Source organism: Rhyacophila brunnea, unplaced genomic scaffold (genome assembly GCF_057557595.1).
Source record: "Rhyacophila brunnea isolate RB1 unplaced genomic scaffold, BYU_Rbru_1.0 scaffold_8, whole genome shotgun sequence".
NCBI lineage: Eukaryota > Metazoa > Arthropoda > Insecta > Trichoptera > Rhyacophilidae > Rhyacophila > Rhyacophila brunnea.
Window position 1 is genome coordinate 24,247,249 of NW_028233350.1, and position 144,179 is coordinate 24,391,427.

General features: G+C 33.2%; 6 protein-coding genes across 8 annotated transcripts; 2 read left to right on the top strand and 4 right to left on the bottom strand.

Annotated features, from left to right (window-relative positions):
• Positions 1-15,292: 15,292 nt before the first annotated feature.
• HisRS (histidine--tRNA ligase) lies at positions 15,293-26,668 on the bottom strand. Of its 3 annotated transcripts, none has more exons than XM_085958539.1 (9): positions 26,444-26,668; positions 25,552-25,732; positions 24,124-24,336; positions 23,402-23,623; positions 22,848-23,054; positions 21,683-21,977; positions 20,577-20,677; positions 18,565-18,747; positions 15,293-17,114 (listed from the first exon to the last, which is right to left on the bottom strand). In XM_085958539.1, exons 2-9 carry the CDS (start codon positions 25,663-25,665, stop codon positions 16,872-16,874), a joined length of 1,578 nt encoding a protein of 525 aa, XP_085814665.1. In that variant the 5' UTR covers positions 25,666-25,732; positions 26,444-26,668; the 3' UTR covers positions 15,293-16,871. The 3 variants fall into 3 exon arrangements, with proteins under 3 accessions (XP_085814665.1, XP_085814664.1, XP_085814666.1); XM_085958538.1 differs by lacking the exon at positions 25,552-25,732 and adding an exon at positions 25,836-26,111; XM_085958540.1 differs by lacking the exon at positions 25,552-25,732.
• A 5,478-nt stretch (positions 26,669-32,146) lies between these two features.
• Positions 32,147-60,045, bottom strand: LOC147064064 (uncharacterized). The gene is made up of 8 exons (XM_085958929.1): positions 59,603-60,045; positions 59,290-59,322; positions 59,140-59,205; positions 45,565-45,989; positions 44,098-44,398; positions 42,859-43,111; positions 41,130-41,372; positions 32,147-32,568 (listed from the first exon to the last, which is right to left on the bottom strand). The coding sequence occupies exons 1-8, from the start codon at positions 59,681-59,683 to the stop codon at positions 32,291-32,293; spliced, it is 1,680 nt and encodes a 559-aa protein (XP_085815055.1). The 5' UTR covers positions 59,684-60,045; the 3' UTR covers positions 32,147-32,290.
• A 7,164-nt stretch (positions 60,046-67,209) lies between these two features.
• Positions 67,210-72,283, top strand: Nup50 (nuclear pore complex protein Nup50). Its single transcript, XM_085958537.1, has 2 exons — positions 67,210-67,608; positions 68,206-72,283. Exons 1-2 carry the CDS (start codon positions 67,444-67,446, stop codon positions 69,397-69,399), a joined length of 1,359 nt encoding a protein of 452 aa, XP_085814663.1. The 5' UTR covers positions 67,210-67,443; the 3' UTR covers positions 69,400-72,283.
• A 4,905-nt stretch (positions 72,284-77,188) lies between these two features.
• Positions 77,189-79,601, bottom strand: mip130 (Myb-interacting protein 130). Its single transcript, XM_085958732.1, has 2 exons — positions 79,455-79,601; positions 77,189-79,095 (listed from the first exon to the last, which is right to left on the bottom strand). The coding sequence occupies exons 1-2, from the start codon at positions 79,471-79,473 to the stop codon at positions 77,345-77,347; spliced, it is 1,770 nt and encodes a 589-aa protein (XP_085814858.1). The 5' UTR covers positions 79,474-79,601; the 3' UTR covers positions 77,189-77,344.
• A 13,706-nt stretch (positions 79,602-93,307) lies between these two features.
• Positions 93,308-101,829, top strand: rtv (QVR superfamily protein rtv). The gene is made up of 3 exons (XM_085958885.1): positions 93,308-93,451; positions 95,169-95,342; positions 100,140-101,829. The coding sequence occupies exons 1-3, from the start codon at positions 93,391-93,393 to the stop codon at positions 100,352-100,354; spliced, it is 450 nt and encodes a 149-aa protein (XP_085815011.1). The 5' UTR covers positions 93,308-93,390; the 3' UTR covers positions 100,355-101,829.
• Positions 101,830-109,296: 7,467 nt separating this feature from the next.
• LOC147064068 (uncharacterized) lies at positions 109,297-120,308 on the bottom strand (the record flags this gene model as incomplete). The annotated part of the gene is made up of 4 exons (XM_085959139.1): positions 109,297-109,513; positions 116,600-116,770; positions 117,395-117,535; positions 120,146-120,308. Coding segments are annotated over 4 exons (681 nt in total), but the record flags the coding sequence as incomplete, so codon positions are not given.
• Positions 120,309-144,179: the final 23,871 nt, after the last annotated feature.

Below are 144,179 nucleotides of genomic sequence, written 5' to 3' on the forward strand. Positions count from 1 at the left end.
AAAACGTGGTAAAAAAATAGGAAAAGCAACTAGGGGTGAAAAAAATGTTTCCAACAGTAAAATGTTATTTCTAGTATATTTGGACACATTATTTTATGAATTTTGTTTGTTACTTCGCCCTTTTTTACCTGCATCAATGTCTTAAGAGTGAGAAAACTCAAAAACTCGACCAGAAACCCAATGTAGTTGTTTATAATGTATCTATGCTTATTGCGTATTGACTGATATTAATCTCTTGATCACCTAACAGTTTAAAGCAAGTATTAAAATTATACCACTACACGTTATGTTATAAAAATCTACGTTAAAGATATCGTCAGTCACGGTACGCCACTGGCAACCTGTACACAAATCAAGAAGGCAGTGACAATTGCGAATAGGATGATTTTATTTGCAAAGTGCTCGAAAACAGACTCGCGAAAACAGGTTACTTGTAAATATTCAAGTAGATTTCTACCAGAATAATCTACCGTGACGTCACTGTTACGACCACCACTGACTCAATTCAGTTAATAGAAGTTTACGAAGTTATACTTCTTTTGGCGCGTTTGGAAAATCAGATCAGAGTGTATTTTTGGCGTGTGACATGTAACACATAATTTATTTTTTCACACGGAAAAAAACGCACTCAATTGGATTCGAAGCACCGATTGTTCGGTTATCAGCCGAACGCACTACCTTTACGCAACAGTATGATACTGCAATCGTGACGATTATACAGTATAATATTATAGTTTAGAATTGTTCCGTTGCCTAGGCAGCGAATTTATTATTGTCGGCCATTTGCAATTCCTTACGTAAACAAACTATTAAACGTCATAGTGGCAGTTGTTACTTTAAAAATAAAAACAACGATAAAAAAATATATAATTTAGCAATATAAGTTAACGTGTATAGAAATAAACCAACGGCGTTCCAATTAGCGGTCCTTTTTCTTGAGTGTGTAATTTAACAAGATAATTAAGAGCTATTCGAAGAATCTAGGTTATCACAAGTTTTGTTTTTGTTTTGTTACGCCAAAGAAGTATAACTTCTAACGCGCGTACATAAGTATACACACCGATTTTTTTTTAATCAAGATTAAAAAAAAGAATTACAAAGCTTTCTCGGTAGAATTCGAGTGTTATGAAAATAAAATGAATACCTTTAAAGGTTTGACATGTTTTAATGAGCATCCACAGTGACATAGTTGGTAACGGGTCACAGATTGCATCCCGTGACTGGAAAAAAATACTTATGTTGTTTTTAATGTTAGTTTGATCCAGAACAATATCAAAATAGATTGGGTGAAAGGCTAATAACAAATCCTTGTAAAATATGTCTATCAATAAAACATCCATCACGTGGAAACATGCGTGTTCAATAGGTCGTATTGCATCTATATTTCCTGCGATTTATCAAATGTGTATTGATTAAGATAGTTATAATAATTAACTAGGTAACAATTATTAGCAGTATTGTAGGTATCCTTTTTACTATAGGTATATAAACCATATCATAATTTTCCATTCCACTTAAGTGAGGTGATTTTCGACGATCATATTTTAAATATAATTAGGTTACCTCATTCGGTGGACTGCTCACTAGAGCAGGGGGGGGCAAACTGCGGCCCGCGGGCCGCATGTGGCCCGCCGGGTATTTTTTGCGGCCCGCCATCATTAATTGTACTTCTGATTACGAATAACTTTTTTATATATATTTTTTTTAAATATTGACAATAGATTAAAATTTGAAGAATTTGTTGTTTCGTAAATGTATTATCTCAGTACGTCTTCTTTGCGTCTCGTCTCACACTATGTAACCACTATTTTCTACGTTGAACATCGATTTCAATAGATATTGATAGTGTGCCGACAGAGCTACAACTTGAGATTATTTATTGATCTGCAGTGTGACACTGATTTAAGAGAATTGCATCGTCGTGAAGAAATCTCCGAATTTTACAATGCCCTTAATTCAGACAAATTCCACCAACTTAAAGATTATGCAAGAAAAATGTTCGTTATTTTTGGATCAACCTATATATGTGAACAAACATTTTCGATCATGAACCTCAATAAAAATTCTTTACGATCAAATATCTTCGATGCCCATTTACAAGCAGTTTTGAGAATATCAACTACAACATTAACACCTGAATTCAAAAAAAAAATGTTCAAAAATGTACAACAGTTTCATTCTTCTCATTATTTTTTTTGTAATGTTTATTTTTCGTGATAATAAATAGTGTATATCTAAAAATGGTATTTTACTTGCGGCCCGCCGCTCATTTTGAATTCTTGAATTTGGCCCTCCATCCAAAAAGTTTGCCCCCCCCCCCCTGCACTAGAGTGACGTCCCGTGGAGGTAGGCAGATTGAGCGTCGCTTGGGGGCGGCAGTTACTCGAAGGGCGGCAAATCGAGGATAATCATTTGGTATATATAGAAATAGCTACCAACTTAAACTTGGTAATAACGAAAATATCCTTCCATTAAAAATTCAGCTTACTGGTTGGAAACAAAATGTATTAACATAAAAGGTTCAATAAGACTGTATTTTTTTTTGTCGGGTTCGCGATATCTAGTTTACTTCCGTCTCCCTTCGACGTCCTTGGTGACCAGAAACGACACGTTCGCGGATGATGAAAAATACTGCATAAAAATGTGGCGGCATTTTGTCTAGGGATGTCACTGGCTCACTATATTAGTATACTCGAATTCTTTATGTTATTATGTATGCATATTTTTTAAATATTTTCTTAATAATGTCTTTTACGAACTATTATTAAACTAAGTGGAATAAGAACAACATGTTCTGTTTTATTTTAATTAGTTTACATTAACAAAATACACTTACAATAAAAAAAAATATATAATACTCGTTCACGACTACTTGGCATCCGGAACATTCTTCGTCCACAATTCTACCCGACCACAATAAAATACCCCCCCCCCCACTCTTCACACAATTCGTCCCCTCAAAAATTCTTCGCCGCATATTATGTTTAAAAAATATTTTTGATAAATGTGACATCATTTACAATGGCATTCATTATTGCGCATTGTTTAAAAAATTTAATTGTAAAAAAACGTGTATTGTATATGTATAAATAAATATGGTATAAAAGGGTGATTTGAAAGTGACTGTAAGAGTACAGACAGATTTAACCCAATCGTCGGGTAATGGCCTTTTCATTACACAAACTAAGCATTTAAAATATTACTCAATTATGTAATGCATTTGTTTTATATTTGAATATGTAATTCATATCGGTGATATTATGCTGAGAAAGTGACTAACATCCATTTCTCGTAAAAGAAAATTCTGCCCATATGATCGATTTTCTTAAGATCGGACATGGTCAAAAAAATAATTCATATCTTAGTTATGTGAAGGCGATATTCTTAGACCTGTGTTATTTAACGATTTCTTTTTTTATTTTGGGGTTCCAATAAATTTAATAATATAATAAATAAATTAAAAGTATTTAGTAAAGTATAGTTTTTCTGATAATATAATGACTTACGTAATAATAATGTAATCCGGCTTTCAGAAATAAATCGTGTTTCTATGTCAGTAATATTATTTTGTTGAACACCGGAAAAATACTCATGCGCTCAATAAATCCTGTTTTTAATATCGATACCTGATTCTCACAAAAGCCTTTTTCAATATTCCTCAATAAAGTCTGACTGTATGTGAAATGGGTGTATTACGGAGACCTGTTGTCGGAGAGGGATGCAGAAAATAATATCACCCTGGGCTGTAGACAGGAATATAGAAATAAAATTTCATTCTTGTGAAACGGTGTCCGTTTTTCTTGTTTACCGTTTCCTTGCACCGGCTTTTGAGATAGTTTTTTTTTTACTTTTGAAACTAAACAAGTCGCTAGGAGAATTTATAATACACATGAAAATATCGTTTTACCACATCTACAGGTGCGCATAAAAGTGAATTTACGTGACATTTACTACAAGAAATGAAAAATGCAATTTAATCCATTTTACTAACATTTTAAAGTATTTTAATTGGAAATGGGACAACTGGACGCCAGGACAATTGGACGCCGCACTGTTGTAGACACGTAAACAGACCGTAGACGATGAATTATTTTAAACAGTTTCTATCTACTACTTAGTAGTTTTAATTCATTTTACTCTTAATATAATGTTTTTATTGCGGATTGAGAATTACCATGCCTAAGGCTTTATATAAAAATAAAAATAAAACTATTTTTTCGTTGGAACTTAAACATATGCACAATTAAATCATTATTTACGTGTGAATATTTAAATTCTCACCAACTTTAAATCATAATATAATAATTTAAATATAAATAACAATATTAAATATTTTTTTTAAGTACTTATAAGTACCTAACGTCTATTTATTTTCGAATTGCGTGGCGTCCAGTTGTCCCGGCGCCAAATCGTTCTAGACCCATAAGATTATATGTTTTTGGATGATTTTAAATTTTAGTAAAATGTTTGTAAATTCTCAACAAACTAAAATTTAAAAACATTCCTGATTTACCACAGAATACCAACCTTACTGACCTGCCCTGAGAATTGATGTTTTTAGACTTATCAACATATTCACGCCATACACGGAATTAGTCAATACATGTATCATAATATTCAAAAAAGACTTATTATTAATTCAAAATAAATAATAAAATTATTGTTTTTTAAACTTTTTTTATTAAATTTGCGTTCATTTGAAAAATCAGGATTTAGAGAGAGGAAAGATAGGATAGCTGGGATTTAGGATTAGTTTTATCGTTAAAATGTTGATTAATAAGTACTATCGCAATCCCGAAGCAACGTTTTTATTTTTTAGAAAGTCATGTTTAAATTAATTTTAAAAAAAAACAATAAAACTATGAATTAGCTATTTAAAAAATCATGTATCTAGTACATTCGACATAACTTATACAAGTAAGTACATTTTAATTATATAACAGTTGGTTTAATAATTGTAAATCTTTAAACTCAAAAATGCTTTTAATGTTTTAAATACGTATTAATAATTTAAAAAAAAACGCTAAAATTTAAATCATCAGTAAAACATGTATTGTATTGCAACTACCGTATTCTGTCACTAGACAGTATACTACACGCCCCATTAAATAACAAAAATATACGAAATATATTCTTAAATCATGATAATAAATAATTGAAATTCTACTGGATCAAAATAATACTATATTATATAAGTAATTGAAATAAAAACAAAATAAAGTGAATTAATTGTGTGAACAAATATAATTAAAAACGATATTATTTATTTATCCTCCCATCCGCTGTATTCAAATTCATCTACAAACTACAACTACCCCTTTTCAATGGAGCAATATTTGACCGGTGGACAAATGAAAAATATGATATTGCATATGACGACGCATGCCGACGCACTCCAGCGTCGCGACGCCATGTGAATAAGACGTCCGGCGTCACGTGACGTCACGAATCGGCGTACTCGATTCACTTTCCGGTCCATTGCATCGGCATTTTCCCACTGACCTGCCAGCTTTTTTTGTTTATGTCGTTTCATTCATTACTGATTGACGCGTTTTTTACTGATAAAGTTATTGCGCATTACCTCGGAACGAATTCGTTCACTTTTTTCTGGGACATTGTACTATGACTAGGTATAATGTATTTAATAAAACCGTACAATCTCCAAAGCTTGTTATATTTTTAAACTATGATTTAATCAACAGAGAATATACAAAATTAGGGATGTAACATTCGCTATTGAAATACATAATTTGGATCACCACAGAAACATATCATTAATTATGTACCTACATAATATATAATATATATTATGATGTAGGTACATAAATATGGGTAGCGGTCGGAATATCGATGTACATCCATCGTATTCCGTCCAATATTTTTTACTGATCAACTAACCTATTTTTTTACATTACAACGTTTTTATTAGCTCGTATTCTTCTTTGTCCGGTGGTTGTTTGTCCAGTACAAATCTTGCAATCAATTTTTAACTAACCTCCCGACTAGCTAGACATTTGAAACTTTTAGAATATAGGTATCAGAACACGATGCCAATGCATTCTTTTAATACTTTTAGCCATCTTTAAGCATAATTGAATTCATTTTCAGTGAATTCTGCTTTGCATGGAAAGTTATTTCAGAAAAATCTGTAAAAAGTAAAAGACTATTATTGGTTGCTAAGGGGGTGGTTCTAGCAACTAAATTATTAATATATACGTGCGTTACTATGGAAATCAAAATGAAATGTCAAAATGACATTTCAGGATTCTATATTTGTTTGTTTTTTATTTACTTCATATCAAGTACAAGTTTGAGCATAATAATTCAACAGAAAATTTAAAAACGTTGTATATAAAAAGTTTTTTTATCTTGAAATTATTCCTAATACGTATGTTTATGGGGTGTTTCAAATTATGTTTGTTCAGTAACGAATACTTCCTACCAGTCTTAAATCTTGTGCATTATCCATTGAATAAAACAATATTGGCTATTAAAATTAAGTTTAAACTAAAAATTCGAAATAACATCATAAATACTTAGAGAATGTGATTGAGAATATTACCTACTCAAAAAATTATCAAAAAACGTGAATCTCGAATTTGGAATATTAGTTTTCCATAATTTCAAGAATTCTCATTTCTTGAGAAATCATCTATGGAATATGTTACCAATCAGACATAATGTGACATTTCTTTGTTTGAAAATACAATATGTAACATGTAGAAGAAAATTGAATGATTTTATTCTATCATTTGAATGATTATGTTGAATCAACTTTGTTAGGCAACTTTTCGATTTTGTTAGACTTGATTCCAAACGGTTTTAGTTTTGTGAATAATTTATTACACGTCCCATTTCTAATTGAATTTAAATAGAGCGGCTAATTTTTTGTATTCGTATATTTATTAGTGTTCTATTATATCCGTGGGATATTTTTCATTGCCTACATAAAATACATCAATATTTTAAATTGTTCTATAAAAAAGTGAATTCAGAAATCAATTAAAATTTGAAAATTGATTTCAGTTTTAGGGTATGTTTTGGTGACTGTACTATTTTTTAATCTATGTGCTTATGACATAATGTCATGAACTGACAAAACTTAGTAAAACTGTAAACCTTTTTCGAAATTGCCAATTTTATTGTACACTTATAATAAATTGGACAAAGTAACACAGAAATACATAAGTATAATGAAAATTTGTGTAAAGACGGTAAATAAAATGCAATGTCAGCGTATAAAAATTTATTTGGTAATATTTAAGTTAACGTTCAGTAATTTCTTATAATAATAAACAGGCACATGCCTAAAATTAAAGTAATTTTAAATAAATTCAGTAGAAAATCTAATAAATAAATAAATAGTTGTAGTAATTGTTTACATCTCGTATAGATTTAAAATCGTAATATTATAATGAAATTATTAATATCGGTTATAATTAAAAACTAAAGGATTGATCTCACTTCTACGATTGACACCCCAGTCGCGTCGAGGCTCATAGTAACTATCAAAACGCTGATACCTTTGACCACCAGGTCTTACATCCAGATGCACATAATCAGAATCTTCCCTCAATGCGCCGTTTCCTCTGAAGGGCTCTTCTATTCTTGGATCTTCATAAATAGTAATTGTCTGATGTCTTTGCTCTGGAACGGGGACGGGGACGTTATCACTGCGCCTAAAATCAGGAGCAGGGTGAGGATGATGCAGCGGCCTAGGCTCATCGTAATAGTCTCCGTGATATCCTAGAACAGGTCTTGGACGGTAAGGACCCGGACGTTCATGCTGTGCCGGTCCGTGATAATGAGGATTCTCTTGAGCGTGCGCAAACTCACGATTTCTTCCATTGAAGTTGTTGGCTTGCTGCTGCTTGGAAATATCTCTGCGGTCATCGTGATAACGACGTCTGTCATAATCTCGATGGTCTATATTTCTATTGTCGGTTCCCCCGCGTCTGTCGAACTCTCCGTTTCTCACATTGTCGTGTATCTGTTGGACTCCGTCTTCTTTCCTGACGTTGTATCGCTTTCCGCCTTCGTTTCCGAATCTGCCACGATTGTTCTGGAAGTTAGTTCGATCTGCCTCATCGGAGAAATCATCAAAGTAACTGCTGTTATTCGAAGACTCATCTTTATGATAAGAATTATGGAATCCAGCATTATGGTGACCTTTTTTATGCCCTTTCTTTAAATTAACTCCGTTTACTTTTTCTCCAGAATCATGATTATAAGCCTGTCCCCCGTACGTCTTGCTGTCATCAAATATTTTTTTATTCAAGTCCTGGTTGGAATATTGACCCCTGTCTTTTGCGCCGACGAATTGATTGCTTTTGTTGTCAGTCAAAGAATTTTGACTCTCTTTAAGTTTATCGCCATGGTGGCTTTCTTCTCCGAAAGACTGCGCATTCACGGCATTAACGACGTCTTTTTGCTCCTGATTCTCCCGCTCGCCTCCGACTATTATTGCTGAAGGAGTGACTCCGTGCCACAACAATGCACACAATAAAAACAAAACGTCTTTCGAGAAACCCTTAACGATTCGCGCCATATTCAATCAAACATAAACTGTCAACTTGGTCCACTTAAATTATTATAAAATATTCACTTCAATTTATTTATGATTTATCACTGTTCGTGTTCATCAATTTCACCGTAGACCCGCCATGGCAACTCGAGAAATAAACGCGTCTGTAAGAATTCTCCTTAATATATAGCACGTCAAACGTCTCGATTAATTTCACACTGTATTACCAACACAATGATGGGATTCACACCACATCTTGGTGAATAATAGACAACGTGATTGCGAAATTTCCAATAATCAAAAGTAGCGTGACCAAATAGTCTTTTGTGGCGGGTGAAGATAATCGAATTCGTACCTCTTGGCGGGGCCCAGAGGTCAGTTTTCGGCAGAGCGCGGGGGAGCCGATATCTTGGACACGAATCCGGTGTTGACTGAGTCAGCAGCGCAGCGTGGACGGGTGACAGGCTAACCTTGGGCGGAGTCCACTGAACCGTGCTCGCCGATGGAAACCTTCACGCCTGAATGGAGCGCTCGGAACACAGGAATTGCACATCCGTTATGCGACCATCTCTTTTCCTACCAGACAACAACTCGTGTCAGTCATTTTTGAAAACAGAAACACGTAACTTATATAATAATATTTTCAGTCGGTTAAGCATATTAGCTCAATTGTTATTTCCGTAATAAAAACACAATGACGATTGCAGCTTTTGCTATTCAATTCAGCCATGTCATAAACATAATAGTATTGAGTATATCGGTACCTAGTTAAAAAATGATTCTCAAAACAGTGGCGTTACTAGGTAGGTCCCTAATATATCTCGTAAAAGGATTCACGCCACTCCAGAATATTGTGGAATACTGGCCACATTATTAATTGAGACAAAAGAGTTTTTTCCAATACATACCTATATTGTTTAATGTAATAACAAAACACATCCACATTTAAAAAATAACAACTTTTGGGGATCCGATAAATTTTGAAAAAGTATTACAAAAAAAACGATAAAGGGATTCAAATAGGCACTAAAATAAATTTACTCAAGTAGGTAAAAAAATGTACAAATGCACAGTTGACAGACCGTACGTGCCGTTGGGATTATTTTGGGTTTTATTAGGTTTTTAAAAATATAATCACCTTTTCCGTAAGTATAAAATATGCTAATATAAACGCGACCTTCTTCATCTCACCGAACGATCAGTCGAAAACTTCTGGTATAAATGAATGTAAAATGGAATATGATTTTTGTAGAATAATAATTGTAGTGGATTTTTGTAGTATTTTTGCGGGGGGGGCGAATTTTAAGTTCCGCCACTGCTGTGGAGACAAGAAACCAAAATTCAGACAAAATCCATTTTGGTATTAGTGAACACTGAATAGTAAATTCATTTTATCGGTAGGTACTTTGTTGGTCAGGGCTGTAGCAAGGTGTTTAAGGGCAAGTGTAAACAAGAGCAGTTATAAAAAATACGGCCCTTACGTAATACAAAACTTATACATATGCACACGTGTAGGTACTACCTTTAAATATTATATTAACCTGTGTTCGGTTAGGTTAGATACTAGCTTATATATCAATTTATGTCTTCCTAAAACTGAAAAAAAAATCAAGGATACCTACGCAATTTTTTATGTGGCACAGGTAATAAACAAAAAGCATATTTTTAGATATTAAAAAACTATGTATAATAATGGGTGGCTATTATTGTCAACATTAGAGGATGCACTAGTTACTAGGGGTAGTCAACCTGGTCCCTACCGCCCACTAGTGGGCGTTCCAGCTTTCATGGTGGCCGGTAGGGGTTTTAAAAACATTTTCATAATGTTTTTATAAAATTTCCCTTGACAATTTAAATTTCAGAAAATATACTTGTATCGCCCTCGCATAAGTTAAGTTCACGTTACGTACGTGAAACAGCACGTGTGTACATCTTCAAATAAAATATAGTGAGCCTGTCTCGAAAAAAGAAATACACTCGTGCACTATTTGCCAAAAAAGCTAAGCTTTGGTAAAAGCTATAATATTGGAGAAACTATAATAATACCCTTTATGAAAGAATTTATCTCAACAGAAATGCATCAGGATATAGATACCTACCTATAATTTTAAAAAGGTTGCCCCTAAGCGATAGCACAGTAAAGCGACTAATTGAAGAAATGGCAGTTAATGTTGAAAAAAACTTAGATAAAGTATTCTTCAAAGATCTTCATTTTTCATGCAATTGGACGAGTCTACCATTGCCAATAATAATGCTTTTAATTTTATAAAGTAAAATTACTTCCCTACTGTATAAATCACCATTACTGTGAAATGGTGGGCGAATAGAAAATTTTTACTACTGACAGATACAAAAGTGGGCAGTAGGTATAAAAAGGTTGACTACCCCTGCACTAGTAGAACACAAAACTTTGTAAGTTTCCGATTCACGTGATGTTTTTATAACAAATGTCTTATGAATATGAAAAGTTTGCATCGAAAAATCTAAGAAATAAAAGTGAAAATCGTCATTTTATACCAACTATATCGCAATAATATAATAAGCTGATAAGAGTCGGAGTGTGAAATGTATGTTCAGTGCGGACCGTATAACCTGGAGAGACTGGTGGTTTTGGGTGGCCTCCAGCGACCAAGTGAAGGAGCTGACTCTATACACTCTACCCTGAGAGAAGCGGTAGATCGAGAGGGATGGAAAGTCTTGGTCGCTCGGAGTTGATCACGACCCTCAGCCATGAGGGTACGACCAAGTAGAAAGGTATAATATATATTAATTAAACGATAAGCTATTTTGATTTTTGATTCACTTACTGCACATACAGGGACGATTTCCGTAACTTATATTTAAAATATTAGTCCTTTGTCAAATTCATCAATTGTGCTATTTATGGCCTGAACAAATTACCATCACATCACGTGCTGTCACGTTTATATCTCTATCGTGACAGCACGTGACATGATGGTAATGTATTCGGACCATTAGCCTTCCTAAGTAATTGAAATAATTCCACAACATACATTTTCACATGCCAGATACGACTCAAGAGTCTATCCTTGTCCTTGAAAAATAAATCATTCTAATGAATTCCGGCATGAAAATAATAATTGAAAACCATGATACAATTCTATAGGCTTTTAGCCAAAAAATGTTTCCGTTCTTCCTAGGCAAGCTTCTTTTTATGCTTTTATTTTGAAGCTTTTACTAGCTTACCTTTCCCATGTTTTACCTTTTTGCTGGATACTATTATATGGTTCTAAGCTGCTGGTTAAGACAAAAAAAAACTTGTCAGTAGGTACCCCTTAAAATTAGTTTGAATTATCCACAGGTTCACCACCGCTGCCATATACTTACACTATTTAAAAATAAACACGGTTTGTAATCAGTAAGTATGACAGGAACTGGTAAAAAGTTAATCTCCATTATTTAATTTTTATTAATAATTTAACAAAAAAAAATGTTGGCACTCTATGGTATACCTACATACCTCCTGCAATCGATCAATGAAACTTTTGTATTTTGTATTTGAATGAACAGTTGTGTACTGAAAAAAATTGTAAATTCTTTTGTGCCTTCAAACTCATTATAAGATTACCGCTACGATTCACTTATAAATCTCAATAGAAAATCAATCACATTTTTTTTGGATAACATAAATAAGTGTATATCATTCAGGACAGCACCCTAAAGTTTTACTATTGTGTGTAAATTCGGTATATTGTTTTGTTTATGTATTATGAAAAATGTATTGAAATGTCCTTTTTACAAACACCTAAAATATAGTGCAAACTGTAAGAATTTAATCAAAGTACCTCCGAGTTGTCACTGCCATAAACGAATACAGTAATGCCCCGAAGTTATGTGACAGGTGGGTACGACGAAAATCGCTTAAGTCGAATTCACGTAAGTCGGGGTACAACTTTGTATATAAATACATATAAATTTTAATTAATTGGGACCAAGGACTAACAAAAACACTAGTTTAGAAGAAAAATATTCAATAGAATTGCAGTACTATGTAAACATGTTCGCGGATATGGCCGAGCGTACAGTGCTGGCCATACAAAAAATGCGAACTTATCGCCTGTCTTTGAAAGCAGAATGCCAGTCTCAGGTGTTTGTTTTGAATAATTTAAAATCCGGAAGAATACTGGTCCAATAATTAGACATTTAGCATATGATTGGTAAGCGTTTATGATAAACTTTCAATATATTTCTAAAAAAAAAAAGAATGTTTATTTTTGCTAAAAAATTCACTGCTTGCCGCCATACAAAACCTCCCGGTACAAAATACAAACAAATAAAAATACAAATACCCGGTACAAAATATTAAAAAAATAATGAGTCACGTAAAAAAGTTATTTTGATGTCAATGGGTTCATAAAATCTAAAAAATTCATTTTGCGACACAATGTCTTCTTTTTTTCACGCAGAATTTCTTCGTAGCAAGCTAATAAATTTTCATTCTGCTATCAAAATCCTTGATAATGTTAAGTTTACATTCTAAAGATATCGTTTTTCATTCTTTGTTAGGTGCAGAGAATCAGATTTACTTTGTTTGGATGACATAGTTTTTTTAAGGGTTTAGAAAACAAAACGCGTCTAACGCATATTACAGCAAGAGAAATAAGAAGATAGCGGGCGGCAGTATTGCCGAATGAAAAAATCAAGAACTGCGTAACCAAGAGTTCGCATATGTCAGGGTATTACTGCATATTATTATTAATTATCTCTATGGTGATATACTATAATATGTGATATATTGGTAAAAAGCAAAGTGGAGTTATAGCATTTAAGATTTTTTTCTCATTGCAAGCTTATTATTTTGCATGCAAATCATATTTTTCATGAGCATGTCGACAAGGCAAGTTCTTAAAATAATGTTTATAGTGCACATCATAATAATGTACTATGATGTACATAATATTAAAATGAAATCGATCGAAGTTTCTTGAAACTCCTAAAACACATTTTAATAATTGAGACTTCCATGTTAATATATAGCATTCTTTTCATTTAAAATTGCAGATAGTTTTCATAATTTCAGTTACTCAATCGATATGACAATATGAGTCACATATTTCTTTGAAAGTAATTATAATATAGGTAAATGGATTGATAAACGCATAAAGTTTGGTAGATGTATGTGGCAACGAACAACCAGGGACTGAGAAGGTTGGAAGAAGGCGGGGAAGGCTTCATGTACCAATTATCGATCGACCCCGGCTGATGATAGAATATGATTTGAAACTCTTCATAATTTGTACATTATTAGGTCTTTATATAATTATAATACATGCCGTCAATCATCTTGTAAACCTTGCAAATCTAAAACATATTTATTTCCATGAGACAAAAACACATTCAATAAGACTCGCACATGTATTTCTAAAGTGTCACAACTCAAAAAGGCCAAAAACTGTTTCTGAGCCATGTAGAAGAATATTTGCAAAATAAATAGTATTTCCAAATGTAATGGACACCAAGAAACATTGATCAAGTCATTTTTGAATATTTCGAGTCATGGGCCTTGAAAATCCCTATTTTTGAGATGTAACGATTTTGATCTTCGGTAAACTCACAAAGAACCGAATTATTTTGAGTTGTGACACCTTTGATTTTTATTTGTATCAGCTAAAATGACAGAATTTGAAATAAAACATTTTTTTTCATACTTCTACCAACAAAAATGTCTAAACTCTAAATGTTGCGTCTAAAAGCTCGACGTTTCACCTATATAAATGGCCAAACTCAAGATAATACAGTTTTAAGCTCCGCACACACATTCACCACGGGTTTGAAACAAGAATGACATATGCGCCATCTGCCCGGCTATTTCTGAAGGTAAATTACTACGCTTTTGTTGAATCATAGAGAAACGTTAACTCGTGCATAGTGATAACTAAAAAACACTGATTTTTGAGTTGTCACTTTTGAAATACATGCGCGAAGTATCCATTTTAAATAGAAACTCAAAATTTTAAATTTAAAAAAAAAATGCAATACAAATTGATGATTTCTCTGTATGAATATTTATAAGGTTTGGTAATATTTTTATAGAGAATGTGTGATATAAAAATATATTTTAGTTTATAATATCTTCATGGTTATCATAAATTCTTTTCTTTCGACCATGTCCGATCCTAATAGGATCATATGGGCCTCCACATAGTAGAGGTTTGTATTAACAGATTTTGTTTTTTACGAGAAATAGATATCAGCCACTTGCTCAACCTATTAGGTCCATACCCTGACACACACAAATTGAAAAACAATATGTGTACTTGCCAGCCCCAGGATTCGAACCTAGGACCCACGGCGTTATAGTCCAACGCTTAAGCCACGCGGCCACTGTGGGTGTGAGTAAGTAATTATAATAAAAAGACACTGTGATGAAAAGAATAATTTATTATCACATGTTACTATAAATTTAGAATAAAGATAACATGGTTTTTTATTCAATTAAAATAATAAGTAATTAAAAGATATAATAAGAATATGCCAAAATGTATATACATTGTACATAATAAGAAGTGAGCACGGCACTCAAAAGAAACCAAACAGTTGGGGCTCTAAAAACCAGTCAGGACAAATTCTTTATCTAAAACGTTCATGTCAATCTATCAGTCAAATGTTTTAAATAAAATTTGCTGATAATATTAAGAGAACATAGATAAAAAGACATTAAAATAAGTAATAAAATTAACATAATAGTGCTAACTTTTAATATTAATCCCAGCCCTTTTTGGTTTTTTTAATACTTATTTTCATGGTTTCTCAGAAGATACATATTTTATTGTTATAAACTCAAAGTGTAGTGTAGGTAGAATCATTTTAATAATCAATAATTAAAATTACCTTTGCTTTGTATGAAAATAACTACATAATTATGTAGGTACTATAGATTAGTTATTTTAAATATCAGTATAAAAAAAATCATAATGTACCAACACAAAATGCAAAAACACAACCAAATATTATCAAGAATATACACACGGCCCTCGACTTTCGAATGTTCTACTTTCGCACAAATCGCTATTCTGTACATTTCTTAAAATTTACATTTTTGTTGATAATGTCAAAACTCTGCACTTCCATGCAGTCGTTCTCTCTCCTCCGCTCCCCATCACCTTCACAAATATGTAAAAAGGTGGTATTTAACTATCTCTCGACAAGTTTATAAAGAAAACACCCGATTGCTAATACGCCTTGTTAACTTTATTATACCCATTGATAAATAAATATTTCCAAGTACACTTTTTGATGGTATTTTTTAGATCCCTCTACTTTCGAACGTTCAACATTCGAACACATTTTCAAGAAACAAATAACATGCTTAAGTCAAGAGCCGCGTGTACAATAAAATCTAAATGCATTTTGGCGGTGGATATTTATTTGAAATATATTTTTCTATAAATAGATAGCTTTAAGCTAATTTATTTGTTTTGCCCAGATGTCGATTACCTTTTTAAGAATTAATTTTATTTACGAAGTAAACAATGCACCTTGAAATGAACAGACTGACAAGAAAATTGACGCATATGTATTTTATTACCAAGTGCATGGTGCAATTTAACAAAAATAACATGATGTGATGTGAATAGTGATATGTAGTATGATGCAAATAAATTAATATAAATTAGATTTGTAAATCTGTGATGGAAATACATAAAAAAAACGTGAAACCAAAATGGATAAACAACTCAATGATTAGATGAGTTTGCAATAAATAGTAAATTAATCGAACCTACTTTAATCAAAGGACCAATCAAAATCCAAATATCTATAAATGTGTCAGAAATCTGTGGAAACTAGAACATTTTTAGGAACTGTTACAATGGAGTTCAACTAAATAAACTTTAGTTAAATTTAATTGTAGTCATTTCTCACCATGAAAAGTTCAGCGTTACATGCATGACTGTTCTTGTGATAGATTGATTGATTACAAAAAGAGCAATGTACTAAAAACTCATACATTGAAAAGTGATAAGGTCATAATATATTTAATAAACAAAAATATTTGTTTTGTATACAAGCATTACATAAAAAAATACTTATGAAGATTAAGTTCTAGATTTGATAACACTGTTAGGTCAAGTTCAAATGCTAACAACAGTATTTTGATAGCAAAAATTCCATAATTAATATCAAAACCTCACGCTCACAAAAATATGTAGGTATCTAATTACATACATATTAAGATGAAAAAGTTAATTATTGTTGAACCTTTTATTGCAAGCAGTATTGTCTTAAATATTTGAAATGTAATTTCAAAATTTTAATTAAACCAAAGATAGATCTCTATGTGGCGGTTATAAGTATGTAAGTTTATCCAAATTGTTACTGTTTAGTCTCATATATCCCCGTTAAACAGTGGTGGTTTCGTTGGAGCCAACGCCTGCAGTTTTGTTTGAATGACTTGAATCATGTCTTCGAGGGTCACTTCCGTCTCTTGCCGTGTGGAAACTTCTCTGATTTTGACGACCCCTCTTTGCATCTCCGACTCGCCCAAAACTATCGCAATAGGAATGCCGTTGTCTTCGCAGTGTTGTAATTGTGTAAGCATTTTCGGATTGTTTTTGTATGACTGTTCCGCCTTAAATAAATGAAAAAAATCAACGTCATGATAACTAGTGTAGGTCCTGGGTTCCCACAAAAAAAAACTTCTCACTTGCGCAAATGGCCGCTTTCCTTATACACTAAGCATAAAACAGTCATCAGTAACTCCAGCCAACAAATGTTTGACCTGCCTCTTATCCTAAATGGTACATACGACTTCACCAGCATACTTTCCCACTCAACATTGGAATAGAAGGAGTAAAAGGCTTTGAAAATTTTGTTATATATTTTTCAATCAACCCTCAAAATGTTCATCATACATCTGACAAAAAACAATATGACTTTATACCAAAAATTTATTATGCTTCATTTGGCATTTTCATCCATGGTAACATTCAAATCCTCTAACCAAAAATTAGCAATGTATCATAAGACAAGAAACTCGAATAGCACGGCAATAATACATATGTGTTGATTGATATCAAACGTCGTAAAGTCCACATATTGAAAAAAATGACTTAATATACGTTTAATAGAGTATGCAAATCTGCACATTATGGTATACTGCAAACCCCCAAAAGTCAACTGTTTACGTATAAAATCACGTTTCGAAAGATCAATATTTTTTCAAACCACATAAAGTCCACAAGCGTATTTTATCTAACCCCATAAAGTCCCTACCGGTCAATCCCTGACAAGCTAGCGCCCTATCATGGCCGCCATTGTTCTACTTTTAAGCTAAAGGTGAACGACAGCACCTATCATTTTCCTTAATTTCTAAACAATTATTACATAAAATGGATGTAGAAATACGTGATTTTTTATTTGTGCCTCAAAAGACTTGACGTTTTTTATTATTATTTTGACCATTAGGAAAATTATGACACATGTTTCAGTGGCCATTGCGACGACAGCATTCGAAAACGTATTTTACTTTAAATTTTCTACCAATTTACTATTTGTGACATAAACCACTTACCTAAGTTCGATAATAAATAAACTTGTTTTGTTTGTAAAATTGTTTTTATTGATAATGCCAATAAACATACTCCTGGATACGTGTCCCTTTGAAAATAATAAAAATGGTCGCCCGGATACATATCAAACTGCATTAAGTCCATGCAAAGTTTTTTCAAACCGCTTTAAGTCCAGCCAAGTATTTGTCAAAACTAATAAAGTCCACCTATATTTTATCAAAACTGCTCAAGTCCAATATAAAAACATTTATTATAAATGTTGCACAGAACAAATATCTTCGGGACTTCTTTGTAGCCATTATGGATGTTAGATTCAATTATCCTACAATATCTCACATGTTACAACCATTTCTCTAACAAGATATGATAAAACTGCATTTATCTCAGTTTGACATTCAGTGGAATTTACGACGTTTGATATGAGTCAACACATATGTAGTAATTAAACCAGACTTTGGAGATTACTTTCATCAAAATTTAGAATAAAAAACCATCGTGAATAATACTTACTTTTATCCCGGCATCCCAAAGCAGTTTACAAATCTTCATTCTGTGTTCCAAAAAGTTCTTTTGAGCGGACGCTACATAAACCTCAACTTCTGTTGTCCGGATAGCCAGTTCTTTATTTGCCAACTTTGCTTCTATTACTGAGAAAATTCTCTCCACTCCGATACTCACACCGACACATGGAACCTAAAATAAGATACATATTTTAATATTGATATTTTGTTCCTCAGCATATAAATTACCTTGTATTTAGTGTTATCATCATATACACATATAATTTATCAATAATGCTATAATATGTAATACATAGATATTCTATTCAATTTGAGTTTAAATTTTAATTCAACATGTGAGAGTTACTTTATCAGATATTGGCATAATAAATCAGTAATGAAAAGATTCATAATGCTATAATGAACAAAAAGTATGTAGAATATTGCAATACATCTAATGATTTCAGCGTATCTATTCTATTCACAAAGCTGCTATCGACGGCTATCAAGGGTAGTTTATCATATTTATGTATATGGTCAGTTAATTGTTACAATAAGTTAACCGTCTAAACCAATGATACTCAACCTTTTTTTTCTTCGGGCCAAATACATATATTTGTAAAGTAACGCGGGCCGCATCACTACTGGTGTGACGAAAAAAATCATGAAAACTCCCCTTTTTTACAAAACATTTTTGAGATTTTAAAAATTATGCGTGTTTTTTAAATTAATCGTCTGCAATAGCAACACTCTTATACCAGATCTGATGTGGACCATAACGACAATCCTCTTCGGGTGTCACTATCTGTGCGTCAAAGTAGAAACGAATCTCAAGATATACGAAATTCCTGATAATAAATGTGTTTCGGGCCGCACATAAAAGCTTAAAGGGCCGCACGCAGCCCGCGGGCCGCAGGTTGAGTATCGCTGGTCTAAACTGTCAAAAAGTGCTATATTTTTACAGAGCCTCTCTTAGCTGTGTTAACTTGTAGAGTGAGAGATAGTTTTGACAGTTTAAACGGCTAAGTTATTATAACAATTATAATACTCAATACAGAAATATGATAAATTACTCTCGATAGCAGCCTTGTGTATAGAATAGATGCGCAGATAGTAAAGTAATGAATCTCATCAAGAATAATATTATTTAATTACGGTAATAAGAATCTGCTAATTATTTTGACACCCACGGTGGTCGCGCGGCTTGAGCTTTGGACTATCACGCCGTGGGTCTCAGGTTCGAATCCTGGGTCTGGCAAGTACACATATTGTTTTTCAATTTGTGTGTGAGTCAGGGTATGGACCTAATAGGTTGAGCAAGTGGCTGACATCCATTTCTCGTAAAAAACAAAATCTGTTAATACAAACCTCCACTCTGTGGAGGCCCATATGATCCTATTAGGATCGGACATGGTCGGAAAATTATTGTGGAGTGAATTTTTTGAGTTGTCAGACCGGGGATTCAAAAAATTCACATGTTGTTTTGCAATTTGTGTTTGGACCCAGAGTATGGACCTACATAATAGGTTTAGTAAGTGGCCAAGATCGATTTCTCATAAACAATAAAAATCTGTTAATACAACCTCCACTCTGTGGACGCCCATAATAATCTTCTTGGGATCAAAGTTATAAAAAAAAAGTAGAGAGGTAAAAATAGTGATGTAATATTAGAGGTTGTTATTAGACACAACATCAGCACAACAAGTGTCAGGGGGGTTTCTCAACAGTTTTTTTTTTGGAGAAGAAATGGTTGTCCATGCTCAGGAACAAAACTGGACATCCACCAGAGGCGTCTAAACATTTATAAAATCAAATTAATTTTGCGAATCGTAAATGAAACATAATATATTTAATATTTTATTTTATTTTAACCTAGATATTTCACTGTTAAGTTAACCGCCTGCCATGGTTGGGCAAATGACTTAGCATTTACCCTAAAAGTGAAGTTTGTTGTATATCCCATATATTGTGGGTGGTGCTTAATGCTCCGGTGTGAGAACGGTGAAGAAACACATTGTATACCTGTTTGTTTTTGGAGTCAAACATTCCAACCAAATTGTCATATCTGCCGCCACCTGCAACTGATCCCACGCTCACTTCTTCGCCTTTAGATTGGGTCTCTCCTGTTGGTACAATAAAAAAATTCAATCAACACATCCAGTGAGTCTCTTGAGGTTTCCCTAACACATATCATTCCTATACACCTACTATCTATTCATACTAAGAAATAATGAAACATTTTTGTCATTATTTTAAATTAAAAAAAGAATCGCAATACTGCCAAGCAAGCCGCATTTAAATACAGGTATTCGGTTAAATGATTTCATAACATAAGCTAACAATATCACAGATAATTAGTTTCATAAATTGATGTTTCAAATGCGCATAGCACTTCTGTCCAATCAACAACTGGCAAATTCACATCAGCCTTACATCAAGAAATCATCAAATATATGGATTTATTATATGAAAATTGGTTGAGTGTAGATTTCGTATTGGTCACCAGCTGACAATTATTGTGTCAGGCATAACCGCTGAGAAGATAAGTAATTTGACTAGGTAGTAGAGAAAATGCTACGTTTCACATAGGTAGCATTCTTCAAAAATATATACATTATTATTATCTTTGGTTTTTGTAACAAAAAAATGCTATGCAATAACAATTACATTCATCGTAAAAAATTGAAACCTGTTCGGTAAATTAAAATTTGTAAAAAAAAGGCAAGCGGATAATGCGAACAGAAAGTTAACCGACAATAATTATATAGAAGTGAATTTTTAAGTGTATTGCAAACATTCAACATTGAGTTTTTCGCAATACATTCAGTTTTACAAAAAAAATATTCATTCTGATATGCATACCTTCATCATCTGTCCAGAGTTAGCAATAAATATAACAATCACATTAGATTTCGCAAACATATTGACACATTACTCATTTAATATCATAAAATAAGATGGAGAATCTCTGGCAAATTGTGTGCTTAAAAGATACAAGATGCCACTGAGAGTTCCGACTGGCAAGACTGGCGGTAGGACAGTAACAGGAAGTTCACTGATGAGGGACCGTGAAAAATGGAGAACATTTCAAATCATAGAGAGAAATCGAAATGTCAGATAAAACCAACCTTTCAAAACTGCTTCATAGATGACTCCAGTGTAATAGTCCAATCCGCGAGCAAGACTGAGGTCAAACAATATTTTATGTGTAAGTCCGAACAGTTCGCAATAGTTCAAAAGTAATCGCAAAGCTTCCAGACCCTCGACAGCCGCCTTGGACTTTGATAGTTTATCATCAGTGAGAAGTTTCTCAACCAGTTCCGATTTCCCATTGAGCCTAACGTATTCGCCGATAGCATCGGTCGCCACAGGCGTCAATCCTTTTTCTTCGATCATCTCTTTGCGGACATCTTCCCAAGGGGACTGAAAAAATATTGGGTAAATAAAACATCTTTAAGCCAGCCTAGTCTAGTTCTCCATCATTAATTAGATTTTTAAAAACTACGTAATTATTATATCTATGAATTCTTATCCGAGACTATTATTAACTTAGTAACTTAAGGAAGTGGTACTTGATTAATTGTATTACTTTTTTTTTAAAGTAGAGATCCGCATAATGACAATGTATGTACATTTATAAAATATAGTTGTATTTACCAAACAGTGTCTGTATAATGGCTATGAGCATGCATACAAGTAATAACAAAAACATTTTATAAAGCCTACTGTTTGATCACAATTTTATTATTACATATTATTATCATTACTTTATGTGACAAAAAAGGCATGCAAAGTAATAACAAACAGGTCAATATTACAATATCGGTACAAGAAGTCATGTGAATAAATACATAATATTATAACAGCTGAAAAAATACAAACATTATTTATTTTGCACTTCCAACACATTTTGTCACACCTCTTTGTTAAAATACAATTGGGAAAAAGTGTTGATGTGTACACTGGATCTAGTTGACATAATAAATTATTATTTGATAGTAGAATTAACTATATTTCTTTTGTACATGTAAGTACTTTAATATTTTTTACTGAATACAGGCTGAAGGTGGTTGACTGCTTCACATTAAAGAGGGCAGAGTATGTAATTTTGTACTTAGCAACCAATACGTCTATATTGTAAATAAAACTACATTCCTGATTAAATATAGTAAAGCCTGATAAATACAACAGAATAGATGATCTTATACATAAATTTATTAATCCAAATCAATTATAACCAAAACTGCATTAGGTAAGTGTATGTCTCCTGAGAGATTCTGTTTATTAACTTACTTTATCCAGTTTATCTATAGATGAACATGCCGTTCTGAAGCTGCCGGCAGAAACGCCGCAAGCTTCGAAAATTCCATCAAGTAACCGTCTGTGATTCAATTTGATAACAAAAGATCCAATATCCAGCGTATCTAAAATTTCAGCAACCACTCGGACGCATTCTGCATCAGGTATCATCGGATCGTATGTACCAGCAATGTCAAAATCCTAAATTATATAAAAATTGAAATCAATGTTTGTTTTATTTTTATAAACCATGAAATTTGCAATAAAAGGGATCAAAACTCGACAATAAATTTTAAACTTGAAAATATCTCACAAAAATTCGAAAAATTAAAAAAAATATAAGTCTCATTTTTTAAATAATTAACTTTCGTACATAATTGGTTCCTTAAAATGTCTAAGAATGTGCCAAAATAGCAATAAGCAATAGAGCGTAAAGACACGGTATAGTACCATAGATGATTTAATCTCCAAGTCATAGAAGCAATGGGTGGCTGAAAAACAACAAACTTTGTTTATGCATTTATAACACGGAACATGAGGACACTCACACATTGATAGAATTCCCGATATCTTCCTTTAGTCATGGCAGGATTGTCTCTTCTATAAACCTTGGCAATGTGGTATCGTTTTATGGAACTGACTTTGTTCATAGCGAGATATCTGGCCAGCGGAACAGTTAAATCGTATCTCAGTGACAAAATTTCTCCTCCTTGGTCCTTCAGATCATAAATCAACTTTGAATCTTCACCGTATTTTCCAGTCAGAACTTCCTATAAAATGAACGTAGCATCATTTTAGTATGCAGTTGAGTTGAGTGAAAGCACTCAGTCACACAAGTCGATGGAGCGTACTATTTTATGCAAGAATAGTTACACCACACAAAAAGTTAACCAACGGTTTGTGCAAAACATCATCAATGCAAAATTCCAAATATAAGACAGTGTATATGTAATACTACAGCAGCCTAATTTATATTGTGGTTCTTTGAACAACACAATAAAAAAGATTGTTTTGATTGGTTATTTTTAATTGTTACAGTTATTACAAGATAAAAAATCGTTATTTTTAAGAAAGGGTAAAATCATGATCGATGACAATTAATTAGACTTCGTTATAAAATTATAGATCAAACAGGATATCCAAAAATATTTGTGAATGAAAACTGCTAGTAAACATTAGAAGGTAAGTATATTCAGATAATATGTTTATATCAAAAGTATTAAACATACTTAATATTTTAAATACTTGGTTTGATTAAAAAAATCTTTACTTTCAATTCAAAAACTGGAGTATCGATGGTCTCCGCTCCGTGCCTTTTGAAAACGGCGATGATTTTGTCTAAAACTCCCATCCTCAGAGCCATCTGCTGGGGAGAATAATCTCTCGTTCCTTTGGGAGTTTTAAGAGTAAACTTTTGACTGGCCGCATCGTCGTTTCCCAGGGAAGACTTCAACTCGAGGAGTTTGGCAACTTCTTCTGCGATCTAATAAACAAAATATTTTAATAAATTGTAGACAAGCTATTGACAAACGACAGATCTAATAATTCAAAAACAAACTACAGTTAATTCAGTAAAACAATATTTACATCAAATTTAATAGAGGCACGTTAATTTTGAAATAATCAAATTCCAATAAAATCATCTGATATAATCATGATTCTTATTTCAACAACACAAGATCTAATTTTATCAGTTTTTACTTAATATATAACTGCTTAAAAAGCTATCATAATTACGTCAAATAAATGCTTTTTTGGCATAACTCAATATAAAATATAACATAAATTTAACTCCGTGTCAGCAGTTTGAGATAAACTATATACTTTGGTTAACACTTTACCTATCGCGGAATTTACACAAAATAGGTATGCCAAATAATACTGACAATGTTTATAATCAGCGAATTTTGATCGCAAAATCAAAAATAATAAACTCTTGAAGCACCCAATGAATTTCAATTAAATTTTAAATGTCTTTTGTTACTAATTTACCAAATGTAGCTCTTACTGTTATACAAATAAAATAAAACTTCAAAGATTACAAAACAAAACATATTATCATGTAAACAATGATAGTTTTACTATGATTTAAAACCCATTTCACTCGCAATCACTTTAGAATGTCATTTACGACGATTGCATTTACATTACGTCATCATCATGTTCGATCCCAAGAAGATCATAAAAGTCCCCAGGGTGAAGGTTGTATTAACATATTTTCGTTTTTACAATAAATGGATGTTAGCCACTTGATCAACTTATTTGGAATCCTATACTCAAGGTCCGAACACATGTTGAAAATATATGAATTTGCCACACCCAGGATTCGAACCCGACATTATAAGCTGACTCATTACCGCTTGGTCATTTATGCCTGCAGGGTTTGATGGATAAAATGTGTAGGTGAATGAACCGCGACAACCAAATAAAATAACTGACATCATTTATGAAAAAAATACCATACGTGTATTTATTTTGTCATAAATTCATATTTTGAGTGCATGAATTTATTTTGCAAGTTTCACATGTCCAACGACACCACATTGGTGTTTGTGTGCGACAGAACGTCACATTGACGGGAGCGGTAGGTAAAGCGTTAATGTGATATCTCATTATGTGAAAATTGTATTGAGGGCCTCACAAAGATTTTGATAATATTATACAGAGTGAAATTAATAATTTAAAAAAAATTTATAACCTGATTATACCCTGATGATGTTGACATTTGACTATTTTTATAAATATTGGTAAATTTTATCATTCGAAGCATTTTTGTGTGCTTTATTAGGCAATGCATCGGCAGATACATCATTTTGTGAGCAAGCGTTTCACATCAAAGTCAATGATTTCAGTAAAAATGTGGAAGTAGCCGCTCAGCACTGCCCGCCCATTCGATATTTGTTCAAACCGAAAAAGACCACAAACAACCCTTAATTAGATTTGTGCAACATAATATTATTATTATGACTATAAGCACCTCACCTTTTCATCAAGAAGACAATACTTTTTGAACAGACATTGAATTGCACCTGGCAATTTACCAGTGACAGGCGGAAAGTTAGATCTTTGTTCTCCAGTAAAACTGTTAATATGATTATACCAACGATTAATGTGAGCACCTTTTCTAGCTCTCATTCCCATCGTACTTAATAATTTACAAGCATCGCAATCAGCTTTAGTAGGAGCATATCCAACAAGATAGCTCTCACGCGAAAGGTATTCATCAAGCTTCGCAACTTGATCAACATTTAACATCACCTACAAATAATTATAGCAATTAGAATGATATAACAGAAAGGCAAGCGCAAAAATGTTGTGAAAGGAAATCGTATTTAACATTGAACGGATACTTTTCATGACGTCGATTCACCTTGAATTTTTTTACTATGCTTTTACCATAACGCTAGATATTTACGGAATGTCGATTGCATATTATTAAATTCATGAATTAAATTCATTCGTGACATACGCACAAAAAAATATAATGTCTATCACACGTCAAAAGAAACACATATTGATACATTATAGAGAGAGGAAATTCCATATTGCATCAGATTAAGAAAAAAAATTATCAAGTTAGTGAACCCTACCTTTTCCTTAGATGCTTTCTCTGATTTCAATTTTCTCACAATTTCTCCTTGCACCTTGATTTGCTCCTGAAGCAACTCTCGGCTGTCAGTCATTCTCGTAGAAAAACGTCTATATAAAAACCAATAATAAACTCAAATATTGTATACCCAACTCACTACGAGAGTACAAGACAAGTCAAAAAACTGACAAAGTGACAAATCCCAAATGAAAGCATGGTAACGAGTGTTGCCACTTTTTCAATTTATATTTTCCTCGAAAACAACTTACTACTAGCCAAAGTTGGGAAAAATATTTTTCCAAAACCTCTCTATCAGCCAAACTACAGCATTATAAAATATCGTTTTGGATATCACTCGTTTTTAAAGAGTTCATTTTATAAACTAATTTTGTGTTTTCTTAATATTAATGAATCATATTTCAATAAAATACGTACTATTTAATCAGTGGCGGGAGTTCTTTTGACTTTCAGGTGCCCCAAGTGGCACGTTAAATTGGCAGCCCCACACCCTCCACAATTAATGAAATTGACAAATAAACTTCACCCAATAGCTGATAATGTTGATATTATTCATAAATTATCTGCCTACACTACCTTATTGCAATGATTACACTTAGAGTAATAAATACCTTAAAATCACATATCACCGTATGCAAAACGTCTTGGTAGGATCCCAAGATTTTATAATTTATTTTTTAATAAATTTTGATGAATATAATCATTCATTCAAGTGGTGAACGTGAATTTCAATAACATGAATCATAACAAGTCTTAGGGTAGAAAAAGGCTGTTATTATATTGTCATGTAAGCAAATCGCACATTACTCGCGTCACAGGCCTTATGCAGTCACTCTACTTGGTATCTAAATGTATCAAAACATACCTACATCACCTCACTCATACCACGTAGCACTACTGTCATCACGCATGATAAAACGTTATTTTATTTTTTACAAATGTACACATTATCAAGCAGTGACGAGGGGTGGAGATAGGCTGTTAAGATGCCAGAGATGCTCCATAAATAGTGCACACTATACTTTGACAGTCATACTTATTTGTTTTCATTGAACTAAGAATACAATTTGCAGATTGTGCTGGTTAGTTTTTAAAATTCAATTAAACTAACCAGACCATAATAATTTTGGTATGCTATGGACGATCCGACAAAAATAGTGCACACTTTTTCATTCATACTTATTGGTTTTCGTTCAATTAAGAATACAGACAGATAATAATAATTATTACAGATGGTTGGTTATTTTTTTTTAAATTCTAAGCCCTCCCTAGCCAAACCATCATCGATAAAAAATATTTTATAGATAAATGAGAATTTTTTGACTATTATCTACTGTGGCTTGGATTAGGCAGGATTTAATTGAATTTTAAAAACTATACACACTGTAGCATAGTTCAATGAAAACAAATAAGTTTGACTGACAGTCTAGTGTGCACTATTTATGTGGGATTTTAACAGCCTACCTACACTGTTCATCACTATTATCGAGTCACATGATTTCACTTAAGCCGCGTTGACACGGTCCAAGTACACTTGGATCGAGTGCCATCCAAGTGCACTCGTATGAGACATCTTCATACTAATTATTCCTATCCAAGCTACTTGGACCGCGTCCTACTCATCCAAGTTAACTTGGATAGGAAAAATTAGTATGAAGCTTTCACTTGGATGGCACTCGATCCAAGTGTACTTGGATCGTACTTGGACCGTGTCAACACAGCTTTATCCATCATTGTTTTTAGTTATTTGGAACGGAACCATAGATAACATGCAGTAATTGACACAATTTTTTTGTAGATTGTCAGTTTATATTAATGATTGCTCTCATGGTCCAAGCATGGGCTCACATGACGTGATCACAATGTGTTTCTGAATCTGAATTCAATGTGATTTTGAAATAACACTCCAATTTGATTGAAACATTGCAGAAAGCCTTCACAATGATTAATGCAAAATATTGTTCTTAGTGTTACTGAATATTTTTGTGTGCAAAGAAAGGGGAGATAATTCTTAAATAATGGCAAATGAACCATAATTCACGTAAATGACAAAAACGAGTCGATTCAACCCTCTGAATTAGTAAATTTTTCAAGTTATCCAAAACTCAATCTCCTTTTGGCTCTCGTGAAAAGTAGTGATTTTAGACACAATATGTCTTTTCCTTTTGCATACGCATTTAAAATGATGGAAAAACGGTATAAACATGGACTACAATACCTATTGTTAAATCGGCAAGCAAAGCAACTAGTATACCTAATGCTACTGCATTCAGAAAATAATGCGAGAAGTGATGGATTTGACAGTTCGCATATTGTAAATAGATACATACGTAAGAATAGCCTAGTATTGGTATATAAAATTACTTATTCAGTAATGAAAATGGTAGGTAATAAAATACGTCATGTAATTATTACAAGTGTAATTTTATTTGAACAACTCGCACAAATTGTACTGTACGACTCTGTTAACATTGTAATTATATTAATTATAAATCTTAACTCGAAACGATTATTTACACTTTACAAAATTATCAGTACATATTTTCCTACAAAGGCCACATTGTGTTTTAATTCCCTAAAGATCTTATTTTATACATAGAATTATGTATGAACATGTAACAAACCAAGGTATAGACATAATTATTATGATTAAGACATACAAAAAAAACAATACAGGAATCTCTTCTTACATAAACAAATCTCAAGAATGAACACAAAATACTTGATATTGAATATCTTATCTACCTTTGTGCAAGATTCTTGTACTAATAACAAGTTTAATAACTTCAAAATCAATCCATAAAAACCTTATAATTTGTATCAACAATGGAAAAAAATTCCAAACCTCATAAATATGTACATACAATGAATCATTGTCATTTTGTGTAATTTGTTATTCTTTCATTTTTTTAATTTCAAAAATTTAATTGTCGTCTCATGATAACAAGTTGTTTTGGATTTACATTTACAAGATAGAAGATATGAGATATAAAAAGTTATAATTTTTACATACAGTAATTAATTGGTAACATACTTACATTACCACGACTTCAAATATTCAAATTTGTGATATTATTGTATTTATGATAAACGCATTTGACATTAACTAGTAGTAAATACTACTGCACAATTATGTTGTATTAATTGTGGTGATCTTGTTCCACAAAATTATTTAAATATAATATTATATAATTTACATCTTCCAAGCATTGACCTCCTCTTCAATAAAAAGTAATGAAAATGTATGCATAATAGAACATTTTACATAACAAAGCAAATCAATAATATGTAGGTAAGTGTTGCAAGGCATTAATTTTTTCACTGCAGGGCCAAAAGCTGACTGCGAGTGGCAGTGTAATGCGAGCACGTCGCACGCGATTTGACCCTTAAAGTGCATGTATTATGTATTCTCATTAAAATGTCTTTTCAAGCTGAGATACAACTTGACTGCAACTTTAATGATAAGATTGCGTGATAAATTGTTTTTTCAGTAGTAGTAGAAAATTGATGTGAATGGTGTTATTGTTATACATAGTAATTTATTATGCATAAAGAAAAATACATCTAGGAAAATTATCGTTTCAGTCAATTCAATTTCCATTTAAAATCTTGTAATCAATCAAGATGAAAATATCATTGTATGCCATTTACAACTTTAAAACTATTGGCAGTGAGAGAAACCACTGATTTGAGAATTTGTTAATTAAAAAATTCTTACTTTAATAATCATTTAAACTTAACTGACAATGAAAAAAGTTAAGATTTCTATGAACCCTTGAGTTTTTAGAAATCAAAAATATACATTAAAGCGTAACAATATTATCATTATTTGGACAATGTCGTGCATCTATAGGTCAAGTGGCAGATTCGCCAAACTGACAAGATTTGCATTTCAAATTTTGTATTTTCTTAAGATATGTACGCAACCTTCGCAAGGTTGCTTATTTAAAAACTCTCTCAAAGTAATACCATATTTTTTTCTGCTTCAATTATTTTAATTTATATCATGTAAGTTGAAAGTTTTGCTCCTATGTAGATTGTCATTCAAACCTAATTTTTGGGGATATGTCACTTACCTGTGATGAAGCATAACGTGGTCAATTTATCCATCATATTATGAATATTTATATGTATAAACATTCGTCTCATCATGATTCGTCTGGGTTTATAATTATATTAAAAATACAACAGAACTGTTAAGGGGAGTCATATTATGCATAACCAATATGCTTACACAAAATAATAATATGCTAATTTTGTACATTGGGTAATTTATTATGATAATTGCATTAGCAGAAGACAAAAAGTAACCAGCCCGTAGGCAAGAAATTACCCTCAAAGTCCATTAGCCCATTAAATCCCGGGAGGTATAAGCATGGCGGTACCCAGTGGCCCGCGAATTTCTATGAAAAAAATATACTTAGTTTTTTCTGGAAATATATTAAAAGTATATTTTACCATGTTTCCAAGAGATTGTAGGGGTGTACAATATATTATGAATTGTGGATCCGATTAAAATAATATATGATTGTCAAAAATGCTCCACACAACATAAAAAATCTTGACTATCATGTTTAAGTTTAGCTGCATGACATAAATTAAAAAATGCATTCAAGATATCAGTCATCACAAAAAGTCTTTCAAAATCATACATAAGATCCTGTATCTCATTAAAGGTTTAATAATTTATATTTATGAGGCATCTAATAACAAAAACTGTCATGATGTCAAAACTCCACAGATGGTCAAAGTCTAACAAAAAAGACATCCATATTTTACGTGCAATTTAAATAATGTATAATGGTCTATGTATTACTTCCAAAATGCTCCAAAATCACACGTAAAATTTTTTTGAAAACCTAATGCGTTTGAAAAATTGATTATTTAAAGTGATATATTAGATGTTGACACGTCACATTTTATTTTCATGGATGTATTGCAAATAGGAGATAATAAGCTAATAGAAAAATTCATATTGTTCTGGTTTGAAAATAAAGTACAGTAGAAAAAAGAAACTAAAGTTAAAACCAAGTAGTCACGCCTGACGCACAAAAATGTAATTTCACATTAATATTGAATTGTGGACATGATAGTTTTTGTTATTAGACACTTCATATAACAAATGAACACCATGGTATGATGTATAAGAACTCCTCTACCACTATTGTCTATGTCAGTCTAGGGCAGTGGTGCACAACCAGCCATGCCATTTATTGTGGCCCACCTATAAAATTAAATTTGCAAAAATTTTCCTAACATAATATTATTATAGATATATTATATCCTAATAATTATTTCAAGTAAGTTTTCATTGAAACATGATAAAATACTTTCATCCATTAATAATATATTTTAAAGTTTATTGTGCTCCGACACATATCATTGATATGCGCTGCAGTGTTCATGTTAATACATATACAGTTCTTCAGGGCTAACCCACATTAAATAAATAATAATTGTTAATAAATGATTTCATCATATTCACCGACCACTTTTTTGTCTTTTGGAGGTTGTAGGTAACCTGTGTGGTCTGCGAGCAATTAGGAAATAGACAAATCGACGCTACTGATAAAAAGGTTGTGCATCACTGGTCTAAGAATTAGAACAAATGTTTTCTATTACTTTAGTTGACTCATTAATACTTAACATTAAAATCATAACCAATAAGAAGACACTGAGAGTGCTAAAAGAAATGTCCTTTCCAACATTAAGGAGAAAAAAAAAGAAAAAGGAGAGCCCTAATGTAGTATTGGCAATAATGAATATGTTAGAACCTAACCTATTTGTAAGTAGAGGAGTTTCTGCATGAACTATACACAAAAATAAGTCTTTAATTAAGATAGTCGTCGTCTTCACTCCTAGAGGAATCTTTGTCAGCGACAGACACAGATCGGACGCTGATGGAAGTCTCTTTGAACTGACCGACAAAGTCTAAAAGTTTCTGCAAGTTCTTCTGCGTCTCGATTTGTTTGGAGAGCAGATGTTTCTTCTCAGCACTGTGTAGGTCCATGTTCTCTTTGAGTGTGTCCGTTCTCGCTTCCAGCTTGCTGAGCTCGCATGTCAGCTGCCTATTGCGCTCCTGAAGAAGTTTTTTCTGCACTAATTTTTCTGCAACAAATAAAAGCAGTTACATCATGAATAAATATTTCTCATTCTTCTGTGCAATTTATGTAAGCACATGTATAAGCATGAACAAACTTCTAGTCACAAATATGAATAATCATTGTATTACGTAACCGATAGACTTTAGGCGATAGGCTATCCACCGAAATAGGTTGTCAAATGCCATTTATTTTATTATCGTGCTACCTTACACCATAACCGTTTATTAACATGTACAAACTAGTCAAGTGTTCACCCAACTGCGTGCGAGTCTGTATACTCAGGTGCCGTCATGTTCAATTATGCTCCATTCAATTAATAGTGTTTCGATATGCTCGTATATTTGAGTCAAGTATTCCTCCTAAAAAAACACAAGTATATTTTTCTCTATGGTCACTTTTTGATAAGTTTGATGTCTATGTGATGCTTAATTTGTCAAACAAAAACGATACACGACATATTTTTTCGTATTTTGCCGCTAGATACTCCTAGTAGTAATATAATGGCAATGAAATATATTAATATCACTATTACATGTAGGTACTTATTATTTCTTATTTTTATTGATTTATATTATGGCCAGATAATCCGAATGCCGAATAAACAGTATTGAATAAATATAATCATTACATTATATTATAGGAAATCTCTTGAGAAGTACATGATTACTATTCTTAACACGCTCGGTACCGCAAACGAGAATCCTCGTTATATAAATAATTACGCTGAGTACCGCGCGCGAGGATCCTCGTTTTGTTGCGCGTTTTTAAATAAATATGTTTACTGTGACATCTATGTATTTTCAACGAAAACATTTGACATATTCTGTTAGATTATAAAATTCAGTACCGACTGGTAAAGATAAAATATCGATATCTGTTTTACCTTCTGTGATATTATTAAATAAAAATCACAATTTTATTATTGTGAGACGCCATTTTTGATCATTCTCTCGTGTGACTTTACCGAATTATGTACTGATTTTTCAGACGAAAATTACAGTAATAAGCAATAAAGGGATACAATAAGGTAAGAGAAATAATTTATCTATGATATTTTATATGTTTATTGATGGTTTCTAGCAATTAAAATTAATTTTACGTGTTTCTTCGTATACGCCATTTTACTGTCAAAATTTCCGAATGCAAAGTTTTAATGTTCTCATTATTTACCAATCCCTTGATAATGTGCCGATATATTACTTTATAAGCTTAGAATATTGAATTATTATGAATATTCTTTATAATTATATGTGTTTGAACGAGTATTTAGTTAATTCCACGTGTTTTCCCAACATTCAAAATTCGTTTACTAATGGCGATTTCTTTGTTGCTTACAGCTAATCCAAACCAACTGATTTGACTCCAGAGGACAAAAATTATATAAATAAGCAGAAAAAGGATTCAATAAGGTAAGAGAAATAATTTATTTATGATATTTTATGTTTATTGATGGTTTCTAGCAATTTAAATTAATTTTACGTGTTTCTTCGTATACGCCATTTTACTGTCAAAATTTCCGAATGCAAAGTTTTAATGTTCTCATTATTTACCAATCCCTTGATAATGTGCCGATATATTACTTTATAAGCTTAGAATATTGAATTATTATGAATATTCTTTATAATTATATGTGTTTGAACGAGTATTTAGTTAATTCCACGTGTTTTCCCAACATTCAAAATTCATTTACTAATGGCGATTTCTTTGTTGCTTACAGCTAATCCAAACCAACCGATTTGACTCCAGAGGACAAAAATTATATAAATAAGCAAAAAAAGGATTCAATAAGGTAAGAGAAATAATTTATTTATGATATTTTATATGTTTATTGATGGTTTCTAGCAATTTAAATTAATTTTACGTGTTTCTTCGTATACGCCATTTTACTGTCAAAATTTCCGAACGCAAAGTTTTAATGTTCTCATTATTTACCAATCCCTTGATAATGTGCCGATATATTACTTTATAAGCTTAGAATATTGAATTATTATGAATATTCTATATAATTATATGTGTTTGAATGAGTATTTAGTTAATTCCACGTGTTTTCCCAACATTCAAAATTCTGTTTACTAATGTGGAATTTTGTTTTGATTCCGGCCTATTTTCACGCTGAAATGGAGGCCTTTGGAACAGATGACTCAGAGCAGGATTATGCATTCGAGTTATTATATGACTCTGATTCAGATGTTCCACTGGATGCCACCACCGATGTCGCAGACATCACCGATTTCACCGCCGGCCACTCGAGCAACTTTGAGGACAACTTCAACGGTTTCATTAACCGCATTGCAGAGGTGCTAGATGAAACCAGTATGGTGTCAGGAGTCGACACGCCCGAGGACCCACTCCCTGGCCCATCTCGGACAGAAACCAGAGGTCGAGCGGGTGGACGGCGTGGAAGAGGAAGTAGGGGCAGTTGTTCCAGAGGCGGTCGTCCCAGAGGCAGCCGTGGAGTACATGCGAGATTTAGTGCCAGTGTTAGTGAACCGTGGTCAACAGAAGACTACACTCCAGCACCTGGACCATTTACTGCTGAACCAGGTGTAAAAGTCAATGTTGATGTTCATTCTGTTCAAGCGGCATGTGAACTGTTTTTTAGCGTCAATTTTTTAAATTTATTAGTGAATCAAACGAACTTATATTATAGACAAAATAGTCATAAGATTAGTGGTAATAGAAAAGACTTACTTTGGAAGGATGTTAGCGTAAGGGAGATGAAGAACTTTTTAGGATTAATATTTATGATGGGCCACATTAGGAGGTCCACGTTGAGAGAATACTGGACGACTCGTCCCTACTTTGAAACTCCCTGGTTTGGAAAAACCATGAGTCGGAATCGGTTTATGCAAATCCTCCAGATGCTTCATTTCAACGATAATCTGACGCGACCTTCCAACGCCACACGACTCTATAAAATACAAACAATCATCGACCATTTTCAGCCTCTTTGCAGCCAATATTTCACTCCACAGCAGGAACTCTCTCTCGATGAAGCAGTGGTACCTTGGCGGGGGTTACTGAACATCCGAACGTACAACCCTGACAAAATTCATAAATACGGCATACTGGTCCGCATGCTATGCGAAGCCAAGTCCGGCTATATATGCGACTTTTTAATTTATCACTGTCAGGGAAGTACGTTGGGACACACTGTAAATACGTTGTTGCATAATTACGTCGGCAAAGGATACCACTGCTACATGGATAATTATTATAATAGCGTCGGGTTGGCTGAGGAGTTGCTGGTGAAAAACATTAGAGTCTGTGGGACTATTCGCAAGAATAGAGGTCTTCCGCTTGAATTCAAACTGTTAACCGAAGACCTACGGAAGGGCGAGTCGGTTATCTGTCGAAAGGGGGATATCCTCTTGCATTTTTGGAGAGATAAGCGTATAGTTAGGATGATCTCAACTATCCATTCCGGCGACATGATAGATTTGGGCCTTAATTACAAAGATGAGCCTGTAACGAAGCCCAAATCTGTCGTGGAGTATAATAAATATATGGGAGGGGTTGATCGTGCAGACCAGTTTCTCTCATATTATAACCTTCACCGGAAGACGGTGAAGTGGACGAAGAAAATGTTTTTCTGGCTCCTAATGTGTGCCCAATTTAATGCTTTTGTGATTTTTAAAAAATGTAACCCTAGTCGTAAGTTAGCATTTAAAGGTTTTTGGTAGAATATTCAATTTATTTAATGTCTTTTGGTACCGATGTTTCATCTTCTCCGGCTCCGAGGCGTCATGTGACGCTGGATTCGCCTGCAAGATTATCTGGAGACATGTCCAGACATACCTTACAGGCGATTCTAGCGACGCAGAAAAAGGCATACCCAACAAGGCTATGCAAGGTATGTGCCAAAAATAAAAAACGGGGTGAGACTCGGTACGTTTGTAAAGAGTGTGATGTTCCTCTTCACAAAGGCATCTGCTGGCAGAAATACCATACTATTCGTAATTATTAAACTGTTTTTGATTGTTCCTGAAAGTTTTATTTAAATATTCCCACAAATAAGCCAATAAACCAAGATTATATCATTTACTAGAAAAAACCAATTTCACTCAAATTTGCCCGGGAATAGGGGTAAATTTTATTAAAACCTGCCGGGGCTGAAAGTGTTAACGTGAAATATAAACAAATAAAAGTAAATGCTTATCATGATAGTATACCATGTATTATGCATAAATCAATTCCAGCACAATCATATCGTTGGTGTTTTGTAAAAAGGGCAAATCAACCAAAATGCTATTTTACAGGAGGAGGATTTTTAACTTTTGACATTTATTTGTTTATTACCTGTAGATGATTATAAATATCTAACAAGTTTACAATAAAGCTTATAAAGAATACTGTCATTATAATAGGTATTATTATATAATATTTTAAAAGGCCCAATATGTCACATTTGCTTTTTATTTCGTAATTTTAATTAATTTAATTTTAGTCGATTATCGTTTTTAAGTACTTTCCTGTGGAGATACAAATTCGCCGTTTTTACACAACAAAGCTAGTGGGGTAGATATTGTATTTTCATTAAAATCTCGATTTCGCCAAAAATATTTGATTCGCCCTTTTTACAAAACACCGACAATATGAATTGAGTAGTTAAAAATATAATATAATATATTAATTAGATTTTCATTACATAATCTGATGATATGTGTATTTACTAAGGAAACTCTTGAATACGAAAGCGTCATCGCTTTTACGACAATTTCGTCGTTTTAAATTAGTTTCATCTACGAAAGCAAAGTTTAGTACAAATATAAATAAAGCAGTCATGATTGAATAAAATGAGGCACCAATTACAGTACACTCTCAGTAATCCGCCGCTCGATTATCCAACAACTACTATAATCTGCCGTTATTTTTACTAGCGGAAAGCACAGAATCAAACTCTATAATTCGCCGGTATTCGATTGTCAAATTCAGTGGTCCACCGCGTACAAGTATACAACGCAGATGAGACGGGATTATTTTGGAAACATCTTCTCCGTAAAACGTACATTCATACGAAGAAAGTAATGTACCAGGGAGGAAAGTGCCTAAGGACGACATCACAATTATGCCGTGCTCCAATGCAACCGGGACACACCAACTGAAGCTTTTGGTCATAGGGAAAGCCAGGAATCCAAAGCCATTCAAGAATATCTGCCTCACTGAGCAACTGGTTGTGTCAAGTAATTTACTGTTTAATATTTAGTTAATAAACTTAGTTTATAAATATGTATAATTTAGTAAATTTTTGATTATAAATAACACCGTATTTTGCTAGTACAAATTTCTAAAAATAAATTCTTAAACTATTTTTACGAAATACCTATTTTAATTTTTATCATATTTTGTATGTATGCACTATAATCCGCGGCTTTCACTAATTGGACTCGTGTCTGGTTTTTGGGGTGGCGGATTACTGAGAGAGTACTGTATAGGATCAATTCGTGGGTCGGGATGTGAAGTCAGATAAGTCACAAATTGTCATTTTGAGATATAGCAAAAACAAACTTCAAAAAATTCCCCACATTCCCCTAATTATAGTTATGTTTTTTTATGAGTAACAAATCAAAGTACATGTAATTGGCTTTCAATTATATGTCCTAGAAGTATTCTAACTATTTTGTTTCATTAAAATTTAATTGGTTTAAAAAAAAGGGAATTCACTTATCTGGATTTGCACAAAAAATGATTGACTTACCTTACTACGCACAAAGTAATATTATTATTTTTTCATGTAAATCCGACTAATATTAGCAATAAAACACACATTTTATACATAAATCTTATTGGTTTATTGAACAAAATATTATATAAATTTAAAATTAGAATTTTTATAACTTATTTTTACTTTAATGTTATTTAAGTAGTGAAAAGGCACACACACCTGAATATTATAAAGGTTCATCGTTATCATTAAACTTCAGTACGGATTTCTTCAATTGTATCAGGTTAAATATCCCTGACTGTCTCAGATGTCTCAAGTGACTCATAAAATTCTCTATAATAAGGTGAAATGTATGGAAGTAAGTCTATCAAATCTTTCGTCTTGTCTCGTCTTATATATGAAATTTGTTAAAATGCAGTCGTCTCGTCGAGAGTTCTTTTAAATTTCACTATTCCCGGTTCGTGTTTGTTGAATTAAAGCCACTTAACATCTCTCCAAACAAACTTATTCCCATATGTGTCTATACGATACAAGTAGTTAAAACAATCTGCACGAGTTATTTCAGTGACTTGAAAAGGATTTTTCTTTGCAGTCTCGCATATTGATTTGGCCCAATCATGAGGATGTTCGATCGTTCCACCAAAATGTCTTTTTCTTCTTCTCAAGTATGCGATGGTCACTATCGCACTCCATATGTGTGTGGCCAGGGACTAAATTTTTTTAATCAATTTTGTTTCAAGTCTCAGAATGTTTCACTGCTATCATGCACATTACAGCTACGTGGCTATTTTTATTTTGACCCGCACATCTATCGGAATACATGATCACATGCTTAATATTATCATGTATCCCCTTGGTTAAGTATTTGAACAGGCATGCAGCGATATCGTTAGCTTCTCTATTAGCAAGAGCTCATGGCATACAAAGCAATATCCCTGGTTATTATCACAATCGTGCACTGTCAAAATGTCGTTTGTAAAAAGCCAGGGAACTTTCAACAACTGGTGTGGGCATACATTGCTGCATGTCAAATGTTACAATTTGGCAAGAGGAATCTTGCAAGTACTCTTTATCACAACTCTTAGCTGAATATGCAAAGTCAGCTTCGTCATGATATGATGCTCTTTCAATTCCTCACGATTTTTATTCTTCATCATCGGTGGAATTCTTAATTTGTATATATGTACATAAGTTTATCGCATTTTTGGCAAGTATCCTTATTTAGCCGTTTGAATGTTAAGTTCATGCCATGGAATATTTCTGCGTATAAACGAATATTGATGGGATTACAGCTAATACTCTTCAAATATTGAGAATACATCACAGTTATTGTCAAATGTGGCGGTAAGTATTTTCTGACAGTCACATATGTGTCATTGCTATTTGCCTATCTTGTTCGCTATCTTTGTTTTTAGGGATATTTTTCCTCTTGCATCTTCTTGAATGAGTATACCGGAAGCAGTCGCACGTTTTTTTTTCAAAACATGTCCAAAAAAATTGTGACTTTCACGTAATGTTTTTAATGTACAACCTTTACAAATTGGTTTCCGTAAACAACAGTCAAGTAATATTGAACTGTTACTTGGCGAAAATGATGTTTTCCTGGTTCGCTTTGTCTGATACGACTTTTTTCCATATTCATAACTTTCATTATAGGTACCTACATTGTAACTTTCGCCAGTAATTCGTGCAACTTCTTTATCATTTCTGGAGGCTTTTGTATCATTCTTTAAGTTACGTTTTTGGTGATTATTTCTTCTGAATCGAGAACGAGGGTCATAGCTTAAAACAATGTTGTGATGTGTAATCGTGGAAGCATTATTTAAGCATGAAGGGTGTGGTTCTTCAATGTTGGTAAATTAAACTAATAATTCTTGAATATTAAAATCAGGATGTTTTATGCTACCATATTATGAATCGTCAACATACAAGTTATTGGAGTATGTGGTTGAACCTAGAAGCAAGATTATTTGTTTGGATATTGTTTACGTGTTTTTAGAGTTAAATAAATCAAATTCGATAAATTTGGTATATTTTTTATAATATACTAATAATACACACACTTATTTATATAAGTCATAATTTATTAAAATATGACTATTTTACTAACGTTCTGTTGTTATTTTTTTTTCAAAATTTCTCAAAATATCTTAAAAAATTCGTTAGATTCACCAAGAACATGATGGAGTAGGTATGACGTTTGAAGATAAGCCAACCATGAGTAGTAAGGTAAGTCACACAAAACGTTGACTTATCTGACTACACATGTGACTTAACTGTGTACACACCCCGTAAAATAAAAAATATGTTTTGACTGAAAATGCATCTCGCTAATGGTGAGACGTACGACTTATCTGACTACACAGAACGAAAGATTATTTTTTTTTTAGTATAGTGGCATTCATATCTCATTTTTGCTGTTTTGTGACTTACCTGACTACACATCCCGACCCACGAATTGTAAAATAGATAATATACCATTAGACAATAATCAAACTAATTCACTCAATTATAATGAAACACGGAAGAAAACAACTAGGTATGACAATTAACAACAAACGCGGGCTGTCAGTTGCAATCTATCAAATTTGGCAATCGGTTTTTTTCAATTTATGGTAAAGAGGCATTCGGTGTATGGCCACGGCCAAATGCTTATGTACAAAATCTCAATGAACCCAAATGTATGCCATGTGGCTTACAGCCGTATGCAGTTTTGTTGAATGAACAGGGTCTTAAACGGTGTAGTGCAACCAGTGCAACATTTGCGACAATTGTTTATGAAAACAAGAGTACAATACTAATTGTTTTAATAACTACCAAATTACAAAAATAATATGGCTTATTTTAAATCTACTGTAAAACAGTTTTGAAGTAATAAGAGAATGGAATGGATCTCTAACCTTTGACCAAGTCTTCTTTTTCGGCATTGGAGTAACGGCTGGTAGTGACAGTCATGGTGGCGGTGACAGGATCCCGAATTTCTTCGCCGCATTCAGGGCAATAGCCCAACACCCGTTTGGGTCGGCGAGGAGGGTCAGAGGGGCTGCGCGAGCGACTCGGGGAGCGAGACCTCCAACTAGAGCCGCAGCTAGAGTGGAAGAAGCTCTCGCAACTTTGGCACTTCACAAGCAGAGATGGAGCATCTGGATAAATGACATTACCACATATTAAAGGCGACTCCAGACATATACTTTAAAGATTGAGAGAAAAAACAGTAGGTTATTCTTACCGTGAGCATTCACAGTGCATAGCAAGGAATGAGGCTGCACATCGTATGATACGGTAGAATGGTGGATTTAATTTTGGAAATTTCTGTCAGTGATCTACATTCATAGCTATGTGATTCGCTTATTGCTCCCCCAACGCTGATTTAATGGTTGGAAACAATGAATAAAAAAAGAAAGAAGGAACATATTGATTCATTGCAGTATAAAAATGGGACAACCAAATTCGCCATTTTGGAAAGTGAGTATTATATATATTTAAAAAACAAATGTAAATTGACTCACTCACTCATTAATATTCAAGGGAGTTCAATACTTTTCTTCTAATTACAAAAAACAGTGCTCTGGTGGTTTTTTGCGTTTATCTCAAAACTCGATTTTTGGAATATGTGAGTTATGACTCTAGGCAACTCATATATTATTATGCTCTTCCACGATTATCAATATGACAATTTTTCAACTAAGTACATACAAATGCATTTTCTGTGTATGTGGCAATATTTAAGAGAACACCTACAACCGCATTAGCAGAATAGGATAACAATTCTGTAAAGATATGAATGTGGATTTACAATAATGACCATTATTACAATGTAGTATGTGTAGTATTTATCTAATGCACTTCACGCAATTTTCTTGGGAATGAAATTTGTATGAGCAGACTCATCTAAGAGAGCCCATTTGTTTTTTACGTGCTGCTTACACTGGTATGTGAATGCTTTCGAACGCCTAGAATGCTGTCAGTCTACTGGCAAGAGACATATCGTGAGCCTAATACTACAAAGTTCTAAGTGGTCATCCTTAAGAAGACAAACCCAAAAGAGGAATAGTATTTTAAACTGCCTCATTGTTACTTGTCACATTATCATAATGGCCGCGCGGTTTAAGCGTCGGCCTATAACATCGTGGGTCCCGGGTTCGAATCCGGGGTCTGGCAAGTACACATATTGTTTTTCAATTTGTGTATGAGTCAGAGTATGGACCTAATAGGTGAGCAAGTGGGTGACATTTATTTGTCGTAAAAACAAAATCTGTTAATACAAACCTCCACCCTGTGGATGCCCATATGATCTTATTAGGATCGGACATGGTCAACATTGTTACTTTTGTTTCGCCAAGGACAAATATTTAGGACCTTGTAGATCTCCATTCGCAATACGACAGGAACAAAAAGAAGATTTCTTTTAAATTACAGAGGCTGTCCACAATATTACATTTTCATAAAGTAATGTTTTGGGTTTGCACATGTGCATAAAAATATGTCAAACTGTTCTCAAATCAGTTTATAATTTGCAGTTGTCAACTCAGTATTTTGATAACTTTTTTTCTATCAGAATGGCAGCCAATTAGATTATAAAACATGAATTTGCACGAATTATGATTGATATTTAAGGTGTCAAGTTACCATTCTGCCTGCAGACGGAGCAGATCTTGGGGTCAGGTGACAGGACGGGCTCGATCGTGAGGCCGCTGGGCAGCGTAATGGCCGTGGAAGGCCACACACTGCAGGAGGAGGTAGGCAGCGGTGAGGGTGGAGAGGGGGGCGAGGAGGAAGAGGGGGCAGCGGTGGCGAGTTGCTGGCGCCGCATCTTCTGCGCACGAGTCTGCGGCGGCGCCACTGCTTGCTGCAGGTACGGGAAGTTGTTCTTCTTTCGCTTCTGCAATCACAATGAAATGACATCACCACAACAGAACTAAAGATTTTCAAGTTTATAACCACAGCCATTAAACATGTAACACTGGTTACAGACGCTCAGATACGCCCAAACATAGATATGTTAAAATTGTACAATAATTATTGACTTATTAAAATCTGTCCATAATTAGGTGGTCTTACAACCTTACAGTGCCGAAGGGTGGAGGTAGGCTGTTATGATCTGATATAATAGTGCACACTAAACTTTGTCAGACAAGCGAATATGTTTTCATTGAACTAAAGACTACAATGTGTAGCTGTAGATAGTGTTTGCTAGTTTTTAAAAAGCAATTAAAACCTCCTTAATCCAAGCTGTAGTAGATAATAGTTAAAAAATATTCATTTATCTACAAAATATTTTTTATCGATTATCTATGGATGCAATATTGCAAGTAATTTTAACATAGGCACACGTAGAAACTGTTTTAAACAAAATTAATTGAAATTAGCATGAATAATGAATAACAATTCAATATACTAATGCATTAGAGTTGGCACTCTCCATCATTGAATTTATAGTGATAGTGATCATTCAAAATATTCTGCGGAATGACGAAACCATAGACTAAATTTGTCACCGTACCAACATATTATGACAGTACGTGACGTGATCATAATGTAATTGCAGCTTTATTCTCCACAATCATAATTCACTGCTTAAAAACTCAATGAATTCATCCAAATGTTATCATAACAATATATTATAAATATTGTGATGTGAAAAAATATGAAATAGGAACAAAATGATAAATATTTGTGAAAACTTACCAAATCAACATGTTTCTAGAGTTGTTCGTGAATATTTTTACACTAATCATGAATATTATTTAGAAAATATACACAAACAGTTAATTCAGAAGTTACAACGTTTACAAGTACCCGCGAGTTAACTCGTCCATGGCACTGATCAGGATTATTAATGAATAATAATGGAAGAGAGAATGTCACCTGTGGTCCCTCAAAGTTCCCGTAAACAAACTCATTCTTGTTGGTGCTGGTGGTGGATCGCTTCTTTCTCTCGCTGCGTTTCTTCTCAAGGAGAAGTCGGTGGCGATGGGTGATGAGGCCCAAACTGCGCAGGAACTTCTCTTGAGTGACAGGCTCTCCCAGTGGAGGGGGCGACGTGGACTCCAGGAGGGGGGAGGCGGGAGACGGTGAGGGTGACGAGTCGCACCCGGAGCCCGAGTGTGAGGCCGTGGAACTCTTGGGTGACGGAGATCGCTTCGGCGGATCCACTCGAGTGATGTTGCTAGACCAAAATATTGAAATCTATAAAAATCTACACATTAGCTGTGGAAATGATCGACCCCAACACATTTTTAGAAGGAAAATCCCCCACCTTATCAACATGACAATAATGAACAAAATCATTTTGATGTAATTCTACCACATAAATGCCAGATTAATTAAAAATTTCAATTATTTAGTTGCATCCACAACACTTTACATGAAATAAATAACAATATTCATCGTGATAATAGTTCCTGATTTTTGACCTTCACACTACACATGGACCCCTTAAATTAAATTATCAAATTATAAAAACTAAATGCCGAGCAACCGGGCGAGCAAGGCCAAGACAGTACTTTTGCATACCTACACTAAGAACATAGTATAATATACGAAAATACTATTGCAAGCCTAGACATAATGCCGGGTACCCATTAGCGAGTAGTTACTGTGACCGTTGCAGATACGGTAACTAGTATGGACGCCAAATAATAAGTTTCCGAGCCTATAAATCATTATTTCACATCCAGAGTTGATTACAGTATCTAGAATGTTTACAGTTACGGTTCACTAATGAGTACCCGGTTTTATACCCCGTTTACACGTGCATGGATGTACTGTGCACAGTAAGAATATATATGGGGAAACATGTATTATCCTGCAGTTGGCAAGATTGCGTGCATAAATCAAACAAGTTTGGAAGCTTCCAAATTGTGATGATTTATTATTACGCTCAAGTAAGATTGTTTTCGATCTGCGCCTGCGCAGTAGAGCGATAGGGGCGAACATGCCGTTAAAAAACGAACAACTCATTTTAAGCTTAACCGACTTTCAATACAACTTGTCAGATAGTAGTATAAAATGACAACCTCGCGTCTCGCTTACTTTTGAAGAATGAGATTAGTGAGACAGTCAGCACTTTTACGTGTTAACAGTTGTCATGATAGTTAAAATAAGCACGATTGCCACAATTCCATGCATGTGTATAGGCGCTATAACATCTAGATAGGGACTATTGTCCTGACAACCAACTAGTTACATGTCATATTATAAAATAAAAATTTAAATTTTAGATTATCCGAGGTTTCACCTCACGTGTCGTTCCTCCCCTAATTAACGCGAATAATCAATAGTATACTATACTTACTGAATTTTAGTTTAATTTTAGCAATCAATAATACTAACCATATGTTCTGCTTAGTCTTGTTGAGCACATTGGTGAAATTGGCCCGGTGATCCTGCACGACATCTTGGCGAACGCCCGAGTCCTTCAATGAGAAGTTTTCAGTGGCCAGAATAAATTCGCTGTCCTCGTCCGCCTCCTCCGCCTCCTTTTTCTTACGGGATCGAACGCTCTGCTCGTCGCATTCCTCTATGCGTTTCCTGTTGCCATTCACATTGTTGTTCTCAGTTTTGATATGTATCTCACTGAGGACGGACGGTTTCAGTAAGGATATCGGCTTGTTTCTGTTAGGCGGCTGGACTTGGTGATCTTGCAACTGCTGCGCAACATACAGGTTGTCGGATTCCAAGTTCACTTGCTTGTTTCGGATCTTCAATCTCCGCTGATGCAAATCCAGTTCATGACGCAGCCGATCGATAACAGATTTCTAAAAAAAAAATCAATAGGAAACATGAAATTGATACACAACCAGATAAAAATTCTATTGAGGATTGATCTTTTAGCCAGGTGAAGGCTTCACCTTGAAGATAGTGAATGAAATACTAATGGTAAATATCTACTTTTCGCATATTTCCCATATACCCAGAGACAAGAACTAAAACATATTCTATAACTCGTGTTTAAGTTTATCCCATATTTCTCCACAGTTGAGAGTTGAACCTTGTTACAGCCTTACCCAAAAATCAACCCACTTCCCATTATACTTGTGTTCCCTGATGGTTACAATCCCAGGATAACTTGTTACTGTTGTTAACAGTGCCAAGGCCTGCCACAGCTTGGTTAAAATTCAAATAAAATTAAAATTTGTAAACATTCATGAAGTGTCAATAATTATAGATTTCAATAAAATAAAGAAAACAAACCCGGGATTTCGACATAAAACCATAAGTATTCGAAATCCTAGGATTGGTAAAAACAAAAATTTGTAATAATTAGTATGAATATGATTTTTGAAAAATCCTTAAAAATAATAAACGTTCAGCGTCATATTAAAAAGGTACGAGGGTGGGTCAATAATTCCTTAGAAAAAAGCATTAAAACAGTTTTTATTTTTGTATTTTTTTTTATTTCTCAACATAATCTCCTTGGAGCTCAATACACTTGGTTAGACGTTTCTCAATTTTTTTTAAACAGTCAGAAAAATAAGTTTTCGGAAGGTCCTCAAAATAAGCATTTGTCCGATCGATGACTTCTTCATTTGAAAAAAAACGTTGTCCACTTAGCCATTTTTTTAAGTTTGGGAAAAGGAAAAAGTCACTGGGGGCTAAATCTGGCGAATACGGTGGGTGGTCGACCAATTCGAACTTCAATTCTTCAATTTTAGCCATTGATCGTAAACATGTGTGAACACGGGCATTGTCCTGATGAAAGAGGATTTTTTTCCTGTTTAAATGAGGCCGTTTTTCTTCAATTTCGTTTTTTAGCTGGTCCAATAAAGATGCATAATAATCCCCTGTTATTGTTTTTCCTTTTTCCAAATAGTCAACGAAAATAATTCCACGTGCATCCCAAAATACAGTAGCCATAACCTTACCAGCTGATTTTACGGTTTTCGTCTTCTTTGGACATGGTTCGCCTTTCGCAATCCACTGCTTTGACTGTTCTTTCGTCTCGGGAGTATTATAGTGGTGTATCCATGTTTCATCTACAGTCACAAAGCGACGAAAAAATTCATCCGGATTGCGTTGCATGAGCGACAACAGGGCTTTAGAGGCCACCACCCTATTGCGTTTATTGTCGACTGTGAGCAAACGCGGCACCCATCTTGCAGAAACTTTTTTCATGCCCAATTTGTCATGTAAAATAGAAATGACGCTACCTTTTGAGATCCCTGTAACCTCAATTATCTCACTCAACTTTAATCTTCGGTCACTTAACACCATATCGTGGATTTTAGTGATCATTTCTGGTGTAGTCACCTCTACAGGACGTCCTGAGCGTGGTTCATCCTTTGTTGATGTACGACCACGTTTAAATTCATTTAACCAGTTATAAATAGTTGCAAGTGGATGAGCAGATATGCCGTGAACTAAATCCAACTCATTTTTTATTTCCTTTGCTGTTAACCCTTTTATATTAAAATGTTTAATAACAGCTCTAAACTCAATTTTCTCCATTTTTGTAAACAAGCAAATTTTTTTTTAAATGTACGAAAATAAAAAACAACAACCCGACCAATCTGATTGAAACTTCGCAGCATACTGAATCGGTAGTGCCGCTGCATGAAAACAAACCACTTACAGTACTAGTCGCGCCACCTGTCGGCTTTTCTAAAGACTTATTGACCCACCCTCGTACATTAAAAAAAAAAATTTAAACAATCTGAATTTCTAATCAGTTTCAACAACCTCTAAACTAAAAGCTCAAAGGCCTAAACTAACCTACCATTATTATGACGAAAGAGAATAATGTAAGTAGATACCTATGCGGCGTATAAAATAAATAAAAAACATGTTTAAAAATATTAAAATGACCCACTAGGTAATTGAAAAAAATATATAATATGTATCTAATAAATTAAATTTGATTTACCAAAATTAATCTAATAATCATACGATTACTGTGTGAGAAATTAACTTACAATTCACGTACATTTTTATACCTGATTTGTTGAGAATTTACCTATTTTCTTTCAATTATACCTACATATCAAATCTGAGAAATACGCGATTTCAGATTAAAATAATAGTAAAACTAATCCCGGGATTCCAGCGTTTTCAATACTAGGATTTCGTGTTCAAAAATCGACCGGGATCCCGGTATTTCAAATCCAGTATCGCATATTTCATCAAAAATTCATAGTAAAATACACAAAATGTAGATCGAGTGCGATGATCGCATGCACAAGTAAAATCACTAGCATTAATTGATAACATCGATTTAATTTTTATAATTGCATGAAAAAATTGAAATTAATATTGAAATTTCTTGCGATTATCGCACTAGTAACATCACTGCCATTCGAATATACGCATGCGATGATCGCAAAAGTAAAATCACCACTTTACATAATATTGTGATTCGGATTTCCAATAGTTCAATTACGAGGAACTACCTAGGTTAGCTAACACAAACCATAAGAAGTTCCCAATAAAAGAAGCATTATTAGGTATTGGTATATCGTATTTTGAATAAAAATCGAATCCTTTTTTTCGAATCACAAAAATTTCACATCAAAGCGATTCGATTCCAATGGGAATCACGTGAACTAAAAATACTACGTAAGCTCCTAATGCCAGTGTATTTAATCCATAACTTACACAAAACCATTTACAAATCATATTCAAAAACCCAAATGTATTCGAAAATATCAAACATAACATAGATAAATTTAGTTTAAGTATTTTAAAAAAAAATAAGGAAACACGTTATCAGATCAGCTGACACGCTATCTACAGTTACGATAATATGGCCAGCAGATTTTTTTTTAAAGTAGGTACCTATTATATAAATAGCTACGTAAATAAATATTGCTGAGAATTATATTAAAGAAATTCGGTTAATTTAATTTCATATAGCGCATTTTAGATCAGTAATATGAATGAAATAAATTTCGCGAAGAGAGTAAAAGTATCCACAAAATGGGGTCATAGTGAGCATTCCTTCAATGTAACGGCCGCGCGGTTGAACTTGGCCCACAATTCGAACAAAAGTTTCAAACGAAATTTGTGTAAGGCGTTAGTAAGTTAGTTGCTCCATTTTATACTATCGGCGCATACGCCGTCTACTCTAGTGTATGACCATAGAACAGATTAATAGGATGAAGAAATGTGAAACCCAGTCGCCATGGACCAAATTTTTGAAGCGAAGATATTACGTTAGGGCGATTAAAAGTAAGGAAAAGAAGCGCTGACTGTCCTCAAATATTGATTGCGCGTCTCACTTACGTGACAAAATTTAATCAGGGTTCCCAGAAGTCTTCTTTTTTTAGGTCTATGTCCGGTCCGGTAGGTATCTTTATTCATTTTTTATCGAAAAATGCGTAATATGTCTCTTTTCCCTCTATAAACATGTTATGCTCCTATTTTGTAAAATTGATTGACAAAATATTTTTTTCATTCACAATTATTTGTATATTTACATAATTTAATGTTTCCGATGAAAGACTTTTTTATTTCTCTTACTTGGAGAATATCAAAGAGAGGCATCGTCACCGTCCTATCTCTTTAGAGAATATAAATAATATAATATTATGAAAGAAATGTGGTAAGTACCTTACTATATTTCTTAATAATTGCATTATTTACTGGAGATTACTTCTTGTTTGTTAATAAAAATGATGTGATTGTAAAATTATTACATTTCGGGGTAAATTATTGAGAATTGAAAAAATCACATGTACCTATGTTATGTATTGTGAGATCACCGAGATCCAAAAGAAATTTCGTCTGTTACAACTAATATAATAAGTTTAGTCATAAAATTAAATCATTTTGTATGTAGGTACAGTTATTTTATTTTTAAATATATACTTAAGATATGTAGGTACAAAAGATCAACATGTTGATTTTCAAGCAAATCTGGTACTTATAATATTCCAACATTACTTCTTCTCGTAATAATAAGACGTGTGAAGCCGTATGCGATAACGAAAAATGATAGATTTAACACCATCCGATACCCTTGTTCTATAGGGAAACAACTCAAAATACCTTGTTCCAAGATAATGGCGTTTGAAAATTTTGAACAAATTTTCATTTCGATGTTTTCGACGAACAAGTTTTGATTTTTGAAGTAGGGTATAGTAGTAGTTAGTGTATCGCCGGCCAAGTGAAAAATTTGCAAGCTACTGTCGAACAAGATCTTGTCAACGTATCCTACGCACTTCGACTGCAACGACTTCCGGTTATCGACGAGTTGTCCACGTGTTAAAACTGTGAACTAACAAGCCCCTCATATTTAGTTAATCGCACTTCGACTCCAGTGAATTCCGGTTATTGCATAGTTCTTCTTATCGGACTAGTAGATGACTATTCAAAAATGATAGATCAGGTAGGAAACGCTAAGTTGGCAACGCTGATCCGTACCGTTTATACCACACCCGGTAGGGTAAGCCAATTCCAATTTTGTGCTCCGTGCATCGTGGCCGACTTTTTTTGAATAGGCAGTTTGCATCTCGCATCCGGCGAATCACGTTAAATCTAGAGTTTTTCGACACCATAGGCAGCTTTAAGCTTCTCATAATAAAGCTAGAAAAATAGAGAAGATTTTCTTTAAAATCAATATGCTGGTCTTACGTACTTTATCTCAATAGGAAAAATACCAGGTGGCAGTGTCACCTGTCAACAGCCTTGTCGATGCAGTCAATGCATTCAGGCAGATAGAGTACTTATGTTTTTTTTTCCTTTTTTATGTATCTTGCGCTGCTTTGCAAACAAATATAAAACTTTATACCTACATATTATAATATATCTTTGTTCTTGTAAAAACAATGTTAATAATTTATTAATTATGACATATTTTTTTGAAATGCTATTTACTAGACATTTTTTTCTTGAAATTTTGAAAAAATCTAGTATTTCATTCTGCTATCTAGCTTATTTTCTTACCATATATAGCATATTTCTGTTAATGACAGTTTGCAACATCAGACAACCAGTGACGTCCGTGGGGTAGGCAGATTGAGCGTCGCTTTGGGGCGTTAGTTACTCGAAGGGCGGCAAATCGAGGAGAATCATTAGGTATATAATTATATAGAAATTGCTACCTAAGCTTATTAATAACGGAAAATATCTTTCCATTTAAAAAATAAGCTCACTGGCTGGAAACAAAATGTATTAATTAACATAAAACGTTTAAGAGGACTGTATTTTTTGTCGGGTTCGCGTCGTCTAGTTTACTTCTGTTTACCTTGGATGTTACGTCCTTGGTGACCAGAAATGACATGTGCAAATTTGCGAATTATATTTGAATTATAGATAAGTACATGCTTATCTAATTTAAAATGTAACCAAATAATTTTGCCAGTCAATCGTGACTTTTGGAAGTTATCAGGTATATAATTAAATATATCTGAAACCGTGGATTCGCAATATTGTTTATTGAAGCAGAGATGGCATTAGATTTGGATGACATATTTACTGACTTTACAACAAAAAATGCCAGGATTTTCTTTTATTTTATTAGTTGATAAATACACTATTAATTAATAGTCCATGTATTTATGATTAAAAGTAAGATATTAAGTCATGAAAGGATAATAAAAAATAATATATTAAAAAATTAGGCGGCATTTTGGTGCTGCCTAGAGGCGGCATTTTGTCTAAGGACGTCACTGCTGACAACACTATTGAATATATCTTAGGTACATATTACAACATTACATAGTAAGTTGTCGAAAATCGTGTTCTCGATGTGGATTTCTTTCAAGCCGCTCCGTCTGACGAAATAGTTTAGTTTGATTTTCGGGAATACACCTAAAGCAGTGACGTCCCGTGGGGGTAGGCACATTGAGCGTCGCTTGGGGGCGGCAGTTACTCGAAGGGCGGCAAATCGAGGAAAATCATTTGGAATAATGAAAATATCTTTCCGTTCAAAAAATCAGCGCACTGGTTTTATCGGGTTCGCGATATCTAGTTTACTTCCGTTGCCCTTCGACATCCTTGGTGACCAGAAACGACACGTACAGATTTGCGAATAATTAGTCTGATATTTTGTTAGTAATGTATCCATACAACACATTTCTTAGATATTGGACTCATGAAAGGATGATAAAAATAATGTATAAAAATAATGTATAAAAATAATGTATAAAAAAATGAGGCGGCATTTTGGCGCTGCCTAGGAGCGGCATTTTATCTAGGGACGTCACTGACCTAAGGACTTCGGAACTATTTTCAAATATGAAAACAACAATGTACCTATATTATTCAGTGATACGTCAGTTGCGGAATTGGAGAAGTGAAAGGAATGAATTACTATTATATTATGTAGATGTATCTACAATTTATTAAGAAAATAATAACTAGGTATGTATTGTAAAATGCGTGTCCGTGTCCTTCGCCAAATTTATATACTTATACTTATAGCAGTTGCGAAGGGTAGAGGTAGGCTGTGGAAATACGACATAAATAGTGCAAACTTTGTCAGTCATACGAATTATTTGTTTTTATTGAATTAATAATATAAACTGCAGAAGTCATTGGTTAGTTTTTTTTAATTCAATTAAACTGTATGTATTATGATTTTGAATATTGCCTGTTGGTGCATGATATTGACATACGTGTCCGGAAATTTGTACGTATGCAGTGCGCCGTATCACACTTCACCGGTCGGAAATATAATAATATGGTCGTATATTAAACACCGTTCAACCTCTTTGGATCGTATAGTACTAAGATATAATTACAGGAATCCAGGGGCAAACAAATTTTGAAAATAGCCAAATAGCCGATATACTGGATTATTTAGGTTGGGTTAGGTTAGGTAAAATTGCAATGCTACACGAACGCGTATTGTTTTCATCTTTACTATACGGTCATGTCTTTCCGATAAGAAAGCTCACGGCGAACTGTGCTACGGTGAAATGTAATACGTACAATAATTATTAACATGATACCTTCATGATAAACTACATTGTCCAAGGAAGATAACGTTGTATTTAAACATGAATGGAGAAAATGGACCGTAATGATAATAATAAGAATAAGCGAACACAGCCGACGTGCATATCGGCATGGCATACCTAGTGGTCCTACGCGTAGGTAGGTAAGTCCTACTACCTATACGATTACATGCCGTTGCCTTGCAAGAAAGTACCTATGCCGACTAGCATATTATTCAATGTTTATAATAAATTGTAGCTTTATAATCGATGCAAAGTAACTTTGTACACAAGTTATCGCATAAAAACAACACTACAAAAGGGTTTCACACGCTCATTTATGTTATCAACACATTTTGTAATAAATAAAATAATATCGTAAAAGCATGCCCACATAATATCATTAAAGGTACTTAATACTAATAAAATAATAATAGTGAATAAAAATAGTAATAATACACAAAACCACTAGGTATAGTATAGTATTACGAATATTTAAATTTAGTTATGTGCCTAAAATTTTCGTTATTACCTAGGCAGAGTTGACAAGGGAATTGAAAATTAAGGACATACTTTTAAGCTGAAATAATATAATACAAAAAAACAATCAAAATAGTATAAAATTGCGTATTGTTATAATATTATAATAAATGGTGAAACAAGCGACTCGTCGTCTGTTTCGTGATATTTTTCAGATTCCCTGTCAATTTTAGGTTTAAATTTTCCAAAAGATGCTCCTAAAATGGCTCACAACTAAATCTTCTATAATGCTGTTCACTCTCACGAATCGCTTCATTGAATTAACGTTCAATCTGTTTATTCCCTTTATCGGTTGAACATTGAGCAATAAAAATGATGTAGGTATAAGTTCATCTTTTGTTTTAGCTGAACAGATATAGGTACCATGCGTTATAACTCTTCAATTTGGCGCCTTTTGATCAATTTTTCCCTTCGATAGTATACATACATTATACAACATAGTACGTTGGTACTTCATATATTTCGTAATTGAATTGAATATATTATATTTTAACGAGTATTAGGTGTTATTAAAATGAATTTTATGTGAACTTTGCCGCCCCGTAAATCCTGCCGCCTGGGTGCTTCACACCCTTAACACTTACGCTTGGCGCATCACTGACAATACCAATAGGTAAAGTATACCTATCTATCAATAATGTAATAATTAGTAACTCAATAATTTAGTAACTCTAAAAAATGTTCAATATTTCGTGATTCATTGAAATGTTTCAATTGAGACTAATTCGGAATTTTCAGTAAAATACTAAACAGAATCAGAAATAGATATTCTTGCTGCCCTAAAAAAGAAAACATGTCGAAGACATCTGGTAACCCTATTCTTAGATAGATTGCGATAACAACGACGAAACTACTTGATAAGTAGTAATGTTGCTGTGATAAAAGTGCATTATACATACATATTATAATATTATATTGACTTCGACAGTTGATCGATCGGCCTGATGCAAATAAGCATTGCAGAACTTCAATTCACAAGTTACGTGGGGGTTGTGCTACGAGGGTGGGTCAATAAGTCCTTAGAAAAGCCGACAGGTGGCGCGACTAGTACTGTAAGCGGTTTGTTTTCATGCAGCGGCACTACCGATTCAGTATGCTGCGAAGTTTCAATCAGATTGGTCGGGTTGTTGTGTGTTTCTCGTACATTTAAAAAAAAAATTTGCTTGTTTACAAAAAATGGAGAAAATTGAGTTTAGAGCTGTTATTAAACATTTTAATATAAAAGGGTTAACAGCAAAGGAAATAAAAAATGAGTTGGATTTAGTTCACGGCATATCTGCTCCTTCACTTGCAACTATTTATAACTGGTTAAATGAATTTAAACGTGGTCGTACATCAACAAAGGATGAACCACGCTCAGGACGTCCTGTAGAGGTGACTACACCAGAAATGATCAATAAAATCCACGATATGGTGTTAAGTGACCGAAAATTAAAGTTGAGTGAGATAATTGAGGTTACAGGGATCTCAAAAGGTAGCGTCATTTCTATTTTACATGACAAATTGGGCATGAAAAAAGTTTCTGCAAGATGGGTGCCGCGTTTGCTCACAGTCGACAATAAACGCAATAGGGTGGTGGCCTCTAAAGCCCTGTTGTCGCTCATGCAACGCAATCCGGATGAATTTTTTCGTCGCTTTGAGACTGTAGCTGAAACATGGATACACCACTATACTCCCGAGACGAAAGAACAGTCAAAGCAGTGGATTGCGAAAGGCGAACCATGTCCAAAGAAGGCGAAAACCGTAAAATCAGCTGGTAAGGTTATGGCTACTGTATTTTGGGATGCACGTGGAATTATTTTCGTTGACTATTTGGAAAAAGGAAAAACAATAACAGGGGATTATTATGCATCTTTATTGGACCAGCTAAAAATCGAAATTGAAGAAAAACGGCCTCATTTAAACAGGAAAAAAATCCTCTTTCATCAGGACAATGCCCGTGTTCACACATGATTACGATCAATGGCTAAAATTGAAGAATTGAAGTTCGAATTGGTCGACCACCCACCGTATTCGCCAGATTTAGCCCCCAGTGACTTTTTCCTTTTCCCAAACTTAAAAAAATGGCTAAGTGGACAACGTTTTTTTTCAAATGAAGAAGTCATCGATCGGACAAATGCTTATTTTGAGGACCTTCCGAAAACTTATTTTTCTGACGGTTTAAAAAAAATTGAGAAACGTCTAACCAAGTGTATTGAGCTCCAAGGAGATTATGTTGAGAAATAAAAAAAAAAAATACAAAAATAAAAACTGTTTTAATGCTTTTTTCTAAGGAATTATTGACCCACCCTCGTATCTTAATTATTTTCTCATCAATCACATAGGTAAGAATTTCTACAAAGTAACAATCCGTTCATATTGAACTACAATCATTGGCATTACGAATTATTACTAAACGATGATGGAGGAGGTTGTTACACCGTTCCGAGTGGACAATTATCAATACTAATTTTCCCATGATCCATTTAGGCCCACTATTCACTCTAGCATTGAGCAGGTATAGAAAATAAAACTCTGATTTTACAATATTTGAGAAGACAGATTCAGAACGCTGTCGTAGACACATTTTGAGATTATGCTTTAAAGGTACCTGCATAATATTATTATCTCACAATTAGCATACACCACGAATCAGACGTTAGCACACTCGACTCCGGAGTCCAGATCCATGGATCACGGATTCTGAATATGGTACTGGATAGATAGCAAGTACCTACCTACCCAATAACATAACACAATATTGTGACAAATCTACCCTGTGATTCCGTTCCTCAACGGACGTAATACAATTATTGAGAGTGAAAACATCAGTGGAATGCAAAAAGTCCTAGGATTTCGAGACACATTCTTTCATATCGAATGTCTAATGAAGAAATCAAAATTAAGAATATTTTGAAATATATAGGTACTTACCTACCTACGCGTTTATGTGTTATCAAAATGTTCAGATTTTTTTAAAACCATGTCAAATGAATTATCAAGAGTTTGGGTCGAAATATTGAATAATAATCTTATAAGTAATTTATTCATATTAATTTTATCATAATAATCGCTAACTAGTTGAGTAAACGCCATTTGCCTAAACATTGAATGACTTATCTGGTAATATTTGACATAGTAGGTACAGCTATTTAACAGCTCGGCAGCCATGTTTGGTTTCTTAAATAAATAATGATATCAATCAAAATTAAAACGTATAGGTACCTACTATATAGACCTACAAACTTATCTGAAGAATGGGATGGGGGAGCCACTGTCAAAAACTACCCAATGACTCGTAACTGGACAAAATCTAACATTCGAATAAAATTTTCAAAAATCGAAAGAAAACTAAAATTTCCGAAAAAAAATCTTTGAAGAATGTGTACAAAAACATGCAAATCGTCGCATGTCCGTTTGTTTAATGTCGAGCAGTATGTGTTTGTAAATATTTTTGGGAAAATATATTTCACTTATTTATTGAAATTGCAAGGAATCACTTACTTCTCGGCATTACGTAAGAATATGAATATATTAATAAGTGAGTATTATAAAAGTATAAGTAAGTACATTAAATGACTCGTTTTAAAAGCAAGATTGTTTTCATACTCAGTTTATCGTAATAATCGCCGAGATATTATTAATTTTATTCAAACATGACAATATCTTTTGATTTTTTTAAAAATGGTGGCCCAATTACGCAACAAAGAAAGTCCGCCGAAGTGGTAGCACGCATTTCTGTACCATTGTTGTCATTAATTAAATCGAAATCTTTATAATAAAATTCAAAAACATTTTTAAAAACTCTATGCTTGCAATCGGAAAAAAAATCAATAATTGTCACAGCCAGAAAGTGAATATAAAAAAGTAAGTTTAGTTTAGATTTAATATACTTAGGTACCTACTACCTACCTATAATAATGTAATATTATAACAATAGCATGTTTGCCTAAAATTTTACATTCATGCATTCGTGTTGGCCGCGTATTAAGGATCATTATAAGTTACAGTTTTAAATTATTAAACGATTACGAGCATATGGATACCTAACATAAAAGCGCGGCAGCTAAAAAAATCCCACGCCATCAATCACCTATTTAATCAAAATGAAAAACTTAATAATATTATACACTTATGTAATATCGATATACCAACTCGCTTCGCATCAAAATAACCCTACCGAAAGTTACTTTAGTTGGAGATTTTTTCTAAATAAAAAAATAACACAGGTACAAAATAAAACGTGAAAATTTCAAGAAAGGTTTCATCAACTTTTTTGGTAACACCCGTTTCATAATAATTTTGATTTCCGCGTAACTTCCAATTCGGTCGCCGCTAGCGCCACTCGCCACTACGTAGCGGAAATAGATAGGTACAATGGCGTTATCAATATCCGATGGAACAAAGTACCTACCTACCTGTTGTGAAAATAAGATCACCGTAATAAAATGACATACATAATACGTACATACATACTGATATTACAAAATAATTAAAGTACAGTTAACGTTACAGTATCAATAAATTATTATAGGCGTATAGTATGGACAATTTAATAATAAAACAGCTACATACGGAAAAGTTGTCAAGAACAAATCTAAAACAATTTTATATCCAATTATATAGCTGAGATGTCAAAACAGATCGCGAATGTTTCCATTCCCATGTAGGTATTATGTAATAATGCATACATACATAATTATAATATACCTACGTACATAAAAAAATAATATAAAAAATACACAAAAGACTTAAGTTTTATTAGAAATCTATGTACCTAGTAATGTTAGTAAAATATTATTTAGTAGCAAATACCTATCTGCCTACCGTAAATGATAAAAAATAATCACAATATTCGTGTTTTACATATTAAATCAATCATTTCCTGTATGAATTAATTTGATGAAGTTCATCACAGCCGTCCAAATAAACCTGTTTCGCCCATAAAATTAAAACCATACTGTCCTCGTCATAATAATAATTGGATTATGATTCGAGCGTACGGACCAGTCGACTATCGTAAAGTTGAATAAAGTAGAAACTATGTAGGTATGGTCATACGAAACTTAATAATATTGTACCTTCAATATTTTGTTAAAATGGATGATCTCAATAATCTGAAACATCTCGCATAAAGCTGTCAGCAACCCTCTCATTCTACCCTTCCTACCAAGTTTATATTATAAGATCAATAACCACCTTGCATCAAATAATATAATGCTTGCCGCGGAGAAACTTCGTCTCTCAAAAACCAGATACAAACGTCACATTGGTTTGTGATATAATTAAGTTGAAAAGTATACAAAGAATACGACCTATTATACCACGGAATTTGTCGATAAAATTATCGAATCATTATAATTATGTATTAAATGTATGAATGCTCAAAGGATATTCTGTAGGTCTAATAATACTTTTGAAAACGCACGTCGTAACTTAATTTGAAAACAATCGTAACTTTCAGATATACACAAACATAAGTATTTATATAAAAATAGAATGACATTTCACTCACCTGCATGAACCCGATAGTGAGGATATCATTTTCAGCTTCTTTGATTTTGGACTTGATAATTGCATTCTGTAAAAAATAATGGAAATCAATCACGGATATCGTAAAAATAATACGAACATTATTCAGTATGAAAAGTACATTTTTACTTACGTTTTTATCATTCTTTAGGCGGCCGACCCAAACCTAAAAAAATACAATATACTTGGTTAAATAACAAACTAACGTTTGAAATTACGAACGCAAAATATACGACTTGTTACTTTATTCAATACGCACTGCAATACTTTTTACATACTAATAATAATTAACACACAATTTGGAGAATTTCAAAAAAATATAGAGTTTACACTGTTTACAGTGACATTAAACTGTTACGGGTCACAATTAATTACATTTACGATAGTATAATGAAAAATTAAACTTTAACGCCGAGGCCCGTAAACAAACTGGACGAAAAACTTACCTGGTGAATTCTGATCGCGTTTTTCAAGTCATTCTGTGATTTCCGAATTTCATCCTTAATTTCATTAGAAACTTCCATCATTAATTTACCTAGTTTATAAAACTCACTATTAACTAAATACGCGCAAATTTATAACACCATATTAAAAAATCGGCGAATGCAACACCCACAATGAGAACAGGCTGACTAGGGACATTTCAGAGCGCACAGTTCAGGATAAAATAGTGTTAAGAAATACGTAACAATGAAAATAAATGAGAGATAAACAATATTTTTATACTGGATTATCAGAGGAAGTTTTTGACACTAATATTATAATTGCGGGAAATACTGTAAGTTTATAAAGACTCGTTATGACTTTTTCAAAAGACGGCCGACTTCAATTTTCGCGAACACATATTATTTTCCTGCACTTGACACTAACGATAATACCCCATCAATATGAAGTTAGCTTCGTTTCGTTTCTTTTCTTTAGATCCAAAGAGAGGTGTTGCCATCTTTTTCTATGTTGATCTTGCAAAAGTGTAAAAAATATAGTATTTCATAAAAAAAAAAACTATAAAATAGGAACATGTTTGGTCTTGAATCTTTCAAAATTACAATATTTTCGGCATACTTTACATAAAGTTACAGTATTTTATATTTTTCACCGAATAAAAATAATTATTTTATTGTATCAAATAGTGCAAACTTCGTGATAATGAGAAAGCTGCCATAACGATAACTTGGTTCTTGTTAAAAAGGCTAGCGCATTATAGCCGCTGCAATCATACACGATACGGACTCGTGCAAAACAATCTATTTGTTTGGTTTTACATTTCACATCCTAATTCCTACTGTCAATAAATTCATCACATAGTATCTACAGCAAACTCTAAAAACAAAACTATCACAATTATAAGAATTTTGATTTCCATTTATAGAAGTACCTACCTACTAACACATTTTATTTGCTCTGTGTCAACCCTAACATTTGTAAGAAAAAGTAATGAATAGTCTAGGCAACTTCACTTACGTCGCTGTAGGATTTGTTTCCCGAATAGACCAAATGTCAATTTTACAGGAGACGAAAAACAAATTCCATTGTCGTATATTTTAATATCAGTAGATGTATCAATCATTCTTTCTATACTGTATGATTGCAACATTATCTAAGAATAGATTCCAAGAATAATATACTGGTATAAATCATTAAATGCACAGAAAATGCGTTTTATTTACAAGTACTCACTGTGGATATTCGGAAAATTTTTAGCGCTCTCTCAGAATAATGGATATTAGGGACAAAACAAGGACGTTCGGGATTTAAGACCGTAGCGTATTGCTGCACGGCCCACAGATTACTGAGTGGTCATAAAGTACGCGCCTCAAATGTTATATTTATTTACACGATAATTGTTAATAATTACCTCTACTATTTAAATACTTAATGATCGTAATTACCCAAGTTCGTATGTAATAATAACATGCGGCAATCGCTTTTTCGATTTTTTTTCGGATTAAGTAATAAAATAGTTTTTAAGTTTTTAACTATTTTTTTATTGAACGAATAATTCACAAGATTTAAGAATGTACCATTCTAATAATTGAACATACTTACATAATTTTTTTTAAATCACTTCTGAGAAAATATATTATAAGATATCTACTACTTCAATTACTAACCGACGTCACGGTCATTTCTCCAATATTTTATGATGGTACTTATGCCGGCGCTCCATTGGCACGCAAGTCAGACGATTTACAGTCTTCGGACTTTTTTTTCGCGTGGAGCACCCCAGGTCTGCGGACTTTTTAATCCGCAGACCAGGCTCGTTGGATTTCAAACATGTTTGATATTTTACTCGCCGAGCCGCTGAAATTCGTACGTTCACCACGTCACGTCACATTATTTATATCTATGCCGACGGACGACAGCGCCATCATTATTTTACTGTCATTCAAAGTGTTCGGACATCTCACATCGATAACAACAATGGTAGATCTACGAGTGCATTCGAAAAGTTTCTTGGAAGATTTTATTAGTTGTTTTAAAGACAACCCATCGTTGTGGAAGACGACCAGCCCACTATACAAGAATCGTGATGCCAAGTCCTTGGCGTATGCGGAACTTTTGGAGATTTTAATCAAGGTGGAGCCGCAGGCAAGGGTCGACGATGTTAAAAAGAAAATACAGACATTGAGGTCGGGTTACAGAAAGGAGAGAAATAAAGTAAGGACATCATATCGAAGCGGAGCCGGCACAGACGCAGTTTATCTACCCAAACTGTGGTACTATAAAAATTTGGAGTTCTTGAACGACCAAATGGAAGGTACGTAGGAATGCTTTAAAGCTATTTATTATACACGTGCAGATTATGAAATTGTCGTACCTAGCTCTGAAAGTGACATCGCATTAGATTAGCTACTATTAAGCAATTAAAACATACAGCTATGAATCATTTCTAGTCACAATAAAATTTCTTATTCTTTGCCGAGGTAGGTAATAAATAATAATAATATATAGGTACGAGGGAATGCTTTAAAGCTATTTATTATACACGTGCAGACTATGACATTGTCGTATCTCTGAAAGTGACATCGCATTAGATTAGCTACTATTAAGCAATTAAAACATACAGCTATGAATCATTTCTAGTCACAATAAAATTATTTATTCTTTGCTGAGGTAGGTAAGAAATAATAATATATAGGTACGATCATGGCGGTGGAAGCGCGGCTTATTGAGTCGTGGTCGGGTCCCAGGTTCAAATCCTGGGTCTGACAAGTACACATTGAATTTCAATTTGTGTATGAGTCAGAGTATGGACCTAATATGTTGAGCAAGTGGCTGACATCCATTTCTCGTAAAAACAAAATCTGTCAATACAAACCTCCACTCCGTGGAGGTCCATATTATGATCGGACATGGTCGAAAGAAGAAGAAAAGAAATGATCATAAAATCAAAAATCGCTCGAGTTAGGTTCCTTCAGAGACAATCAATAAATCGTCAATCATCAATCAAAATTAATGGTACAGTTTGGTTATGAGGAATACAGCGGAAAACACATTTTGAAAATACCCGATATACTGGATTACACCAATTATACCAATATCAATATTAACCGTATGAAGGAATGGGTACTTAGGGGAGAGATAATAAAAAACAAGTTTGAGTATTATGTTGTATTTTAACAATTTACATTTTGTTTTACAGAATCGAGCTCAATATCCAGCATGGTGGACGATTTGGAAAACATGTCTCCTGATGAGAGTTACTCCAACTCGTTAAACAACGAAGATTGTATTGAGGTAAAACATTTTAACTAAATTGTTACATTGGTTTAATTTATCTATTGCTTATCATACTTTCTTGCCATGTGTCAGCCCCGGTAGTATTAAAATATTTTTCGAAATCTCCTCGCGCTTTCTTAGCATTGGCAGTCGAGTTCCGATTAGTCGTTGCTTCCAAAGGCGCTAAGGTGTCCTGTGACCTCAGTCCGAGCTCTATTAAACCTGTCTCAGGATTTTCCCTATCAAGGTCATGAGAAGGAGTATAAGTATGTGTTGATTTGCGACGAAGAAAGTTGTGCAGCACACAGCAAGTTAATACAACTGTATTGATATTTTCAATTTTCATGTTTATTGGAGCTTGAAAAATGCGGAATCTAGCAGCTAAAATGCCAAAAACATTTTCTATAATTCGCCTGGCTCTGCATGTCCGATAATTATATATTCTTTTACTGTGATTTAATTGCCTTTGTGAATACGGCTTTATGAAATCGTTACGTAATGCAAAGGCTTCATCGCCAATATAAACAAATGGCAGTGCATCAGAATTAGCAGTAGGTTTTTTTGGTGCAGGTATTTTTAATCTGCCTTCGTCTAAACGTTTGAAAAAATCAGATTTTCTCAGTACGCCTCCATCAGAAATACGTCCATTTGTTCCAACATCAACATAAATAAATTCATAATTAGCATTTGCAATCGCCATCAAAACAATGCTGTGGAAATGTTTGTAATTATAAAAGTGGGAGCCGGCGCCTGCAGGTGGCACGATTGCAATGTGTTTCCCATCAACTGCGCCCAGGCAATTTGGAAATTGCCATTTACTATTAAATTCTTCTGCAATCGTCTCCATTTCTTCGTGCGTATCAGGGAACTGCAACAAAAAATAATCAACATTTTATTTACAGATAGAATATTCGCCTTCAACATCCACGTTGTCGACTACTCCAAGGTCGAATCTCAATAGAGCACCAGAACCCCCATTGTTCAAACGAAAAAAATCGAATGATAGCGCCAACAAAGTGTTAGAATTAATCACCGACAAACTAAGCAAGACTGAAGATGAATTTGATGTTTTTGGCAAAATGATGGCCATGAAACTACGATCGATGTCACAGGGACAAAGATTGCTGGCCGAGAAGCTGATGCATGAAGTTGCCTTTATGGGACAAAGTGACAAAATAATGCCAGCAACTACTGTTCATACTCAACCAGTTTATCGTATATTAAGCAAAAATGTACAAAAGCCGGTATAATAAATTAATGTTTTTTGTGTGAATAAATATCTTGTAAAATATTTGTTTTTTTGTTTGTTTTTTATGCCTATAAACCTTAAGGCTTAAGCGATACAACAAATGGTAAGTATTTGAGCTATGTTAGCAAACCTATATTATTATGTGGCCTCATTTAGAAATCAAATTCCATGCTTGCTTTTCAAAGAATATGACTAGTATTACAATACATTCAACAGGAATAATTAAGCAGCTTGCTTACAGCCTATATGGAGAGTCCTGGCTAGGTACAGCATTCTAATGGTCTATTGAATATTTAGCATGTCAACGATGGCCTTATTTGTGACTATATATATACCTATCTCAAATGCATCTTGTCTGCCATTCTTATGATGTTGCCGTCTATGATTTATATAGGTAAAACAATCCACTAAACGTTCACTTTATAAGACCAACCAATGTCTACTTGTTAATGATATATTTGTAAATTTGCCCAACTTTATTAGATGACGTATAATATAATACACACCTTGAAATATTCTCCTTTCAAAACGTCAAAAAATCTATTTATATATATCTATTTATATAAAAAATCTATTTATATATATCTGTATATTATTATATCTATATATTTCTATAATTGACAATTAAACTTATTACAAACCACCAAATAAATATTATATATCTACTATTGTAAGGAATAACAACACAAAATAATAGCATGTATAAATTAATTACCATTGGCTGCTAATATTAGGTAGGTACCAATATCCTAAGTATATAATATCCACCAAATAAATAGTTACTAACATACATATTAAATTAAATTAACTATCAGCGCATTCAAAAATAAATAATAGAATCGCCTTTATTTTCATAGAAATACCTAGATTAAAAGTAAAATAAAGACAAACAATGTTTGATTAATAATAATTTGAAATAATAATTATTTTTTACGTCATAGTAGTTGCCGGGTCATACTGTAGAATTCATATAACCGTTGGGATTTTGTGTCATTTATCAAAACAAAATGCAGTTATTTAGGTTAAAATACTCACTTCCACAACTCTACTGTAAGTTCAGGGCGAACTGGTGATGTATCAGCTATGAATGATCTCTTCAAATTTGATGAATTCACTATTAAAACAATAGTAACGTTAAAAACAATATCAATAAGACGAAATTTGAAAGAAGTCTCAGGACGGCCGAAAAATATGAAAGTGGGCGTGATTGTTTGAGAGCTAGACAGCGTGAATGTGGAAGCGAGATGCACGGCGTGAGCGCGGTTTGATTGGCTAAAGTCATATTCGGGAAATAAACACTCAGCCAGAGATATATTTCGACTGAAATTAACTTGGATATTCAGGTACGAATAGTTGGACATTCGGGAGAACGCCACGGAGTAATTGTAACTTAACATGGCGTATTCGGGTTTTTTAAAAAAATATCTCTGTTCCTAGATAAAAATATATTCCTTTTATAAATGATTTCGGTAGAGTTCGATAAAAGAAATTGAAGTGCATTAAAATGTCGATTTCGACAAAAATGGATATTCGGGAAACAAATCCTATAGCGACGATTAGAGGTTCGTTTCTTTCAACATGAACGAAACAAATCAAATTAAACCATAGACAATATACATACAAATTGTAGTTGACCGGAAATGGTTTGAGATTTGACGTTTGGTTCAGTGTATCATTGAAAATCAAACCGTTCTCGGACCATCAGAAATGGTTTGACATGAAACGTCAAACCAATTCGGACGATCCATAGACTAATGGCAATCTGTCAAAGTGTTTTGGCATTTCGGCATTTATATATCGTGAGGTGTTCATATTAATATGTTAGATATTTACACCATAGGAGTTCACTTGAATTATATGTATTATAGATTAATAATCAATACCTATTATTCATAAGTAACCATACGCGAACAAGACGCCGCTTTTGGTGTTATTATCTCAAAATCCAGCATTATTTTCTATGCAAGTTCGATTTAATATCATTACTATAATTATTATGTCAGACAAAGAATTTATTTTCATTTTATTTATATTTTGTAACGGAGATTCTAAACTACAAACTGTGTTAAATCAACCCGGAATGATCTTTATATTACCCAGCGAATTTAATATGTTCGATTGTCGTCTAAGTCACAATATCATACTGTCGACATGAACAAGTGGTCAATTATGAAAAGCTCTAATCAAAAGTCATTTTTAAAAACTCGTCATACCTATAAATCTTATAAATTAACTAAATGGCTACCTATTTATGAAGCATTCTTTATATTTTGTATATTTAAAATGAATGAATACGACAGTTTGTTAAATTTGTATTATTGTAGACCACGATAGGAGGTTAGAATTTCATAACAAGTTGACGTTTCAAATACCTATGTTTCTGTTTTAGAGACTAATATATTATGAATTAATTTTAAGTACTGGCAACACTAATTAGTTGTCAGAAAAGCGTTTCCGTGGACATTCTACCAAACGGTTCCAAATCAAATAAATCCAACGGTGCCATTTGATTCGTTCAGTTCAGGTTCAATGATACGAACTTTAGGACGCATTGGTTCGTCGTGTTGTTGATATAGTGTTGCCATTATTTTTGTGGTAATGTTGAATGTACATTACGTCAATTTTACCTAAATTATGAATATACTTCCATTTTCTTCAATCCAGCTTTGATGGGTAAAGTTGCCAAAATTTTGGCAACTTTACCTATTTTTATTTTCAGATATCTTTATTTTCTCAGTTCAGTATTAATCCTTATATGGTCATTATTTGACTCTAAAATATATTTTTCATACTCGTAAATAAAAAACATTCGACTTATGTCATCAGTATTTTGACATAATATTAACATTTTTACAAAAAAATATGATAATGTTGCCACAGTTGACGGTACATTTATAATAAATTAATACGACTTGAATTAATTTTAAGTACTAGCAACACTAATGATTAGTCGTCAGAAAGAAAAGCGAAAAGTTCTGCCAAACGGTCCCAAATCCAACCTGTGAATTGATTTGTTCGATTCAGTCTGAATGATACGAACCTTTCAAAGACGAAAACCATAGACTGAGACAAGTATATTAGTCTATGGACTAAGTCTATACTTGTACAGAAAACGTCACGTAGAGTTAAGTTCTGGGAGATATCATAATAATATTCGTAACTCTGAATATTGTTGTAATGGTTATCACTGTTAATAAGAATACATTTTTCTAATCGAACGTATGCACGTTTAAAATATTAAAAACTGACAGTGACAGCTAATTTGTAAAACCATCCTACTGCTGTCATAACCTACTCGTTTTATTATTTGGCGTTGATATGTCAACCAAACGAGCTGCGGAAAAGGAGCTAAATGCGGACAATTGGGAAGAAGTTGATGGACCAGAGGAACCCGGTCTGTACAAAGTTGCATCGCAAGAAATTCTTCGTTCGCGAATCATAAAAACAGCCAAGCGGCGTGTCCACAATCAGGACGACGACGAGGTTGTATTTCATTTCATGCATACTTATTATTAATTTTGAATAGGTATAGTAGTCTGAAACACTCAAATTCACAATAATTTATGTTGGCATGTTTAACTATTGCATATAGGTATTATTAAATAGTTTCAGCATTTTCCTTCAATACTACTTCGTGAGTAGGTACTCAACCTTTTAAAAATTTATATCAAGAATATGATATCAAGTTAAATAATACTTTTACTAATTAGTTTTACTTAATTATTAACAAGGCCCATCGTCATTGTCATAACCCACAATGATTATTTGTTGTAAATGTCTCAATATCTTTCTGTTTGTCTCAAGTTTGTCATTGCCTTATCCCTATGGATTTTGTATCTCTTTGTACACAGTGCAATCACTACAGTTTTGGTTTCGCAACCTTGCCCACTCCTCTTTCTCTAAAGAGAGAAAACAACATCCCGAGAGGTTGAGAGTTATCCATGCTCGAGACATGCTCACCTCGAAGGTGTCAGTTACATTTCCAAAATCCCTTGTCAATATCTTTCATTCAAAGATGTTCAAAACAATTTCATACCTTTTTGATAAGGCCCACATTTAACCTATGATATTACTTTTCAGCCAAAAAAAGGAATATTCAGCGGGTTTGGAGGTTTCAATAAAACACCATCATCCAATTCAGCGTCGCCTTTTGGATTTCTTTCAAAACCCTCCAATGGAAGTGCAAACCAGCCCGCGGTCGATCTGGGCAACAATTTCATGACAGCCGGCACCAGTGAAACAAAGAAATTGGAAATCAAAACTAAAGAACAGGATATCAGCAATTTAACTCCTAAAATAATAAACAAAACGCCACCTTTATCTATTCACTCTGACGAATATTGTGCGAATTTAAAAAACTTGAACCTCGGCGTTTGCGAATGGATCAAGTCACACATAGACAAAAATCCTTATTGTATACTAACGCCAATTTTTGATGATTACAATAAATATTTGAATGATATAAATAAAACCAAGACTGATTCACCTTCAAATCCTATGAGTACTAAAACACTCTCAGATAATGTATCTCCTGTCGTGTCAATGAATGAAAAGGCACTCAATAATCCTAATAGAACTGGCTCTATATTTGAAAGTAGCAGGGTTGGAGAGTGGAAGAGTTCAACTAGTACAAAAACGGTACATGTCGAATCACCAAATACATCAAAGGCTGATAAAACCGACAATAAGTTAGTGAATCCTACAAGCCTATTTAACCAAGGTTTCGCATCCACCCCTGTTTCTAAGGCTCCTATGTTTTCATTCGGTCAAAGCTCAAAGACTCCTACGGAGACCGTTGCGAGCAATTTCTCTTTTGGCACCGGGAAACCATTTTCTTTTGGTAATATAGCACATTCGGAAGTGAAGGCTGCCACGAAACCGGAGGACGAAAATGAAGACGATGAAGAACCACCGAAAGTCGACTTTACCCCCGTCGTAGAAGAAGGCAGCATCTTTTCAAAGCGTTGTAAAGTATTTGTGAAGAAGGATGGATCGTTCGGGGACAGAGGTGTCGGTACCATGTTTCTCAAGCCCATCAGTTCGAGCGAAAAGTATCAACTCATCGTTAGGGCTGATACTAGTCTTGGGAATCTACTCCTCAACCTTGTTTTATCGGAATCGATCCCGACCCAGAGGGTGGGGAAGAACAATGTAATGTTGATGTGCATTCCCACCCCCGACTCACCGTCTACGCCTGTTTCTGTTTTATTACGAGTTAAAACTTCTGATGAAGCCAATGAACTTTTGGATACTTTGAATAAATACAAAAAGTAAATTCATATAATAAAACTTCAAGTGAGGGTCTTAAACAGAGTCAAAGAAGTTCTCTCTGGATTCATTTGAATTATTGGATAAAGTAAATTCTAGAGCCCATGAAGGATTATAGGTATCAAATTCAATCTGAAACCCTGAGAAAGCTTAATTGGTTTAAAACCATTGCATACATATTGCGAATTTTACTGTTATAATATTATCTACATTTATTACCAGCTATGAGCATCTACATATTTTATATCTGTGAGAAAGAATGTTGTATTTTTGTGATTTTGGTGCATGCAACTCAATCCAAAAAATGGTTCCAAATGATATGCGGTTCAAATGTAAAATTTTAAATTGTTTACATACATAATGCATAATTAAGCTTTAGCACGTGCGTGTGCACTGCACTTGTGAAGTGTTTGCCCTTTTTTTATTACCATGGCAATGTTGTATATTGCGTGTTGCGTAAATGACCAAGTTCGATCCTAATCAGAGCATGTGGGCATTCACAGTGTGGACGTTGTATTAACAGACTTTTACAGCTTTGCATTTTTTCAGAGACATCCGCTCTGTGCGCATGACCAATGTGGATGCAAATCAATAGAATATGCCTGCATAATTCATTTTATGTTGTAAATTTGATTTTTATTAAGGTTTTAGATAGTGTTGTATTAATAAGTGAATCCCAACCATTTTTGTTTGGCAGACCCTCGAGACATTTTTTAAAATCTCACGATACCCCTATTTGGCTGACACACATTAAGTTCCAGATTACAAAATGGCCGTGCTAACCAGTAGACAATGACAAATGTAGCTCCTTAATATTTCAGTCTCAAATATCTATCTTAAAAACTAATAAAACAATGTCCACCTAAATACACCCTCACGTAAATGGAATATATATTAATATCCAAAGCGATTTCATTAAACATGGTTATTGGCATCACTAATGACAGGTTAGTTCTGCACCTTGGGAGAACAAACAACGGATGCCCTCGATTCCTAAGGTAATTATCAGAGACACACAAGCCAACGCCACCAAGAATGGCAGAGTTCACATTTGCCACGTATAAGTCGGAAAACTAAATAAAGATCCCTTCTAAATTTTAAGCTACAGCATGTAAGCATACCTAAGAGAAAGTCAGTCGGATAGAGCCACGGATAATATCCATACAGCCGAGAGTAAAGGAGTCTCAAAAATTTCTTTTGGACTCTCCACCATAAAGCCGTACTTCTACTGATGCGGGGCCCAAACAATAGACCCACTCTCAAGTCTGCTTCTAAGGAGTTATAGAGAATTTTTAGTACCGTGACATCCGGGAAGTACGCAAGACAAAGCCCAACATTGAAGATGTAGGTACCTATCTTTGCGTGAGTTTTTCTGAATTCTCGCGGAGTTCCTGACAGATCTCGTGAATCCTCAGGGTCACGTGGAACGCGGTTGGGAATCACTGCATCAAGTTTTTTACCTGATCCGTCAAATCCACTTCAATATTCTAAAATAACATCATACTGTTATACGATATAATTTATTGTTGATTGGTTATTAAATTTAAACATTTCATTTTAATAATGCTTGTATAGGAATTTACTATACAAAATATATTCATAAATCTTTTACTATTTCAGTTCATGGGGTGTTTTTTTTTTATTTACCCATGCTATTTATAATAATACTTATGTATATTTTCGATCAAAACAAATAAAATTCTTCTATGTCTATTATCAGCTGAATGTTTGTAAGTTACATAGTACATACGTATATCATAGGTCTTCATCTGTAATCACTCTATATTTTGTGAACACCAAAAAACTTGATAAAAAAAAAAAAAGCCATAAAAAAGCCTGTAAGGTTATAATTCTCGAAAAATTCTGTATAAAAACTATGGTCAGAGGTAAATGCACATTTAATTATCAGCGGTTGTGACAATGCAAATATTATGTTATTATTTTTCGATGCAATGGTGTATAATCCTATTCAGTGGCGTCGTAATTTGATTTTAATACTGCAATAATAATATATTGTAATTTAAATAGTGTTCACACGTTATACCCTGTTTACACGTGCATGGATTTACTGCTGACAGTACGTATTATCGTGGCCATCACAATAAAATGCACGTGTAAACATGTATTATCATGCAAGTTGCAAGATTGCATGCAGTATCAAAAAAGTTCGAAAGCTTCTGAATTTTCACACGACAGTTGGGATTTGTTTTATGCGCAGTAGAACGACAGTGGCGAACCTCCCAGTCAAAAAACAAACTACACCGCGCAGACTCATTTTGAGGTTAAGCGATTCTCATAACCTGTTAAATAGTACTATAAAATGACAACATCGCGACTCGCACTTTTATGTGTAAACAGTTATTATCGCAATAGTTTAAAATACACATTATTGCTGCAAGTAAATCCATATACGTGTACGGGCGTTATTAGTTGAAGTACATAATGTACATGCTTATAATTATTTTGAAATAAAGTTTTTGTTAATTCTGCACGTTCCAAAAGAAACATTTTATTGTAATTGTATTAATTTTTCAGTAATTATTTTAATTGTATTATATATTTGCCACTATCAGAAGGTACTTGATAATTTTTATATACGGTTTAAGATTATTTTCTTTTATAAAAATTATTGAAAATGTCGGCATAATTGGAATATAAAATTTATTTCATATTAAAATATTAGTGAAATATGTTGTTGAGTTTTTCAAGACATAAAGATAAATGACTGCTTCATCATATTCTATCTATTGTATATTATTCTATATTTTGTAGGATTTATGTGTATATCTGAATAAAATTACTTGTTATGTAAAACTTTTACTCGAAAGTATTCACTGGATATCATTTACAAACAATCCCATGTCAATAAATCATAAGAGGCATCACCATAGATGTGAAAATAGAGTTTTATTAACTATACTTTTAGTTTCTATACCTACCCAAACCTCCCATACTATTAATGGTGGTTCTGATCAGTTAGGATCAGTGTTAACTAAAACATGCCAGACGGGGTATGAAAACAAGATATTTGGCAGGAGAAATTCTAGATTTTTTGTATATATTTTCCCAGAAACTTTTCTAAAAATTTACAAAAAAATCCCATTCTATCCTATTATCTGTATGCATTCAATAGGTACCGCACTATATTATGTTGTTTTATTTCTCATGTACCGACCTACATTCATTAAGTACCAATGTGATGGTCAGAAAATTGATATGCCTGAAATTATCTAAACAAAATATCTAGCATATTTAAAACTGTTGAAAGTATCAAAAAACGCCACAGGTTGATGCCTATCAAGATATGCTAGATCTAGCAAGAAAAACGCTAAATTGGCAACGCATACTTTAATTGGACAACACAAACATAGACCCCTTCAAAACAACCCGCTCCGCACTACACTCGGTCTTAATCGAGCATAACCTACATTTGTGTGAAGCATCAGTAGTTTTTTACGCCTGGGAATGTCTCGGTAGCAGATGGCCATGTGGCTTGGCCTTTGACTGAGTTTACTGAAGGGCATAATTTAATAAAAATTGCCATGGGAGAGAAAAGCATGGCGATTTAATTTAATGCTATACCTATACAATACAAACAAAACTATGTGAAGACATCTTCATGTCCGCAATAGGACGTTGCAAATCTTTAAAATACAATATAACGTCACCGTTTTAGCAAAACCATCTATGTGTTGCTTTTATCAAAAGTGACTTAAATACCGTGTCATTCCTTATTTTTTTCTATATAGTCCAGTAAAATGATCTATGTTTTCGGTAAACTCGTTCCGAAGTTATTTCTTAAAATAAAAAACAACTATGTGTATATATTATAGTAACACATAGATGGTATTTTGATATCGAGAGTGTAATGTTTTTTTACAGTTGGCTACATATAGGTAGTTTGTTTTTATATTGTGCATTATGGTCTTGCACGACAGATTGAAAGTGCATGCTCACATAAGTTGACATGGCAAATAAAAAAACAATATAACTCGCAATTATTCAAGATTACGCGTTTGCCAAATTTTTTTTATAAATACCCTGGGTATAGGCGAGAATTAATTTACAAGTTGGGTAAACAACTACAAATGTCTCGATGACAGTAGCCAATTGAAAGCTATGACAGATAATAAGAATCTGACTGAAGATAAATAATTGGTAGTGCAACCAAAAATCAAAACGTGAGAGATTTGTGGGAAAAATGTTACATTGTGGTTGGATCTAATTCTCAAAGTTCCCTGCCATTATTGCAGATTAAATACCTCCAGGGTGTATGTGGAATCGTGCTTCCGATCCAAAATACAAATGCATGATTTTTTTAATTTAATTCTTAAACACCAAAAAATCAGTATCCACCAACCACAAAAAGATCAGTGTGCCATCTGCTGTCAAGACTTTCAGAAATGGAATACAATAGCCGCATTATTTAAAAAAAAAAAAATATGCTAGAAAGACCAAAAATGAAATGAAGGAGAGAAGGAAATGAAGAAGATTACTGGATGGTTAGTAATCACGATGGATCTCCCAAAGTGTGCTGCTATGTCCAAAAACACAAGCATCAAAAATGTATTATAAACAAAAGCTGCAACTACACAATTTCACCATATATATTCTTAATAATGATGACGTAGAGCTATATGTATGGCAAGAGGGAAATGGTGGGATATCTTCTAATGACTTTGTCTCATCTCATCGAAAGCAGGACGATACAATGAAACAATTCTAATATCGTATGGGTGTGGCTATCAAAACCGAAATAAATTATTAGCTACTGCTCTAAGTGAAATATCTAGAGAAAAAAAACATTGAGATTCAACAGCTTTTTCTAGAAAAAGGGCACACCATGATGGAGGCCGATAGTGTACATGCCACCTTGGAAAAGTATTTTAAGCTTTCAATATATTCACCGTCTGATTATATAGCACGTATGCGGCTGGCAACAACAGCGACAACAGGGCTTTAGAGGCCACCACCCTATTGCGTTTATTGTCGACTGTGAGCAAACGCGGCACCCATCTTGCAGAAATTTTTTTCATGCCCAATTTGTCATGTAAAATAGAAATGACGCTACCTTTTGAGATCCCTGTAACCTCAATTATCTCACTCAACTTTAATCTTCGGTCACTTAACACCATATCGTGGATTTTATTGATCATTTCTGGTGTAGTCACCACTACAGGACGTTCTGAGCGTGGTTCATCCTTTGTTGATGTACGACCACGTTTAAATTCATTTAACCAGTTATAAATAGTTGCAAGTGAAGGATCAGATGTGCCGTGAACTAAATCCAACTCATTTTTTATTTCCTTTGCTGTTAACCCTTTTATATTAAAATGTTTAATAACAGCTCTAAACTCAATTTTCTCCATTTTTGTAAACAAGCAAATTTTTTTTTTAAATGTACGAGAAACACACAACAACCCGACCAATCTGATTGAAACTTCGCAGCATACTGAATCGGTAGTGCCGCTGCATGAAAACAAACCGCTTACAGTACTAGTCGCGCCACCTGTCGGCTTTTCTAAGGACTTATTGACCCACCCTCGTATAATATCATCTGACTATTGCATTAATAATTAATAGGTATAATGATATTGCAATTTATCACTGACCCACTATGTATATTTTAACTATTATTTATGTAACAGTTTTTCATGAGTGCAAATTTATTATTATTCACATTTTGATTAATAAATTAGACTGTGTATTTACAAAACGATCTAAACGACTTATGTAACATCTCAAACTGTATTTTTATTAATTTTGTATTAAAAATAAAAGATTTTTGTAAACAAAATAATAATCTTAGACCATTTTCTGATTATAATGCAGTAATCTTCATAATTTTTATGCTTAAATGTAATATTATTTTTTTATTCAGTTTTATCCTTCTGCACAATTTGAGAAAGTGCACATAGCTGGTTTTGCTAACAGTGACGATAATTGGTTTCTGTGGCAACCATGTCGGACCGTCCAATGGGCCCAGCAGCTGGTTGGACCGACAAGCATCTCTTCCCTCTCGGACATTCCTAGAGGATGTGGCTTACATCCTGTAGTTCTCCGCCACATGGACATGTTGGCCGGGTAACAAGTCCAAGCTCATAGAGCTTGACAGCGAATCAACCATGGCCATTGGATCTAAATATACCTACATTGAAGAATACTATGTGAATTTTGCCAGACCCGGTATTCAAACCTGAGACCCTCAACTACCCAATGAAAACGTAACCTCTTGGCCATCGCTGAAAAATAAGTGATGCTTAATAATTTAGATCTTTTTTAATATGCTTACGACTCTATTATTTTACGAATTTCAGCATTCTGCTATGATTTACAAGTCTGAATTCGGCCTGACAGATATAATTCGCTTACGAATTATAGTATAATTGGTACTTTGGTTAAAGAAATATGTTGAATTCTATTGCATGTACCATGATTTGAAATTCTTCAGATTCATAAAATGATAGGGTGAACTTGGCAGGCCATGTCCAGCACCAGAGACACAGGTACCAAAAACAGTCATGTTGGGAAACAAGGACGAAGGAGGCCACGGATATATTGGAGGGAGGTATGAAGACCAACGAAAGAGTCTCAACGTTGAAGACAGGATTAGGGCCACACAGGATCGTGCCAGATGGAAGAGGCTAAGGCTCGAGTTGAGTTGTATAAACAAAATTTAAGTTATTTTTTTAAGTGTGAAGTTAATAAGGAATTTACAATTATTCATGAAGCGGTACAGAAATGTTTTCTAGTCAATTGTCGCAATCCAATTTTTCAAGTAAAACGCAGCCTTGTTATTTACATATTATTACCATGCAAATTATGTATTCAATAAGTATAATGGGTAAGTAATATTTACCCTTGGTTATATCAATAAAACAAAAGTATGTTTTGAAAACAAGTTATTTATTATATCTTTATCCATATTTAAATAATTTATTTTTCATTCCATATTACTAATATAAAATAATAATTACATTAACTAAATTGGTAGGTAATTATAACCATTTTGGCATTTAGCTCGCAAGACTTAAATTTGTGTACAATTACGTAATTTCTTGCTAAAAAATGTGCCACAATAAGATTAATATTATACATTACATACTTTTTCAATAATTTGAGAATATTTTAATATGACATACGATATAGGCACCAAATAATGGTGGGTTACAAATCAAAATAGAATATTAATTCTACATTGAAAGCATAAATTAATATTAAATTGAAATAATATCTATTTATATACATAAGTTTACCACAGAAAACTATTCACACCTTCCATTAAAAGGCTAGTACATAACACCGAACATTGCAATGTCCACAAAATAATTTTAATTAAAAAACAAAATTATTAATACATCCATAACATCAACAGGTTAAAGTTCCATTACGACAAAACAACATATTGAAACACATTCGAGCGCACAGCACTGGCTGCGCAATAATTCAGATGAATAGAACCAATTCCATATCGAGTATGAAAATTAAAATATAATTAGTTTACAAAAAAATAGAATTGCTTGCGTCCAATACGATATATTATTATAAAGAGCCTCACCCTGAATTGACTTATGGGGCAGTTTTATGTCAATAAATAATTCCAGTCTTATTATAAAATATATCTTTAATAATAGCGTTAACTGTCAATTCATGATGGTAAGACAATATAATAATTAAAATAAAACACAGTTAGTATGCAGTACTTATTTCACATGAGTACATAGTTTAATAATTATCAGGATTGGTTTTGTCCGCTTCAATGGGATAATAAATATATTATATTATAATAGAACAATATTATTGTAAGCTGTCGACAATGTTCCATCGAAGCAGACGAAACCAGTCCTGATTATTATTAAACTATGCAGAATAAGTACCTACTTGCTACATAATATTGTTTTATTTTAATTATAAAATATATATTAAGTATATTAAACATAAATTAGAAAAATTATTTTTCTGGATGCATGTATGAATTCAGACCTAAAGGGCCGAGTGCCATTTGTATTCGCTGCATATGAATTTCAACGCAATTCTGGAAGACATTGTGTTCGTTTGGATTGAGTTTCATTTTAATTTGATTCATGGTTTCGTGGAGCACTTTTAATTCGTAAGCATTCTGGACAGAGTCGGATAAACTCTTTACTTGCAGCATTAAAGCCGTAAGATCTGTAATCAGTTCAATGATGGAATCATTTTTAACTACTACGTGGGCCATACTCGATAAACTTTTTTCTACAATTTCAACAGACTCCAAACGGCACTTTTCTCTTACATGCGAAGGTGTCAACATGGCAGCGACACTCAGACCGGGAGCAATGTCTTGGCAGAAACTTTGAACTTCATTAAGATACTTTTGGAGATCATAGTTCATTTTGTCCAGTTCGATCACGATGGCTGCATATTTGCGCTCAAACTCGACTGGTACCTTTTGCCCGAACGATCTTCTCTTCTCTATCTCGCCGTTGAACTCTTTCAGTTTGGCGATTTTAGTCCTTTTGGCGTTAAGAATTTTGGTAATTCTAACAATGTGTTCCAGAAATCTAACGGGATAACCTCCTATAGTTGTTACCTCTTCTGATTTAATGATGCTGGTGTTGGCCCCGAGCAACGGATCGTTATAAGATTTATCCACGCCTGAGAAACTTTTATTTTGATAATGGGTTATCAATTCCTGCATTATAAATTTTGGTCTAAACTTTTGCGACATTATACTGGAAATACTGAGAGTTTCCGGAGGTTCATTCGACAGGACTTCGTAATCGGGAACGGAGTGAGTGCCGAGGCCATTTCGTTCAAATGTTATTCGGTAAGTATTGTTAGAAGTGTCAACGGCGTCGATGCTGCCAGTGAAGAGGCCATCTTGAGGTTTGCGCAGCCTAGCTGTCACTTTAGTGCCAACTATAAGTTGCATGGGAATTTCATTTGGTAAATCTTTGCAAGAGATATTGCCATTTTTACGCTGCTGCAGAAATCTTATTTTTTGACGCTTACGCTCTAAATCTTTTCTCTCTTCCGCGAAAAATGCTTGAGAGCATCTCCTCGGTTTTCCCATCATTCTTCGTATTTTTGTCCACTGAACTTGAGCCAATTTGCGATTGGCAAGCTTCGGAAAAGATTCCTTCAGACAGATAGTGAAATCATTTTCTCCATCAAACAGCGGTTTATCGAGATTACTGTAAAAATGCTCAAAGCAAACCCACTTGTGCGCTTTCGGCAGCTTGAGAAGATTTCGAAGCCTCATACCAATTCTCTGTCCCGCCTTTCTGTCAGGTGAAAGGCTGGGGGCGGATTCTGATCTGTCCGCGCTGCTGCGCCGAGATGTGTCTCTCGTCATCCGCGGGGTCTTAGTGGGAGTCTTTTGTTTCTTGGAAGCTGACAGCGTCAGCTTGCTGGGCGTCTTGATGGGGGTCGTCTTGGGCCCTCTCTTGGGCGAAGACCTCGGAGGCGGCGCGTTGACTATGTCGTCGTCGAAGAAGAGCCTGTTTTTTTTTCTTATCCTCGCTGGCATTCCGCGAGCGTTCAACTTCTGAAGCGGTTGTGTCGGAGCAGGCTTCGGAGGTAGCGTGGTGCCCACACGGTGCAGGCCGAGGGCCGCGGGTCCGAACGCCGGCGGCGCTCCGTCTTCCTCTTCTACGTCCATGTCGTCGGGTTCTTCTTTTATCTTCGTTACGTTATTTCCATTTTTCAAATTGTATTCATCTGAAAAGCCAAAAATGAAAATTCTATGAAATATTGCATAATAGAGGCAAAATACACAGATTCTGCAAAAACCCACGATCGATCATCCATTTTCTGACCGACAGTCTGCATAATGATGTTTCAAGGGAATCACAATACTGCTATCATTGTGACGTTTGAAATAATATTTGAATTTTTTCAAATTTTGAATGTTCGCGATGAAAGTTTAGATTGGAAGGGAAAAGAAAAGACCCATCGACGTTAAATTGATTTTCAAATGAATCACGAGGAAAGGAAGTTCAATAAAATGTCACAAATATGCCCTAACTTTACACTCTTATTATCATTCAAAAGATACAAAATTCAAAAACAAAACTCACATTCAAGTCGGTCCGCCATGTTGACGTAGTGACCTTAAAATTTCTTCTACCAGAGGGCGCGACGAAGCGAATGAGCGGGGGAAATTGACTTGTCAAATATTTTCTATCAACGTTTGATTCATTTTTAAATAAACTTAATGCAAAATACCAATATGCAAATAATCATCCCCCTCAGAGCATATGGAGAGTATTTTTGATGTCTAAATAACACTTAATACTTCTAAAAATAATATTATCGTACAGTAAGCTTTCAAAACGCAGAATATACCAATATCAGTCATACCAACTTTAGTACACGATTGCTAGTGTAGCCATCTACGAACAGACCATAGACAATAAACTACAATAAAGGAATTAATAGGAATATTTGAACAAATTTTGGTATATATTATCATAATATGTATTTTATAGAAACAACGGCAATAATGCTATGTATAAATTATTTAGCATCCATAATACATAATATTATTATTATAAACAGCCTAAAATTAAGTAAATATAAGAAAATGGTATAGGGTTGGTATCAAAGAGATTGGACTCCTCCCACAGAGGGAGCACACAAAATGTCAATGCGTACTCGTTTTAATGAGCCAAAGTTGTATCCTTATGAAATTAGGTACACTTTGCTGCAAATGGACCATACTCGGACATAAACCCGCCCCACTGAGTATTTTTTTTATCAATTAGCTTAAGCTTACTACCAATTTATGATAAACGTATTTTCATTATAAAAAGTTCCCGCAGTAAAAACTTTATTAGGATTCAGGGTAAGAAAGAATAATGCAAATGGAAGTATTTCATTTTTAATAGCAATACAAAAAATTACAATATTTTGAAAAATTAAACACTAATCAGTTAATAGCAAATGGGTAAATCTTGGAATAAAAAATATGGTCTTGTTCTTACATATTGTTCTATATAAAATAACATAGTATTATTGTTTGGATAAAACTGTTAAATAAAAAACACAAATAATAACACAGTTAATTACAAACAAAAAAAAATGTATATTATCTCTTTGGGTTACAATCTCTTTGGGTTAGTTACACCATCTATAACTCAAGAACGGCCGGACCGATTTTCATGATCTTTGATTTGTTGGAATACCTCCTCCCCGAATAGCAGAATAACTATTAAAACATCGGATAAAATCACGGAAAAAAATATGAAGATAATTCATTATCTCATACATTTTGTATGGAACGGCGTTTGACTGATTTCGATAAAAAAAATTGTTTGTCTCGGTCTCGAGAAGTTTCCTCGCGCATTGGAAAAATTAGAAAATCACAAAAAAATTAAATCCGTATACAACTAAATAATAATAAACTGCGTTCGGAGGAGTATATTTTTATTCATTTACGGGAGGCAATCAGCACCGAATGAGATGCAGCTAATGTTGGTCGATTGACTATTCTACCGGCGACGTACATTGGCAGCCCGCGTCATATGAATGAATATGCGCAAGATGCAATGACATATTATTATGTTCGTCATTACGGTCGTCCAGATCTATTCGCCACCTTTACGTGCAATCCGAAATGGATAGAAATTGTTCAACTGCTGCTCCCCGGACAAATATCATGTGATCGGCACGACATCACCGCACGTGTCTTCAAACAAAACATCCTGTCGCTGATGAACTACATTGTTAAGCATCGCGTCTTTGGGTATACTTGATGTTGGATGTATTCGATTGAATGGCAAAAACGAGGCTTGCCGCATGCACACATTTTAATTTGGTTAGTCGAAAGAATTCGACCAGACCAAATAGATGACATCATATGTGCCGAGATTCCTGATCCCGAAACCGATCCAGATCTGCATGATGTTGTAATTACTAACATGATTCACGGATGGCGCCATCAACCCCCCAATCAAGTGTTCCAAGCGTTATCCACGAAATTTGACGGCGGAAACTATCACTGCCAACGATGGTTATCCAATGTATCGGCGTCGATCACCCGATGATATCGGTAGAACTATCACAACGAAAGTGAAGGAAAACGATATCGTGGTCGACAACACTTGGATTGTTCCGTATTCGCCACTTCTTTCTAATACATTCCAGGTGCATTGCAACGTGGAGTAGGTATTGCAATTCAGTGAAGTCCATCAAATACATCTGCAAATATGTCAAACTCAATGTTCAAACTCCCAATACCAACAATGAAATCACGCACTATAAAGTTGGTCAATATGTGAGCTGCAATGAAGCGATTTGACGTATTTTCTCATACCCCATACATGAACGTCGTCCCACTGCTGTAGATTTGGCGGTGCATCTGAAAAATGGTCAACGAGTTTATTTCAACGCATCGAATGTTGCTCAACGTGCTGAAACATCTCCAGCGACAACATTGACCAGTTTCTTTTCGATTTGCCTAAGCGATCCGTTTGCACGAACGTTGTTCTACTCTGAGATGCCACGTTATTACACTTGGAATGCTTCATCGAAGAAATTTCAGCGTCGGAAGCAAGGCGATGCGGTTTCTAATCATCCGGATGTGCGTTCTACCGATGCTCTTGATCGCATTTACACAGTTCATCCGAAAAATGACGAATGCTTCTACATGCGGTTGTTGCTGGTGGATGTTCTTGGGCCGACATCATTTGAATCACTTCAAACTGACAATGGTGTAGCGTGTCCAACATTTCGTGCTGCATGTCAACAGCTCAATTTGCTTGAAAACGATACTCATTGGGACATGACAATCGCTGAAGCAATTGTTTCTGCATCTCCAAGTCAGATACGCACATTATATGCTATCATTATTTTGATATGTTTTCCGTCAAATCCACCTGTACTGTGGAACAAGTACAAGGATGATATGTCAGAAGACATTTTAAATCGAATTCGTGTCAGTTCAGGGAATCCCGATCTCGAGGTGAATGGGGAGATACATAACGTGGCTTTGCTTTTGATCGAAGACATATTGTGTCACCTCATGTGCGGCAGTTTGTTAGTCAAGTTAGGAATGCCAACGCCACATCGAGAATTGGAACGTGAACGTGAATATGATCGAGATGCATTGAAACAATGACATTATTAATGGACGACGCACTCAATACAGTAGCAAGCAAGTAAATTCGCGCATTCGCATGTATAGGTAGACGTCACGCAATTTCCATTATGCGATATCACGCATCGGGAATTTATAGCAATATGACCTTTATTGTAATGGCGTTAGATCAGTGTTTCTAATGTCAATGTTCATTTGAGCGAACCCGTTCGAATCGAACCATTCGGCAGACCCAACAAAAAGCATCAGGAATTTATATCAATATCACCTTTATTGTAATGGCGTTACAACAGATTATGCAATTCGGAAGACCCGACAATAAAGTGAGTGTCATTTTCTTTTCCAGATGATTCGTCCATATTAATGTCATTTCATTGAAACAATCAGTTTGAACGAATGTACCACTGTTAAACACCCAACATGTGGAAGTGTACGATACGTTAATAAAGGCAATTGATGATGGAAATGGTGGCTTATTTTTCCTCGATGTGCCCGGTGGAACTGGGAAGACATCATAAGCGTTGAAATTGCCGTTAAAACTTCAAACGACTGAAAAACCGACATGCAATATTGCAAAACACTCAGCAATGGCCAAAGTTTTGGTTTTGGTTTAGTAAAATCATCACCTGGGATGAATGCACAATGGCACACAAACGCGCATTGGAAGCACTCATTCGAACTGTGAAAGACCTGCGCAATGACTCAAGATGTTTTGGAGGCGCTATGATTCTACTATCTGGCGATTTCCGCCAAACACTACCAGTCATTCCAAGGTCGACCGTTGCCGATGACATAAACGCTTGCCTCAAATAATAGATTCTGTGGTGCTATGTGAAGAAACTTTAGCTGACGACAAACATGCGAGTTGTTAAACGATCCATCTGCCGAAGATTTCTCCAAGCAATTGCTGACTATCGGTAACGGCCGTGTTCCTGTCAAAGAATCGAACGGATTGATTTTGTTTCCGCTGAATTTTTGCAATTTCGTCTCAGCGAAGGACGACCTCATCAACAAAGTGTTCCCGAACATCATTGCTAACCACAAAAATCACAATTGGTTGAGTGAACGAGCAATTCTTGCTGCAAAGAACAGAGATGTGGATCACTTAAACTACACAATTCAAAATCGAATCGTTGGTCCACTGCATTCCTTCAAATCTATCGACTGTGTAACAAACGAAGACGAAACAACCAACTATCCAACTGAATTTTTAAACTCATTGGATCTGCCTGGCTTGCCACCGCACAATTTACAACTGAAGGTTGGCTCGGTAGTCATCATGCTTCGAAATCTGAACCAACCAAAACTGTGTGAAGGAACGCGTTTGGTGGTGAGAAAACTCATGGGCAATGTGATTCACGCAACGATAATCAAAGGGATGTTCAAAGGTGAGGAAGTTCTCATTCCAAGAATTCCGATGATCCCAACCGATATGCCATTCGAGTTTAATCGTATTCAATTTCCGATTCGTCTTGCATTTGCCATGACGATCAACAAATAACAAGGCCAATCCTTGAGTGTTTGTGGCCTGAATCTAGAAAATGAATGTTTCTCTCACGGTCAATTGTACGTAGCATGTTCACGTGTCGGCAAACCATCCGCTTTGTTCGTTGTCGCACGTGACAACAAAACTAAAAATGTCTTATATCACAAGGTTCTTTAACGAAGGGAATCGACCCGAGTGCCACGCATCCAACAAATAGTTTAACATAAAGTAGTGCAACAATACTACGCGAATCATTTCGATTCCCTTCAATAAAGCAAATGCCTTGCTGCCACGTGAATTACATTCATCTCAATGTAATAAAAAATACTTTTCATTTTGATTTGATTTTTGCACACTTATTGAACTTAATTTATTTTGAATACTTATTCATTTTAAATTAATAAAAAAATGAATTTAATTTAGCTAATAAGTTAACACAATATTCATTGATTCTGAGGCGGTACGAAGTTCGCCGGGTCAGCTAGTTGTTTATAAAATTACTTGTTTATATAAACCTATTAGACCAAAGAGATCAGACTGTGGAGAGTGAACATTTATCGTCATTTTCGTACGAACACGTACGAAGCAATACGAAACAGAAAACAAATCTGTTGGCATTACTGTAAGCTGCTACTTCACTATCGTTTGCTTTTGTGTTGTAAAAAAACATGGCGGATATTGTTAATTTATTTTACAAAGATTTCAGATGTTATTCGGCTAAAAAGTGTTTTTAATGGAAGAATACAAAGGAGTAACAGCATTTCTGAACAATATATGCATATTATTAATTATACATTGATAGTTTTTCCTAAAACATCTGTTACAATAACAAGTATGTCAAACGTCAAAATGTTTACTCTCCAATGTCATGTGCCAGGGCCGCACTCGTAATATTATTGTGAACCCAAAATATAAGATTTGTTTTTCAAAGTAAAAAATATTAGTACTTACTAGTTAATGACATTCATTATTTAGATAAATTTATAATAGTTTTCAGAGTTAAATATATTTTGCCCTGCACCAAAGCGGAGGCATTCGTATGCATCCAAAATTTAATTTAGAATATTTAAATAATAAACTTTTAAACTATTTTGTTAATAGCAGCTGTATTTTCAGAGAATTAGATAATCACATGTATGATACGAGTACTTCGCCATTAACAAACCACGTCACAAATTTAATGAAACTAGTTTCAAAAAAATATTTAGAAATAAAATATCATCATTTAGCAAAAAATGCAGAGCAACCAATCAACCATATTACACAATATTTTAATAGATTAATTATACTTAGGAATCAATAGCTTTTCAAAATATTATTTTCTCAACGCTGACTTTCATACATTATATTATTTCAAATAAAAACATTTTCGTTTTAAATAATCGATTTTTTGTATGAATCGATATTATATATGCAGGGCTTCTCTGATAATATTATGTTAAATAGATAAAATATTGTAATTAACTATATAACAAATTTTCAACATACCTACCTATATTTTGTGTCTAATAGGTTTATATAAACAAGTAATTTTATACACAATATGTCAAAAACGAACCCATGTTATATTTTTATTTCATAAAATATTTTCAAAATACACATGTGTAAATAGGTAGGTAATATAATAAACTTTTTTTTGTTTGTAATTAACTGTAATTATTTGTATTTTTATTTAACAGTTTTATCTAAACAATAATGCTATATTATTTTATATAGAACAATATGTAAAAACAAGACCATATTTCTTATTCCAATATTTAACCATTTGCTATTAACTGATTTGTGTTTAATTTTTCAAAATATTGTGTTTTTTGTGTTATTAAAAATAAAATACTTACTTCCATTTGCATTATTATTTCTTACCCTGAATCCTAATAAAGTTTTTATTGCGGGAACTTTTTATAATGAAAATACGTTTATCATAAATTGGTTGTAAGCTGTTGATAAAAAAAAATACTCAGTGGGGCGTTTTTATGTCCGAGTATGGCCCATTTGCAGCAAAGTGTACCTAATTTCAGAGAAATAGAACTTTCTCTCACAAAACGAGTACACACTGACATTTTTGTGGGCTATCTCTGTGGGAGGAGTCCAATCTCTTTGTATTAGACACAAAATACAGGTATGTTGAAAATTTGATTACCTATATAGATAATTACATACAATATTTTATCTATTTTGCATATTATATTATTACTCATACAAAAAAAAAATATTATAACATTATTAAATTATTACATAAATACTCCATTAGATACTTTATATAAATACATTTTTTTTGTTTTACCTATCCTTAAAAATATATTTAAATATGAAATGAAATATAAATCTATGTAAATATTGAATGTCATAAACTACCACTAACAGTTTTTACTTTGAAAAACACATCGAATATTTTGTTTTCAAAATAATAATTATTATGAGTGGGCATTTTTCACAATAAACAACCATTTTTGACGTTTATTGTAAAAGTGGTGAATTGTTATTGTAAAAGATCTTTTATGCCAGCGCTCCATTGGCGAGCCAAAAGTCCGAGGACAATAAATCGTCCGATTTGTCTATGCCCTGCTACTGATCAATGAACGAATAAAAAAGTCGAGCTGTCAAAAGTCGAAAATTGCGATTATCGTAATGTCTTCTGATAACCCTATAATTTTGTGTTATTTATATGTAGACTTGCGTAAAATAATATAGCAGTGAAAACAACACAAGATTTACGTTTTCTTTTATGAATTTCATAAATACAAATAAAAAAATAATTGGTAAATCTCTCATTTTATAATGTGTAAATTAACAAATAAATCAATGAAAATGTTTAAAACAATTACAGATTTTTTTGCGGTCCGAATGATTGCGTATTAATGTCAAATCGCAGTTGCATTGCGATCGACGGACGAAGTCTGGCAACTCGGTGGTAAAATATCAAACATGTTTGAAATCCAACGAGCCTGGTCTGCGGATTAAAAAGTCCGCAGACCTGGGGTGCTCCACGCGAAAAAAAAGTCCGAAGACTGTAAATCGTCTGACTTGCGTGCCAATGGAGCGCCGGCATTAGGAAAAACTATCAATGTATAAATTAATAGTATGCATATATTGTTCCGAAATGCTGTTACCCCTTAGACTATAGATACATCTAGACGCCACCCGTTGCATTGCTAAATGAAGCCGCTTGCCTTGCGTTTGGTTTGTGGGCGAGCAAACGCATTCGTCTACAAATGTTCGAGACCATAGACCATTTCGCTAGTGCTCGCCCAAAGTGCTCGCACTAGACGCTCAGAATTAAAATATAATTTTCTATTTTTTTACGTTATAAAGTATTTTTAAGCGGTCAAAATGCAACCATTAGATAAAGATATCTATAATTTAAGTTATTTCAAAAAAACACTAGGTCACTGATATTAAAATATATAATAAAATACAAATAAATTATCACGAACATGTATCAACTTACCTATGAAACGTTATACCATCTTCTTGCTTATCAGTACGGCTACCACATTTTAAGACAACACACAGAACCATCTTTTCTACTTAATTAACTAAAAATATTTACCACTGACTTTATGTTTAACACAAAAATATCAATTTTAGCAACACGAGCTCGCAAGTTATCGACGCTGTGTGAAGCGTTTTGCCCCGATTTGATGGCGATATTTTTGGAAACTAGCTTACACAAATGTAGACCTTTTATCTTACTCTAGCGCGTGTCAAAGAGATCGTAAGGGTGCCGAATACTTTCTCACTCGCACTCATGCATCGTTTTTGTTCAGGCCTTGTGTTACCCCTTTGTATTCTTCCATTAATACACACTTTTTTTAGGCGAATAACATAGAATAATATAACACTCATTTATCCGGCACCCGCCATGTTTTTTTTACGACACAATAAATATAATAATTATTGTTGCTATAAACCAGGGGTAGTCAACTTTTTTATACCTACCGTCCACTTTTTTATCTCTGTTAGTAGTAAAATTTTCTAACCCCCCACCGGTTCCACAGTAATGGTGATTTATAAAGTAGGGTACCTAGTAACTTTACTTTATAAAATTTATAAAGCAGAGTTACAGCAAGAAAGCATATGGGTACCTAATAATAATTACCTACTTGCCAAATACTTTATGTCAGACTTTCCCTAAGTTTAGCAGAATAAATCTTTATAAAACAACTTACGGTACCTAGTTAAATCTATCTTTTTATTTATACTTTGCATACATAGAAGCATGAAGTCTGATGAAATTAAATTGTCACTGGGAATTTTATGAAAACATAGGTAATGAAAACGTTTTTAAAACCCCCTACCGCCCACTATGAAAGCTGGAACATCCAATAGTGTTGTAGGGTCAGGTTGACTACCCGACTACCCCTGTTATAAACAGATAAGGAATATAGCAGAGCTGATTATAGTATCCAATAGTATATAATTTATGTTGCACTATTATTATAAGATGTAAGCTGTTTGTTATGTCAAAAAAACTTTTACAAAAAAGATTTAACGATACACGTCAAATTAATCAATCGCTGATTAATGTTCTTTGAAATTATTTTGCAAAAGCTAATCCAGTTATTCTCAACGCTTTTACTACACGCGTGCACAAAGTAAATGGTATAGAGAGAAAGGTCCATTTTGTGAAAAATGTCCATATTAATTTATTTTTAATCCGTCTTATCAAATCTGACGGGTGCAACTCACTTATATTTACGACTTACTATTTATAGCTTCTCGTCACTTCAACCACAGACGTCAGCATGTTTCTGGGTACATCATCCATACCCAAATACTCCGATTTTTAAGTCTAGTCGTCGTAAAACGTCACCGCGGTCGTTCCTGGAACTAAAACTGTTGCAATACCGTCAGCGCCCAACCTGCAAAAAGCGCGTGGCGTAATACAGTAATCGCATACCTACTACCTACCGCATCATGACGTAGAGGTCAATGTATGGAGGCGCACAGTAGCTTGCAGCTATTAACTGTACCCACTAGTTATTGCGACCTGTCGCATCCTTAAGTGCTTATCGAAAGCGCGTGGTCAGTCAAAATTATTAGGTAGTCCGTTTGTCGTCCGCGCTGTCTAGAGGTACCTACTTTTATTGGATCACCCAATTTTGAAATTTCAACTTTTTTGTATTCGTTTGATTGTGCATCGTTAGTGCACGAATTGTTTTCGTACTGTCTTGTCTTTTAGACATAGGTACCTACCGCGTCAAAATATTAAAGTATATATCGGATGGTTCACATGGTTGCACCAAGTGATGAGTGTCACGGATCTTCCACTGACATGCCTAAACTAAATAATTTGATTTTTTTCGTTTCTTGAGGTGGGTCCGGACCCTAACCATTGTGGGAGCGTCTGTTTTGCTAAGTGTTTTTTTTAAACCCTGATTTGATTATAAAGTTTGGAGAAAATAGCGAAGGATTTCTTCAACTCTTTGGATTTGATCCTAGGCCATTTAGGCGACCTTTGATTCCGCCAAGGCGCCAAAGTCAAAGAGAGACGTCATAAGGTTCGTTTCATTCAACCTGAATAAAACAAATCAAATGGAACCGTTTGATTCGTTGGATTTAGGACCGTTCGGCAGAATGTCCACGGGAACGCTTTTCTGACGACTAATTAGTGTTGCCAGTTCTTAAAATTAATTCAATAACATATTAGTCTCTAAAACAGAAACACATTTATTGAAACGTCAACTTGTTATGAAATTCTAACCTATCGTCGTCTACAATAACACAAATTTAACAAACTGTCGTATTCATTTATTTTAAATGTATAAAATATAAATAATGCTTTATGAATAGGTAGCCATTTAGTTCATTTATAAGATTTATAGGTATGAGAAAAGTTTTTAAAAATAACTTTTGCCTAAAGCTTTTCCTAATTGCCCACTTGTTAGATTGTATTCATGTCGACAGTATGATATTGTGACTTAAGCCTACCGCGCATGGACGGTTACATAACCGGCCGGTAGCATTCGGACAATCGTTGGTTTGCTCGCACATGATCCAATTCATTACCGGCCAGTATGTTAGAGCGCGCATGGCGTGATATACATCGGAGTCAACGCGCGCGTACTGAAGATATGTGTCCGCACCGAAAAATTGCGCCCGCGATATGATAAGAAACGTCTAAATGGATTTTGAAGAGATTTTGTATAGATTATCAAACTGTTTTAAAACGTGGGTAAATATATTATTCATTTATAAAGAAAGAAACTGAAAAAATGGGACTGGTACGCACATGAAAAGCCAATAGGTACGCATCGATGAACTGTCAAATGTGGATCTCGTAGCGGTTTGATGTATTCTTGCTCTCCATACGACCGCGTCACTTGTGCGTGCTTGTGTGAGTATACTCTCGGCCGGCTATGATGTACCTATCATGCGCGGGCTCTCATTTAAAAGCATTGCCAATGGGGTCCCAGCCGGTTCGAATCGGTGTAAAATTTTGTGTCTGAACACAGATTTTCAACTCGGCCGTTCGCTCGATCGTCCATGCGCGGGGTTGCATTGCAATACGATGTTTACAACTCATCGATTGTTGACCGTACGATAGTAAATCGTTCATGCGCGGTAGGCCTTAGACGACAATCGAACATATTAAATTGTAAAATTCGTTAGGTACCTAATAATATAAAACCTGATCATTCCGGGTTGATTTAAGACAGTTTGTAGTTTAGAATCTCCGTTACAAAATATACGTATATAAAATGAAAATAAATTCTTGGTATGACATGATAATAATTATAAGTAAGTACCTACGTAATGATATTAAATCGAACTCTGCATATAAAATATGGCTAGATTTCGGGATAATAATACCAAATCCGGCTTCTTGTTCGCATATGGTTAGTTATGAATAATAGGTATTGATTATTAATCTATAATATACATAATTCAAGTGAACTCCTATGGTGTAAATGTTTAAAATATTAATATGAACATCTCACGATATATAAATGCTGAATAATGCCTATCATCACTGACAGATCGTCATTTTAGTCTATGGATCGTCCGAATTGGTTTGACGTTTCATGTCAAACCATAGACTATAGATTCATCTAGACGCCACCCGTTGCATTGCTATGAAGCTGCGTGCCGTGCGTTTGGTTTGTGGGCGAGCGAACGCATTAGTCTACAAATGTTCGAGACCATAGAACATTTCGCTAGTGCTCGCCAAAAGTGCTCGCACTAGACGCTCAGAATTAAAATATAATTTTCTATTTTTTTACGTTATATAGTATTTTTAAGCGGTCAAAATGCAACCATTAGGTAAAGATATCCATAATTTAAGTTATTTTAAGGAAACACTAGGTCACTGATATTAAAATATAAATAATAATATACAGATAAATTATCACGAACATGTATCAACTTACCTATGAAACGTAATACCATCTTCTTGCTTATCAGTACGGCTACCATATTTTAATACAACACACAGAACCATCTTCCTACTTAATTAACTAAAAATATTTACCACTGACTTTATGTTTAACACAAAAATAGCAATTTTAGCAACACAAGCTCGCAGGTTATCGACGCTACGTGAAGCGATTCACCACGATTTGCCGGCGATATTTTTGGAAACTAACTCACACATATGTAGACCTTTTATCTTACTCTAGCGCGTGTCGCAAAGATTATAAGGGTGCCGAATACTTTCTCACTCGCACTCATGCATCGTTTTTGTTCAGGCATTGTGTCAAACCATTTCTGATAGTCCGAGAACGGTTTGATTTTCAATGATACACTGAACCAAACGTCAAATTTCAAACCATTTCCGATCTACTTTCTACTCATACAATTTGGACGCATATTGTCTATGGTTTCGTTTGATTTGTTTCGTTCAGGTTAAAAGATACGAACCGGAGCATCATGCACAATCTAAGATTTCATTCCAAACGCCTCAATTACATTGAGCTTCTTTACGAGCTGTTTATTGGCGAATTTAAAAGTGGGCTATTCAGCTACTGCGATTTGATGATTACACACAAAACTTTCCATTCGCTGAGAAGCCACAAGCCAGCGACTATTTTGACGGAACGTAGTTCGTTTTTTTACAGGTTGGTACTGCGCTCTACTGTGCAGACGCAGTAGGCCCACACGCTGGCGCGTAGCGTGTAAAGTTGACCGGCCCTCAACTTTTCTCGGTAGAGTGTTTACAACCTGCTTATTAGCTTATTCGATGATTACACTGGGCGACTTTACAGGCAGATTGTTAATTCGCCAATAAACAGCTCGTAAAGAAGCTCAATGTAATTGAGGCTTAAGGATAAGTCGCCGAAAAGCATGACTTAACTATAGACAATCCTGAGTATAGAGTTAAGGAATCCTTAACCATAGACTACTTTTGTTATGAACACGCCCCCTTCTGTATTTCCATTTACCACTGACAGCTGCTGTCAAAATAAATTCGCATATCTATAAAACAGTCCAAACACTCAACTTCATTTAACAATGTATCTCAATATGGATATTGATAGTGTTAATTCGTTTGGCATGTACTTGCAGAATATTATTTTACTTTTATACGCCAGCCCGCAGAAATACAAAATGCCAGGTGAAGAATGACACTTGACGCTAGTGTTACCATGTTAAAAAAATATCTTGCGGTGCCTGTGGAATCACGTATAACGACTTATAACGGAAACATAAGAGTATTATAATTAAATATTAATATGTATTTATAGTCATTGCATTTATAAAATGCAGTTGTCATATTTTTGTCATCGTTTAATATTTATAAAATAATTTTTATAAGAGAATTTTTAAATATGGTATTATTTTCAATAGAAATGATCATAACTAAGGACAATGTTTCAGCATAGTGTTTTCTGCTAAGGAAATTTTAGTTAAGACAAATGTTTCTGCATTCGCTCCTAAGTATATTAGTCTATGGAGACCAGTGCTGCCATCCTTTCCTCCATTCCTATGTTGATTAAAGTACAAAAGGGTAAAATTTATAGTATTTCTGAAAAAACTATAGTACATGAACATTTCTCGTCTGGAATCTTTCAAAATTATAGTATTTTTGGCATATTTGTATAAAACTATCATTTTTCGTGGATTCAAAATTATAGTATTGTACTATATTTATATTACGGTTGGCAACACTGATGGAGACGTCCAACCTCTTTTGACAGTAGGTAATAAATACCAACTTTCAAAAGAAAATATTTTTTAACCATTCTAGTTTTCTTTAAACGTCACAGGATAGCCTTCAAACAACGCATAGAAACTAGATGATATTTTACATCTCTTTCTTCCACGTTAGTGGTTCGTATGATAAAACGAGAAAATATATGTCTTAATTGGTAAATTCGTATGGCTTTAAAGGCGGATATAAAAATATTGAAGAATGGCAGCAAGAAATGTAATCATTGTTCAGTGATGTTAAGGCACAATAAAATACGAAAGTGACGTTCAAAACCTAATAATGATTAACCAACTTTTAATATTAAGTGTGCTATTTGGATTTGCCTTGCATGATACAGAAGGTAAGTTTAATTATATCAGTTATCATCGGGTTTTTGTCTTGTCTGTGCATCGAAGTCTCCCAGGTAAACCATATGCAATCGAGGTCATTTTCCATGACAAAACTTCAAAAAAGTGTAAAAATTACTTTAGAATTTCTATTCCCCTTCAACATATTTTCATTACGATAGTTGTGTTTCGTTTATAACTTGATTTAGTCAGTTAAACTAGGTAATGTGTACACTTTCTCTATCCAATTCAGTAATAATATGTCAGGGTCGCATTCAGGAATATTGACAATTTTGTGAGTCACACCTTTCAGAAACTGTATTTGTTCTAACATTTCCTATCCGTCTCGACAGCTTGAAAGGAATATTGTTCTTTTATCACATTAACTCCTCCATGACAGTTTAATATGATCGTATTATGACTCAAATGTGTGTGTATTATTGTACACAGTGATTCAAATTGCTATACATTCCTCAAATGAAATAGGTACCTACTGACCATCATATTATTAGGCCGGTCGGTAAGTAATAATATCTTGGTTTGGTTTTTAATTGAGTTCAAAATAATATGTACCTAGGTCCATACACTATGATTCATTTAATCACAACATAATAATACAATATTATGAAATAATAGACAGTGGGGAAGTAAGTAGTTTATTTAACTTTTGGCTTGACTTCTAAAAAAATAATTAAATTATGAGTAAGTATTTATTTAACTAATCAGAATATGCAGTCAGTGCCACAAATAATACAAATTGATTTATCTGTTGTTATTTAAATTGGACCACTTTAAAGTAAATAAAAATGTCAAACAAAATGAGCCCAATGAGATAAATGTAAGGGAAAGGGTTGTATCTTGGAACTGTTTTACCTTGGGACAGTTGTTCTAGAAATTAAACCACTATAGCAGCGACAGTAGAAATTACACATTATGTTGACATCTACTGTCCGACAAGAAGATCTAGGCAATATCCGGAATTCACCAGTGCGGTACGTTGACAACTCGTCGCTAACCGGAAGGCGCTTCAATCGAAGTACGGTTAAAAATGGGAGGAGCTTGTTAGTTCACAGTTTTAACACGTAGCCAAGAAGATCTTGTTGGACAGTATGTTCTCTATTTGTTCACCAGGTCATTTAAGTTTCAGTTATTCTTTGAAGCGTCAGTCTCAATTTACTTTTGTGCTACCTTCAAAGTAAAATTTAGCTAACATTTCCGAAACGTATAAAAGCAATGTAAGCATAATTATCGATATTTTCTTATGTAGTACTGTCACAGCAAGTAAGCAATATATCCAACAATTTGTTAAAAAAATTATATCTATATTAGAAAACTTTGTCAAATGTATGCTTGGTTGCACCTTGAGACGCTATTCTGGTTTTACCTTGGGACATGTCCCAATGTACTGTAAAATTTCTAAGAAAGCAGAGGACTGTGGTTATACCTTGGGACAAAAATAACCAACTGGTTCAACAGTGAGTTGTGATGTACGCATTGATGATAGCATAAATGAATGTTAGCTAAAAGCTACCTACACTTACTGTCTATGCAGGGCTAAAAGGTTTTCTTACTCGACCAAAAGATGGGTGTACAATAATTAAAAAATTGAAAAATACCCCAGGGTACAACCCTTTCCCCTATTGCCAACAACCCTCTCGAGACTAAGTCTCTTTAGATTTTCTCTTTAGATCTTTGTTATGTCCACTGACCTATGCCATTGAATATTTTCAGGTATTATCAAAAGATGTTTCACATGCCGCTCACGGGGAGACCTTGGCACATGCAAAGATCCATTCACGCTGAACAGTACACAGGCCGATATGACGCGGGGAGTTGAAGCTGCACCATGTGCTTCCGGATGGTGTGCTAAGATGCTCGAAGGGGGGAACTCTTACAAAGATGACGGTACTAGTTTTAACAGTTACCTATGTTGAACTATCATATTATGAAGCAATAAAGTGTTAATATTTTTGTTTACGTATTGTTGACTACAATGTCTTAAGCTCCCGGTGCATATAATGTGACTTATCGTTAATCACTAATCGGTTGTTATTCAGGTAAATAGTGATTAGTGTACAACAGACGGGCCATTAGCGGCGAAAGAGTGAAACAAATCTGACAGCTGTTATACAATTATTACTTATCTTAAACAGACATTATTAAATAAATACAGTTTTTGATGTTATTTGGCAGTTTTCAACAATGCAAAATTTTTTCGAATACCGATTATCTATGCCAACACGAAAAACTAGCAGTATTAAGTAGGTATGTCTTATTATATTATTAAAAGTGTCACCATGTGCCACACTAGACTGACAATGTCAATTTATAGATCCAATTTTGATAACATACCAAATTTAAAATTATTTGCAGTTTATATTAACTGTTCATTTAATTATGTTGATTAAAAATATTTTATTAATGATCAAGCAATCGGAATTTTAAAAATATCAATAACTTCGGTTACGGAAAGCAACGTTACCTTGTTAATAAAGATTTTCACATCTGTCATTTTGATCAATGCATCGCTTTTATCCACAGAACAGATAATTAATAGAATACCGATAGGCTATATTCAATATGCCGCATCTTGATGCAGGGTTTTGAATGTGTGAGTGTCCTACGAAAATGAAGCACGCATTATGCACGTGCAATAGTGTGTGTAATACACCAACATTAAATGAGCGTAAATGCATAAACCGAGAACAGTTTTCAGTATTCAACGTAAAACGTATTATTGACACGTGTGTAAGTTTAACCCGAATTCTTCCTTAATCGAGTCGGTTACCTGCTATCGCCTTACCCGTTATGTATTTCAGTTCCCTGCTTTTATCGTTAGTTGCATTTATGTAACATCGACGTTCTATGCTTCTAAGCCTATCATATAGCAATCACAAAAAAATTAAAAGGAGTAGGTAGGTACCAGAGAATTTATTGGCACCCTGGACCTAACTATAAAATATAGTAGGTATATTCTTCTTTAAATCTCTAAATTCTTCTTTTCCATCTAGTCTAGAAAAGGTATATAGAATAATATATTTACTACTATGTATTATACATAATGAATTTTTGTTGTGGGGTACCAATATATTGTTCCCAGTCCATGCACAGTTGATTGGTCACCATCACTAACAATATTTTTGTTAACACCTTTGTCTATGGCAAGCAACTTCTTATAGTTCAACTTTGAGCTCTTGGACCTTCATGAATCATGCCATGGGACGTTAAAATTGTACTGGACAATTGTGAGCGGGAACGGATTCACAAGTTTAGTTAAAAAAAAATACTTATTCACTGTGATATTAAAAAAATTAATGCTCACTGTGATATTACATAATAATAATAATTAATTGTGCATTGAAAACGTGCGTAACCACAAATAACTGAAGTAGTACGGATTGGGTGTAAATAGTTTTTGAATTACTACTTAATATAATTATAGCCAATTAAATGTGTTACACCATTGGTTTTTTCTTTTTATCAATTCCTAAATAATGAATGCATTGCTTTATTTGGAAAATTGAAATTAAATTGTTCACTTTTTTATTGTAGGGGGTCAGTCAGTGTGTCAATTCAATTCAAATTTATTTATTTGTTACATACCATGAACATTAAAAATTATAGATTTAAGAGGTTCACAACATGACATTTAAAAACAAAGAAACATTGTAAAGAAGAAATAAATATATGCTCACAAAAACAGTATGAAAATTAAAGTAAATAGTACAAAAATTATAAAATAAAACATAAATTATAAAATTATAAAAAATATAAATTATAAAGCATGGAAGCACACCGAATGAGCTAATTTGACCCTATTTTAAGAATTTATAAAACTACGTACACCTATAAAATCTAAAAAAAAATCTACAATAATTAAAGTATAACTATAGTTTTTTGTTTTCAGTTATTCGTCATTAGTGGTCAATTTTCCATGAACCATGGGCCATATATGCCATTATGAAATGGTAATTTACCTATTCAAACTAACAAGTATTCAATTAATAACAACATAAATTAAATAATATTTTGTATTCAAATCTACATCTTCATCTAAGCAATTTACAAAGCTTGTGGATATAGCGCAGATCAGTCAACATAGATTATTTCACAAAGAGTATTTTATTTACATTGATCAAATAAGTATGTCGATATAAGAGTTGTATTTTCTGTTTTTTTTTCCGTTTTTGATATTCAAATAACATAGGTACTTATAGGATACGTAATTTCTTTTTCTTCTTTGTGGTGCTATAACCCTATGTGGGTCTTGGCCTCCTCCAACATTTGCCTCCATCTATATCCCTCCATTTTGTAGCACGTCGACCAGATCTTCGTTTGTCTTCCGGCATGCTTCCCAAATGTCAGTTTCTTTGTCATACATCACTCATCCATCCTGTGAACATGGCCTAGCTTTCTAAGGCGGCCCAATTCAATGGACTGTACGATGTGCAGGTCTCTACATAAAGCGTGCAGCTAGAAATTGTAGCTTCATCTGCACTCCAATTATATGTCATTGATAGGTCCGAAAATACCACGCAGCTAGCTCCGCTCAAATGAACCCAACATTATTTCCATACCTTTGGTCATGCGCCAGGTATCCGAGCTATATATGACAACTGGTCTTATTAGTGTTTTGTACAAGATGTATTTCATGTATCGGTTCTATACTTTGGAACGTAGCATCCTCCTTAGACCAAAGCAACATTTGTTGCCTAGAACAATTTCAAAAAGTGTAATTGTGCGCTGTGAACAATGACATTATTAATGGACGACGCACTCAATACAGTAGCTAGCAAGTAAATTCGCATGTATAGGTAGACGTCACACAATTTCCATTATGCGATATCACGCATCGGGAATTTATAGCAATATGACCTTTATTGTAATGGCGTTAGAGCAGTGTTTCTAATATCAGACAGACATTCGGCAGACCTAACAAAAAGCATCAGGAATTTATAGCAATATCACCTTTATTGTAATGGCGTTAGAACAGATTATGCCATTCGGCAGACCCGACAATAAAGTGAGTGTCATTTTTTTTTCCAGATTATTCGTCCATATTAATGTCATTGGCTGTGAAAGTATCACAAGCTCTGTCTGGTCCTCTTGATAAAACCATATATTTGGTTTTTTCCACATTAACACTGAGTCGTAGTCAGCTCGCACATCTAAACTTGTCTTGTCTGCGACACAGCCATAAATCAAACCTTGTAGTAATATAGCATTCATTTCATGTTGCATACGCCTGCGTACGTAGGAGCCTAGCGACAATGACGATCGCAACCTCTCGAAACGTCAATGTCGTCAAAAAAATGAAACGTAATTGCACAAAAATGTCATCAGATGCCGAAACAGAGTATATGTTTTGATCGCAGAAGTCTTCCGGAGTGGTCTCTCCTTATATAGTCATATATACACGGATATTTCTCAATCTCTTGGACGAAGTAAATATTGGTGCGCTCGTCTGTCATTTTGTAGGAGATACAGCAACTGGTGAGTTTGACTTGACGTTTGAATTAATATGGCCGACTTGAAGCTGTTTGCGCACGCGTAACTGCAACGCGGATGATGGGTGACATGCGGCGCGAGTCACATTAAATTTGTTTCTAGCAACACCAGATGTTTTTTTCAAATTAAAATGTCGCATTCCAGCAGTGTGCAGAGCTCCATCAGGTAACGTGTGTTTTGTGAATAATAACTACGTCACATCGACGTATTTGACATGTTGCAGTCGAGACGTGTTTGGATATGCGAGCCAGCTATGTGTGCCAATGTTTTACTCAAGGTCTACAAATACTTCTCTGGTAGTATTTTTGTTCTGGGCTATAATGTTAATGTCTTCCGCATATGCTAATATTTGATGCGATTGTCGATATATATGGGTTTATTGACATTGATGTCGGTCATTCTTACCTCCTGGCTTTTTATAATGCTATGTTGAAAAGCAATGTGGCCAGTGGACGTCCGTGTCTGAGGTCTGTTAGTGTTTCAAAAGTTGTCGATGTCACATTTTGAATTCTAACCTGATATTGCACTTTAGCTTGAGTGAGTCTAGTTAATCTCATAAGCTTTGACCTCTTCCATAGCATTCCACAGTGTCTGTCTATTAACTTTACACTATCATACGCTGCCCTAAAGTCTATGAATAGCTGGTGGGTATCAATGTAAATTCATCACATTTCTTTAGGATCTGTCGAATACTACACAATTGGTCAGTTGTCGATCATGAGTTTCGGAACCCACATTGATTATCTCCTACATTGTTTTCTGCATACTCTAAAAGGCATTGATAGAGAAGATTAGTGAATACTACAAATAATATGTTATATTATAGAGGATAATATATCATTTACTTGTAGATGATCAGTAGGCTAACTAAAAAATAGTAATACCTATTATATTTCGAATAAAGTTTAAAATTAAAATAAAATTAAGGATTCATAGAATTCTTTAGGGTGCCGTTGAAAATCAGTAGTGTGTAACGCCATCCCTGCTGTGGTGTGTAATGAAATGTCTACCTATGATAATATACTATATTGGAACAGCACATTGGCGTGAATCCAGGTACAAGACCCGTCGGGTGTCGTATTTTTTTAATACGTGAGTATATACATGAGAATTATGTATGTTCAAAATATTATATTATTTATGTTTTCTCCATATTAGATTACATCACTAATGGTATCTTGAATATCGTTTCAGATTATGGCATAGCAACCCAAAGAATGTGTCTTCAGAGGGGTCCGTCCGACAATGAAGAACGTTGCGCATACACAGCTTGGAACTACAAAAAAGTCTACATGTGTTTTTGCGCCGGAGACCTCTGCAATGCAGCCAACTCAATTATAGGCATACAAAATATATTACTAGTATCTCTATGCCTATCTGCGAGTTTTTTGCGTAACCTTTTCAATTGATTAAAGTGATAACTTGGAATTTTTGTATATTCAAATGTTGGCTGTTAAAAATTTACTAGATCTGAGACTTAATGTTATTTTTTTGGAATTCTGTTCTCAAAGTTTGTTAAGTATTATCTAAAATAGTAAAATTATTATAAGATGAATTCCAATGTATCAAAATATTTACACAATTTTAAATATATTTTTTGTAAGTACCTATACTTACTTACCATAAATAATATTGTACATATTATTAGTAGTCATTGAAATAATTATTCACATTATACTAAAAGATTGCTGATTTAAGTAAATTGTTCTTTTTTTATATTCGAAGTACATATCAATATCACATTAATTATCCTTGATATACTAAATTAACGAGATGAATGAAAATATGAGGTAATAATAATTATAATGTAGGTATAAATTTAATAATTTACTCAAAAAAGTATTATGTTTCAAATTTATATAAATAAACTCTTAACTTATAGGCAATTTGAAATTTTGATTTTTTACCAATCTTATGTGCAATATAATTTGTTTTGTGAGTTGTCTTTTCCTTTATTTTTCAATTAAATATTTTAATGAAACAAAAACGGCTTTCTCATTAACTATTCTTAGGTAGATTCCAGCCGTTGCATCAAAATTCGTCAGTTTTATAAGCATTTAGCACATAACGTGAACACTTTGTGGTTATTGTCTCACGATACACTGTCTTCCTGCATAGCGGTCATGCATTAAAGCCCATCAACATTTGTCTTTTGTCAATTGATGTCTCGTCCAATGGAGGGTGCTCCACCATACAAATGCACAGCACTCCTTACAAATTTATAAAAGAAAATATCAGTTAATGCGTGACATTGGTATTCATAATAAACATTCAAAACTCATCAGTGGCATCGTTCATTTATCGCAGCGTCTAATTATTCATGTTAATGATTGTTAAACAAAAAAATAAATAATGCAAGCTTATTTCTATGGTGTCTGACTGTATACCAAATAAACTAGGTTGCTCTGCACACGGAACATGATTTTTAGTTAAAATTATTTAAAGTCCAGAATGTGAAAATTTTTTTTTTAGATAGTTACCTACCATTATATAATATTTCTGATTGGTGTACACTAGTGTATCACACACATATCTTTACTATTTATTTATTTGGACAAGCGACAACTTTTAAAAAAGGTGTTCATTCCCCGAATATTAAAAAAATCCTAATGCATTGAATGAAAAATATTTAGGTAAGTACTTAATTACTATAAACAGTAAGTGCTTAGCATGTTTTAGACTAAAATAATATATTATTTTAAGCATATACACAATACAAGTATGGTAGTTTTTTCAATAATTTTATCTACAGTGCTTGAGTATTATTTGTTTGTTAAAATAGTACAAATATTTTCTGATATATTACAATATTTACTCTAGTGATAATGTCAAGGAAATTAGCATTTTCTAAAAACCATTTCAAATAGATTTTTCTTTCAAATGCCGTAAGTTTTTTAGTGCACCCCAAATTCCACGAATGTTAAAACCACTACCACTTACCACTGGTATTGTCTGGTGTCATCTTTAGTAGATATTTACTGTTATATCAGGTAAATTTATACTGCAGTGATATTTTAAATAAATAATTTGTTGTAATTAAATAACCAATTAATACGAGGGTGGGTCAATAATTCCTTAGAAAAAAGCATTAAAACAGTTTTTATTTTTGTATTTTTTTTTTATTTCTCAACATTATCTCCTTGGAGCTCAATACACTTGGTTAGACGTTTCTCAATTTTTTTTAAACCGTCAGAAAAATAAGTTTTCGGAAGGTCCTCAAAATAAGCATTTGTCCGATCGATGACTTCTTCATTTGAAAAAAAATGTTGTCCACTTAGCCATTTTTTTAAGTTTGGGAAAAGGAAAAAGTCACTGGGGGCTAAATCTGGCGAATACGGTGGGTGGTCGACCAATTCGAACTTCAATTCTTCAATTTTAGCCATTGATCGTAAACATGTGTGAACACGGGCATTGTCCTGATGAAAGAGGATTTTTTTCCTGTTTAAATGAGGCCGTTTTTCTTCAATTTCGTTTTTTAGCTGGTCCAATAAAGATGCATAATAATCCCCTGTTATTGTTTTTCCTTTTTCCAAATAGTCAACGAAAATAATTCCACGTGCATCCCAAAATACTGTAGCCATAACCTTACCAGCTGATTTTACGGTTTTCGCCTTCTTTGGACATGGTTCGCCTTTCGCAATCCACTGCTTTGACTGTTCTTTCGTCTCGGGAGTATAGTGGTGTATCCATGTTTCATCTACAGTCACAAAGCGACGAAAAAATTCATCCGAATTGCGTTGCATGAGCGACAACAGGGCTTTAGAGGCCACCACCCTATTGCGTTTATTGTCGACTGTGAGCAAACGCGGCACCCATCTTGCAGAAACTTTTTTCATGCCCAATTTGTCATGTAAAATAGAAATGACGCTACCTTTTGAGATCCCTGTAACCTCAATTATCTCACTCAACTTTAATCTTCGGTCACTTAACACCATATCGTGGATTTTATTGATCATTTCTGGTGTAGTCACCTCTACAGGACGTCCTGAGCGTGGTTCATCCTTTGTTGATGTACGACCACGTTTAAATTCATTTAACCAGTTATAAATAGTTGCAAGTGAAGGAGCAGATATGCCGTGAACTAAATCCAACTCATTTTTTATTTCCTTTGCTGTTAACCCTTTTATATTAAAATGTTTAATAACAGCTCTAAACTCAATTTTCTCCATTTTTGTAAACAAGCAAATTTTTTTTTTAAATGTACGAAAATAAAAAACAACAACCCGACCAATCTGATTGAAACTTCGCAGCATACTGAATCGGTAGTGCCGCTGCATGAAAACAAACCGCTTACAGTACTAGTCGCGCCACCTGTCGGCTTTTCTAAGGACTTATTGACCCACCCTCGTATTTGACACAGATTTGACAGCATTATTTTCATCTTTGTTATGAATGTAAACCCCGAAGATTTTATGTCAGCAAATACAAATATAACTTGTATATATTATTATATTTGTTTTACATATACCTATGATACTAGAAATGTATTTTCTACAAAAATCATCTTATATGGCTTGGTTTATGATCAAGAACATGAAAAGTATGTTGTGTTAAATTGAACGGAAAGGGCTGCACAGTATTTTTGAAACTTGTTAAAGATATGGAATGGTCACAGAAAAAAAACAATGAACTACGGATGGCTGGGTCGTTTACATAGGATGAACGAGTCATATGAGGTGAAAAGGCTTTTGTTTAGCAGTCGGATTTGAAGACTATGGGAGTTAAATATTTAGTGGAGTCCAATGCATTCTGTTATAACGTCAATTGGAAGATGTTTATACCATTGAATAATAATATAATTAATACTATGTAGGTAGCAGTGGTGAAGGGTGACTTTTTGAAAGAGGTAGGCTGTGGGAGTAACCATGCTTGTCAGATATATTTGCGGGAAATAAGAAGATAACCCAATATTACTACTGATGAATAGGTACGCTAAAACGAAGAAATTTCAAAAGCTTAATTGGTTTTATATAATTAGTTCATAAAAATAAGCAATTAGTTTAAATTACTTATGTATTTTCCTAAACATTTATAAATATAAATTACGCTCAAAATATATTACCTATCATCTTTGAAAATATCCGTTGTTGTGTATGTATTATGTTCCATAACAATTTATAATTTAACCCGTAAAACTAGACATTTTAAAATACTTCTATATTTAAAACACGGACTTAGGTAGGTACAATATCAGATATCTAAATTGTCTAATGAGTGAACTAATAAATAAATAAAAATCATGAGATAAATTATTTTATATTTTTAACAACAATCAATACATATTTATGTGATTGAATCCCATAGAAATAATTTTTTAAATTATCTTATTAATTATTTTGAATACATGTGCTCTCGCGACGTAAGCGCTAACGAAACAACTTGTACATTTGTATGCGGGACGCCAGACATTTTGAAATAATGAGAAAAAAACTTCATATTGAAAAACCCGTCGATTCACGCGAAAATAATCCTATACAATATGTGAAGCGAAACGCGGTGTGTTCTATTTTTTTTAAACTTTTGAGAGATGCCATAGATGGTGCTTATTGAAATATGGGAAAAGATCGTAAAATTATGACAATTATACAATAGATGTCTTTGGGCATATTGAATATATTATTATTTGTGATTATATAAATACGTCAACATGAAAATAAAAATTATTTTTCTTAAGAAGGTAGGCTTTAAATAATCGCCTAGTATGGAGTCTTCGCCACTGGTAAGTAGAAGGATTTAGGGTAAAAGAAATAAGACACGATAAATATTTAGATATTTATTGACTGACTCTTTAGTAGGTACAAAGTTTTAATAATTAAATACATGGTATGTTTGATACAGGTAATTTATCATAATATTATGTCACATGAATATAAGCTTCGATCAGTTGGAATTTCATAATCTCAAAAGAATTACGGATGTAAATTAACAGATTGTTTCAGAGACATGAATTTGCTTAGGTTTACATATTACATTATGTATAATGTTTCATGTATTTTTAACAGATAGAAATGAAGAACAAACTAATTTGCTTATAAAATAATGATATTTAATTATTCATAAATTGGCATATGTACATTAAAAATGGGAGACTTATGTAATACAGTAATGTATGCATAAAATCAACATTATTCTTCATGTTATCATAGTAAAATTTTATTGTAGAGACTTAAAACACTTCATACTACAGTATGCATTGAGTTTTTTCATCAAAAATATTGTTTTAATTACGATTGCAAATCAAGGATTCGTACTTAGGTACTAATTGTCATAACATAGTCATGTATTGTGCTTTATAAAACAATATAATTTAAATTAGCATTTTTCAGCAAATAATCATCATTTAACTAATTATATCTAAAAGCGCATTATAGATTCTATATATACTTAACTTTCTAGAAAAGAATCATTTTTGTGGGAGAATAAATAGTGAAAATCAATTGTATGCGATGAATTTCATAGTGCAGTAATTTTTGTGAATAAACATGATCACAAAATAATATTAAGTATAAAACTTAGTTGGCACCATATACATTTAAAAATAAGCATGACAAATTTACGTATTGTTAATAATAGATTAATAATTATATTAAATTTTTAATACATATAATAATAATTTACCTAAACTTACAAATAAAATGAGTAAAAAACATACCAAGATTAAAAATACCTAATTAGCACCCTATCAATTATTAGCAACTGATAGAACACGTTATATAATATGCTTTTAAAAATTATATTACACCTTGTTTTATAATTGGACCGCACCTTTATAACTCTGCTACATTATTTCCTAACTGAGTTAATAATATATTTAGAACGTTTGAATATCTTTAAATATTTGCTGTTGTTGTAATGGTGCTTAATTCAAATATTTTGCCAAACTAGAGCAGATACACTTAGTCGTTTGGAAGATCGTTTCAGTGGGTGAGCGGAACTTGAAGAAACTAAAACGTAGATACAAAAGAGTCAGACAAAAATATGATTTCCTTACGACTCACTGGAACGTCCTCCTAAAAGCCACAACCAATGTAGCTACACTAACACGTATAAATATTTTTTCTATTTTGATTTTATTATAATGCATTTTCTCTGACATGATGCTTAACCTTATCACTGCCAGCCAATTTTTACTAGGAGGTTTTAATAGGAACAGAATGATAAATATTTGTGAAAATTTACCAAATCAACATGTTTCTCGAGTTTATCGTGAATATTTTCACACTAAAATGATAAATATTGTTTAGAAAATATACACAAACAGTTCATTCAGGAGTTATGACGTTTACAAGAACCCGCAAGTTAACTCGTCCGTGGCCTGACGCGACATACATCCATTATTACAAAAGAGTTTGGACTATAACAAGATGGAACTTTTAGTATACTGATAGTGATCCTCCTAATAAGCTTATATTGTAAGCGTTATAATGTGATTAGATTGGTAGTCATAGAAACAATAATATGCTGTATGTTGCCATTATAAAATATTGTTTATAGCAGCCATTCTAAACTGTTTTAACATTTCAGTATTATGTAGTATGAGATAATATTATGCAATTTTTGTTTTATATTTTTTTGTTTTATGTTTGATATTTATCTAAGTACCTATTTAAAAAAATGAAGGTTAGGTTTATTTGGTCACTATCTATGCACAGTGCGAAATCTTTATGGTGATAGGCGGCGGCTTGGAGAACTACATCCCCTCCTCTCGCATTTCAGTACTTTCAATGCTTCGAAATCGAAAACCATAAACAAGATACAACACAGGCACCGCCAGGTCTCACGTTGAAGATTTCACAGTCTACAATAATCGATGCTGTCTGTCCTGTCACAGGCAGTTATTTTCATGACAATATGAATGTTTTGGTTTTGGTAGAAGTCAATAGTGGTTCATGTTATTCAAATTGTCCAATCTAAGCAGTAATTAATAAAACAAACATCCACTCAGTGGAAATGATTGCGATCTTTGACAGATGTCTTAAATATTACATTCTGTCTTAGTAATCTGTTTTTCTGCATCACTTTCTAATACTTATAGCGCCTGTCCACGTGCATGGATTTACTTGCAACAAAAGTGTGTATTTTAAACTATCATGATAATAACTGTTTACACGTAAGAGTGCTGACTGTCTCGCTAATCTCATTATTCAAGAGTAAACGAGACGTGATTTTGTCATTTTATGGTACTGTTTGACAGTCGTGAAAATTGGTTAACATCAAAATGAGTCTCTGCGCGGTGTGGCTCATTTTTTTCCAGCAGGTTCGCCATTATCGTTCTATTGGGCAGGCGCAGATATCAAACAAATCCCAACTGTCGTGTGAAAATTCAGAAGCTTCTGAACTTTTTCTAATCATGCATGCAATCTTGGAACTTGCAGGACAATATATGTTTACATGAGCATTTTTATGTTATGGCCGCGCGATCATACATACTGTCAACAGTAAATCCATGCACGTGTAAAGGGGGTATTAGGCTCCATCTTTAACAAAAATTTTTGGTTAATACTTATGCGGTCCAATTCATACTATCTACTGCCCAAAGTGTCAAGGTGTGATGCTCTGCGTATAGGAGTATTAATTTACTATAATATCGTTTTATTACTAGAATTTTCTGTAAATCATAATATAAAAGTATTGACAAAATAAACTAAGGCATTCTAGTTAGACTATGCATCATATCTAGTATGAACTAGATTAGAGGATTGAACAGATGCTGAAGAGAGGGTTTAGCTTCTGAATCACCCAAATAATGAAGATATCTATATAGTATGAAAAATGAAATTACATTATTGGCACGTTGGCTTAGCACACCATCTTTCATTTTAGGTTAAAACTAATCGTCACTTGAATGCACAATTTATTATTATTTTGCGTCGTAGTTTTGACTGAATTCAGTTTTCTCATGTTTAGGTAGAAAACTATATTGTGTTATGTAAAATTTTAATGTCAATTTGAAAATAAAATAAATTTGGTGTTTATTTGGTGGTATACCTACTTGAAATAGTTGTGCCTGAAAAATTGTCATTTAATCTTAAATAATATACTTGAGCCAATACCCTAAAATAATATTTAATTTGCAAAATTAACAGTTTATATTATGAACAACCATGGGATATTTTATTGTATACCTATATACCTCTGTATTCATATAAAAGGGGTGTGAAAAGTATATTAGTCTATGGGGGTGTGTAATAGGACAGAGACATCTATTTGTAGAATAACGAGACATTAAATTAAATACAATTTAATGAAAAATTGCAAAATTATAGCTTCAAAGGTATTTTAATACCTATCTAAAAACTATAAAAAATGGTGATTTCGTTATTGTTTTTTAATTGTAAGCTTACCTATGAATTCAAATAATATTTTTATGTTTCAAGTTCAAGACATAGATGGAACTGGCGTAGTAAAGAATCGTATGATATTCTATAAATCATCGAATGTGCTAAATTAAAAATTAATAAACATTGAAATAGATTTGCTCCACATAGTTTTATGGACAGTTTGCTGATGTTGTTTATAGCGCACTGCCCCCTCGCTGACCATACAAATTGTGAATTGACTCATGCTGAGATGCTTGAATTAACAGGGAATGTCACTAACTAATGGTCAAAATGACAGATGTCATAAATAATAATCTTTATCCTGATGTGACAATGCAACAATGTAAAATCAATGCCCTTTACATTTGTGTGTAAAGTATAGAGTCATCCATAAATTACAAGTTTCAGATAAGTAGTCATTTTGAAACGGTGAGTAAATTGTTTCAGATTCCTGCATGCAGCTGATGGGAAATATTCAATGCAATCGGTCCAAAATTATATTATACATTATTATAATATATACGTATGTAACTACACAATACTATATTTTTTTAGTAAGTAGGTACCTATAATAGATATATATTTAAAAAATTCAAAATCAAGTATAGACATAAACTGAATGAATCGTATTGTCAAATGTTATAAAAATGTAATAAACCCACCATAACATGGAATCTGGAAACTACACACGCGTTGTTCATGATTTGCAATATAAATGTTTAGCAAAAAAAAAAACATTCGTTTGCAACCTACTGGTTTTCTCTTGATGTCCCACTGAGCCAACCATCCTAATGAACATGTACACAAAAATATTAAAATTATCTCATACCAGTTTGTGATTTGCGGAATAAAAAATCAGTGTAGTCAAATGATGACATTTTTCACATCTTAGAATATAATAGTGATTCAAATAATGGTAAGTTTTAGGTGTTTAATGAAAGACGATGGATGGCTGCAAGTGTTTCCACTCATTCTGTAAAATAATCCTGAATATGGAAAAGATACCTAACAATAAATGAGTAGCATTAAGAAAACGCATGTTTTACGTCCTATACCATGGAGAGGTTTTGCGTATGCTTCCTAGGCGATTAGCATGGAGTCCATTTTCAGTCCTATGCCTCTGATTGGCAAGAAGGGCTCTCACGTGAGGAATTTCATGATGGAACAGTTCTCCGTGAGCGTTGATCCTTTCCAGGGCTTCAACTGCGTCAATTCCTTCCAGTAAGTATGGATCTGAGATGTGATTTTCTAAAACATATTAAATTAAAATAATATTATACAGTTATACTGACATCTACCCAACACATGGCACCACACGGGGATAGCTGATAGGGCTCTAGCCTGGGGGCCCGACATGGCGGGCCGACCAGTTAAGTGAGATAAACACACATCACAAGCTAGTTTTAATAGTAAACAAATATTGCTTAGAGAATAAAGAATATTACATTAAAAAATATGTGGTTTTCTACTACAATGGTTGTTGCGTGTCGATAATTAGGTAACTACTATTTTCGTTAATCAAACACAGAAAATGAAAAAAAAGTATGATGATTGTGAAATTTTCGGTCTCTGTGTGGGAAATTTCATAAATCTTATCTAAGAAAACTGGTTTGATGACATCAATTATACAGCGAGATCTTTTTGGTGTGGTTCATAGATTTCTTTTGTCGTCTGTCAACGTTATCCCTACCAACCTACCAATATATTGTGTTGACTGAAAATACGAGGTAGGGTTCTAAATATTAAGGACTTGGTTAAAATGAACAAGTAGCGACATGCATGGTCTTACATCGACCTTTGTTGATGATTATGTATTATAAATCAAAAGTTTACCCTCTCTTACCAATGACAGATAATTCAAAACTATGAGTATGTTTTCCTCATTACACAATATTTATTTTATCTTCACTTATTCTTAGCTTAAGTCCATGGAGACCGAAACAGCTCTAATATTTCAGTATTACACAATTAACCAGAGCTGGAAACGGACAGGAGTGGACCGGAGCGTAACTCCGGTTCGAAAATCATCGATCCTACTGCTCCACTTTGTGAAAAAAAAACATTAAAATCCGTGTTTTCTGTTTGTGAATTATTAGAAAAATAATTTCATTCATTTACTTATATTACATCGTTTTTTCTTAAAGTTTAATCAGAGACTTTAAGGATCGTAAAAAAAAAAATTATGACACGTTGCAAGCAATAATAAGATTTTATGCTGTTTTGCTACAAATATTTTTTGGCGATTTCAGTTTTTGTTCAATTCCAGCCTTCAGCGAACAGATTTTGTTTATTATAAGGTATTTCTCATAAAAAAACAATTTTTAACATGCTAACCAAAGCAAATGTTATTTTAGACATTATATTTATTTTTTTCACCTGTAGTGCATCGTCGTCTGATTAAATTTTAAGCAAATTTACATGTCAGGAGATTGTTACTGCATTTGTCCGTCCATGATAGGTAAATACGGAATACAAATTGAGCCCAATTTAATATCTACGGGAAATTATCGAACACTCAGGTTCATAAAATGTTATATTTCTATTAAATAGTAATTAACTAAAAAATTCTAGTAGATACCAAAAAGGTATGTAATGTGAAAGGACTGAACTTCCTCCCTACCAGCGGGGGAGTAACGGCAGAAAGTCAGCCTTATAAAATGCTTATAAAACCGTAGATTGCATGTTCGAATCTCGCAGCGAACTCTGTTTTTTTTAAATTATCAATGGCTCAATCCAAAGGAATAATCATAATAATAGGTTGGGTGAATAGAACCATTCCTCGGAAAAAGATTCGCTACAATAACCTCAACCTCAAGGTTATAGTCATGATAAAGGGGAGTGATATTATGCTAATGTGGATTTACTGCATACATCTAGCGACAAAGACGAAAGATGCAATATTAAACAAAAAGAATAAATAATAATTATATCTGGAAGATCACATCAAAAGTTGTGATTTCATAGAGCCATCTATTACCCGAATTAGGAAGCATACATCGCACGTATTATTAGAATCTATTCCAATAATATTCTACTATAAATTAACCTTAAAGTTGCCAAAATGCAACATTGCGAGGATGTTTACAGCGCTTACAGAATTACAAACTTATGGTGAAGCCTTTACTCAGCCTTTCTAAAAGAGGCACCTAGCGGAAAAATACGAAGCATGCAATTTGAGACATTTTTTTGATAATTTAAAATTCAAACTGTATTTATTAATAAATATGTATCTGAAAACATTAAAAAGAAAAATATTTTTTATTTTAAGACTAAGATAAACTTACAATTTAAGAAAAATGTTGTAAAATGTGAATTTTGTGCAGGGTCCACGTTATTATTACATATTATTTTATAGTCTTATTTATTATTAAATTTAGTTAATTATGTTTTCTATTTTTTGTGACAGAGATTTTTGACTAATTCATAGTTTTAATATTAGGTATTTATGCTCATTTTAAAAAACATCGATGTTTTAAAAATATAAATGTGTATAACTTGAAATCCTTTTTATCAAATTGGGACCATACCTAAAATAAAATTTGATATAAATAAAAAGGATTTCAAGTTATACACATTAATATATATAAAAACGATGTTTTTTAAAATGAATATTAAAAATATTAAAACGATGAAATAGTCAAAAATCTAAATCTTAAAAAATTTAAAACTTAATAAACTAAATCTTAATAATAAATATGAGCATAAAATATAATGTAATAATAAGATGTGACCCTGCAACGAATTCATATTTTATTACATTATTTTACAATTGTAAGTTTATCTTTGAATTAAAAAAAAAATCTTTTTAATGTTTTCATTTATTAATTAATACAGTTGACATTGTAAATTATCAAAAAAAAATCTCAAATTGCAAGCTTCGTGTTTTTCCGCTAGGTTGTCTGTTGGCATAAGGATCCCCCTTAATGTTTTTTTTTTTTAATTAAAAACATCGATTTTGAAGCTTTGGTGTGGTCATTCATACTGAAGATCCATACGATAAAGATAATACATTTTTGTTTTACATCATCATCATCATCTGCCGGGGACCGATCTACTATTGTATGAAGGCATCCCCATATCTCTCTCCAATTTTCTCGGTCCCTAGTTCTTTGCTTCCACGTAATCCACCGAACTTTATGAGCTCATTTATCCAACGGGGTGGGCGCTTAATACCCCTTGGGTACCACTGTATGACGGGATTTGTCCAGCGGTTGTCCACTCGCCCAGCAACATGTCCAGCCCATTGCCATTTCATCTTCTTAGCGACCTCTATCACATCGGGTATTCTTGTCGGCTTCCTTATATGATTTTGGGTGAGAATCAAAAATCGTGAACCTTCTTCCGGATAGAGCCTTCTGTGATTTCCCTATAAAAATATCTGAAAGTAGATATCTTCAGTTTGACGTTAGTCCAAATTTTGTATGCAAAAAATGTAAATGCTCTTCTCTATTTTCAGAGTTTCCTATAGTTTGGTTCTATAGTAAGGGACCCTTTTTGCCATCACTTTCATAATACGTTTTCAAAACTAATAGTGTGCTTATATACACAAAATTTATAAAAAAACCTTAATGATAAAAAACATTTTTCTCAAGTATAAACTAATAATTGTCTGAATCACATCTCAAAAGGCGTAGGTCCATATAAGCATACTTATTTATACAGATTTAGTGGGCGAAAGTAAGAAGCGACTAGCCGGTGCTTATCTAAAATTAATTTGTATTCATTTGACGTTGCGTTGAGATTTTGTTGGTAATGTTGGAAGATATCTAATCACTCTTCTTTGAATAGTCATTAGTTTACTTACTACTTCAAGCACGTCGGGCATGTGCTTTTAGAGTGAAATTACGTAAAAAAAAATATGTACAAACAAGAGATACGCGTGACTCAAGAAAGGCAGGTGGATAGATGCTTCACGTACGTAATTAATTAGACAATTCAGTACGAGGAGTTTCTGTTTGTTTATTGTGTTATTGTAAATTTGATAACATTTTGAGCGTTATTAATTTAAAATATAAATCGGAAGGTTTTACCTATCAGATAATATTATAATATAGTATTTTAAGACTTCTTCATATCCTATCTCATTAATGAGGATGGCAATCACTGAAATTATAAGCGTTTCCAACAATCTTCTTACATTTAGAACGATCCTGTGCTAATCTTGTTGATTCAGTCATTGTCCTTCTCGCAATCTCCCCCCTTTGCCACTACCAGAGATCAATCTTCTCTCCAAGTTGTTCGAATCCCTATATATATGCTATATAACCTAAGAATTGGAGAACGAGTCTCTTGCAGTTGGATGGAAAACGTTCTTTGATGCCAAGCTATTCCGATACATTTGTACGCCTGGCCGTCCATGGAACACACAGCATTCTTCATCAGCACCACATCTCAAACACGTAAATTCTCTTCTTATCGGATTCTCTGAAAGCCCAGGTTTTAGCACCGTATAAAAAGAAAGAAAATATCAGCGATTTTTTCATAATATCGTGATGATCGTAAATTCTTTACTAAGTTCCTTCTTGTATAACCAGAGTTATTGAGGCTTAAGCCGAGGAAATTAAATATCTCCCTCTCCAATTGAGAAGCCTCTTTTCCAACCATGCTACGTAGATATTTAAAAGTGCCGGCGACAGTATACACCCTTGGCAGACTCCCTTTTAAACCTTAAAACCATCGGAAATATGGTCATTAAATCTAATCATAGCTGAACTGTCCTCGTACAGCGCCATAATTAGTAGTATGATATGCACCGGTACTCCTATGTTTTTTAAAACATTCCAGGGTTGGTTCCAGTTCACGTAATCAATTGGGCATGACGCGGAATATCTCAAAATAAACCAATGGTTGTGGAAAGAGACATGAGTACTCAATGTGATAAAGGTCGCTAAGCAGATACATGCCACTCGGCGAATATACCGCTGGACGAATGCTATCATATCTTAGACTATATGTATCATATAGTAGTACCCGATGGACACTAAACTACCACAGGGACGTCTCAAAACCCCCCGGATAGACGAACTAACAAATTTGGTGGATTTATGTGGCAGCGAAGAGTTAGGGACTGAGACAAGTGGAAGGAGCTAGGGGAAGCCTTTATCAAGCAACGGATCGACACCGGCTGATGATGATAATGATGTAGTTGGATAAAATATCGCGCAAACGAACGTAAGCAGACTGAAAATAATATTATATAGAACATAGATACATTGATTGGTAATAAAATGCCAAGACATAAAATTATGAAAAAAAAACATGGTAGGTACCTACATTAAAAATAATGTTGCGAACAAAGGTTGCGTAAAAGTAATTTCCGGAACGCTTTACTGATGCATTCCAGCTGGAAAAAAACACCGCATTTGATATATGAAGAAGATTATAAATTTGATGTTATTGGTCTGAACATTATTTCTTCACGAATCCAAATATATATAAATCAATACTAAATCAAACTAGGAAACTATCACTATCATAAAATAAAGTCGTGATGCAATATTGACGCTATGAAACATTGATTGAAAGGGCTCTTGTAGTGTTTTTAAATTAATCAAATATTGCTTTGTGCAATGCCCTAGCGAATAATAAAAAATGCAATAATGTATAGAATTAATGAATGAGTAATGACCAATCAAAGCAATGAATCCGTAATTAGATTTTGTAAATATTAGTAATCTGTACACTATAGTGTATACGACATCTTAATATGTATAGCGAAAAATGGTATACATGTTTTGAGTCTAATAGTCATTAAAAGAAAAAGTGTTTATGTTATTCTCAACCAGTCTGCGAGAAAAAAATACGTTTTGAAATCCGTTTGCCATCAAGAGTAAGGCCTGAATAAAAACGAACCATAAGTGCGAGTGAAAAAGCATTCGGCACGCTTATATCTCCGCAATATGCATCAGATTAAGATCTAGGTACTGTCACCTTTTTCGCATGTTTGCCTTCCCGCCTCGTTTGTACATTAGATTGAACTGATTCATCCACAGATTTAGCAAGAGATTTAAAACGTAGATGTGATCAGGGCCTTGCTTTAACTTTAACCATTCAATTATAATTATTAGGTATACAATATCATAACATGTCAGTAATTATTAATTCGCACATATCTTTATAATTAATAAATAAATTGAAATTCTAATGGATTAAAGTTTTGTACTATTCGATTTGTGTGTGTTTGCCTAGGGGCGGCAGGTTATATGAAAGTGTGGTGAAGCCGGCTAGTATGGCGAAAAAGTATGGTGGGGCAGGCTGGTAATCAATTTGTGGCAAAATTTGAACATTAACATTATATTATATGGGTACGTTATAATGACCAAACTAAATCTTCTGTGATGCCCTGAATTTTCTTTATCGCGTCGCTATTTTTCGATAATTATCGGTTATTGTTGGCCTGCTTCATTCAGCTGTATGAGAAAGCCGATTCATTGCCCCTCTTTTAATTTAATACCTCTATGGTGTTTGCCTTTTGGTGAATATACAATGCGCCTGAAGATGCCGAAAGGCAAAACCCGGGTCGCAAAAAACGACTCAAATGGAATAGTACAAAACTTAAATCCATTAGAATTTAAATTCTTTTTCCATCATGTACCTTCGGTCGATAGTATTAATAAAATAACATTGACATAAAATTCAATTAGCTAGTAACACAGAAAAGGAAAATAATAATTATGATAAAAAAAGTATGATTTGTACAAACAGTGTACCGCACCTGTCCAATATGGACAGGTATTCACGAAAATCTTATTGTGTCGTTGTGAAAAGAGATTTTATCCCTGAACAAAATTGGATAAAACGTACATCACTGTCAGATTTCTTTAGATGGAAAAGGTAAATAAATAATGACGAGTTGTTACAATCAAAAAATCCAGAAGACTTGTAGCATGTAACGATTTTTTGATGGGCTTTATTGTGCATAAAGTGCAGCCAAGTTTCGTTATTAATGCTGGGCACTCTAATAATGATGCCAATCAAAACTACATACTTTATATGTATATAAATTGGTCAGTAACTATCACAATAGGAACTCGCATATAATGATGTAGTTAGCTTTCTCTTATTCGGATGGTTTAAAGTTTAAAGGTTCAATTTATTCACGCGTGCCTCCTTGATAATATATTTATAATATAATAATAATGGACATGACAGGAATTGTTCTATCCAGAAGATGCAATTTGAGACAAAATTGTATTGATTATTTACATTTGAAAGTGGTATAATAAATCAATATGTTTCTAAATACTGCCCACAACAAGTGCACATCACTACAGTAAAGAATTGAGTCATATGAGTTATTTGGCTAAAAAATTATTGAAAAAAAGTTTTTCTTACCATAATGGTCAGCGTATCCTTCCGAGTCACTTTTGTCATTGTGGCCATAGGGAACAAGTGGAACGGAAGGTGGCACAAATAGTCCTTCGGGCCACAGAGACTCAGCATTTGGTGAATCAACTCTGTATGGAGATGCCGGAAGAACTTGTACGTTGAATGGCTCTAAATGACCTGAAAATATTAAATCATAACCCAGTACCCAGCTTGAATGATGACTAGAAACAAATTTGGACCAGATCAGATATCTTGTCATATTATCATAATCGTAGTCCAATACAGAAGGCATTGGTTTCCAATACCGAAGGTTTTGTGATCGATTTCCGGTGAAGCCACAATATAGTTGTAGTGTTATAAAAAAAGATAGAAATATCATTTCGTATCTGACCAAGACAATATTATGTAAAGTTGAAAAATGCATAGGTACAGTTTTTTATCTGGCCCATTGCCTAAATAGTTTTTTGATTAAGGATAAACGTCTCCACAGAGCCTTCTCTATTCTTATTTTTTTTTCGAAAATGTCCAGGCTTATTTTGAGAGTTACCTAAGTTCCAAGGTTCTTATATTTTATATGATTATAAGTTAACATGGTGATTCTTGATAATGGCGTAACAATCGAAACAACTATCGATTAAACAACTAATTTGAAGAATTTAATCTATTTATTATAATACTATTATAGAATGGAATTCTACCTAGAAAATACCATCTGGATTATTATGTGGATGGAATTAATAATCAAGATTAACATGGAATACTATCACAAAGTTGTGTTACAATTAACTAAATTATACTCACTGAGGGTATCATCAGCAAACGATGGTTGAGGATGTGATGAAATAGAGTTTCCGTAAAGAGGAAATGGTATCGAAGGTTTCACCCTCGGGTATCCCTGGAATCTGACGTTATCCTTAAATACTGGCGTCGCCTCAACAAGTCCTGGAAGTTATTCAACAGTAATATTAATACCTATTGTTTAAATTGATTTTTCTATCGTAAATGTACTGGAAGTAGAGGTATCTATATCATCTATTTTCGATACAGTTTAAAAAAATATTTTGTTGACTTTACATAAGATTGAAATATTTGTCCATCCAGGGATTCCCAACCTTTTTGTACTATAGAGCACATTTTGAAATATCGGTATGACGGCGGGCACCACTTATTTTTTCAAATAAATTTATATATGGGCATAATATGTAATAAATTATACACAAAAAAATATATTATTTATATTCTCACACATACAAAGTAAACGTTATAAAGAAATTATATCAATCTTTCAAGTCAGTGTGATCTTTAGCATTATGTTTCATTGGCCAGTGCCTCACAATTAGGAGAGTATGTATGGTGGTATTTATGTTAGTAAAAAATCATAAAGATTCTCATCGGTGAGATAGTGATGATGATGGAGACGAAAGAAAGCAGACAATTTGAGCGAACTATATTGCCGTTCCGATCCGATTCGATTGGTGCGGAAATCACAATCGCAATGGCAAACGAAGAGAAGAGAAGTAAAAAATAAGAGTTAAAATTGCTGTCTCGCTCTCCCCATCCAGTGCTCTAGCAGAATAGTCAGACAACAATTAGTCATAAACAAACCAGTGTTGCCATGTCTACTGAAATTTCAGTAGATCTACTGATATTTTTTGCCAATATACTGAATTTTTGATTTTTTTTCGAAATTCAAGAAATCTACTGATATTTGTGTTTCTCCATAATTGTAAGTTTACTGATGATTATTTTAATAATAAACTTGAAATGATTTACGCACGATCTTTTTTAATGTGTTACACTTCTAAATTGACGAAGAAAGCATTGTAACTTTACCCAAGAGCGCCATTTTACCCATTAATATCATCATTGTTTACAATAAATTAATATTATTAGTTATTTTTATCCTTATTAGTCTTAAATTATATCTAATATACTACATTTTCCAAAATCTACTGATATTTTATGAAATCTACTGAATTTTTTGTCAAAATCTACTGAAATTTTAAATTTTGACTTGGCAACAATGAAACAAACATCGGTCAGCGGGCACTATGGCAAATCCCGCGGGAACAGGGTTGGAAATCCCTGCTATAAACCAATATAAGATAGGTACTTACTACCTACCATCTCATAAATATTAGATACTTATGGCAGCTATCATTCAAATTTTAAGCTTATTATAAGATATATGAGGATCAATTACTACAGGTAGATCTTTAGTAATTTTCTAACACTTATTCTTTCATATTTATGTAACTTTCATTGATGTTGTCCAACCTTTTAAAAGTTTAATAAGATTATTATCTCTTTAAAGCTATAAATTAAAGCAACAGATTCGCAGACTAAACTTTATTATAGCTACCTATCTGACTAATTATAGTTGCCTTTTGTAATAGTAATACACCAATTTTTAATTTCGATTTCGAGACACAAATAAATCAAAAGCCTGCCGATAAAACAATGAAAACTCGACGCTATTACCTAATGTTTCCAACAAGATTAATTATTATAATAAGGTACCTCACTAAATATTATGATCAAATTGATTATTTACCAACACTGACAGCTCGCCCACACACAAGTATTCTGTAAATGTAGGCAATGATTGCCATTGGTTAAACACACTTAATTGTCAGATAGATCTGTTTACTTAGTTTATTTGATTGACACATCAAAACCACTTATCATTGAAAATATGACAACGCAGTGGGTGAATCTTTAAAAAACATTAACAACAATTAAATTTGAATACGAGTTAGTGTCACAATTATCAAATATTACAATAATTTACACAACTGATAATTTGATAAAGTGGAATTCTAAATATTTTCATATTTTTAATAATAAATTATTTATTAACTTAGTCCATTAACCACCTGCTAAAATGTTAGCTCTAAGTTAAAAAGTTTTTTGTAATGTAACTGGGATATACCGATCTAACCAATGATAAAAAATCACTTGCACTTTCTGTAAACATAAAATTATTGTGTCAATTTTAGACTATATATACATGTGTATACAGGTGTCAATTCATTTCGTACCTTCGTAGGTACTATGTGTATATATATATACTATATAGTAGGTATATTACAGCTTTCTTGAGACAGTGTAAGAATTTCGTAAGTCTTGTAGTCTAGATAACGTAACGTTTTTAAAATTCTATTTTATTGTTTAATTTCAATTTTTCATGAATTTAATTTAATAATAATTTGTTATATGCCCAATGTGTCTTTTTTAAATAAATAAATTAATACACATATTCAAACGATCACGATCATCAATTGAAAACTGACAATATAAACAATTACATCCTTAGGATAAGTCCCCTCTTACCCTATAAATAGATTCAAAATGCTGTCCCAATATAATTATTATTCTCAATATTTTAGTAAATTTAATTACCATTTTATTTTATTGTCTATTATTGGCCATCTCTAAAATCTCAATTTTTTTAAATGTAGCCTAGGTAGGTACATTATTTTGTAATATCGACATCATTGAAACAATGACTTTTTAATTTTGTATCAAATAAAATTAATGAACTGTTTATACCATGATGTAAGCTTCGAAACCCAGAAAACCTGTGTCCTTCAGGCCTAAGCTTTATCCGGAACTGTCCGTGGGTAGTTCGCTGAGCGACAGCGACCGGCGCTAAATCTCCGACGCCGTGCGAAAAGCTCCGAGCGGGCGTCGCGAAGCTCACGTGAGAACTAAATCTCGGTACGTGAGGCGCTGATAATGTCACTCCGAGACCGGCCAATAGTAGGGTGATGGAAGCCAAAATCTGATTTTGGGGTGAGTAAGCTCCATGCCGAAATGTCAACTGAAAAATAAATGATTTAATTAATTGAAATATTACAAATGTGAAGTTTTATTGTTTTAATATTGAATTACCATTTTACTTATAATACGAGAAAGGACCAATAATATTGGAAAGTGATTCTCGGTGATAAGCTTTATGTTTTGAGAATCGATGTCTCCGCGGAATTTTAGAGCTATATCTGCAACTGTAGACTGATATAGGTAAATCATTATATAGTGGCACCATGGGTACGGCAAAACGATTCACAGTTGTATTGGTATTGCACCCTTACATTGAAAAAAATATTATAGTAAATGCCTACCAATATACTTGCGGACCACCTTAGAATAATGAGCAGACGTATTACTTAGCTCTTTATGGTAGATATAATCATAAACGGCTGTTTCATGTTTATGGGACAAGTGATCCGGATGCCGTTTGATTGTGCGATATGCGCGTTATTATGGCAGAACCCCATAGTTTCTTGTAGGTGATCTCTTATTAAATTAAAAAAAAATATCCACGGGCTGCATAGTTGACTTGATAAGAGGCGAAGGACGTGATGATGGACCCAGGGAAATGGCGTGGCCTTGAGCTTTCCGTATGCTCTGAGGCTAGTAACTAATTGGGTGAATTTAGTAACTGCCTGATGTAATATTTAATAAATATAGTGTCTTATTATTGTGAAGTGTGGTAACAACCTATGGGAAACAAAATTTTCCGATTACCATAATATGTGTAGTTATTTCTTATTAGGGTTCTTATTGTCAATTCTGATACAAGTGAGAGGATTTATGTTTTCTCGCCTCGATACAAAATAAATTAGTTTACCGTAGCCGTGCTATAAACAAGAATCACGACAAAAGTTTACAAATTCAATGAAACAACGTCAGTAAATTCGTACACGTGCAGTAGCGCAGAATGATTAATAGTATAAGAATATAGTAATTTTATTAATCTGTAATAATACATACAACAATCGCAATTATTTAACACGCTGTTTAAAACTCACATGTTTGTTTAGATTTACTAAGACCTAGGGATGGTTTAAAGAAATTGATTGTCAATCTTCATATTTTTTCTATAGTGTACTTTCATGCTGTGTCGATAATACTCATTAATATACCAGACTTACTTAGACGTATTATAACGAAGTTTGATTTGGTTAGCGCAGTTAGTAGTACAATGGGATATAACTTAAGTTCTCCAGTTGGGACATATCATATTATATCTGTTTGTATTTAAGTTTATGGGGCCTTAGATAAGTGGATGTCGATGAGTTCCTTCTCCTCACTCGGAAAGCGAACCATCCGTCTGATAGCGTACGACGTGGCAAATAAAATCTGACATATCAGGTGAAATAGATCCGAAAAAGGCAGGCATATACAGTCGTTCTTTATGCTTTCACGGTGGACATGGTTGCTTTATTGGCAAACCGTCCAATTTGGTCTTGCTGGTCAATTTAGGTACACATCCAAGTGTCTATGAATCATAGTAGGTATGCAAGCCTTATCCTTTGAGAATGTCATATCATGGAAAGAAAGACGCACTCATATCGGTCCAACCAGCTCTTGGACTTGACCACATTTAAAAAAATGCGACACAATAGGGTTAATGAGAAAAAGAATCTCACCTTGTAGTAGGTTCAACAGCTTTTATTTATCTTAATTTGTGTTTTATTCGCTCTTCTAGCACGAGACTTAAAGAAAGTAAAGTCAGTAAAAGCACACTTAAGTGTGTGGCAACTCAAGTCTTGGACAGTATTTTCTCTTAAGACATTCCGAGACCTAAACAACTAAAAGTGCTTCACATAACCTTTTAGGCAAGAGTTGGTTGGGTTATGGGTTATGGGGTACGGTATGGGCTGGTTGGTGTGCATTATTTTATTTTATCCAAAATATTGTAGCGTTGTCTAATGACTAACAAGTATTTTTATTAAAATCTGTGAGTTTTTAATTAATAATAATATACTATAAATTTGGCTACTGACCACATATAAAAAATGGTAACCTACATTATATTGGTAAACTTCATAAATCAGATGTGGTTATTTATGCAGTAGGTACATCTAGTTTTTTATTGCTATTGAATAGCTAAAAAAGTGTTTTTTTGTTTTGTTTTGAAAAGCTCAACCCACTCATCTTACCATTCTTAAATCAAAATAAGAACCTTGAAAAACAATTGAAGAGTGAATGTGATTTGAAAAATGAACGTAATTAATCATACCGAAAAGTAAAGCGGTAAATTTTTGAAATAACACGTAACGGATTTGACTTGGGATAACAACGCTCCGTGATAATTGTGGGCTTCTTGGTGTTGCCCAATTAGGTTTTATAAGATGCATCATGCAGCCATAAATTATGGTAATGACAAGTTAGTTTAATTTAGCAAAGATAAAATCTGCTTTCGAGGCCATTAAGTGGATCGACTTTTAGCAATCTTTGTATGCAATTGATTCCAATTTTCTGCAATCAAATTGATTGATCGACCGATGGCATTATGAATTATGCTTTCTATAACCTTTGTTTTTTCGCTCACGAATGTGGGCCTTAATAATATAGTCCAATATATATTTATGATGATACAATAAAATTGACGATGAAAAAAAATATATTCGTATATTCTAAATGAAGAATAGTAAAATGCATATCTGTGTTAATATGCAATAATTTCCTGAACGCAAAAGAGATATTTGGTTTTAAAAAATCTTGATCTAATAAATATTATTTGATTTATAGTAGTTTATCTGCGATCTTCGGTCAATTTATAATAATTTCAAAACTGGTATTTTACATTAGAAGAGGTTGAACAGCGTTGAACTTTTTATTTATTTACGTAAACCGAGAAAAAATCCGCAATTTTTAAAGTTTATAGCACTAACCATCAAATACTATTATTATTACGAAATTTTGGTTTGACCAAACGAAAGGGCTCACAAAATATAGTAAAATTATATACCTATCTTGATATAGACCAATTTTTCACCTATCGAAATTGGCCAACGTCTACAGATAATATTATATAATACAAAATTTTACGCCCACGATGGTCGAGCGGTTTCCGCCTCGGCTTACAATGTCGTTGGTCCCAGATTCGTAATCTTGGTCTGGCAAACATATTGATTTCAATTTATGTTTGAAGTCAGAGTATGCACCTAATAGGTTAAACAAAGTGGCTAAGATCAATTTCTCTTGTAAACAAAAATCTGTTAATACAAACCTCCACTCTGTGGAGGCCCATATGATCTTAAATTATAACCTAAAGATACCTCCTTTTTCAAACCTTAGAATAATATAAATTATATTATGTATAATAAGTTCTTTGTTTATATTTTACCAATCTTATATCTTGACTTGGACTGTACATATTATGTGTATGTATGGACTGTAACTTATTTATTAAGGTATTTTCGATAAATTCAGAATTTAATATAAATCCATGACAGTATATTATATTATTTAGTCGATATTAAACCATGCGTGTGAAACATGGACCCTAAGTAAAAGAGAGATCCAGAAACTTAGAGTAGTACAACGTGGTATGGAGAGGTGCATGCTGGGCATAACGCGAAAGGACAAAAAGAGGAATGACTGGATAAGGAAGCAGACAAGGGTTTGCGATGTAATAGAGTTTATTAAAAGCCTTAAATGGAGATGGGCTGGACACATAGCTCGAAGAAGAGACAATCGTTGGACAAATCTAGTCATCCAGTGGTATCCAAGAAGTACAAAACGTCCACAATGTAGACCTAGAGGCCGCTGGATCGATGAAATGATAAAGTTCTGCGGAAGTACGTGGCAACGCAATGCACAGGACCGAGAGAAGTGGAAGCAACTTGAAGAGACCTTCATCCAGCAGTGGATAGATTCAGGCTAATGATGATGATGATGAATCCAATGAGAAAAAAAATAGTCCTCATCTGTGATGATCACGCAATTAAAATATGTTGATCATTGTTATAAAATAATATAACATATTGATATGACTTATTCTAAGATCGTGATCGCAACTGATATCTCGATATCTTTGATTGTCTCTTTGATTGTTTGACACTTTGGTTGATTCCTTTTAGAATTTTTTTTCATTCATAAAATCACCAGACCAACCAACACGCAGCTCTAGATAGAAGGTCTTGTTCGATGCCTCGTGAGATGAATAATAATAACTGTTCAATAAATAATGTTATAAACAGAGAAGTGTTCATATTACATTGAGAAGTCATTACCAAAGAAGACGCTAATCTTCGATTTTTGAAATATCGACAGATTATAGTACCTTTGTATGTTCAAATCAATAATTTGACGTTTATACTGCATTATAAAATCAATCATGAAGATTGCAAATATAGAGATACCTGTGTAGCGTATCTTAGACAGAGTCCATTATTTTCAACGATGGCAACAAAATTGTTTTACGATCACATTATTTTAACCAAGCGTTAATCCTAATCGATTATGCAACTGTAAACGGAGTAAACTAGATCCATTCGATGTGCCGTTTTATATCGAGATGTCGAAGTCACGATTTAGCCATCCTCAAGTACACGGCTTCCTTGGTCAACAAAAGATTTAATCAGCGTCTCTCTTGCGCCGAGAAAACAAACATGAAAAATATTAAATGAGTCATGGTGGAAATGGCCACCATTGCAAGACTTTATTTGATTAATTTGCGATAAAGCTGGATACATTTTCGAAACAATAAAATATGATCGAACACAGATGTTTTGTACTCGCTCGCGGTCGTGTGGGTATAATTAAAATTACATAGTTTCTGGGCCTGAAGGGCACTTGATAATCTACATATCAAATAACTAACTTCGATTATTTGAAATATGCAATAGGATCTAGATAACAAAATTACGTGGAAAAATGTTACAGTTGGTACTACTGATATACAGATACTTTAGTTAAACATTTGTAGTTTATATTTCATCAGACCCTATATATTATATAATTTGAAAACACTACTGAGAAATATATAACCACTAGAAATAATCTTTTTGAAAAAAAATACGATACCCAGTAGGAAACCTGCGCCCCTGGGATTCGCGCCGATGTGTTTGACCACTGAGCTATACGTGTCCTATATAATTGCGACAATACTCAAAATTGCGTTACTTATTAGTAATCGGCTTTTGTATTTTAAATCAAAGTATTATAATAAGCTTAATTACTAACCGGTGTCAGGATCAATTTTTTATTACATCGTACTTACAAATTTGTTTATCAAACATATAATTCACAACAAGAGAATGTAACATTCTTTTATTGAACGTACATAAGTAATTAAATTTGAAAGCGCTTATTAATAATGTTAAATATAATGTGCACATATGGTAGTTGTCAAATAGTCATGTAGTTTTTCAATCTGTATTTGACAAAACATGAACCATGTGAGTTGGACGAATAGTTGATAACTAGTCTTCGCAAAATATATATTTTAAAAAATCCACTTTTTTTTGAAAATGTTAAAATATACATGTATCCTCAAACAATCCTCGGACTAATAAATTCTGATGTCCTGTATCATTAACAGTGTACTCACTACTACACAACTACAGTTAAGTAACTTGGTCACATTATGAGGGGGAAAAGAATATCATTTTCCAGTTCATTGTCCAAGGAAACATCAACGGTATGTACGAGTATACATGCATTAGAGCTGAGACACAAACTGCCACGTTTACGTCGCGTTGACACGGTCGGTTTTGGAAATGCCATTGCAATGTCTATCCGTGCCGCGTTGACGGATAGATAATACAACGCACATCTGGCCCACCAAACCGACCTATTATCAACATTGACGCGACGCGAAAGAGGCGGTTTACTGCTTCGTGTGCCCTTCAAAGTGCGAGTGAATAAATGAAAATTGAAAACGAATACATTTTAGATACCTGATAAATCCTTAAATATCTTAAAACATTACAAGGTTAATTATCAATCCAAAAAACTGTTACAAATACCTACGTTCAATGAATTCATCGTATATCATTATTATCATATTAATTTGTGATTCATTTTAGCTCTAAATGTAGTTTGTACTTGTATTTTTTATAGTTCTAATGTATTTTTTTCCAATTCAAAAATATATTTTTTTATAGAAAGTATAAGTGTGTATAACTTGAAATCCTTTTTATTTATATCGATACGTGCTTTGGTATTGTGACCACATCAAAGCTCGATTCGATATAGATTCTGATTCTAGATGTACAGATTTTTAATTAAAAAATAAATACATTAATAAATTAAACTATGTATTATTAAAAAAAGTCTTCATACATCATTCAAGAAAACTTATTGAATTACACTTTAAAGACAAAAACAATCATTATTATTCGATGAATTTTATTCTACAAAAACATTGTAAGTTTATTTTTAAAACTTTGTAATGTTTTGATAAAATAATGTTTTTTTTTTCGTTCTGTCCAACAAGCACTTCCAATATCCTAATATGGCCATCTGGTTAAAACGTTTGGGAAGCACATATTATTATATAACCCTAAGTCGATTTCTGAATCCATATATACATAAATTATGAGATGTTTTTTAGGAAACGGAACTCGATCTAGCAACATGATAAGCTCTACTTCACGGTGGACGTAATAACTTTTAGTTTGAAAAAAGTGTTCGGATGTGTAAGGAAGTCAAATTAATAATCCCATTGTCAATTGTTATCGTAAGAGAAACGGTGTTATTATGGGTATCAATGTATTTGAATTTGAACACCTGAAGAAAGAATTACCTGAGTGTCCTGTAAATAAAATTTAGGTGTAATAGTATGCATAGTGCGCTCAGAGCAATACTAATAAAGAGAGGTATTGCCCGACTATATGACGCCGTTTTCTTTCTATACGACGCACACTAGAACCTCAATTTGATTACTATTAACTTACCCACGAAACGTTATACCAGTACGACTACCATATTTAAACCATATTTTCTACTAAATTAACCAAAAACATTTACCACTAACTTTATATTTCACACAAAAATGATATATTTTCACAATACGTATTTACAATATTTGCCTTAGTGCATTCGTCAAATTTATATTAACCGGTTTCACATCCTAAAACCTTACTCATTTATTCACATATCTTACGTCTTGCTCTAACGTATATTGTGGAGATTATTCGCATGCCGAATGCCTTTTCACTCGCACTAATGCCAGCGCTCCATTGGCGAGCCAAAAGTCCGAGGACAATAAATCGTCCGATTTGTCTAGGCTCTGCTACTGATCAACGAACGAATAAAAAAGTCAAGCTGTCAAAAGTGAAAAGTTACGATTCTCGTAATGTCTTCCGATAATCCTATAATTTTGTGTTATTTATATGTAGACTTGCATAAAATAATATAGCAGTGAAAACAAGACAAGTTTTCCGATTTCTTTTATGAATTTCATAAATACAAATAAAAAAATAATTGATAAATCTCTCATTTCTAATGTGTAAATTAACAAATTAATCAATGAAAAGGTTTAAGACAATTACAGATTTTTTTCGGTCCGAATGATTGCGAATCGAATCGAAGCGAAGCGAATCGAAACAAATCGAATTTGCATAGTGATCGACTGACGAAGTCTGGCAAAAATATCAAACATGTTTGAAATCCAACGAGCCTGGTCTGCGGATTAAAAAGTCCGCAGGTCTGGGGTGCTCCACGCGAAAAAAAAGTCCGAAGACTGTAAATCGTCTGACATGCGTGCCAATGGAGCTCCGGCTTTATGATTAGTTGTTGTTCTGTGTAGGCGCATCTAAAAAATATTCTAAAATTACCTATATTGGTAATACTTAATCTCTTGACAATAATTTGAAGCAATAATCGTTTTGTTTTGTCTGTATACGTAATTTTACTTCCATTTATCCGTGTAAGTAGTTTTTGATGGTTTATTGCCATATTTTTGATATGCAGCTCAATAATCATCGAAACATGTTCTGACTTTAAAAGGCACTATAATAGTGGACTATAAAATTTGCCATTCATTAGTAATACATATCTACGTATTATAAAATTAAATATTTTCATCAGAGTTTGTACAGCACAGTTTTACAAACTTTTTTTAATCACAGCATTTTTTTTTCTAAATGTATCTACAGAAAACTCATGTAAAAATCTGATATATTCCTTTACATTTAGGTCATAGTATGCATTTGTAATGAAATACCTATGTACTTGCCTATACTTCTCAATTTAAAAAAAATGCCTTGTTTTTTTTCAAGGATAGCAATTTGAGAGAAATTGCGTGTGATAAATATAATCAGTTATTATTATTGTTTTCAGTAAAAATCTCTTTTACAAAGTGGGTATCGAATACAAATCTTTCTACAAGCTAGCTGCCGACCCAACAATATTCTTGTGTAATTCGATTCCTATTATACACGTCATTATGTACGAATAATTTATGTATATATATTTTAGTACACTTCGAATTTAAAAAATCTTGAAAATATGTATACTTGATGAAAAAAAATGATCGTGACATAAAATGGGGATTATTTTAAAATCTTATTAGCTTATGACGATGTTTACACGGAATTGTTATCACGGTACACATATTAAGAAACACTATTATAGAAGATAGTATAATAGTGTGTATATACATACAGTTACCATAATATTATCAGCAATTTACCATATTATGGCATATTTATTATGTATGTAATAATAGACGTTGTTATAAAAAGAGTACATTTCCAATAATTATTGTCTATGTACGATATAGTTTTGAATTGTATATAGGTATAAATTTTATTATCAAAATCAATTCTGGCTTTAACACTTAATATGGGAAAGAAAAAAACGTGAAAATTGTAATACAATAATATTATAACTTAATAATGCGGACAGAAATAATAATTTAAAATAACCATCCCATGGAATATAGACATGAAACATGATTGAAAAAGTAATCATGTCGATATTTACGTGCAGTTAGCAAACTTCTTAAGCGGCTACCTAAAATAATGTAATAATATATAATTAACTTCGTTTAGAAATATTATACATTACGTAGGTACGTATTGATTACAGAATAATGACTTTATTAAATGTAACCGGTACGAAGATAATGATATGATAATTCACATCAAATTTACAATTAGATTTTTCTTTACCATATAATGTGTATTATAAATAAGGGCATTGTCAACCTTTTTGGACGAGTTACTTCTCTAGCTACTTTTTGTTTTTAATGTTCATTTATTGACAGCGGATTTAACTCTCTCTCTGGATAATTGACTATGAAATTCAATAAACAAATATATTTTTATTAAAGAAATAAAAAAGACCTTCCAGTAAAAATCCGTTTTATCCGTGGGCCAGAAAAAGAACAGTCAATTCCGAAACAATTGTTTTGAAGGGATCAACGAAAAAAAAACTTTTTATTGTCAGGCGGCGACTCCTAGATGGTTATATCCAATAGACTAAATCGATCCAACTGACTTGTTAGCATGTTGATAGATTCTTGCGATTTCATCCATATTTATGTACCTATTTCATATATGATATTTTTCAGCATAGTAATATTCCTATACATACATGAAAAAGCACCGTAGGCGGATATAATACCTATATATATGTACATATATATTTTTTAAATAACTGTTATACTCAATTCGATCTAAGGTTCAAGAAAAACGATGTTATCGTATTTTTAACATTAATATGAACATAGAAATGTAATTTTAAAAAGTTGTTATATATCTACACAAGATTTAAGAATGTTAAATTCTTTTTACTTAGCCGAAACTTTTCTATAATTTTTTTTAAAATAATATGTTTGTTTGTATGTATGTTTTCTGAAGTATTTCAAAATTATGTAGAATCAATTTATTTAGAGTAATTCGTGGGTTGAATCAACTAGATTATTTTATAAGTAAAATCACAATCAACATGTCAAACTTATCCATTTGCTTCGCGATCGATCAGTTGGACACCCGTGCCATATGTAGATAGATTACCTACTAATATATTGTAGTCAATCTATGAGGAATTTAATAGATTGGCAAAAGTTCTTACGCAAATGAAATAGGTAGGTACCCAGATTAAGCGGCATCACGATTTATATCTGAAACACATATTGTGAAGGATAGTCATAAAGTTACAACATTTCCTAACAAGATTACCACAAACAAATCATCCAGAGCGTCGTGGGATATAGTGGGCCCATTGTCTCAACGGAATTAATGTTCGTTCCAATTTTAAATAATTAATAAAAAAGGATTTTCTTTTTTTGCATTATTGCAACACAATTAAACATGACAGTATTTGTTAAACATGCGACTGACAAAAATATATTTTTAAGTTATGTAGATGCCAGACTCATATTATATTGAATCAGTATTAAACTACGGTATTTAAAAAAATCTTCGCCGAGAACCTAAGAGGGAAGCCAAGTGTAGGAAGCTCAACTGGGTTGATAATGTGAAACATAGACTAATATACTTTTATGTGAAAGGGGACGCAAAGTATCAAATTTACATACATGGCTGGAGTCTTTACGGAAACTGCTCTAGATATAGGAGAAGAAATGAATAGGTCATGGCTTCATTAAAGTTGTAGCACCATTGGAAGTAAGGATGCATGCCAAACACTCATTTAAATGATTTCATACTAAAATAATTTATTATTCAAATTCATTTGAATTTTTCCATGTGTATAATGTTTAGCCATAAATGTGTAATGACCGTGTGATTTAATATTAATGCCTCACAGCTTTCCAACGATAATTTAATACTAATAATATTTATATGATTGCCAGAATTTATTTTAAATATTTAAATGGTCACAAATCATAATTTGCCTCTTTCCCAATCAAAATATGGATTCAAAGACAAGATTTTTTATAAAAAAAAACGATGATTACCCAACGAAGGAACATACTATAGGCAAATAAGGACGTGCAAATAAGTCACGTAGCATGCGAAGATTAACACCATCATACCAAAAATAACAAACATTAATCTCAACAACAGAAATGTATGAAAAATATTTTTCTTGAAATAATGTGTGGGGTTTAATAATAAACACCAAAATGTTTTACCTTTCATGTCGTAATAATGAATATATTATAAATTACAGTTGTTGTCATGAAAAAAAAATAGAATGACTGAAATTATAAGTAGGTAGGTACTTATATTTTTAACAATATCTACTTAACTATTAGGTAACAAAAGTTTCTACACATATCCACTGATAATAGTAAAATGTAACATAGCAGCTTAATCTAAAACCGTGAAGAATATAAATAGATTAGGGCGAACGGAGCAACTTTTTGTGATACGTCCATTGGACCGTATTCTATCAATAATAATTGCACACATTGTTGCTTGTACTAACAATACATCTGATTGGCTCAAAATGGCGATGATAATGACTCGTATAATTTCTTCCATTGATCCGATACTATTTTTTCCAATCAATTGCGTAATATTTAATAAGAACAAACCAGTGCCGATCACACAACATTGAAATTTTCTCTGAGAAAAAAAATAAAGCTAACCTCGAATTATTTCCATTAAGATTTACTAACAAAATTAAAAAGTTGACCTAATTATTTATATTTCAGAAGAGCTTGCTATTAACTTGGATAGATTGTAGTAATAAAATGACAAAGGCCTTTATCGTGTTTTAACAATAATTATGTATGTACTTATTTATCTATTTTGGCTTAAAATTAAATGCGGTAAGCATAAGTACAATATTATTATTCATGGGAAAATCTTTTAAATTTAGAATAGTTAATTCAGTTTTACTAATCAATTATCAAGAGGAAATATTTAGTTTAATTGTTGATAATGAATGTCTAAGGGAATAAAATTTATTTTAATGACAATAATTTAGTTTTATTTAATTCTAGTTAGGTACTAAATTTTATTGTTTGCCTTAATGATGTAATAATAACATGATTAAGTCCTCCCTTTATGTTAGAGAAAAAACATTAGAAAATATTTTAAGCTATTTTTATTTGCAAGACAATGGACATACCTACTTCTCAATGTTTTAATAGATTTTAAAATCAGTAAATTGCCATGTCAGGCCTTGTATCAAATTTCCCGAGAAAAATTCAAAACCATTTTTTTTTAAAATTAAAACTTGTGAAACTATTAAACATTATCAATGTGAATATGGCAGGCTTCGCTTTTTGATTAGATACTACAATTTACTTACAAAATATCTGATTTCAGAATAAAGGGAGAAAGTTTTTTATACGTTTAATTTTATGACTTGTGAAAAGTAATAATATTAATGTGATTGTCTTACAATGCATAATATTTTTTTGCAAACTTTAACGAAAAATAATTTTGAATATAATTATGTAACATTAATTTTTTACACGTTTCTGTATTATATCAAGTTTTTAATGACAAAATATTTAATAGGTTACTAAATAGTATACAAGACAAGTATACAAATTGATCACTTTGTCAAATCCCTATTATGTTTTCCTTCCTATCTTGGCAGAGATCGACAATTATCAGACCGTTATAGGTTTACAGTTTTCTATTACGATGAGGTTTTTTTTATTATAAATTTCAGTTTCACTCTCGTACCGCTGATACAATCGTTGTGGTTATTCTGGAAGCGTGCGAGGTTTTTGCTTTCTCAAAAGGTTCCAAAATCTCAAACAGATAATCTAAATTTTGCAAGGGTACATACACATCTATCATAAACTACAACCAGTTATATACGAAACATATACATTACTATGTCAATCTATTCTATCACGATCATTGGCTGTAGTTGGTGTGGATCTAGGCCAGCTATCGAAGAGGCTGCTTTCCAGTTTTTTTCCTAATTAAGTTTTTATATAATATTATTAAATATTATAGTAGAGGGCCTCATAATTGGTTAACATCTTGGACCTATAATACCTTAAACCACTTCTGCGTAGGAATATCTTGTAATAAACAAATCTAATTTCGTTTGCTGTAAGCTTTTAGCCCACTACTGGGTGGATATTTTACATTCTCGTCAAACCAACGGTGCAAAATAATGTTTGAGTGGTCATAGATCTAATCACTATCTTCGTGGAATGCAAGATAAATTCATTATTTGAGCAGGAACCGGTTTGGTCAACATGCTATTGTTTCTATATAATTTATAGTCATACATTTAAGCTTCCCAAAATAAGGTCGACGGGGAAATAGGGAAATAGGGAAATAGTGACGGCAACGATTCCCAACCGATGTGCCGAGGCACACCGATGAAATGTGCCGCAAGATATGTTGTGAGTGTGATCAATAAAATTCAAGCATATACTTACTCGAAGTTGGTTGAAAATTTGTTTCCGTTTATTGTATAAAAAAGACTATTTTACTAAATTGCAACCACACATTGCAATCAGCATTTTTTAACCAGACTTCAAAAGGGTTATCTTTACAATATTTTCAAACATAATTAACGGCCCACGTGCTCGTCGTAGGTCAAAATTGAGTTTTTATTGTATTTTCAAACCATGATCCTGGACACTCCTTAAACGTTGTAGATAATCTATTTAAATAATTTTGAAGCCTTATTATCCTTTATAGTTATTTTAAACATTTGATGACTGCATAAAGTATTTTTGTTACATAAAATAGTATTCTTTTAAACCTCTCGCTCTAATGTTTTAGAATATAGTCATATTTCGGTACATAACTGTGCAGTGGAACATGTACCGTTTAAAAAAAAATAAAAATAAATTCGGTTAGGTACATGTTCAAACACGCGCGTTAACATAATTTTACTCCCTACTTTAATTATAGTTTGTCAATTTATGGCTACGGCCGTATGTTGTAGCTTAACCACTAGGGAATGACAAAAGAAATGGCGTATTTCAAAAAAACCCTACCTTATTCTTAGGTCAATAATTATTATAAAACAATCATTATTCATAAGATGTTTATCACACTTTAATGGTCAAAGACATAGCTTATAATAAGTATCTTTAGAATCATCTTCAAATGTGTTGATTTTGCCGATTTTTTGAATAATAAAATGCCTAATTCTTGTCAAATTTGGGATCAAAGAGATTATCAATATAATTTTTATCGTGAATATTTTACAAAATTATCTCGTAATAAATTATACTAATGGTTTCATAAATGCGTTTAAAAATTAATAAACGTAAAAAATCTTAACACCACTGCACAGTTATGTACCGAAATATGACTATATTCTAAAACATTAGAGCGAGAGGCTTAAAAGAATACTATTTTATGTAACAAAAATACTTTATGCAGTCATCAAATTTTTAAAATAACTATAAAGGATAATAAGGCTACAAAATTATATAAATAGATTATCTACAACGTTTAAGGAGTGTCCAGGATCATGGTTTGAAAATACAATAAAAACTCAATTTTGACCTTCGACGAGCATGTCCCCCCTTAAGAGAGTTGTTCTGTTGAGAGACAAGACCAAAAATGTTATGCTATTTTAAACAAGTGCAAGTACTTATATAAATCATTCAAATAAAGAAAAATGTTAATTAATACTTTGGACGCTGAAGACGCACCTGGCGCGTAATGACCAAGCGGCCGATCGATGTAATTAACGTGCATTTTAAAGGTGGTAATTAAAAATCATTATCTAGTCAGCAGTGAATGAGTTTATTTCGAAAATATTGATAAATAGCTACGTAAATAATATTCAGAGTCGTGTAATAAATATAATGTGAATAGTGAGCTGTAACGTTAATAAGGTTGGGAAGCACTGGTATATTATAATAAATTTACCCCAAAATCAACATTTTTTATACAGAATGTTTAGTACTTAATAATATATCTATAACTCAAATATTTCAATTTATAATTTATGATTTTGTATTTTATCTGCAGATATTGTGTTCTTATAAACTCGTGAAGAGTTATTGTCATCGAACTTGTGCCTTGTATCGAGAGTAATAAATAAATCGAATTTCCGTCATACAAAAGAGATTCAGCCATTCACATAAATAATCCAACACCATTTATTACTGGGTTTTATTAAGGACATAAATAAAATTAATTCAAAATAATACGAACAAACGACGTCTTTAAACGATAAAAACTTCCACAATTTAACAATCTTGGTCACCTCTGCAATTTTATATCACCAGTGCATCGTGTGATAATAATACGTTCAACGTTGCAAAGTTTAAATATAAAAGCTTTTCGACTTCATTCGAGACTGTAAAATGATGTACTAATATGGTTTTTCATTTAAAATTCAATATAAATAATATTGATATCAAGCACACGAAAGTTGCATACGAGGGTGGTTCGATAAGTGTGGTAAATCAACAACAGTTTTTTTTCCGTTGGCATATTTTTTTCATGATGAGCTCTTTTTGCTTGATACACCCAGTCAAACTAAAGTCGAGTACTATTATACCAGTTTCATTGTACAATACCCAACTGTTAAAAATAATCATGTTCAGCGTTGATCATCTAAAAATGTATTTCCTTTTATTTAAACTGGCAACAAAAGTGGATGTCGTATCGATTTGAATCTGAATACGTGATTTTGGCCATTTTCACGGAAACAGCACACTTTTTTCGGCATTTTTTTAAAACATGGCAATACTTTCTCATATTATGATTGGTAATTGTTTTTCTTTTTGTCAATGCGAATTATTCCTAGCGTATCCCAAAAATTAGTGGTCATAAATAACCATTCTAGCAGATTTCAGTGACTTTGGCTACGGCGGCACCGGTTCGCCTCGCTGTGCTTACTAATTTGACTTGTATTATAGTGACCAAACCAAAACCAATAATAATTAGTAACTAGTTGCTTGTAATTATTCGAAATCTCGATTGAATCATCTATTCAAATGCGTTTTGAGAAACGCGGGATCCATCGTGTGTAAAGCTACTTCACATGTATCTATATACATTTAGTTAACTTGGTTAATATTTCTGCTTTATAACTCACATTTAATCTGATGTCGGCCAAAAGAATTCGTAGGATTTTCCCATAATTTCTTGATTTTTTTTTTTTTAATTCAATTTTAAAATACATATTTTGGGGATCCACTGCGGTCTGCGTCTTTACAGCTCATCCAACAACATTTAAATTCGGTAATCCGTGTATAAATGTTTTAAAATGAAACCATCGCATATAGTGGGGATGTTTGCACACGTATATTTTGCAGGGTAGCCATTTTCCCCATTTTTAATGACTGGAATAATCCTTTTTTTCCACGTCTAAAAATAATTGAACATCGTCCTCAATGAACTGCCAAATACAAACTAAACAACATGCCGAATATCACATGATATTTTTTCGTTTGAAGAATTGAATAAAATGGCGGGAAAAGATTTTTTAAGTGATCCTGTTATTAATATTTAATTTGCATTACTTATCAAACTACCCTAGTATTACTTTTCAGTTCACATCTAGAGAGAAACTTTTTACTTGTTTACTTAGATTGTTACTAGTGCAGCTTCACTAAACCACTTTGAGTATCATTTGACAAAGTACAGATTGCTTAGGTTTAGATGGTAATCACCGATAAGCGATTTCATAAAAATAGTTTTGTTCGTTAAAAAAAATAATATAACATATTAACTAGGTCCCTGGGCCCGGCTAAACGTTTTGTATACTTTGGCAAGAGGTATCTACAACACTCCTACGATAATATTTTTATTGTGAGTTATGCACATATACTTACGTGTATTATACGGTGACAATTCAACACGAGAATCAATTCACTTTCCTAACTTAAAGAGCGTACCGTTATGGTTTTGACAGTAGATACCCATTCTCTATATTTATATTTTTAAGCACGTTATATATTAATTTAATCCGTTACATTTTTATATTGGCCTAATAGTTTTTGCACGACTTATTTTTTAAATGTGTCCATGCGAATCATTCCGCGACCATTGTTAAGAATGAACTTTATAATGTTAAGTGTATTGTAATATCAGCATATCACGCACATTATGAAACTGGCTAGCCCAATCGTAATTGATAATATGTCAACATTTCATACGTCTGCAATGTATCAGAGTGAAATTTAGATCTTTACGGATGGTTTGATAATAATCTGTCAGCATTAAAACGTACCGAATGACAGACGAAATGTGCAATAAAACGAATTGAATTTAGAAATTACACCACAACTATTTAAACTAATTTACTTTTTTCATTCTCAATAAGTATTCAGGCACGTTAGTGTATACTATATACTATAATAGAATCATGTAATATTATTGGTTTAACGTAATCAGTAAAACAAATTGTTGTCTGCTTGGGTCACAATACTATGTGATAATAGTGTGAACGTACAATTTGAATTTAGATAATGTCTAGCTTGAAAATTTTGTTTTTGTTATTGAAGGAAAGAATTTAATCGAGAGAAGAGAATACCATATAATTACATGCACTGGATCCAAATACATTAATACAAACAAACTAAAATTTAGATATACCTACGTGACGTAAAATATTTAGTAAAATCTTGGGTCACTCTCATAGGTATTAGACTCGATCGGAGTAAACAACTTCTATAGGTATAGTTACAAAAAAAATACGTATTGCATTAATAATAAGTAACTAGTACTAGTAAAGATCTACCATCGTAAGTTGGCAGCCGGTCGAATTTGAAACTAAAATTGTTTATCGAGGATAAATTTGTTATAAATGCCATTTAATTTTACAACATGTTTCTCGAATTATGGATTGCATAATATTTGTACAGAAATCTACTACCAATAATAAATTATAAATTACTATTTTTTTGTTAGTTATGGTAAAATTCTCAATGTCATACTAGCGCCCTCGCTGAAACGCCAATTTATGATGGTAGATCTATAGCAGGTATTTAGGTATGGCCAATTTTTATTTATGAGTGTTTTTTCGTAAAGGTCAACGAACAGGACCATTCAAAGGGGTACATAACAGAGATTGACACGCCCCGATCCTCCTTTTGAGAAGAAACAGCCAGCTGCTAGCTTGCTAAACGTCAGGACCACGAAGGGACGCGAGAGTCTACATCTCCTTTACCCAAGCATCGCTCCGTTGATCCCTCATGATACAAAATAAATCATGTGATGGTACCAATACAAGGCCGGAGCACAGATCCAGTTCACGAAATCGTCGACACTATTGCTCCGTCTCGAGGAAAACAAAATTTAAGATCCTGATCTATGTAGGCCATCTAACACACTTATTTTCATAAAATATACATAAACTTAGATGAATATGCCAATATTTTAGGAAAATTATCGAGCGGTACGGTTCGTAAAATTTTCCATTTCATGCACTGTAGCTGTAACCAATAACAGGCGGAAACAGAAAGCATTGTTTAATCAGACAATTTATACAGTTATTAAACAATCACGTGAATATTATCGATTGGAGAGAAATACAAATTAAAAAATAAAAAAGTCACCAGAGAATAAGAATAAAAAAAATATAAATTTCTAGGCAATATAAGAAGAAGAAAAAATCTCACATAAGTATCTAGAAACTTCGGAGCAACTTGTTTTAAAAGAGGCAAAAGAACAAAACAGTGTCACTGTATTTATAGTTCTGCATAGCGTAACCACCGTATAATAGAAGTGAGATTGTGTAGTAGAAGTACAAATAGATAAGAAGCTGTATGTTTACGATGTTGCTATGCGTTACTGTTAATAAACAAATGTCAAATATTTTTACTTCACTTCTGTATATCAATCATATTTAATTTAATTTAATTGTATACATATTTATTCTAATGTGTTGCATATTACACTCGCGACATCTTACCTGAATTAGTCAGTTGAATCGCCGAGTTCAACGGCTCTTTTGGCTGAGGCCAACAAAGCGAAAACACACGACTGCTTGCCATCAAATTAGGTACATACCCATATCAAATCCAAAGAGGTAAACCGTTTTTATGTTTTTAAATCAAGGAATAATAATTGCTCTAATTATTAACTTAGTGATGCCCGGTTGACGCCAAATATTTAGTTATAACGTCTACTTGAACTTGCTAACAATTTTTCTTAAACCACTACTTTTATTCAACGAATAATTCACAATATTTGAGAATTTAACATTCCATATAAGTATTGAACATACTTAGCTCGTAAACACCTCAGATATAATCGTAATTAAGTAGGAGGCATGTAGCTAATTTTTTTAAAGCATATTAGCGAGATAACATTGGATATACGGGTTCAAATCCCGTCAGGCGTCGTATTTTTTCAAATGTGATTTTTTTCTAGTAGGTATATTATATCTGAGGTGTTTTCAAGTTTTGTTTTTCAATATATGGAATGTTACATTCTCAAATCTTGTGAATTATTCGTTGAATAAAAGAAATCGTTTCTTAATAATTGTGTTATTATTATATTTTATCGAAACATTGATGATTTTCTTTCATTCAAGCAAATCGTTTAACTTTGGAAAAATGTATATCATTATAAAGGGCTTTTGAAAGGAGTTACGTTCTAATAATAGTAGGTACTCGTAACATGTGTAGAAATTTTGTAATATAATCGGTTTAGGTTTAAAAAAAATATGTGCCCATAACGTTAAGTTCAACGTACAAATACCACACGGCGTGCAACTGTAATAACGTAATAACTATTGATTTATCAAAGCGATATGGAGTAAGTATTGAAAATTACGTTATATTTTATTGGACGTGCTATATGGTAACAAATTTATCTTGAGGTTTCGAACCCGTTAATCATAATTTGGCTGCATTGCACAAAAGCACTAAAACAATAATAACACATAATTTTTTTTATTGAAGAACGTGTTACACTTAACAGCTCGCGTTTGATCTTGTTTACAGTATGTGTGCGTATTATATTAATTAAATACTTGCCAACAATAATAATTATTTACGAATAGCACCTGCGAAAGCAGTTTATTACATTACATTGTATAGCCTTAAAGATTTTAGGTTGGCCCCAACGTTCTCTCTAATTTTTCTTTGGTGTGTGCGGATCATAAACTTATCTTAGTAGATTTTGAATAAAATTAAAATGTGTCCTAATGTGAATCAATAATTAATAAAAATAAATAATAAAAATCAGGATTTTTCCTGATGCGACATCCTCATATGGAGTCCGACTGCTGTCTTATTTTTCAGGTGGTTGAACTTGTGGTTTAATCATTCAATTAATGTAATATTATAATAAACGGAAATTTATTTGAAACATGAATAAAATATACTTAATATAATATTGTTAGTAAATAAAAAAATCAATATTTAATGAAATAATAATATACATTATTTGAAACCACCTCAAAGAAATATATTTGCTAAAAAAGTTCTTTTCGAAAAAACACCCATCAGGATTCAAATCCGCACCTCCTGGGATTTGTGTAGGTATATGTCGTCTCTGTTCTGGCAGAACACACTAACTGGAGAATACTAGTTTTGAGTAATTTGACTTTGTTATTAGTTATTAGTGTCTTCTGCCAGAACAGTGACGATGTGGTCTAACCACTAAACTATGTGTGCCATATCTAATTACGACAAAGTTAAATAATAGTTTTCACAACTATTCTCACTGAAGCGCCTCCCTGTCGTATTTAAAAAAAAATATAATAAAATTATATATTTCTCTAAGGTGTTTTCAAATTATCTATGTTCAATAAAGAATGTTACATTCTTCAATATTGAGAATTATTCATTGAATAAAAAAAATAGTGCAGTAATAATAATAATCAACAATGTTGAACTGTCCCGTGTGGGTGGCTGTTCTGGAGTACACTTGCTTAGATTTTTCTCCCTCTAACAGACATTGTTCAGCACTGCTTCACATTACTTTACGTGGGGTGAATACTTCCGTTATATAGATGAAATAAGTCAGCGTCATCGTGACTAGCAACGCAAACATCACGTTCGGCACATTATTTTGTTACGTAGGCATTTTATTTGTTTCATTCTTCTCATCTTCATTCTCCACGCTTTGTCGGCGCTCGTCAAACAGAAAGCGCATTATTTTGCCATTCTCACGTGACTATCCTACGCCCGGAGATTGATGAATTCAAATAAATAATTGCCATTTTTCTCGTTACAATGCCCGTCCGAGTCATTTACCTCGCACTAAGTTGGGTAACGGATTATTGCGATATCAGTCCGAGGTTGCATTTGCGAAAATCGCTGAGAAATGTTATTATTTTTTGTTTAAAGTAATGATGCATTTGAAACTTATCGAGCATGAATAATAATGATTGTCTGTGAAATTGTTGGTAATTAAATTTATTTTTAACGACAATAATTAACACATACCCACTTTGTCTATGACAGAGGTCCACAACGTCGCGACCCGTAAGGGACACTTTTTACTCTTTCTGCAAGGGAATCCGGACAGATACAATACAAATATTATCAGAAAAAGCACCACTACACGAATTTAAATAATTGCCGCATAATTTTGAGAATTTGAAAAAAAAGCAAATGCGGTGTTAATAAATAAATACATCAATTGATTTCGTGAGATGATCACATTACCAACGAAGAGATTTTAAGATCAGCCAATAGTTCAAGAGACAGCAATGATCAAGCAAAGAATGGCTATATACTTCGGCTCACATTTTCCGTAATAATAAATATGATTTACCCCAGCTTATAATGGAGATTTTTTTAAATTATTAATAACCATGTCCCTGTTTTACGTACAAGATAGTTGTTCGTAATTTTGATAAGAAAATCATATAAATATTTTATCCTCGCTGGGAATTGAAACTAGAGCTCCGGATGGAAGGCCAACGCCTTACGCACTTCACCACGAGAGCCGCCGGCAGAAGGAGATTCCCCAGCTACATAACCCCCATTAGTAGCTTAAGGGTGATAGTAACATTTCACTGATAATTTTATTTTAAATAATTAATACGCAGAGTCAAAAATTTCTTCAGTACCTATGTCATAAAATCGAAAAACCCTTTCTGATATTAATCATTAATTCAGTTATACACTGAAATTTCTAGGTGAATTCCTTATTAATTTGTAAAATTTCATCTTGTATTTCTGAATTCCACTAAACTAAAAATAAAAAAAAACATTAATTTTCCTCAATATCAAGGCTTTTTGCCACATTACATACATAAATGACTATATCTACCAATTTAGTATTTAGCTTAAAATCTTTCATGAATTTGTATTAATACACGAATAAACATAAGTAGGTGAATTACAATTGTAAAGCTACGTTTAATAAAAATCTTAAATATAATAATATGTACTGTCCACGGAATCAACTTTCAAAGACAGCCTTAATTTGCTGTCTCTTAGCAACGCATAATTTGGCTACTCCCACGGAACGTCACTGATTTTACTATTGTTGAATGATCTTTTTCTGTGAAATCTAAAACGATGTTATTAAAAAAATCATCAAGTTATTTAATAACATTATAATAATAACATGTATTTTAATTTGAGATATAAAAATCAGCAAATTTGCTGTCTTCAGTAGTAATTCATTATATTTATTTCAATTCGCCTCACGAGTTCCTTAACAGATTTTTTTACGATAAATTGTTATAAGTAATCTGTTCAACATATTATGCTATGCTCGTTTATCACAATCGCTATTTTTTTTATTTTGCTTAGTATTTATAACTACTCTATTAAATTTTACTTACAAAAAATTGCTATCGTAATGCTATCATTGTTTATAAAACCTTTCCATAACTGAGTTTTATGATAATTTAAATAATCATGGATTTAAATGATTTGATCTACTTGTGAAGGTGACACATTAACTACCTGGCGAAGAATCTCGTGAATAATAGACCATGTCTTGTGGTCTCTCATCAATTGACAGGTCGAAAGTATAGTGATTGGATGGCATCACTAAGGATGACAGGATAGCTGGGGTAACCAACTTTTGGGCGCTAGATAGAATAAAAGCGGGAAATTATGGACATACGCTACGAAAGACTTACCATGGATTTTTAGACCAATGACGATGCCGACAAGATATCAACTAGAAAGCTTGATCAGTGAATAAATATTTATTATATAATATATAAGGAGATTTTTTTTGTTTAGCTAATCAATAATATCAAGAATAGCTAACCTTCTCTATTTAGGTTAGAAAAATTATTACCTATAGAAGAATATGTAGAATATGAACATATCTTTTTATATATTTCTTTGACATTAACATCATATCACATGGTTTATGTGCGTATGTTTATTATCTTAGGAACAATACTATTATATAATTTAACCACATATTAAACCACAATTTCAATATAATAGATTGTTTAGATTTAATTAATTGTTGATGTTTTCGGGAGATACACATTATTTAAATGCATCGTCGAGGATCAAGGTACAAGAATGTCCTACTTCATTACGTAATCCACATACTTATTGTAATATTATGTAACTCAAGATCACTATAGAAAGTTGACAGCATTAATCTTCCAACAAAACAAGTGTTACCATTTCAAAGACCTTGTTATCATTGTGATATTTTTTTTATCATCTATCCGTGGTCGCTGGCGGATGCAGGTGTACGGTTTTATTTGACAACCTCGCAATAGTAGTGACATTTATTTCCAATGCACTTTTTAGAATGCATTTAATCCAATTTATATCTCTTGCGATTAGATTAAACCACGATAATATTTTGTTTGAACAAGAATTAGTTCGATTTTAAATCGACGCCATGCAGATGTTGATAAGATAAGGTAACGATGATTAGTTGTGACAGGTAATAGAAAATTATATTATACCTACATTCTAATCAATTAATACAAGATCAATCTACTATCTAAATATAGTCTAGATAAAAAAATGTCACACTTACTTACTTATATTTTTTTCAAGTAAGTATTTATTTGTCGTGAAAGCTCTTTATAAAACGAA

Bases quoted from the DNA above. Each gene is read 5' to 3' on its own strand.
- HisRS (XM_085958538.1), bottom strand. From the start codon at position 26,536: ATGACTGACAGCCGAGAGTTGCTTCAGGAGCAAATCAAGGTGCAAGGA. The intron at 24,337-25,835 runs GTGAGGTGCTTA...TTTGTTTATTAG, and splicing joins ATTGTCTTCTTGATGAAAAG to ATCGCAGAAGAAGTTGCCAA. The intron at 21,978-22,847 runs GTAAGTTAATAA...ATATTTTTTCAG, and splicing joins CTATAGATAAACTGGATAAA to TCCCCTTGGGAAGATGTCCG.
- LOC147064064 (XM_085958929.1), bottom strand. From the start codon at position 59,683: ATGATGGAAGTTTCTAATGAAATTAAGGATGAAATTCGGAAATCACAG. The intron at 59,323-59,602 runs GTAAGTTTTTCG...GTATTTTTTTAG, and splicing joins ACGCGATCAGAATTCACCAG to GTTTGGGTCGGCCGCCTAAA. The intron at 43,112-44,097 runs GTGACATTCTCT...TTGTGATTGCAG, and splicing joins GGAACTTTGAGGGACCACAG to AAGCGAAAGAAGAACAACTT.
- Nup50 (XM_085958537.1), top strand. From the start codon at position 67,444: ATGTCAACCAAACGAGCTGCGGAAAAGGAGCTAAATGCGGACAATTGG. The intron at 67,609-68,205 runs GTTGTATTTCAT...ATTACTTTTCAG, and splicing joins ACAATCAGGACGACGACGAG to CCAAAAAAAGGAATATTCAG.
- rtv (XM_085958885.1), top strand. From the start codon at position 93,391: ATGATTAACCAACTTTTAATATTAAGTGTGCTATTTGGATTTGCCTTG. The intron at 93,452-95,168 runs GTAAGTTTAATT...GAATATTTTCAG, and splicing joins TGCCTTGCATGATACAGAAG to GTATTATCAAAAGATGTTTC. The intron at 95,343-100,139 runs GTACTAGTTTTA...ATATCGTTTCAG, and splicing joins GAACTCTTACAAAGATGACG to ATTATGGCATAGCAACCCAA.